Raw genomic sequence first — 144,179 nt, forward strand, 5'->3', positions numbered from 1 at the left:
TTTCAATTCTTAAGTTTATTTTACAGAGAGGAAGGCTGAGATAGGAAGTGAAACATTGATTTTGTTGTTCCGCTTGTGTACGCATTCATTGGTTGATTCTTGCATGTACTGTGATAGGGAATCAAACCCACAACCTTGGTGTATGGGACAACACTTTTAACTAACTGAGCTCCTTGGGTAGGGCCTGCACTTTGATTTTTGATTTGTTTTCTGGAAGCAAGAAGACAGGAAAAAATCAGTCAGTAAACAAATAGTAAAAAATGGTTTTTGTTGTTTTTTAATTTTCTGTTGGAAACCTGGAAAATCAACCAAAGTTCATGAATTGTTGGGAAGGTACATTTCATCCTGATTTATCTCTCTTGACTGGCATCTGGGTTTCCAGTCTTCATGAAATCACAACCCCAAGAAGTTCAGAACAATCTAAAGGCGGCCCCGAAAGACTTAACCTAGCAGTTGGGGCAATGAATCCCAGTCAATAGCCAAGAATGTAGCTGACAACGTGAAACAGAATTGAGTCCTCTTGCCAGCACTCATACATAGCCTTCAGGGTCCTCTGTGGTATAGGCTACCAGACAGCACAAACTCTACTTCCCCAATAGCTGACTGGAAAGTCCGCCTGTCAGAATGTCTGTCATTCCCAGCTCACTCTGTGCTGTGCAATGCGTGCCAAGACTCAGGTGTTGACCCAGTTCAGGTCATTGGGTGCCAAACACTTTTGTAATCATCCTGTTAACTCTGTGAAGGGGATAATGTCATGACTATTTTATAAATGTGACACCATACAAGTGTGAGGAAGGAAAGACATGGAGGAAACACTAGGACAGAAAGTTTCAAGGAGGTGACAGAAAATGATAGCTTGATCAAATAAGAAGTTTATGAAGGAGAAAAATAAGAGGAATTATTTTAAGGTTTTTTTTTTTTTCATCATCTAAGAGCCTTTTCATGCCCTAGGATTTTTAGTTCCTCCCCTTTTTAAAAATTTTTAAAAATTAAAGATTTTAGTGAGAGGGGAAGGGAGGGAGAGGGAGAGAATCATCCATGTGTGGTTGCCTCTCACATGCCCCCAACTGGGGACCTAGCCTGCAACCCAGGCATGTGTCCTGATTGGGAATCGGACCAGAGACCCTTTGGTTCGCAGTCTGGTGCTCAAATCCACTGAGCCACACCAGTCAAGGCTTTTTTTTTTTTTTGAGAGCACATTTATTAAAGCTGGGAACAGTGAAACGAGGGCTTAGGGTAGAAGAAGCAACAGGAGAGAGCCCTGGCAGGGTTGCTTGTGCTCTCTAGAAATGTTTTAGAAAAGAAGAGGCCATGGCAGGGTAGCTCAGTTGGTTAGAATGTCATCCAGATAGGTCGAGGTTGCCGGTTTGATCCCTGGTCAGGGCACATGGAAGAACCGACCAATGATGCATAAACAGGTGGAACAACAAATCAATTTTCCTCTCCCAAATCCTAGAAGAAAAGTTAAAGGAAAATGGGCCCAGGTGGGGCTCCTTTAGCTCACCGGAGAATTGGAGAAAAGGGGGCCTTGGAGATAGATTCAGGAAGTCAGCCCTGAGATGAGCTGCTGCCCGTTGCCCCCCAGCTTGTCATGGGTCCCTCAGAGTTTAGGAGATGCACACCAGAGAGGGAAGAAGAGCGGGGAGGAAAAGGCGCAGGTATGCTCCGGGAGGGAGAGGGAGAGTTCGGAGTTTACACTTTATTTTTTAAACAGCTTTATTGAGATGTAGTTTATTTATCAAACAATTCACCACTTTAAAGTGTATAGTCATGGCTTACAGGTTTGTACAACCAGAGGCATGGCTCTTAAATGTAGCATACTTTTTCTTTTGGCTGGCTACTTATTTCATAATAATTGCACCATTCCTTATTTGAGCCTGTTTGTTGGAAGGAATGATAGTAATTCCATCATGGATTTGATTCATCCCTGAAAATGAACATATACGCATAGTCCCTGAATTCTTCTCATTTCTCTTCCTTCCTCCAACTATTTAGGTTAAAATAGCAAAAATAGGACCAATCCAGTCCAATTTTCTTGGAATATATGTTGAAAGGGAATGCATATTTGCCACTGAAGACAAATCCTTGTTTTTAGACAAATGAGAATAGGAAAAATTACCAACAGTTTAGAAAACAATGATAAGCACAAGGGAGGCGATTGCAAATTGTGTGGTGCAAATTTGAAGTAAGCTTCAAGATTTTGGGGGGAAAAGATGTAAATTCCCTGGTCTATTTTATTAATTCAGGCACTTGATTTACCCAAACTGCAGCAGTTAAAATTTAAAAATGTATTTTGCCCTTTCCAGCCTTTATATGATCTGTATATTGAGCTTGCTTTATTTTAGGGGTTTAGTCTTCTTTTGGCAATCCTTTTTTAGTTTGTCTTTTAAGATTGTATTTATTTATATATTTATTTTTTAAAGATTTAATTTATTTTCAGAGAGGGGATGGGAGGGAGAAAGAAAGGGAGAGAAACATTGAACCGTTGTCTCTCACATGCCTGAAACTGGGGATCAAACATTTTGGTTCGTTGGCCAGAGCTCAATCCACTGAGCCACACCAGCCAGGGCAGATTTTATTAATTTTAAGAGAGGGGAAGGTAGGGAGAAACTGAGGGAAACATCGACTGGTTGCCTCTCACATGCCCCCGCAAGCTGGGACCTGGCCTGAAACCCAGGCTAGTGCGCAGACCAGGAATCACACGGGCGACCTCTTGGTTTGCAGGACAACGCCCAACCCACCAAGCAACATCAGTCAGGCCCTTTTCGAGTTTCTGAATGATAGAAATGCTCTGTTTGAAGCCCAAACTTAAATCCACAGCCCTCCCTCCCCTCCTCCAATTGATACCAGGCCCACTTGGCACCAGCAGGATCCAACTGTGAAAAAGTCAAATACTGGCTCTTGCGTGCATGCGTTCTGGAAGAGGGAGAAAGCAAAAGCTCGAGTCCTCTTTTGCTCTTATTTGCATAACCACCACCTGCGGAGAGATCAGTATCCTACTTATGATAATACAAGAGAGAAGTGATTTAAGAATCCTCTCCTATTAGATGTAACGCTACGGTGCTGGAAGGGTGGTGAGCACAGCTTTCTTGGGAGCTGGATAACAAACTGCCAGAAAAACTACAGCATTCCCTCTGCAAAATGTTCTAACTTTTATCTTTTTCAGCACATCAGAGATAAGTTTCCATTACTCAGAAAGTTTTCCTGGTGCAGAGTAATCAAATATCCATGAAAGCTAAACAAAGAGACTCAGGGAGTGAGAAGGTATAACAGGAACCCCATTGTGACACTATTTGCTAGAAAGATGAATTCACTTTAAAGCAGCTCCATCTTGGGACCTACCCAAAGGTATCCAGTTACTGAAATACCAAAAAGGCCTTGTGAAGTGGTGGCTTGGATTCTGAATGTAAGATCTGTCTTCTCGAATTTCCCAATGCCCACTCTCACCTAGACTTTCCCCTGGATATCTGCCCCTCATTTCTCTTCCCACTTGACGCTCCCCCCCGCCCCCCCACTGAGGTGACTCGGAGCTTTGAGAAACTAAAAGTAGTTTTGCAGCTCTAAAAATCTTAGCTCAATAGTTAACAGTACTGTACTGTACACTTCGAATTTTGTTAAGAATGTCGTCTTGTGTTCTATGTCTTTTTCACCACAATAAAAAACAATTTATTAATAAATAGCCTGGTAGAGTAGCTCAGTTGCTTGGAACATTGTCCCCATGTGTCATGGTTGCAGGTTTAATCCCCAGTCAGGGCATGTGCCTGGGTTGTAGGTTCAATCCCTGGTTCAGATGTGCACGGGAGGCAACCAATCAGTTAATCTCTCAATGTTTCTTTTCTCTCTCCCTCTCTAGAAGCAATGAAAAACGTCCTTGGGTGAAGATTAAAGAAATAAAACATTCTGGGTGGCTCCCCCTCTCCAACCTCCAGGGACCATCTCTGCCTTTCCCCTAGGTAGCCCAGATGGCTCACTTCTGTCATTTCCTAAAAATCTTTTGTTAAAACAAAAAAAACTTGGTTACTAAAATACAAGGCATTTTTCTAAGTGCCTCATATGTACACATCTCATCTTAAAGAGGGGAAGGGAGGGGGAAAAACATTGATGTGGGAAACATGTCTCACCCCCCCTCCCCCCTAAACCAGGGAACTGGCCCACAACCCAGGCATGTGCCCTGACTGGGAATCAAACTGGCAACCCTTTGGTCCACGGGACAACACTCAACCCACTGAGCCACAGTCAGGGCCACATTCATCTCCATACAAACCCAGAACTCACCTATTTTATAGATGAAGAACTGAGGCACAGAGCTAAAGTAACCTGTTGAGAGACTATGTACACTGCTAGTTTTAAGGACAGGGCCAGAAACCAAGCAATGAAGATGGCCCCTAGAAACCAAAACAAGGAAACAGACCTCACCATTGGAGCCGCCTTGAAAGGAACCAGCCCTGTTAATCTTTAGTCCAGTGAGATTGATTTCAGACTTCTGACCCTCAGAACTGTGAAAACAATAAATTGATGTCTTAAGCAATTAAATTGGTGTTTTTTAACAGCACCAATAAAGAACTACAACATAATGATAAAATTGTTTCCAGAAATGCTTACTAAAGTTCATTGTAAAGGCATTAAATTTCGGATATGAACAGGTATCACCTAAGAACCCATCATAATTAATTTTCTTAAAATTGAGGCATAACTGACATAAACAGTTTCAGGTATACGACATAGAGATTCACTGTATGTATTGTGAAATGATGTTCTTTCCTTTGTGCAGATTTTGGAAATTAGAAATAAATCTGGCACAACTTTACCAGTCCTACCAGAAGACCTGTTTTTCAGGTGGTAGTTTTAACTAAAATAGGAGCTAAGTATCAAAATTTGACATTAAACTAATTTTTCTCTCCCCACAAGAAAACACTTATAGAAACAAGTCTGTGGGTGTTTCCACTCCCACTATAAATGTAATCAAATCAAGAAAAAGTCTCATCACATAAAGCAATATAAAACTATTTATTGACCACTGTTTACCAGTATTTACAATAAAGTAAACAATATACAGTTGGATAACATTCAGTTTACTACAAAGTTAGTTTTTCCTGGCTTCTACTGAACCAGTAACCCAAATACTGAGACTGAGCCTACATGTAAGGAATGAGCTGGAGTAAAAACATGCAGGTCAAGACTTCGGATTATGGAAGTTTGCTCATCCATTTATTCCAGCAGACCTAAATTGCCAAGGTTTCTAATGACTTGATTAGGTTTCCATGAATAAAGTTTTACACACTCCATAATCATAACTTTTCAGTCAATATAACAGGGATTTTAACTTTAAAGGAACGACTTACTAGGTGAAACCTTTAAGTTTTGCTTGCCTAATTAAAACACACCAGGGCTTGCCTAGTTTCTTCATTTGGGAAGGGACATTGTTGGTAGTGATAAAATTTTCCTTTCAGGGGTTTTGCAAAAAACAAAACAAAACAAAAAACCCAAAACTTGCATTTATAATTGCAGACACAGACATGGATTCTGATATGGCTCTTAAACTGTCCAATTTAAACTGCTAACATAATATTCAAATTGCCCAAGTAATTACAAATTATCTATTTAATTTCAAAGGTTAAAGCTTCAGGAAAAAGTTCAATTTAACTTGACGTGATTTATTTCTTAGGTTGTTGAAAATGATGGCAGCCCAGAAACACGAGCTTATCTATGGTTGTGAAATGCCTTTTGTTTTGGATAAAAAGGAAAAAAAAAAGGAAACCATTTACATATGTATACATGCCAACCACTCCCCACCAAATAAACAAAAATACCCACAATGGTCCTTAGGCATATGCGACTTAAACACAAATTCTGACTGAGTAACAACAATGGAGGTTCCCCCCCGACATTTAGAAAGCTGCTCTCTAACGCAGAGGAAAGAATACCATGGTATCAAATGTTTTTTTCTGATCAAGGAAGCAACTACAGAAAGCTTTTGTTCCAAAGTAACCAGTGCTACAGACGCAACCCCCCACAACTCCCCCAGTACTACTTCAAAACAAACATGATTTTCATTAGAATGTAGTTATTTCTTCACACTATTAAATCAAAAAACCAAGACCCAAATTTTATATATATATAAATATATATAAAAAGCAATGCAAAGAATTATTGGGCTTCGTCTTCTGGACAAGAATGCCAAGTTAGTCTCTCTTCATAAAAAGCAATTACAATTTGAGGACACTTCATATTTGCCTCTTTTGCCAGCACCAAATCTGCCTCATCTGAATCTTTCCTGTTGTGAAAAAAAAAATTTCAGTTAGAAGTCTGAACCCTTTTTGTCAAATGAGAATTGTTCATTTAAGAAATCATAATTTAGACTACTGGTCAGGATGGAGGCATACATAGACATGCTTCACCTCTTCGCACAACCATAGAAAAAATTACAACCAGATTTTAAAAACAAATAACCAGAACCATCAGAAAATCAAACTATATGGAAGTTCGACAACCAAAGATTTAAAGCAGCCACATTTGTCTAATTGGGTAGAGGGGCGGAGTCATGATGTGGCTGGGACAGGTGGCATGGACGGTCCCACATATATGCAGTGCACAGAAATCGGGAGGGACACCATGGGAGTGAGCCATCCCAGGCTAGGGCTCCAGCACCAGAAAGATAAACCCCCGTTACCTCTCTGGCTGTAAAACCCAGTGGGGGTTGGGTCGGCAGCAGAAACTGCGGTTTTTCACTGCTTAAAGGGCCCAGGTGCTCTTAGAACAGAAGGGCCCAGGAGGTCTTAGAACATACGCTAACCCCAGAGCAGGAACTAAAAGGGCGCCAATTGTATATGGGAAGCGGGTGAAGTGACTGGAAATGGGACAAGTGCTGGGAAAATTGCCAGAAGCCAGGCAGTGGCATTGTCCCCTCTCTGACCCCCCCTTACCACAAACAGCCACAAAGCGCATCGGTGGCAATTACCTAAGGCTCTGTCCCACACATTTTACAGGTGCCTTTGCTACACAGGCCACGCTACTACAACAGGGAGTAAAAACAGCTCTATCTAATACACAGAAACAAACACAGGGAGGCTGCCAAAATGAGGAGGGGAAGAAATATGGCCCAAATGAATGGACAGAACAAAACCACAGAAAAAGAACTAAACAGAACGGAGATAGCCAACCTATCAAATGAAGAGTTCAAAATACTGGTGATAAGGATGCTCAGACAATTCAGAGTACAGCCAAAAAATAAAGGAAGAAATGAAGGTTGCATAAATTGAAATAAAAACATACAGGGAAACAACAGCGAAAGGAAGGAAGCCAAGATTCAAATCAATGATTTTGAGCAGATGGAAGAAATAAACATTCAGAACAAAAAGAAACAAGAATTCAAAAAACCCAAAACAAAACAAAAAACAAACAAAAAAACGAGGAGAGACTTGGGAACCTCTGAGACAACTCTAAAAGTACCAACATCCGAATCATAGGGGTGCCAGAAGAAGAGGAGCAACAAATTGAAAACATATTTGAAAAAATAATGAAAAAAAATTACCCTAATTTGGGGATGGAAATAGACATACACAAGCCCAGGAAGCACAGACCGTCCCAAACAAATTAGACCCAAAGTGGACCACACCAAGGCACATCAAAATTAAAATGCCAAAGATTAAAGATAAAGAGAGAATCTTAAAAGCAGCAAGAGAAAAGACGAGAGTTACCTACAAAGGGATTCCTATAATACTATCAGCTGATTTCTCAAAAAAAACTTTGCAGGCAAGAAGGGACTGGCAAGAAGTATTCAAGGTGATAAAAAGCAAGGATCTACGACATAGATTACTCCATCTAGCAAAACTATTGTTTAGAATGAATGGGCAGAGGAAGTGCTTCCCAGACAAGGTAAAGCTAAAGGAGCTCATCATCACCAAGCTAATATTACACGAAATGTTAAAGGGACTTATTTCAGAAAAAGATCAACACAATAAACATTAAAATGACAACAAACTCACAACTATTAACAACTGAATCTAAAAAACAAAAACAAACTAAGCAAACAGCAAGAACAGGAGCAGAATCATAGATAGGGTTACCTGCTGGGAGGAGGAAGGAGAAATGGGGAAATGGTGTAGGAATTAAGAAGCATAAATTAGTAGGTACGAAATAGATTGGGGCGGGGGGGATATTAAGAATAGTTTAGGAAGTGAAAAAGCCAAAGAACTTAAATGCATGATCCATGGACATGAACCAAGGGGGGGTGAGACTGCTGGAGGGAAGAGGGGTACTGGGCAGAGGGGAGCAAAGGGAAAAAAAGTTGGGACAACTGTAACAGCACAATCAATAAAACATACTTAAAAAAGGTAAAAAAATAGCAATATTCACAAAAGAAGAAATCATAATTTAATCAAAGTTATTTAATACTTCAAGAGGGTTATGTGGTACTTGTGTCAGGGTTCCAATAAAATCTCATTTTACAAAACAGGCCAGTTTGCCAGTTTTTGCTTTGAAGTATCATTAGCAAAAGTAACTAGAATCATCCTTTCAGCAGATTACTCTCTAATGATATAGTTATAAAACCTTTTCTCAATAAAGCCTCACAAAATTTAAAACATGTGCATCCCTTTGTACTTTGTAACAGCAATCACCCACATACTTACCATTTCATGAGAAACATTAATTCTCCACTGCTGTCTGTGGCACCAATTATTCGTTCAGGATCAAGACCTCTGGCAAAGCCTCTTGGTTTATCAGCCTGTTTAAGAGAGGTTAACTGATTATTTACATAAATGTTTCCATACAGCAAACAATGTTAACTCCCAGTTTGTCTTCATGATATATACAGTACCTTTTAAATAAAAACCTTCCAACAGTGAAAGAGAAATGACTAGAACACAGCCCATATTTAGTACTAAAACACATCATAGTTTTCATTAAACTTAAAAGCAGAAAAATAAAATTTTGGATGTCTATATAGTATTCTGAACTGTAAGTTAAAAAAACAGATAAAGTAATTCCTTTATTTCTGATAAAAACTGTAAAACTAATAGTAAGACAATCATAGGAAACCTTATAAAACTTATTATAAAACACTGATTCTCAAAGTGTGGTCTCAAGATTACTGGGAATCCGTGAGACCTTTCAGGGGTGTCTGTTTATTTTGTCTGTAAGGTCCCCTCTTTTCATGTATCTGTGACTTTGGACTGTCCTCACATACCTCCATCAAACATAACACTGCAAACCAAATACAAAGTCATCATCATCTTCTATTAGCTAGACATTGAAAAGACTTGCAAGAATGTAAAACGCCACTCCTCACATTTTATTTTTCATGAATAGTTATGAATAACATGCAACAGATTTTGTCATTCTTAAATGAACACATAATATTTTAATTTCTACTAGTTAGTTATAAGTTATAACCCACATAGAGAAAAGTTTGCTTCAGAGTCCTCAATTTTCTGGAGAGCTGCTTATATCAAGAAATTCTCTTTCCCTATCCAGACTTTTACATCAATATCACAGACACTGGAATCAGATGTGTACGCTGGTTAGAATAACAGTTCTACCTTTACCAGCTGTGTGGCTCTGGGCAAGTTAACCTCTTTGTAATTTAGATTATATATAAAATAGAAATAATCATACTGGGTTGGCCACAAAGTTCATCCCCCCGCCCCATAAAATGCCTCTAATAGAGCTTAGTTGTCTTTAGCTTCATTTGACATTTTGTTAAGATTGTGTTCTAATAGCTGTCATACCAGTGTGCATTTTTAAAAATGTTATCAAAATTTGTGAATCACTGTATAGCCATTTTAATATTGAAGATGGGAGAAAATACACAACATTTCAGCATGTTATGCTTATTTCAATAAAGGTAAACACACAACTGAAACACAAAAAAATATCTGTGCAGTGTATGGAGAAGGGGCTGAGACTGATTGAATGTGTGAAAAGTGGTTTGTGAAGTTTCCTGCTGAAGATTTCTTGCTCCAATTGAATGAAGTTGATAGTGATCAAATAGGGACGTTAACTGAGAACAATCAACGTTATATACCACACAGGATAGCCAACGTACTCAAAATATCCAAATCAATAGTTATTGGTGAAAATGTGTCTTACTTTACAGAAAACTGACTTCTTGGACAATGCTTCTATTGAGCATGTGGTTGGTTGACTTTTAAATTATACAGTCATCAGTACCCCTTTATCTGCTCAAGAAAACAGGTTCAAGACCAAATGGATGCTTGCAACTGGAAATAGTAGTAAATCCTACACACTACGTTTTCCTCTATACATACATACCTATAATTAAGTTTAATTTATAAATTAGGCACAGGATGAGATTAACTAATAAAATAGAACCATTACAACAATACTGTAATAAGAGTTACATGAATGTGGTCTCTGAGAATTATCTTACTGTATAATACTCACCCTTGTGATGATGTGAGATGGTAAAATGCCTATGTGATGAGATGAGTGATGTAGGCATTGTGATGTAGCATTAAGCTACTAGTGACCTTCTGATGATACATCAGAAGGAGGATCATCTGCTCCGGGTGATCCTGGGCCATTGAGCCATGATGAGATCCATGGCTGGATGTCAGGAGCAGAGAATGTTGGGGAAATTTAGCATTTTTGGAACCCAGCTGACCACGGATAACTGAAAAGGTGAAAACTAGTGTATACTGATTAACATTGTTACTTTTTAGCTTTGGCTATCAAGTATCCAGAACCAAATCTATATCCAACCTGTCTGTCATCTGTAAAATGGGATAATACTGATAATTTTATTAGAGATATCATGAAGATTTACTGTTATCCGTAAAATACATGGCATCTAGTTCAAATGATCTCATTTTAAAATCAAAATGTTATCAAGAAATGTGTATTGTATGTTTAGTCTCCAAGTCTAAATATTAATTCAGAACCAAGACCCTTTCCCAAATTGTCATTCCCCGTAGTCAGGGCAAGTATAATTTGTTTTGAAGCTGAGGGTAGAAGCAAAGAGTTATATGATTTGCCCAAAGCCACAGAGACACCAGTGAAGCAAAGACTGGATCAAAACATGCATGTAGTAAATAAACCAACTGTCTCAATCATGCCAATGAAACATAAAAAAATTTATTATCAAAGATTATATACTTCAAAATCAAAGTATTTTTTGGCACTACTTTGATAATACAAAGATCACATACCAAAGTATTACACTTTCTTGTGGTTAATGTCACTAATGGTCAATAATCAGGATGTGCTATGTGGAATGTTTTTACTGCACTTTAAGAAATTTCAATGATCTCATGTTAATGTTCTTTACAGGTCTGCTAGGCTCGGATCATAGGAAATTGCATGATCAGGCACCAAATCCACAAATGTACCCAAAACAACACTAGCACAATTACAAGTGGTACAGACACTTACTATATTAATACAATGTAGGCTAAATCATGCCTATCCCTTTTGTTCTAAATATCAAGCATGTAAAAAAGGCCTTTTAATGGTATTTTAATAGTATTATTATTTTTTAAATCCTGAAAGTATTTTAAAAACCAAGCCATCAAACTTTTACAAAAAGCCAGTTTGTTGCGCAACATTTTATACTTACGGCATCTCTTTTCTTCTTTGATTTGCTATCATCAGATTCACTGTCAGATAAAGACTTTCTTTTTGTACCATCTTTTTCTTTACCAGCTTTTTGAGAATTAAGAAATGCTTCAATTAACTCTGGACAATCTAAATTTTCTTCAGGTTCCCAGGTATTGTCAGCACTGCATTCAGTTAAAAAAAAAAAAAAAATTCATTCAACTAAACATGGTTAATCAACATCATCCAGATCTATTTAACTCGTATCTGAAAAGTCCTCTGTGCTAATCATTTTTTCCTTATTCTTCACATTCTTTTGACACAATCTGATCTTACTTCTCTTTGTGTCTTCTTTCACAGTACCTACCCAAGGGGTCAATCTGTTATATTATCCCCAGGTTAACTGAACCTGATTCCTAGCAGAAATTTATCTGGAAGGGCTTAAAAAAAAAAAAAAAGTGGATTCCTAGGCCCCATCTTAAATTACTTTATCAGATTAATCAGAATATACACAGACTTAGGGCCTCCAACAATGTGCTTTAAAATAATTCTGAGGCATTCTCAAACATGGGACAGTACTTTCAATTTCTACTGAGTGCTCAACTGGGAAATGCTATAAAGGAAAGGTCGGCAGGCCAGAAGTTAAATCTAGCCCTCTAACTAAGAATGTTTTTCACTTTTTTTTTTTTAGATTTATTTATTTTATTTTTAGAGAGAGGGGAAGGAAGAAGGGGAGAAAAACATCAATGTGTGGTTGCCTCTCGTGGACCCCCGACTGGGGACCTGTCTGCAACCCAAGTATGTGCCCCGACTGGGAATCCAACTGGCAATCCTTCGGTTTGCAGGCCAGCGCTAAATTCACTGAACCACACCAGCCAGGCCTGTTTTTCACTTTTTTTATTGGTTGAAAAATAATTCTAAATAAAAATTATAAAAATTGAATTTTGGGGCCCATAAACAAGGGCTGGAAAGAAAATAAGTATCAATTACCAAATGTGAAACTAATATCCTTCACTAGTGAAAGACTTGCGAACTTTGTGTGCTCTGGACCAAAAGCCTTCACACAAGAAGATGGAATGAAATTAATCATTTTACAGATGCTGGGAAAGATGCTATTAACCTCTGGTTACAATTTGGTCTGCTGATATTCTGAGACCCCCAAATTGGCAAAGGTAAATTAGAGGCTGAAGGAGGATGAAAGAGCTAAAGTAGAGTCTCCATTCTGTAGTGTTCTTTTCAATATAGCCTTCTATATTGCCTACTACAATGTGCCACACACAGCAGGTTCTCAGTCATTCTAGGGACCTTAAGTTTGGGGAGAAGGGGAGGAGCTAGTTTTCTAACATTGAATGGGTAGGACACAGAGACAGCTTTTACTGTCCCATGGGTTTAAAAACAAACAGTCCACAATATCAAGGTTATCAATTCTTTTACAAACCGATTAAATCTAATTTTAAAATAGTTCAGACTTACTTGCCTGATTCAGCTACCAAGGGGAAAATTAAGAACTTATCATATATACTTAAGCTCAATTAAGGGTACTGGAAAGATAAAACAGAAAAACCTAAACTTTCCATCCAACTCATTCTTCCCAAATTGCTATGGAAGTTGCTTTAAAATGTGAATGGTGGGAACAGTAATTACAGATAGCTGAAGCCTAATAATTTGACTACCATACTCCTCATCTCCACCACTCAGAAATTTTTCTAGATCTCTACCTATCCACCAACACTCAAGTGCCCATGGAGCCTTACTGCTTTTGTGGTGTAAGACAGAAAGAGCATCCAAGCAGAGCAAGCAGCACATGATAAACATTAAGAGTATAATTTCTGCATGTAAGTTATTCATAAGACAGCTAATATTAAGAGCAGTTATGAGGGCAACTAGTAACAAGGAACATGAGGAAACAGGGAGTTAAAAAAAAAAGGCCCAGACCCTACTCCTTAAGAGACTAACATACAGTAAACCTACTGTTAGAATTGGATTATAATGAACACTTCTGTTTAAGAACCACTGGTTCTACATCACATAGCTCCCATGTTTTTTAGTGCCCTCTTTATGTAGGGAAGTGATATAGATTAGGCATTTTAATTAGTATAATATTTAGCTATATTCAAGTGCCTTACATAGTAAACTACACAACAATTTTATAAATCTGACTTTTCAAGGTAATTAATTAGTCTTAAATTTGCTTGGTTGAATTGTAGGCTAAAAACTTGGTTCCTTTTAAACAGGTCTCAAACAAGCTACCCTGCATTAAAGAGGTCCCTAAATTTAAAGAAACCTATGGGAAAACTGATAAAAAAGTCTGAAGTTAAAAACAAGTTTTAAACACCACTTATGTGCAGTTAAACAGACTTAAAAAAGGGATTTACTTACTCTGTGAATCCCTTCCACTTCAGGAAATACTCCACCTTCCCATTCACTACACGTCGGTCCAATACTTTTTCCACTACAAATTCTTCAGGCTCTGCCTCTTCAACTTTTTTACTCTTTCCATTCTGTTTCTTTCCCATTTTTTGCTAAAACAAAACAAAGAATTAAGAAACATTTAAAAAAAAAATTTGGGGGGTACATTTTAATGGCTAAATTGCTTATGTTATTGTTGAATTTGACACCTAAATTTTTACTTCTATATTCCTGGATAGACACTTTCTGAAAAAATAGAAGCCAACAGATAACCAATAAAAAGAATACTTAATTCTGCTGCTTTAGCTTAAACCTATCAACCCCCACCTTTCGATGAAATAATACAATTAAAAACACTGTGGAAAACACTGTTATCTTGTCCTAGTCTTAGTTCTATTTGTCTACAAGACTGTGTTTACTACAGTTTTCACTCATTTCAACTACAACACAACCACACACAACTAGGAGACATCAGAAGATAAGACAGGAGAGAGTAAGAAGTGACAGGTATTACAAAGTGAACCACAGAGTGGTTGAAATCACAGCCCTCAAATTCTAAGACCACCATTGCAAATTCAAACACCAATGTTAAAAGCCTCAGCAATACAGAAAAAAGCTTAACTGCAAGAATGAAAACATGGTTCAGTATTCTGGTGTCAACTGCAGGGTCAACCAAGAAGACAATGAATAGGTTAAAAAGAACAAGACTTTTTCCATAACCTCTGCTGACAATACATATTACTGACCACTTGGAACAAAGCTATAATGCTGTTATTTCAAGAAGCAGAAATGGATCATTTTAATTTTGTGGGGGAAAAAAAAACAAAACTCCTTTTCTTGGTTTCTCCAGAGCCCAAACTAGTAGCCAACAAAATTCACGTTAAACAAGATTTAGCCTAGTGGTATTTTTTGTTTTTAGCATAATACTATTTGAGAAGACCAAGCTCAATCCACTGTTTTTTATTCACTCAGGTTTGTTACAAGAGATGGCACAAGACGGCAAAAGGACATTAAAATTATGTAGTCATTTAGAAAAACTCTCCCCCCCTTGGGCATTGTACCCGGTCAGGTAATTTTCTGCTTCTGGACAAGGAAGGTTAAGTATGCTAGTGGGAAGAGTAAAGAGAAGCTGGTGTGGATAAACTGATCCTAAATGACAAACAAAATAGCTAGGTCTGTGAAGGTAGGAGAGTAACAAAATAAATAGGATGACAGAAATAAACACAGAAAATGAAAAGCACAAACACTAAGATTTAAAAAAATTTGCATAAAAAAATGAAGTATTATAATAGCACTCATACACTAGTATAAAGTGCTCATCTTTTTCTTAAAACAATTTCACCTACTTTCCCAATTTAAGATATACCACTTATCTCACAACACACATGAAATCATTTAAAAATAAAGACTTTTTAAAAAGTGTGTGCAAAAGCAATTTAAACAGAAGTATCTATTTGCTTTATCAATATTCATCCTCAAAGCACCAGGCACAGCTAATTCCTTTTCCAGCTAATACCTGGACACAGGTGACTGTAAAACCAATTCAATTATATACACTTTGGTTTATTGATTATGGAACTTGAAAGATTAGCTCTGAAGGGGCACAGGAGTTGCTCTGTGCTTTTTCCACTAATGGCTCTGATGAGAATCATTTGTGCCAGAAACTCATCAGACTATTTCCCATGGTATTTCATTTAAATGTGCAATCTAATGATGACACAAATTATAAATTACCAACATGCTCTTTTTAGTGTGAAATCCAAGGGGAGAACAAACAAACCAAAACTAAATGCTTTCCTTTATTTAGATAGTAACACTCACCCTTACGAGCTTGCAATTATTATTAATGCAATATGTTATAAGTAAACACTGTGGGAGCCATAACATTGAATTTCATGATTCTCATGTGAATATTCCAGTGTTTACTGAAGCCTAAGAACACAAACTTTGGGTTTAAGAAACTGCTGCAGAAAAAAAATTTAACTGCTCAGAAGTTAAGATTTTACCTTAACTGCTCTTCTCTCCTTCCTGGACATACGTGCAATTTGGTAATTTTGTATATTAAAAACATAACAGCAATGATTTAAATATAAGGCCCTTCTGTATTTTAGAATGTTTAAAATATGACAAAATGCCAAATTATTTGAAAGATTCAATGAGTTTTGTCCCATTCTAAGTGTAGTGTTCAAGGTACTTAAAAAAAAACCTGGGCAATATTGCAAATACTTGATTTCTCTAGAACTCATGACAGCGAGTTAGGTGATTCTCTGCCAATCAACAAGGACTTCAGTGCTTTGTCCATGCTTATAACATATTCTTCCATGTTACATAAATTTGTGCTTCTATTTCAAGATATATTTAACATCCATATTGTGCTATTCTCTCAAGGTTAGACTAATTTAATTAAAATACTATTAAGCCAAATCAATTAAGTACCTTGATAAAATAATTTCTTTTTGTCCCCAATTCTCCCCATTAACATTGGGGGGAGAGAACACTAGGGACTATAAATAAATATAAATTTCTCAACCACTGAGATGCACAGTTATAATTTTGGGGGGAAAACATCTGAGTTAATCTTCATATATTTTAGGTTTTTATTAACTTACCAATGTAGTTTTATTGGAGGCCATTTTTTACTGCAGACTTGAAGAGCTATTACTAGAAAAATGCATGAGAGTTAAAAGTAAGTTTGCATGACACAAAAAGGTAGCTAAACACACGTTTTGTTTGGATCCCAATCCCCACCTATGTAGCACACATTATCAAATATGTATACCATTTCACAAAGAAGCAGATTTGAACGCCTGCTTAAGTTATTAGTGATAGATGCCCTAGAGTCTACCAGTATTTTAACCAAGTGGGTCCTAGAAACCTTACTGGAGATATTGGTACCTAAGACAGCTTTACAGGGCAAAAAGAAAAAAAAGTAGACATATTTTTCCAATCTAAATCCCATTTATACCATATTCAGCATTTATTTTAAAATGGCCAAATATTTTGGTTCAAAATCAGACACCGTGAGTTTTTCCTCTAGGCCTCTAGTAGGTTGTAAGTCACCTAAGTAATCCCAACTTGGTTTCTTCTCGGAAACCCTACCTCTTTACAGCCACTCTTTAAAAAACTAAAGGAAAAACACACCAAGATGCTTCAGTACCATTTCGTGCCACTTAAAAACAAATCACCTTCAAGGCACGTCCACTCCCACCCCCCAAGACCCGGGTCCCACCCGCGTAAAGAAGCTTAAGCACCCGGCCCCGCCCCCCCCTGCAACCCCGCAGCTCAGGCCTCGTGGTCAGCGCATCCGCGGGGAGAAACAAAGGCCGCGGCGCGGGGGTTCAAGGGCACTGCGCAATGGGGCCCCCGCTTCCCCCCCGCCCGGCGGCGGCCACGTAACGGCGCGCCCGCTGCTGCCTCCGAACAGCGGGCCGCGCAGATGCGGGAGAAAATGCACCGCCTCCCAGAAAAGGCCCCGGTCGCCTACCAAACCCGGGAGGGGGGGACGGGCCTCTCATTTGATCGGGAATGGGGGAGGGGAGAAGTAAATGCGCTTTGTCTAAAAATAAGGTAGCTGTCGCCACAGATCTCTACCCTTTTCAAGGGCAGTCTTATCCCAACAAACTGCAAGCCCCGGCCCCTTGCCCCGCGGTGGGATCTCCGCTCGCCTCACCGCTCCTCTCCCCCTCCCCCACCTCGGCGGTCGGGTGGGGATGGGTGGGAGTCGGGAACTGGGTAGGGGGTCCCTGGGGCGCATCTTAAGCACCACTTCCGAGATAGCTAGAGAGAAAGAAAGACACCGACTTCACCGCTTCCGCGCTGCTCCGGCTCCCGAGTCCACGACGTCTCCGGCCCTGCACGCCTTCAGCTCCAGCAACATCCGAGGGGGAGGGGGGCCGGGGACTCGCGCGCGGGGCCGCTGCCGCGAGAAGGGGGTTGGCACCGCCCACGCTGGGCGACCGCGAGGGGCGGAGCCGGCAGGCCGCACGCCGGGAGGCGGGGGAGGGGCCGCAGGCCGCGCTGTGCCAGCTGGGAGCCGGAGACCAGACCCAGGGGGAGGGCGGTCGCAATTACCGTTCGCGGAGTGGCGTCTGGTGGTCCCTGAGGGGAGGGAGAGAGAAGGAGCGGAGAAGACGGTGACCAAGATCTTCTTGGCGCAGGCGTTTCTGCTTCACAGCAGAGCGCTGGCGCCAAAACCGGACTCCGCCCACTTCCTCGCTCCGGGGGTGGGTGTCTTCAAATGCCTAGAGGGGGATGGTGAAAACTTAAGTTGGGCAAGAATTGGGAACTAAGAATGCTACCCTTTTCGGGCCCCCGAGGGCTGGACCCCAAAGGTATTGGCCAGGGTTAGGCTGGTGGAGTGTGAAGTGTAATTTGTTGATTGTAAGTCGCTTCGGGTGTTCCGTGACGGGGCCGAGTCAGTCCCCTGCTCTAGGGAAAGGGTGGAGAAGGAAAAACGCAGTGGGAAGGCTACACAAATTTTTACGGCAGGAGAAATGCATTCCTGAGGGGGCGATCTTCTGGACTATGGATTAAGGTCCACCCAACAGTTTAATTTTAAATTGCGCGACCGTTCCTCACCTGCCCAGCACTAGGGCGGGGGCTGGACTCAAATCCCGGAGAGGGAAATACGCTGACTCGAGCCTTCCGCAATTCACGGATCCCATTTACGCAAGTGACGTCAAGTCCTCCCCTGGCCGTAAAGAAGGGACTAGTACGTAATTGGCGTAAGGAGGGCGGAGCGCGTTCCCGCCATTGGCGGCAGTTAGGACGTTTACGCAACGGCCTGACGTAAAGACGCGTTGGTTGGGGGGAAGGTTCTAGAAAAGCGGCGGCAGCGGCTCTAGCGGCAGTAGCAGCAGCGCCGGCTTGCCGTGTGGAGGTTCCTTTAGCGTTGTTGTTTCTCCAGCGGCGGCAGTTCTCACTACAGCGCCAGGACGAGTCCGGCTCGCGTTCGACCGCGGAGAGCTGTCTCATCTCGCTCGGCTGCGGGAAATCGGGCTGAAGCGACTGAGTCCGCGATGGAGGTAACGGGTTTGAAATCAATGAGTTATTGGAAAGGGCATGGCGAGGCCGTTGGCGCCTCTGTGGAAGTCGGCCATCCGTTTCGTGGGAGAGCGGCAGTGCAATTGGGCCACTTCAGAAGCGGTTGGTCTCGGAGTATTTCTGAAGATGGGCCGTAAGCGGGTGCCCGTTTGTTCAGCACTTTCCCCACTCAGCCTCCCGGCGCCATTTCCCTTTGCTGGGGGTGGGGGATGGGGATCTTCCACATGGCGGACGCAGCCCCGCTTTAATGAAAGTGTGGCGCGGAGGGGGAATTCTTACAGCTTTTTTAAAGTAGGCGCGTTTGGGGGCCCTAGCGGCCCTGCGTGTGAGCATTTCGGTTGGGCTTCAGGTCCTCCGGAGCGAGGCTGCAGAGCTTCCCCTCCCCCTCTCCCCGGATTTGGCGGCCGCCATTTTCATTTTTCTCCTTCCTCGCCGCGTTTTTCTTTCAACTGTGAGAATTCTACTAGTTTGGCCACCATATCAAAGAATAGACGTGGTTAACTATTTTTCTTCCATCTGGCGCCGATTTCATGGCGTTTTAAGGTGGATTCTGAGTGTTTTGGGAGCTTTGATCTTTAAAGTCCTGCGCACCTCATTTTAGAGGAGGCTCTCTGCCTCTCGATGAAATGGCGCCATTGCGTTTAGAAGCCACAGCGACGAGCAGGCGTGTGGGGGGGGGGGAGTGCTACCGGGCGGGTTCGCACAGCTTAAGAGCCTCTACGTAGAGCGACCTAGGGTGTTGGGCCCAGTTCTGAGGCGACCCAAATAATAAAGGGAACATTTTGTGTTTAGTTAACGTGAGTAACGGGTTGGTTTTTCTTTTCACCCCCGGGTCTGCAGTGACTTAAAAAAAACGGTTTTCTCACAATCACCTTTAGAAATAAAATCAAAATTAGAAGCCACCAGGTTCGTACCGATTATAAGTGGCGGTGGGGAAAGGTTATGGTGGGGGGGATATTCGTTTTTGACGTATTCCTTTTGAATTGCAGAATATTTTCGTACCCTAAAAAATACAAGTAAAGTTATTTGCCGGTTAAGACGGCGGGTCGTTATAAATGATTAGCTAGAAATTGTGAGGAAGTGAAATAAAAATGACTGTCCTTTGACTTCTTAAAACCCGGCTCAGTCCTTCAGTGCATGTATAGCTGTCTTAGTCTGGGTGGCTATGTATTTGAACTTTGTTACTTGCTTTTCTCATTTATGTTTGCAATCATGGTTGATGATTACATTGGTAAGCATACTGTCTTAAGCAAAGTGGGGGGGGCCTCTACCGGGGTATTTTTTTTTTTTTTGGCTTTAAGCACGCTTATAAAATTTGTAATTGATAGTGGACATCTGGTAAGTTTGGAGGAAACTGAGGTAAGTAATGAGCTTTCGCTTTTGTTAGTGATTGTAAAAAATGTTGTAGATGTATTTTTTAAATTTTAGTAATTTGGCCTTTAAAGATCTCTATTTCTCTGACTTTGTTTAATCCAAATATCAGTATGGCAAATAACTAATAGATTTTAGTAGATTGATACTTAAATGTATCAGGAGCTAGTTTGATAATTTGTTAGTCATTAAATTTTTTTGAGATTTCTGAAAGCAGTTAACTGCAGGGGGAAAAAATTGAATTGCTTATCACTGTATTTTTTGAGTTGATGGGAGAATATCATGCATGGAGGGAGACACCTCCACAGACCTGGGTTGAGAGCTGTCATAGTATTTGCTGGGAATATGATTTTTCCTGCTGGATCGAAAACTACAGTTGATCTTTTAGTTGTATTACACAGTCATAGCAGTTGGTCTTGGACAGTAGACCTATTCTGGTAGAAACCAGTATTAAAAAAAAAATTTAATCTAGTTGCCTGAAAACCAAATGACCACCAATCCTTTCTTAACTGGCAGCCCCAAATTCAGGACTGTTAATGCATCATATTTGCTTGCTGGTTTATGGGGAGTTCAACTCAGGCTTCTTTCATTTTTGCTTGCAAAATTAGGGACATGTATACTGTATAGTTTACCAGGTGGCCAGTAAGTTGAATTCACTTGAGCATTCTGATTTCTTTTTTCGAATGAATCAGTGAAGGGTAAGTGTTGGTACTCAGTGTTCATTTAGATATTTTTACGGTTTTTGAAAAGTGAAATGATTACAGTGAATGTATTTGCTGCTATCATGGTTGTTTGTCCCATAGTAATACAGATTGAGTTGTCAAAGTACCAAAAATGGGAGTACCCACAAAATCATTATGTTAAAACTTTTCAAGGTTTAGTTATGCTTTAGTTGGCCATAAAAATCTATGTTGGTCAGAGAGGTGGATTTTAAGGATATTTTGCTACAGATAACTAAATGTGTAAATTTTTACCCCCAATAGTTGAAATGGGCAGAGGATGGTTTTTATTGCGATACATTAGAATGTCCACCAGAGGGAGCAATGAAGGAAACAAATCAGACTCTAAATCCTGAAACGATAAACTGGGTTGTAAGGGATCAACTATTTTTATGTTTAAACTGAGTAGAGTGAACTTAATCTGTTCTAGGATATAGGGTTGAATGCAAATTCTGAGACTCCTTCAACCCTTCAATGACTATGGAATAGATTTGCTCCTTTCTCTTCAGAAATTTTTTTTTTTTTTACTAAGTGATATTTATTTGAAATGTCAAGTAAATTTAGATCAAGCATTTTGACTGAAACGTTATTTCAGCTGACGCAATTTTCGGTGTAACACAACTAATATACAGTTTAACATATGGTTTAAATTTGATGTAAGTTTTTTTTTCCCCCCCTCCAGAAAACTTTAGAAACTGTTCCTTTGGAGAGGAAAAAGGTACTCTGCCAGCAGGTCACCTTATATTTAAGAATTTAATTTCCTGCATACAAAGAGAAAATGTAAATAAAAATTGAAATGGTGTTTTCATTTGCAGAGAGAAAAGGAACAGTTCCGTAAACTCTTTATTGGTGGCTTGAGCTTTGAAACCACAGAAGAAAGTTTGAGGAACTACTACGAGCAATGGGGGAAACTTACAGACTGTGTGGTAGGTTAAGTATATAAAAGTGCCTTCGCATACTAGGCCTTGAGCTGCTTGGCTTCTGTGTTTAAAATGATAAGTGAAAAGTCAATGAGAAGTTGACTTTTAAATCTATGTTCTTTTAATTCAACTAGTAACTAGATCTAAAGTTACGCCTTTGGTTTTAAAGGTAATGAGAGACCCTGCAAGCAAAAGATCAAGAGGATTTGGTTTTGTAACTTTCTCATCCATGGCTGAGGTTGATGCCGCCATGGCTGCAAGACCTCATTCAATTGATGGGAGAGTGGTTGAGCCAAAACGTGCTGTTGCAAGAGAGGTGAGCATAGTATATAGCTTGGTTAAAAAAATGTGAAGGCATTTCTGTCCCATTGAAAACATGCAATTTTTGAAATAATTTTCTGTATATCTTGATGTTTTTGTTTCTCCTATATTAAAGCTATGATGGTTGTCTTAGGCTCATTTATTTTTCAAAAGACTAGTGTCTTTCTTACCAGCTACTGCTTTACCACCAGGGTAGAAGTCATTTGTGGTACCCAGAGATTCTTTTTCAATCATGTTGGGTTTCTTCTGTCACAGTGACTTCCTTTTCCCTCTTTACAGGAATCTGGAAAGCCAGGGGCTCATGTAACTGTGAAGAAGTTGTTTGTTGGTGGTATTAAAGAAGACACTGAGGAGCATCATCTTAGAGATTACTTTGAGGAATATGGAAAAATTGATACCATTGAGATAATTACTGATAGGCAGTCTGGAAAGAAAAGAGGCTTTGGATTTGTTACTTTTGATGACCATGATCCCGTGGATAAGATTGTGTGTAAGTGTATAAGTACTAGATGTGTACACCCTTGTAGATAAATTTTGGATATGTTAATGTCTCCAATTTTATTTAAAAGTAAATTTTGATATAATTTATAAGTTATAGCTGATTTAATGAAGTCCTGAACTTTTCCTTCCAGTGCAGAAATACCATACCATCAATGGTCATAATGCAGAAGTAAGAAAGGCTTTGTCTAGACAAGAAATGCAAGAAGTTCAAAGTTCTAGAAGTGGAAGAGGAGGTAACTTTTAAACAACACCCCCCCACCCCAATTAAATTTATTTGTGTAAGTAGTTGTTACTAACTAGGCCATTGGTTGTAGGCAACTTCGGTTTTGGAGACTCCCGCGGTGGCGGTGGAAATTTTGGACCAGGACCGGGAAGTAACTTTAGAGGAGGATCTGGTAAGTTTTTAAGTTCTAAATGTTAAAAGGGTGAATGTGCTTGGTGAAAAACTGATTTGATTAGAATCAGGAAATCCCACCTAGTTTTAAGATGCTATTTATAAGACTTTAGGTGGGGTAATCTGATGTGGGTCAGGCAGGAGATAGTAGTTAAAAGATAATCTTAAAGCTAATAAAGGACAATCAAATCCAGAGATCCTTTTATGGTCTTCTAAAAAAAATCAAAACCACTTTGCAACCACCTTAAAAACTACCAAGTGCACTTAGTAAGTGAAAAGACCATAGAGTTTTGCTAGTGGGCTTTAAAAAGTCTGTAACTATTAAATTTTTTGCTTTAGACTTCAAATATTTTCCAAATTAAAATAAGGTACAAACTAAAAAACTTGTGTCTCCCATTTAATGTCATTTCTATGTGTAAACAAATGGGACCCTTTAAATTTTGCTTGCCGAATCCCCAAATTAGACAATCATCCTAATGGTGAGATTTAATTTGTACTTCGGTGTGTGTTTATTTTTAAGAATAAAGAAGTAACATTCTAGTATTTAGCTTAAAGGGAGTTGATTTTTAATAATCATCCAATTAATGGAGAATGTAGAGGAAAGGAGGAAAAACTGAATAGTTAAATTATTGATCAGTCTTTTTTTCTATCCCAACAGATGGCTATGGAAGTGGTCGTGGATTTGGGGATGGTTATAATGGGTATGGCGGAGGACCTGGAGGTCAGTTTCTTACCCATTTTTATTTTGGGGACTTGAAAAGATTTAAAAGATTTAATCACACTGTTATCCAGTTTAACATACATGAGATTTTCCTTAATACTTTACATAGTTACCTTTTATAAAGAGCATAGGTGATGGCTGTTATTCCTTTGTAACGTGCATCTTAGCTTTTGGATAGCTGAAGGAAAGGGTATACTTATTTATATATGTTGCAGGCTGCAAAATTACTTGGGTGGATTTTAAATGAGAGTTTAAAGTTTGTTTTTAAGCAGAACATTGGACATAGATGTGATACTTCATGTACTGTTTCCTGGAAAAAGTATAGGACATTGTACATGACTAATCAACAAGTACGGGAGGTATCTGTAATAACAGTGGTGTTGTCTTAGCCCTTAGCAAGATTAGTTCCCCCAGGATAATTCCCCAGAAGTCACTGAAGGAACATCTCCAGAACACACAAGGGTACAGAGGGTGCTCCTGGGTCCAGCTGGGGTCGTGATCTAGTAGCTGTTTTGTTGCAATACATAAAGGTTGATACCTGCTGGCAAATGTCCTAGTGAGAAAGACATTTAAAGCTGAGGAGTAAAAGGTTAGATTTTGTCACTCATTACATATAACCAAGTTTCACATATATTCCACCTTCCAACTATTCTTCAAAATCCAAATTATAATTTAAGTTTTATGAGAAAGATTAATTAGTTCATATATTACTGGTAATGTGAGATTACCAATTTAAGTTTTGTACTGTCTTAAGTTTTCTAATTTCTGCTCCTCCCTCTTTTATATTGTACTCAAGTGAAGGGTAGTTAAGCATATTACTAGGAAACACAGTAATTCATAGGAAAACCTGAGTTGGGGACTTAGACCAGTTAGGGGATTGTGGTGGCTATTCTACTTGCTTTATTCACCTATACCTCATAGGCCTTCACAACCCTTAACACAAAATACAAATAGTATTTTAAGGTATTTTCAGGAGAACCCTTAATATTTTTAGTTTTAGGGAGGAGCAGCAACATAAATAAGTAGTTGTGTCCATAGAGGTTTTATCCAGTTGTTTTAGGGTACGGGCTCCCCATCCCCAAATGTTTACAGGGATGTTGTGTTCTGCCCTAGAGGCTATTCTAGAAGAGATGTCATAGGATAAGTATATTTTACTTGTAAAAATGTGTTTTGGAAATCTGGAAGTGGGTGTGATAAAGATAGTTCAAATGGCATTGAAAATACTAAGTAATTACTTAAAGGCTTATTTTATAATAGGTGGCAATTTTGGAGGTAGCCCTGGTTATGGAGGAGGAAGAGGAGGATATGGTGGTGGAGGACCTGGATATGGCAACCAGGGTGGGGGCTACGGAGGTGGTTATGACAACTATGGAGGAGGTAATAAATTCACCTGCATCCTTTATGTGGGAATTCGGAGTGGAATTGACTTTAATGAGATATTTTTCATATCATTGTCAGTAGTTCCCTTAAAAATTGTAGAATTGTAGATAGGTCTTGTGCATTCATTCAGATTTGCTCTTTTGGGAGATTTGTCTTAAATAATTAGTATGTATAACTGGCTTAATGTTTGTATTCTGAGGTTCATTATGCAAAACTTGTGTTTCAACTTTTTTTACAGGAAATTATGGAAGTGGAAATTATAATGATTTTGGAAATTACAACCAGCAACCTTCTAACTATGGTCCAATGAAGAGTGGAAATTTCGGTGGTAGCAGGAACATGGGTGGACCATATGGTGGAGGTAATTTGTTACGTACTTAAAATTATTTTGTATGATTAAAGGAAAGGATTACTCTTATGATATCATTTGAAATGGGGAAGATGACATGATTTATAGGGTCACTGAAATTTGTGGAAAATACTTCAGTTGTAACAAACTTGAGTTTGGTGTGATGGGTTTGAGATGTTAACTGGTTTAATATACAGGGTGAGGCTGAAAAATAATATAAGAATAAATTGTGTTTTATGTACTCAGAACTAGAACCTGTATTTAGTAGTTGGGAGAGTAGTTGAGGTATTTTGTGAGGTTTTTTTCCCCTTTTTTTACGTAGTTATTTAAGAGCCAAATAAAATTACTAAGCACATTGCTAAGTGGTATAAATTTGTGTGTTTTCTCTAATAAAAGTTCTTACTAGTCACAAATATTTTCAAGTTATTTTTGTTTCTATTTTTGATTTTTTAATAGGGAGGGAAGAAGAGAAATATCAATTAGTTGTTAGGCTTATTTATATATATTCCTTGGGTTATTCTTGTATGTGCCCAGACCACGGGATTGAACCTGCATCCTTGGCGTCTTGGGATGAAGCTCTTAACAAGCTGAGCTACCCAGCCAGGGTACAGTTATTCTTGAGAAAGTTTTTAGTAGGACCAAATAGGTTATCTATGATTCTGAATAATTTATTTCAAAGTAATTAACATAATTAGAAACAGTGGGTTATGATCTGGCTTGTATAGGTAGATATCAAGAAGGATTAGTAACTATTTGCTAATCATGGGAAACTGAAGTAAGTTTGCTTTCTCCTGGTTCCATCAATTCTAGGAAATTATGGTCCTGGAGGAAGTGGAGGAAGTGGGGGCTATGGAGGGAGAAGCCGATATTGAGCTTCTTCCTATTTGCCATGGGTAAGTAGCTTTTGAGTTTTTACATTATTATTGCCTGGGGAGACCTAGCTGTCAGGAGTAAAAAGCTTTTTAGGATCATGTTATCTTTCCTTAAAATCTGGGTAGATGGATAATTTCATAACCTATTTTTTTTTTACTCTTTACTTCTGTTGAAACAGGCTTCACTGTATAAATAGGAGAGGATGAGAGCCCAGAGGTAACAGAACAGCTTCAGGTTATCGAAATAACAATGTTAAGGAAACTCTTATCTCAGTCATGCATAAGTATGCAGTGATATGGCAGAAGACACCAGAGCAGATGCAGAGAGCCATTTTGTGAATGGATTGGATTATTTAATAACATTACCTTACTGTGGAGGAAGGATTGTAAAAAAATGCCTTTGAGACAGTTTCTTAGCTTTTTAATTGTTGTTTATTTCTAGTGGTCTTTGTAAGAGTGTAGAAGCATTCCTTCTTTGATAATGTTAAATTTGTAAGTTTCAGGTGACATGTGAAACCTTTTTTAAGATTTTTCTCAAAAGTTTTGAAAAGCTATTAGCCAGGATCATGGTGTAATAAGACATAAAACGTTTTTTCCTTTAAAAAAATTTAAGTGCGTGTGTAGAGTTAAGAAGCTGTTGTACATTTATGATTTAATAAAATAATTCTAAAGGAAATTGTGTAATAATAGACTTTTTATTTTAAATAAGTTAAGGAGTGGGTAGTATAATTAAGGTCCATTGCAAAGCTTGTTGTTGTATTTGTGTAAGATAAATGCTGGTCAGATGTAAGTGTGTTGTCTGCAATTCATCAGGATTAAATTACCTAGATAACTTAAGGGATATCTCTGCAAGGAGAAACACCTTTTTAGATCTTTTAGATGCTGCTTCTTCAATGCAAGGAAAGGAAATAACCCCAGCGAGGTACTCTTCAGGGATACAGGTCTAGTACAAGAAAACTTGACGGCTACTAAGTTCAGCCAGTCTTAAAAAACTGTGCTGTTTCTACAAAGCTTTAACTACAGTAGTTTATAAGGATGCCAACGAAAGCTGAGGGTGTAGAGCAAATAGTTCTAAGCTTCAGTTAAACTTCTTTAGGTAAGATCTTATTTACTTTTCCTTTTTTAATATTCCTCCCCAAAAGATAAACTAATATTCTTCAATGGTCTTTCAGTATAGTGGTTCTTGCGTAGTTTAACATAGCTATAAATTGAGTTTAACAATTTATAAACTCAATAATTTTATAAATCCTGTTTTCCAATCTGTCATTTATTTAAATTATTTTGATTGTCCCCCCCCTTCTTTCTTTCCCCTCCCCCTCCCCCCCTCTCTATGAAGATTCAGGTGCTTAACATATCATTTTTTTCCCTGCTGGAATTTTAGCATTGATATGAACCATGGACAAGTATATTCTGCTGCCACAAAGACTGTAAACTGCTTCATTTCAACAGCTGAGGCAAGCCAAGTGATTAATAAAGCTTTTCTTGGTTCCTTCAGTGGTGTTGGTAGTAACATGGTAGGTAAAAGTTAGGCTGCAAGTTCAATAAATCATTCCCATTGTTACAGCCTTGTGTATTCACATTTCTTGGATCAAGCATTTTGAGTGAACTGGGGTTTTATTAAAAATAAAGACATTTTGTTTTATTTGATATGGTTGTTCTAGTGTTACATGCTTATCAGGATCAGGCTAAGGAGAGGTAGGGCAAAATGGTTGAAGATATTTTCAGATAATAGTTTGTACTGCCAGTGTCTCTACATTATAAATCCTGTATGCATCCAGTCCTAAATACTGGGGTATGAATGTGGTAATTCTTTCCCAGTTCCCTACCATATAGGAGAGATTTAGGTTGGCTGCTGAAATTCATTTCTTTTAAATGTCATCAGTTTGATTGCCTGGCTTTAATTGCCTTTTCAGGAATGTGATAATCAGGGCATATTCTACTGTATGCACCAGTGAGTCTTCTTTGATCCTAAGACCACCACTGAAGTTATTTAGGTTCTTTGGACAAACATGATAAACTTCTTCAGATACTTTCTTTTTCCTTTGGCAGGAAGGTGTCTTGCTGCAGGTAACTAATGAAGAAGTGGTCAACCACAGAGTCTTCAAGAAATAAGAAATTCTGTATCATCTGAAAGTAGTTCTTGTTGGTGCCTTCATTTTAAAAAGCACTCTTAAGATTAAAGGGAAATGTTTTCTGATAAAATACAATCATTTAGTACAGGTTCTTAATATAAAACAATTACAAATTGAGTATTGTTTGTAGAAGTTAACATCAAATTAACAGGAGAGATAAATGTATCATGTCTTAAGTTAGGTTTTGTGAGTAGACAGATTAAAGTTCTATTTTTAAATATAAAGTTTATAAAATAAATACTTTTGTATCCAAATATTTGGTGTAATGTTTACACATAAAATGTGTGAATCTTGTTCTATAAACATTAACTTGTCTAAAGAGTTGCCATCCCCTAGATTTTTAAAGTAGTTTCACAAAGCTGTGCATATGGCCATTTTTCTTGAAATATTAATAGACACAAGACGACTAATGTGGACATTATTGGCTGTCCCTAATAAAAATGCCATTCTTTATACACTGTATAGTCAGCGTTTGAATGCTGCTAGTTTTCTGGTTTTACCCTGTGTGTTAAACATCACTGTGATGGCGTTTAAAATACTACAGATTTTAAACAGCTGGAGTGGTCCAAATATAAGTGGTTATGAAAAACACTGGGACAAAAATCTCATTCCAGTTTCTCAAAGTAATGCAGTTTACAGTGAGCATTGGCAGCTGCCTTTAAAGGGTTAGGTGTGTTGTATGAAACTGAGTAGCAGTGACTTTCTTGGACATAACCTGAAATTTAAAAAAAAATATGAAACAGTAAGGTTGACTTTTTTTTTTTTTTTTTTTTTTGATAATAGATTATCAGGTAAGTCAAACTGGTGATGGCTAACACAAGATAAACTATTTTGCTTAAAATAGTTCAAGTAAACTCAATGCGCAGCCTCATTTAAAAAAATTTGAAGATTTTAGAAGGTTGACAGTGACAATGGTATAATAAAAATACCCACCCTTTAACCAACACAAATAGCAAAATATTAATACATGATAAACTGAAATAGAGGTTATTCAAACAGGTTCCTTTAGAACTTGAGAAGTGAAGTTTTATGTTTGAAGACTTCTGAAGAAGGCAACTATTTGGTGCAGCTATTACACCTTTTTCATCTCACAGAACACAAACTAAAATTATGTAACACCAAAAAACGGGTATAATTTTGATTTACAAAACTGAATACCTTTTTTGTTCCAAAGTCTTAAGAATCCACTTCCTTGTGTAAGGATTTCTGGTACCCGAGAATTAACCATTATAAGACAAAACTTTAATGTAGTGTGACCAATAAGGTGCAACTGTTAATATGACTTACATAGGGCTCATGACTGCATTCACACCAAAGCTATTGTGTTGGCTTTTGTAATTCCATTTGACAATGTAAGGGGAAGGGTCGGTGCCCCTGATTTAAGAGGTGTTACATGTGCGTTTTAAAAATTGTACACAGGCTGAAAATTGTTGGTACAGGTTGATAAAAACTCATCTTTGGCTTAAAGCATTGCTGCATAATGCTAATCGGTACAACAGTTTGGACCAATAAACGAGTCCTCACGTGGTATTACAGGTGAACAATTTGGAAACAGTTTACTTTTGTGATCCTGGTATAAGCTCAAGATTGCATTTAGTAATTAAGTGGTAAATTGGCATCCCAAGTGGCCTGATAGAATTGGGAAAAATGTTTTTGGCTATTTTCCCCCATAGCTGAGAACAAGAAGCTTGAATGTTAGAAGTAACTTTTCTATTCTGGTGGTTGCAAGAGGGTTTTACTGTACGTGGTTACCAAAAGGCAAGCCCACTTGCGGGCTGGCTGTCACACCATGGCTGGTGAAAAAATTTTAGGGCTGGATCTTAAACCATTTTAGTGTAGGAATACAAACCGGGTCCTGTAAAAGTGGTTCTTAACAATTGGTACTAGTACTGAATGTTTAAATAACTGAGCTAAATTAGTAATTTAGGTAGGCTTTCAAAGTGTTTTAGCTCCTGGGGAAACAGCTCAGAAGTGTGGGTATGTATGTGCCTTTCTGGGAAGAACACTGAAGATATACGCACATTATTGGTCTATGGTACCAGTGTACCTGGGTGGTTGGCATAACACAGAATTTTTAATGCTGCACCAGTAGTAATGTAATTTCTAGCTAGGGGTAGCTGAACAGATGGATTACCCCAAAATGAACAAAAGGGGCCGGGGGGGGGGGGCTTATCCAGATGTTATCTAAGTTTGTATTCAAGTTCTTAAGCAACAAGTAGTGTGCATCATGCTGGCTGGCATTTTGAGTCTTGGTTCTGGATATTGGGCAGTATTGAACTGGGTCCAGCCTTGATAGGGAACAAACCATATGTCCAGAGATTGCTTGTTGAGCATACCTTTGTTGATTTTGTACACATGATGTTATCCAGTGCCTTACATTGATGGCTCCAGATTTTGCATTTCAACAAATGCAGTTTTATGTCAGGAATACTGTAGTGGGGAGGTCAAAGTAGTTTTGTGTTCAATATAAAATGGAACTTATGTTTGGGTTAGTCTAAATTCAAAGTGGAAAAATGCTTACCATAGAGTAGTATAAGTAAACATTCATCTTAAGGATCTAGTTCTCATGGTGCCTCCTGAGGTTTTTTTTAACCTCACACCAAATAATTGGAGACATATTTTGCACAGATCTTGTTTTCACAGAACTATTGACTGCTTATGTTAGCTGGTCTGGTTTAGCTATTAAATGGATCTGAAGAACTTTGGTTCAACAGTTGCACTCAGTAAAATGCATAGAACTTCAATTAGAACTTGGCCTTTTGAAAATGGTTCCTAAGGTCTGAAGCTGAATAAACCAGATTCCTTTTTCGCACACTACCTTCTTTTTCAGGATAACCTGCATGTTAAGATTGCTTAACTAGTAAAACAGTCTAGTCAACTTTGGATATCAGTTCTTTAAATATGGAGTTGAGAATAAAATCTTAGGGATGTGTCTGCTAAGACTGGACTAAGGATGGTTGAAGAATCAGTAGGATGCGTGTGCATGTATGTGGTGTCATGAAATTAGAGGTTTAATTCATTGACCTTTGGTTACGATGTACCAAAATACCTTCCAGGCTCAATTTTTGTTAGGAATTCTTTGAATCCTAGTGCCATACTGTGTGCTTTTTTTCCCTCGCCAATTTTATGTCCACCTTTCATCGTGGTCCTAAGTACAGGGATTTGGGGAGTTTGACAATAATTGAGTAGTAAGGCTGCTAATAGTTTTGAACCTAAGTATTGTAACTGTATTGTAGCCTCGAAATAATCTGTGTAGAGTACCCTAAAACTAACCTAGGTACCAGCGGTTAAGACATCCAGGGATCACTATCTGCATTTAAACCGATAATTGTACAGAACTGGTCAGAAGAGTGATACCTGTAGCAAGCATTATTGTAGCAAAATCTAAGGCTTGAAAGAAATGTCTAGGCACAATTTAAAGTGGAGAAAAAGTTTATTATAAAAATACTTATAAAACACTGTACTTTTGCAGCCCAATGCTTTGACTTGCAATTTCTACATTGTTGGGCAAGTGATTTTTGTGGTAGACATCTGATTTCAGATGAACAGCATTCATGTTAACTCCTTTGCATTTCAATGCTATTATTTTCAGGTTGACTGTCCTGTTTCATATGGTTTCAGCATTTCCAGTTCTATCATTGTCGTCTTATGTTCTTCAGATGCTCCTTCCTCTGTTGTTGGTTTGTGTTCATATATGGCTGGCTTGTAATGTTTGCACAATCAATGTTAACATGTGGTCATCCCTACAGGCTGCCTTTTATTTGCCTGGGTTTTCCTATACACCGGTAGCTCTGTTATCTAAAACCTTCTGTTATCTAAAACCTGTCGCATTAGAGGTCATTGTTCTCAGCCATTAAAGCCTAATTTTTTTTTAATACTCACCCAAGGATATGTATAAAGATTAGAGGGAGAAAGAAAAACAACCAGGTACTGAATCCGAAATCCTTTGGTATATGGAATGACTCCAGCCAACTGAGCCAAGTGGCCAGGACCTAATGCACTTTAAAGCTCCATTTTTTGTTTCTGACACCATGGTTTAGAGCTCGGCGAGTTATAATTTCATACAGTACCGTGTTAAATCCAAGTGTGGATTTCCCTTATCAAATTAGTAGGCTATACTGACTAATTTGGATCAAGTCTTAACATGCTACTCTGAATGCTAGATAATGATCTTTATTCCTGAATATGGTTATTTTGGAGGAAAAATACCCAAGGTAAATCTGCTTATAATTTATATAAGGGAAAAGTTTTTTAAAAATTCAAGTATAAAATTTATTTCCACAGAAACATTTGTAACAAGTATTCATAAAAATGAAAACAGCTTTTGAAAAGCTCAGTTCAGTGCTAACTAAAAGAATGTTAAAGCTTCTCTGCATTTCAAGTCAAAAATACATTTCAAAATAATTATATCCAGTGTTTTTGCCTTTTTTTTTTTTTTTTTTAAGGGGAAGGGAGGAATAGAGGGAGAGAAACAGATGTGTGAGATATATCGACTGGTTGCCTCTCACCCCCATCAGGGGACCTGGACTGCAGCCCAGGCATGTGCCTTGACTGGAAATTGAACCAGCAACCTTTTGGTTCACAGGCCAGTACTCAATCCACTGAGCCACCAGCCAGGGCAATACTTGCTATTTTTGAAGTGACTATCCTACTATAAAAATGGCTACCAAGGTGACTGGATGGTCATGTCCAGTTTTCACATCACCCTATTCTGTGTACATATTTATGAGTTGTGCATACAATGCAGGACTTCATGGAGAGGTGTGTGTGTGGCTTTCCCCAGAGTTCCCACAAGTCTGATCTTGAAGTCCTAAACCTGTCCATATATTAAAGCTTCAAATACAGCGTTATGAGTGATTCAAGTAGCAGTACTTAGAACAGTTGAGGTAAGCCTTGAAGCAGTTTCAATGGTTTGTGATCCATATACCATTAGAACGTTACTATTTTGTACACATTAATGGAATCAACCCATTCTTAATTTCTTCTCTTTTTCTTTCCCTTTTGGGTTTCCTTTTTGTGGCCTGAGGTCACCAGTTCCTTGGGTATAATCAAAACACTTCCGTCATGGCTGCATTGAAGAGCATATTCATTTGGATTGACTGGCCTACCTTCATCGTCTCTTAACCTACTAAAAATATCATGATACAGGTCAAGCAATTTCTGTTTCATTATGTTAATAGCTTTGTTACACTGGGCTCGCTCCCTCTTGAGGGTTTCCTTCTTTGCTTGCAAGTTACATATATCATCTTCTAGATTCAAAATTATGTCCAGTTTGCGCTTACGACAGTTCTGAGCGGCAACTTTATTTTTTCCTCTTCGTCTAATATCACGGATGAGTGACACTTGTAAATCTGTCAGGCAGTATCTGCTTAGCATGCTATTGAAAGAATCTACAGGCATTTGGACAATTTCATCTACAGAAAAAGGGATGTGCAGAGCTTTAGCATGGCGTTCATCGCGGCTTAAGTGTCTGTGTGTGTCATTCCGGTACCTACTCATTTTGTGTGACTTCCTAGGCCATGAAGATCCAGAAGTGGATTCTGGTACACTTGCCTGTAAGTGGTAAGTGTGATTATGAAGCATGTGTTGAAATGCAAGGTCCTGGTGAAAACCAGAATCACTCCTGAGATCCACCTGACAAATCTTACTGGGCTCTGGGTAGTAGCCTCCTACAGCCCCTTCTAAAGCACATTGGGAAAGAGAGTCAAGGTCACTACTAGAACCTATAGCACCTTCACATAAGGAGGAATTAGACTTGGTGATGGAGGTAGTATTGTGGCTTGAATTTAAGGAAAGCCCAGAATCAGAATCTGGTTCTTCAAAAAGGTGAGAAACTTCCAGTGGATCAAAACCTTCAGTAGCCAGAGACATTGAATTTATCTCATCAAACACATTTATGTCAAGGTCATATAGAAGATCTTGGCTTGTTTGATTCCGTATCTGATGGTCAACAGGTGGAAGAAATCCTGTCAAATTAGTTGTAGGAAGAGTCTGTTCAGAATTGGTGGTATGAGAATTTAACTGCAGAAATGGTTCTTGTGGCTGTGAAGTCCTTTCTGCTGGATCTCTTCTAAATGTATTGTTAGGACACAGCAACATAGCCTCATGGAGATTTACATCGTGACTTATAGCCTGGCTAAAATTTACATTATAATATGTTGAAGAATTCATGCCATCATTGATACTTCCTGGAAGAGGAGGAATATCTCCCAGTGAGATGCCCTGAAAAAACAGAGAAAAGCACTTTTAATACTCATAACCCAATTTCAACAGCAGGTCTAGTACCCAATACGGTATTTTCTTTGCTCGCTTTCGTCAGTTCCTCTATACAAGTAGGGATATGCTGTTGGCTATTAACAGCTTTCCCTCATTAAATAGAGGCTGCTCAATACATGGTCTGAGCCCAGTCATGGCAATTATGAAAACTTAATTAGGTTAGTAAAAAGCTAGTCTTGTTATTAGATCATTCTCATGTTATATGCAACTCTTACCCCTGCTGTTGGCAATCTAAGTCCATAGTGGGAGGATTGTGGATAATAACAGCTACAGTTTAGTATTGGTAGGAGAGGGGGTCTTTTTTTTGAAATAAATGACACAAAGTATAATGAAGACAAATGCTACCAGAAAAAATAAAGCTATGCCTCAGGTTTTGAAATGTTTACTTCTGTTTTAATTTAATGTGAACTATATAAGTTTGATTAGACCTTTGTGATTATCATTTGGAGGAATCGTATACATTTTGGCCAGTTCTCTGAAGTGTTTCTATTAAAAGTAATTCTAACTAAGTCTGTGCTTAAATAATGCATTGGATATTTATAAGTATGTAAGTATTTTAACTATTATCACCCTGGTATCAAAGCTATATTTATTCACAGAGACCAGTGCAGATATTTTCTTGCAAGGATAAAAGCCAAGGTTCCAGTTACCTCCAGTGAATTTTCAGGCTGTGATGAAAGCAATTGAAGTAAGCCTTCCAGAGAGAAAGATGTATCAGTCTCAATTAGAAGTCTCTGTAGAAAAACACAAAAGGTGCACCATTCATTAAGTTAAAAGACTGTTGTGGCCCAGGTTCGTGTGGCTCAGTGGACTGAGCATTGGCCTTTGAACCAAAAGGTTGCCGGTTTGATTCCTGGCCACAGCACATGCATGGGTGCAAAGGGCAACAAATTGCTGTATCTTTCGCACATCGGTGTTTCTCTCCCTCTTTCTCCCTTTTCCTCTCTAAAATAAAATCTTAAAAAAAACCTGTTGTATAAGTACTGTGTACTAACAAATTGGGTCACTGGAGCTCCATGTTATTGGATGATTCTAATGTTACAATCTTACTCTATTTTACTATTTTATAAGATGCAACTCTTATCCTTGCTGTTGGCAATCTAAATCCACGTTGAGGAGGATCATGGATAGTAATGGCTACAGTGAAGTATAGTGTTGGTTAAGGGGAGGGGTCGCCTCTTTTTAAAGTAAACCAGACCAATAAAGTATAATGAAGACACAAATGCTACCAGAAAAACAAAGCTGCCTCAGTTTGTCAGATGTTTACTGCCATTTTGATTTGGTGTGGACTATATAAATTTGATTAGACCTTTGTGATTATGATTTAGAGGAATAGTATACATTTTGGCTAATTTGCCAAAGTTGGAAATGTTTCTGTTAAAAGTCATCCTAAGTCTGTGTGCTTAAATAATGCGTAAAATATTTAAACTGTCACCAGGTATAAAAGCTATATTCATAGAGGTCAATGCAGATATTTTCCTGCAAGGATAAAAGCCAAGGTTCCAGTTACCTCCAGTGAGTTTTCAGGCTGTGATGAAAGCAACTGAAATAAGCCTTCCAGAGAGAAAGATGTGGCAGTCCTAATTAGATGTCTCTCTAGAAAACCACAAAAGGTGCACCATTCACTAAATTAAGAGACTGTTGTGTAAGTGCTGTGTGCTAACAGATTGTGCTGCTGGAGTTCCATGTTACTGGATCATTCTAATGTTACAATCTTACTGTATTTTACTACTTTTATAAGATGCAACTGTCATCCTTGCAGTTCGCAATCTAAATCCACATTCTGGAGGATCATAGGTAATAACAGCTAGAGTGTTGGTTGAGGGGAGGGGCTGCCTCTTTAAAGTAAATCAGACCAATAATGTGTAATGACACAAATGCTACCAGAAAAACAAAGCTGCCTCAGTTTGTCATATGTTCACTACCATTCTGATTTGAACTATATAAACTTAATTAGACCTTTGTGATTATTACTTGGAGGCATAGTATAACATTTGGCTAATTCTCCAAAGTTGAAGTGTTTCTATTAAAAGTGGTCCTCGCCCTGGCTGGTGTGGCTCAGTGGACTGAACGCTGGAGTGTGGATCGAAAGGTCGCTGGTTTCATTCCTGGCCATGGCACGTGCATGGGTTCCCGGCCAGGTCCCCAGTTGGGAACATGTGAGAGGCAAACGATTGGTGTTCCTTTCATAACATCTATGTTTCTCTCCCTCTCTTTCTCCCTCCCTTCTGCTCTCTGAAAATAAATACAATCCTAAAAAACAAAACAAGCAATCCTAAGCTCCTAAGTGTGCATTGGATATTTATTAGTACATAAGTATTTAGACAACTATGTCATACAGGTATCAAAGCTATATTTATTCACAGAGGTCAGTGCAGGTATTTTCCTGCAAGGATAAAGCCAAGGTTCTAGTTACCTCCAGTGAATTTTCAGGCTGTGATGAAAGCAACTGAAGCAAGTCTTCCAGAGAGAAAGATGTGGCAGTCCCATTCAGATGTCTCTGTAGAAAACCACAAAAGGTGCACCATTCACTAAATGAAAACTGAAGTGGTTGCCTGGGGCTTTAGGTTTTACCCTGAATGGACAACCAGGTCTTACCTCTGTGCCGGATTTTTATCCACATCCTGGGGCTTTTATACCCTTTTAGGTTCTCAGTATTCTCATAGCCTTCCTTTTATAAGAGCCTTCAACTCCGAACTCCTCCCTTATTCCTGCCCTATCTCTATATAATTTTTGCCTAAAGTTGTTAGTTTCATCTTATTTTGCCCCTCCACTGTGGACCCTCCAAATTTGCTACAAAATTATCCGACTTTACAGTCAAATATGTATGTAGATGTACCAAAGTGTTTCACTACTTTACTCACCACTGTATCACCTGCCTTCAAGGTTTAGTTCCATTCTTGCTGAAATAACTCCTTCAATAGTTCTTTTAGAGAGGCTGTCCAAGTAGTAAAATCTTAGTTTTCATAACCTGGAATTATTTGTCTTCATGTTTAAATGATAATTTGGCAAAAGTATCAGGTTTAATGTTTTCCCTCAGTACTTTGTCCTAAGGCGTTTATTACTATTGATTTGTTTGCGATGTCATTTTATAGGCAATCTTTTTTTCCTCCAGTAATTTTAAAGATTCCTCCCTCCCCCCCTCCTCCTTTCCTTCCTTCCTTTTTCTCCCAAATAAGTTAGTTAAATTGCAGGTGGAACAAAATTCTGGATGTAAAAAACAATGAAGAACACACTTTGACAGGATTCTTGGCTGGGCTACTCTGACCTCACAACTAAGGTTGAAATGGCAATGAGAAGGACTAAAGTAGTGAACTACTGCATGACTATTATTATTTTCCACAAAAGTTTATTTTTTAAAAGATTTGTTTTATTTTTAGAAAGAGGGGAAAGGGAGGGAGAAAGAGAGGAACATCAATGTGTGGCTGCCTCTCGCGCACTCCAAACTGGGGACACCTGGCTCACAACTCAGGCACGTGGCCTGACTGGGAATTGCCTGGGAACGATGGTCAGGGCAGCAGCTAGAAAGGCGCCAGTCCCATACAAAAGTGGGAGAAGTACCTTGAAAAGGGGCAAGTGCTGAGCAAGCGGCATTGTTCCCTCTCGGACCCTCCCCACGTACAGCGCCACAACATTGCCCTGTACTGACGAATACCTAAGGCTCCACACCCTAAAACGTAAGAGGTGTGACAGCCCTTGCCCAAATCACAGAGGCAAACACAGAAAGATGAGACAAGAAGTAAGACCCAGAAGCGGGGGCAGATCAAGGTCCCAGTGGCACAGCTAAGCAATGAGCAGATAGCACGGGGGACAACTGTAACAGCATAATCAATAAAAGATAGAAAAAAATACAAACATAGTTCTTCTATTTTGGGTCAAGAATTACTTTCCTTTTGAATAAAGGTTACTAGGAGTATTCAAAGAATATGATGGACACATTTAACTTTATAAGGCTTATCTTTTAAAAGCAAAGCATTAATATAAACTCGTCTTTAGTGAGAAGAAAATCTCTTCAGACCAGTTAACCTACATACAGTGTATTTATTCTTCATTAAGAGCTAGCAGTCTAAGTCTGGGCCTGCAGTGGGGCTAGAAAGAAGACACTGTTAAGCAGTAAATTATCACTCAGAATTTTCACCTGAAAGAATGGAAATAAGTACTATTCCAACAAACTGCACGAGCACCACCTCTCAGCAGAAGAGTAAACTGATGTTAACTAAACAAGACACACAGGCCAGGAACATGGGGGAGCAAATTGAGGAGCTGGGCCCGAATTCAGGGACTGAGGCACAGATGTCTTGCTTTAAGTGATTAACAGGTTTCTGGAAAATTTTGTCCAAATCGATATTTGTCCTAATTTCAATTGTATTTAGATTCTCTAAGGAAGCTCCTTACTTCGTCTATCCATTTTAGCATTCAATGAGTGCCTACTACGTATCTAGCAGTGAGTTAGTTCAGGTAATTCTGAGAAGTAGAAAACAGTTCCCGCTTTTTGGGGAAGCCCAGTGAGGGAGGAGAGGCAGAGGCATGCCCGGGAGAAAAATGAACCAACAGCATATAAACCAATGAAGAGCTGAGACTGGGATAAAAACATCTCCCTCAGAAAAGATGACTGCGAGGCTCTCAGGAAAGTGGGCTGAAAATGCTTCCTTCCAAATGTGTTTTTCTTCTTAAAATTTGATTATCTAGAAGTCACGAGGACTTCACTCCAGATTCAGGGAAGGATGCGCTCTTCTAGAACAGGATAGAACAGGCTGGAGGGATGGGAACAGTAGGTGAACAAAGAGAGCAAAGCTCTTCGCTGATTTCACTCCATCAATGCTGTAACGTTTGATGTAATGTCACATGGTCGAGGAGACAGTGAGGGACTGTCTGAAGAGGGCTAAGGCACAGTACCCTGTCCTCCAACAGTGTTCAAAGCACAGCCCCAGGCTCTACCTGGGCGATCATGGCTGAGAAAACCATCAGGACAAGACCCTCAAGGGGGCACCTTTCAGGTGAAGTGGTAAATGGTTTATTAAAGTCTGTAACCTCTGTGCCCATTGCCAAGCTTGTGGGCTGGGACCTCAGCAGGGCTGAGCAGAAATCAGAGTATGGCTCAAGCGAAGGAAAGGGGAAGTACAGGCTACAGGAAGAATCCTCCCGTCAGCCTGGCGCCTGGAGTTCCTCCATCTACACCACTTCTCAACGCTGAAGAGTGTGGTTAGATGCAGAGGAGTCAAGGAGGCTGTCCCCACTGGGCCTGGCTTTAGTCTAGGCCAGGGTACAAAATGGGCTCTGGAAACCCATGGAACAAGGCCCAGCCAGAGTCTGAGTGAGGATTTGAGCCCAAGCCTCAGCTGGTATAGAAGGTGATTTGCTTGCAGGTGGCTGGGTAAGGATTCCCGGATGCAGGGTGCCAGCCAACTCTTTAAATGCAATGAACACAACCTGCTAGCAAGTTCTGGGAGGGTTGCAGGTGTGTACACAGACTCACACAGACACACTATCTTGAGTTTGTAAATCAAATGACCACTCCCACAATAAAAACAAACACATGCATTTTTCATATATCAGATTTGCATATAGTAGGTCATACTTACATACAAAATTCATTCTCAACACAAATGGACAAAGCCATACAAAATCTACCTTAAAAGCCAAAATGGTAAGGCTGGGAGATGCTTACCTCATTTCTAGATTCAGTGGTCTTTTCTGCCTCCCACTGAGGTTTATCTGCTATTTTATTTTCATCTTCATTCTTCTGATGTAGTGATGTTTCCTTCTGGGCTGATGGTACTCTTCGCTCATTTTCCTCCTGCTGGGAACTGTGACCAATAGCTCTTAATACCTCATTCTCCTGTAAAAGTACCCAAAAAATGTGCTAAGTAGAAATCCGTATTTCATCAAGTAAGTCAAACAATCTTTAAAACTGCATTGTACTTAACTGCTCAGTGATCATGAAAACATACAAGTCAAAAGCTGAGGCTGACATTTCATTATCAAAGAAATGTTTAATTCCGAAACAAAGCTCAGTTTTGAGTCTTGTCCTTTATAAGAACTCACTGTGAGGCAGGCTGTTCTAATCTATAGAATTTAAATCATATGCAATTATAAAGCCCCTGAACTTGTAAATTCGATTAAATTTGGAAAGCGATGTTGCCTGCAGTTTTTATTTATTTTCTGTTAAAAATAGATCAAACAGCCAATTTAGAAGCAATCACTGATCAAACACACATAGAAATATCTGGAAAGTATTACGAAGTATATTCATTGTGGCTCTGTCTGAAAGGTGGGATCAGATGGGGGCAGGGTGCTTAAATAGTTGACTTCACTTTATAATTTCGGTACTGTTTAAACATGTATTTCTTTTATACACAGGAAAAAGGTAAATATATTTTTATTCCAAAAAATAAAGTTAACAACAAAGTTTAAACTAACATCTCAATAGTTTCAACTATGCGTATTTACCCAGATGAGTCCTTCCACCTTTTAACTTACTATAATTGAGGAAACTCAAATAATTGACAGGCTAGAGAAATTTGTATATCCAAACATTCAAATAGTTACCATTTACATTTACTGTATATACTGATACTTTCAATTATGATATTAAAATCTCTGTATAATTTTCCCCCCCTTTACTTGACCGAGGCTTCTCAAAATCTTTCAAAGAATCTATTTTTAATTTCTCTCTTCCAACAACATAGCACTCTGAACTAACTCACAAAGGGCAGCAGCACCACCAACCCCTCTAAACCAGTTAATCTCATCAGACAAACACAGGAAGGTGAAAGAAATGAAAACCCAAAGATGCCAGAAGCAGCGAGAAAGAGAGAAATATCGAAACGGAGCAGAATAAGGAAGCTGATATGCCAGTGGCCGGTGTGGCTTTTCCTTGCTTCTTCCTGGCTTTGTTTGCTGTACCTAACTCTATGACATATACTCAACTTTCCTCTTGACGCTAAGGCTGTCAATCTCGACCTGTCCATTTGCGCACCTGATTCCAAGGAGCGCATGTGCTTAAGAACGTTGACCCCACTCCTTTACCTCCCTTCTGCACCAACATTGTTTTCCGTCTCATCAGCCTATTAACACACAATAACACCAGCCATCTGTAAAATCCTCTCCCTGGGTCTTACATTACTCTTTAGGGCCCATCTCATTTCTGGCAAAACCCTCCAGTCACCCGGCGTGAGTGCGCATTCTCTCTGAAGTCTATTCCAGTGAGGATGCTGGCCCCGCCTTGGCTCCACTGAAAAGCTTATCAGGTCTCTCCTGGTTGGCCAGTTCTCCATCCTCACCTTACTTGACCCATCAGCAACATTCACTTAGTTACTTCCTCCTCCTGGATGAGTAGTTCACCTGGCATCCAAGTACCTTCTCTCTTTATTCTCCTAACTCGCCAACTACTTCTCCTTTGTGGATCTTTCATCTTTATCTCTAAACATGGCAATGGCCCAAAGCTCAGGCTCAGGCACACCGAGCACTCTCCCGTCTCCAGCCAGTTAAATGCTCTCCCTCTGATTGTTTGGCTTCTCTTCCCCCAACCCCCATGGCTTCCTTTAGGTCCCTATTCAATATCACCATCTCACTTTTCTTTTAAAGCAACACCCCCCCAAAAAAATTCCTTCTCCCATTAGCATCTATCTCCCTTATCTTTCTTAATTTTCCCCCACAGCATTTAGTACCAGCTGATACATTACCACATTTATTTCTTTGATGTCTATCTGTTCCACTAGAATGTTAGGCCTTGAGGGCAAGGACTCCTCTGCCTGGTTCCTGCTGTATGATACATAATAGACTCTTAATAGGTATTTTCTGAATAGACATAACATCCTAAGCTTTGGTAGGGATCTGACTTCTAGTGGGTGAGATGCTACAGTCTTGCTCTTTGCTGCAATTACAACTTAGCCTTGTCTAAATTTGGGGAAGGAAGGAAAAAGTCCTCAACTCTTGAACCTCTCCATTTTGCCAAGGCAGTTTCTTTTGCTAGGCCTGAAGATAATCAAATTCAAACTTCTGGGTTCCTGAGGCAGTTGACTTTACATTTGCAGCTGGTGGGTATAGGAGCTTCTCATCCGTAAATGGCACGATCGGTTTAGAGCCACGAACCCAGGCACCCAAAGTTAATTTGTAATATTTGAGTTAATACAACACATGTGGACCCGCACATGAACTTGCAAACACCAGACTATGTGATTTATGTTACATTAATAAACAATAACAGCGATTAAGTAAGGAGTAGATCAAGCCCATAAGGAAACAGATCAAGTAAACTTTAGTGTAAAATTTAGTGTAAACTCTAAATTTTTTAGAGTGTATGTGTATAAGAGTTTGATAACAAAAGTATGTAAGATGGCTTAACTAAAAACTTGGGAAGAAAAAACTGAATTTCTCTATATGGCCACATTCACAACACAAGAATCAATTACGTTAAAAAGCCTATCATATACTAATGGATCATTACTCACTAACTGTTAAAAAGAATCAATGACTCCATTTGAATATAAACAAGCAAATGAAAATTTCTTTTCAGAATGATGGAGTTAGAAAATCATCAATGGATGCTAAAACTAGGGCATAAAAATTTGATAAGAAACAAGATATTTTACTCTCAAAGCATCACTGCACATATTATTAATTACAAAGAGAAAAATAACACTACATGAGAAACCTGGCAAACACCATCTAAACCAGCTGGTCAAATATATCACCACAATATGGAGACAAACCAACATCATGTGCCACCTGCTATGATATGGAGAAGGACACATTACTGCTTCTGTAGGAGTACCCGCCCTACATTTATAATCTCAATGTAATCACAAGGAAACATCAGACAAATGAAAATTGGGTCCTTTTTACAAAGCAACTTGATCGATACTCTTCCAAAATCTAAACGTTGAGAAATCTCAAGACTGAAGGAAATTCTTTCTAGATTAAACTTGACTAAGAAACTTGATCACTAACTTCAATGGGTGGTCCTGGGTTAGATGCCAACTGGTTTTGCTGCTTTTCTGGGCCTGGAGCTGAAACACAACTGAGGCCTAGATGTATTTGAGGTGAGTCAGAACCTGACTGTCCTGTGGGTTTAATGCTTAAGGGCCATTTTTTGGCCTCCTTGTTTAAAGGAGTCTAACCCCCATGACCAGAGTTATGCAGAGTGGAGGAAAAGTTTCCCTGGGGGCAAGGTCCTTGTTTTCCCAGTTTTGCCTGTTGCTAGGCACCTGGGGCTTTCCACTCTGGTGACCCTTCTGTACATGTCCTATTGTCTTTGCTCTGCTTCTGTCTGTATAACTGCCTACCACAGTTAGAGAGAAATCATTGTTCTTAGAAAATGTAACTATTTGGGTATCAAAGGGCACAATGGCTTTAATTCACTCCTAAATGTTTCAGAACAAAAAGAATTATATATTGTATGTATATACAGAAATAAATATAATTAGAAAAATAGATAAATCAAATGGGGCAAAATGTTAACAATAGGTACATTTGAGTAAAGGACATATACTATTCTTGCACATTTTTTTAAAAATAAAGACTTATCCTACAAATTCCTACATAGCTAATGTGTGCATAGTATTCAAGTGTATCTGATAGCAGTGTGTGTCTGTACCTATTTTGCATTCAGATCTTGCTATTAACACGAACATGAAGCCAAAGAGTAAGTTGGGATTATAGTACTGGTCTACTGTTGTCTCACTGGACATAATTTACTACTGGCTAGCCTCCAAATTCACACACAGAAAAAAAAAAATCCTACACAGCAAAATCACTTTGGCCAAGGTCAACAGCATAACTAGCCTTCCATTAATTTGTATTTTCCCCTCAAAGTGAACAGTCATATCAACTGCTTTAATAATTATTTTCACCTCTTTCTTTTCAACATTTAAATTTCATATTTAATTTTCTTATCTAATTGCTTTGGTTATGCTTCTAATTCTAGAAGCATTATGTTCGATAATAATGATATAAATGATATAAAGGAAAACACCGTCTCTGGTCTTAATACTGTACTACAACACTATCCCACTTCTGACAGCAAATGTGTGGGTTTTCCACATACCAAGCAATTCCGTGATACCAGCAGGTGTCCTAGGGAGCAGAATTTGCCACCTCGATACATGTCTCTTCCATGCAGGATTATGTTAGTCTGGTTATTTTTAAGAAACAACAGGCTTAAGCCCTGGCTGGGTAGCTCAGGTGGTTAGAGCATTGTCCCAGTACACCAAGGCTGTGGGTTCCATTCAGAGTCAGGGCACATACAAGAATCAACCGATGAATGCATAAATAAGTGTAACAAATCGATGATCTCTCTCTCTCTCTAAAAAAGAAAGGGAAGGAAGGAAGGAAAAGAAAGAAAAGAAAGGAAGGAAGGAAGGAAGGAAGGAAGGAAGGAAGGAAGGAAGAAAGGAAGGAAGAATGGAAGGAAGGAAGAAAAGAAAGAAAGCTGGCTTAAGAGAAGCTGTGAAAACCAAGTTTCTACAAGTAATCTTTTGTAAAAGACATGTATCTGCATAAGCAAAATCTTTATTTGTAAGGGTATCTCCACTGCTGTACCGGAAGACAGGGAGGATTCAATCAATAAAACTAATAAAATGAGAGGGCAATGACTTAAATTTGCATAACAACCTCACCCTTGCTCCCTGTTCTTTTCCTGGAAGGTTCCCAAAACTGACTCCTCCCTCCCCCAGTACCTTCTTTTGTCTTCAGTTGCGTACGGTATCGAAGGTGATGGGTTAGGCCATTTTCAAGGGAGTTGTATCTTCAGTTTTTCTGGGTCTAACCCATGTAAACAGGAGGTATATATGTTATTAAACATTTGTTTACCCACTGTTAATCTGTCTTATATTAGTTTAACAGACCAGTCAAAGAACCTAGATGGGTCCTAGAGGAAAAAAAAATGTTCCTTCCTAACGGTGTCTGTAATTTTGCTTAATTCTGACACTATCTACCAGGACACAGCACCAGATCCCACAGGGGAAGGGCTCAGTCTCACAAGACTGCCCCGCCCCCTTCAGATGCCAAATGCAAGTCCAGGTTGTTACCTGTGCTTCCAACCAACTGGCTACATCAATGAAGAGGTTCCCATAACCCCCTCCTTGGGTTCCTGTAATTTGCTAGAGCAGCTCACAGATCCTAGAAAAACATCTTACTTCGTAATTACTGTTTTATTACATAGAGCAAGGTATGGGGGAGGGGGCACAAGCATTTTTGCCCTCTCTGGGTGTGCCTGTCTTCCGACCCCTCCACCACCCTGGAAGCTCTCCAAACCCTGTCCTTTGGATAGGCAATCACGACTATCATCGCACAGGAATGATTGATGAAATCATCGGCCTTGGGCCCTGGCTGGTACGGCTCAGTGGAGGTCACCTCTTTGATTCCTGGTCAGGACACGTGCCTGGGTTGCAGACCTGTCTCTGGCTGAGGGTGTGAGAGGCAAACGATTGATGTTCTTGCATATCATCAATGTTTCTCTCCCTCACTTTCTTCCTCCCTTTACCTCTGGCTAAAAACAAATAGATAAAATCTTTAAATCATTGGCCTTGGTGATTGAACTCAATCCCTAGTTGCTCTTAGCTCACCTCAAGTTCCAAACTTCTAATCACAGGGCTGGTTCCCTTGGCAATGCACCCCCCACCCCCCAATCCTTAGGGGCTTTCCAAAACCCACCTGATTAACATCAATCAGATGTGGATAAAAGGGGGATTGGTATGAATAACAAGATACTTCTTTTCCCTTTATGGCGCTGGAGCTATTTCAGAAAAGAAGGACAAAAAAATAAACCTAATTATTATAACAAAAGATGCTCCCATCCCTCTTAACATTTAGGAAATTCCAAGGGCTTGGGGAGCTCTGGGACTGAAAAAGGGATAAAGACCAAATGCGTATTTAAATCACATCATCACACCTGACGTTCTCACCTACTCACGATTTTAATGGGATGCTTTTTGCAGCTTGTGCCATTACAATGCTTTAAATTTTTTTTCAATTACAGCTGCTGTACAATACTATATTAGCTTCAGGTATCCAACAATGATTAGACATTTACGTAACTTTCGAAGTGATCAACTTGGTAAGTCGAGTACCCACCTGGCACCATAGGTAGTTACTACAATAGCATTGACTGAATTCCCTGTGCTGTACTTTCCATTCATTAAAGGAATGCTTTTAATGCTTCACCAGTAAGGATGGCATGTAGACTTATTATTTGAGATTCAACAGGCAATCTTTTTTTAGTCATTTGCTCCATCAATACAAGTGCCAGATACCGCACTAAATGCTGGGGACGTGATAGTGAAAAAACACACCCAGACTGCCCGGTCGGAGATTACATTCCAAAGGGAGAGGGAGGGAGCCAAAACTACAGGCAAACTAACAACAACAAAACAAACAAAAAAAACCACACAAGTTTTATAAGTGAAAGAAAAAAAGAAAGAAACTACTTAGAATGAGTGATCAGCCAGGGAAGGCCTCTCTCTTAGGGGAGGTAATATTTCAGCTGAGAGGTAAATAAATAGAGCTGTGTGAAAAGACAGGAATACATTCAAGACACAGGTAAGATCCTGTTGCCATAACATTTTCAATTAGCTTCCTAATGATGAAAATTTACTTGTTTCCAACATTTTCCTACAACAAACAATAGTAAAATGTGCTCATAAATGCTTCTTTGCACACATGTGCAAGTAGCATAATTTATGTGCACTTTTCATTTGCGGGATTCTACCCAATAGCCCTTCAAAGATATTTGTGTTAATTTAAATTCCTATCGACAATGGATAAAAGTGTCCATTTGTAGATGAAAACTGGCATCTCATTGCTATTCTAATTTGTATTTCTCTTATTAGCACGAGGCTGAACATCTTTCACAAATTTAAAAACTTTTGTATTTTCTGTGAACTGTTTTGGCCTTAGCCCATTTCTCTGTTGGGGTGTCAGTCCTGTTCTTATTGACCAATAGTAGGATCAGGTCATTTTTCACGCCACCTTCCATCTAGTCTCTGCAGCAATGTGGGAGTGGAAGGGGGAAACCAGGCAGGCTGTTGCAATAATCGAAGTGAGAGCGGATGATCACCTGGAAAACGGTACTGGTAACTGATAGAGAAGTGGAAGAATCCATGACACACCGTGAATAAAGAATAGGTAGGGATTGCTGATGGACTGGAAATGGGAAATAAAGAAAAAGGAAGGATTAAGAGTGACCCCCCAGAAAAAAAAAAATGGAACTATTGTAACAACAAAATCAATAAAATATATTTAAAAAGAAAAAAAAGAGTGACTCCCAGATTTCTGGCTTAAATGACTTGGTGGATAAGTTAAATTTGAGGTGTGACAAGTCAAGTAGAAATATCCATCACACTGGTGACATGAGGACCTGGAATTTGGCAAAGGTTGGAACTGGAGGTATAAACAGGAAGTACATCAACACACACACACACACACACACACACACACACACACACACACGAACAAACGAGATTCCAGCAGGAGAGTACAAAGCAAGAGGGGCTGAACACTAGCACTGCAACCTTCATTCAGAGAAGCCAGCAGAGACTGAGGAGAACAGGAAGGGGGGCAGGGGCTGGGGAACCTGGGGCTGGAGGCAGTGATAGGAGGGGGGCCAGCAACGTCTAGGAATCCTAGCGTTTGGAGAATGGAGTGGTCAAGTGTGTTGAATGCTGCTTGGAGGTTGCACAAGTAAAGACAGAAAAGTACCCATTGGATTTGGCAACAGGAAAGCTGTTGGTGGCCTTTGAAAAACCAATTTAGGGTGAAAGCCAAAAATGACACTGCATGAGGAGTAAACAGGAGGTGACAAACTGGAAACAGTGTATACAGTCAAATCTTTCAAGCCCTGGCTGCTGTGGATTGAGCACAGGCCTGTGAACCCAAGGGTCACTGGTTCGATTCCCAGGCAGGGCACATGCCCGGGTTGAGGGCCAGGTCCCCAGTTGGGAGGCGTGTGAGAGGCAACCAGCCTATGTTTCTCTGGCATGATGCTGTTTCTCTCCCTCTCTCCCACCCTTCCCCTCTCTCTAAAAATAAAAGTCTTTCAAGAGTTTTGGCAACGAAGAGGAGAAATGGGTCAGAGGAGTGTTTAGCAGTGTTTTGTTTTGAAGAGACACTAGAGTATGTTTCTAAGGGAATGACTTAGGAGAAAGGGTAACTGCAAAGCAAGGTCCACCAGAAGACAATGGAGAATGAATTCCAAAGTATCGGGCAGGACTGATCTTGAAAGAAAAAAATGGAGCATTTATTTCAAGATATTTCAAGTGGATGCAAGATATTTGAGGATTTGGATAGCAGAAGTTCTATCTTTTCTCATTTTTTTGACTGGTGTTATGAAAAAGTAGAAATTAAGATGATTTTAAAATATGCCCACAAATTATTCGATGCCCTTTTCTTCAAGCTTTGCTTCCTTCTCCTTGAGTTGGGGGCTGGACTTAGTGAATTGCATCTAATGAAATAAGGTGGAAGTGACAGTATAGCACCGCAATTTTCAAAACATGCACTACCTGACTATTTGGTCTGGGGCACTGATCTCTTTTTCCTTAGATTGTCAAATAAAAACATGACAACAGCCAACACAATAGCTGTCCAGTGTGAATGAATCAAAATTATATCTTAAAAAAAATAATAATTTATTTATTTGTTTGTTTATTTATTTTTAGAGAAAGGGGAAAGGAGAAAGAGAGGGAGCAAAACATCACTGTGTGGTTGCCTCTCACTTACGCCCCCAACTGGGGACCTGACATGCAACCTTGTCATGTGCCCTGACTGGGAATTGAACCAGCGACACTTGGCTCACAGGTCAATGCTCAATCCACTGAGCCACAGCAGCCAGGGCCTTATACCTTTTTTTTTGGTCAGAACGGCCGCAGAATTTTAGGAATGAATTTATGTGTGCCGCGAAAGGAAAAGGGTTCAGAGTCACTGTTGTAGCACTGCTGCCTTCTCTTTGCCCTCTCTGATCCCTTGTTCTGGTGAAAGCCAGTGATCACAGTGTAAGGACAACATTCAAGCTCTCCTTATAGAGAGGGTCACTTGGCAAAGAACTGAGGCTCCCTGCCATCAGCCATGTGAACGATCCATTTCAGAACTGGGTCCCACAGCTCTAATCAAGCTTTCGGAAAACGTAACCCAAGTAACATCTTGACTAGAACCTGATGAGACCCTCGGTGAGGACCACCCAGCTAAGTTGCTGCAGAATTTCTGATCCACAGATACCGTGGGACAATAAATGTTGGTTATATTTAGCCATTAAGTTTTGGAACAATTTGTTATGCAGTCAGTAACTAACATAAACATGAAAAAAAAAAAAAAGTGCTTTTCCCGGCTGTATTTTGCATGACAATGCATAAGAGTGATTCCTGGATTTCTTGGATGTGTGTGTGTTTAAGGTATTTTGATATTACTGTCATGCTGGTTTTGAAAAAGAGTTGGGAGGCTTTGTGGAACAATTCCTTAGCGGAAAATCTAAAAAGAATTCTCCTTGAATTCTTCAGGCACCAGGAGGTTTTTGTTTATTTGTTTTTGTTTTTTAAACTATGCTGGCGATGTGGTCAACCTCTTTGGAGAGGCTGGCCAAACAGCCTTCCGAAGAGGCTGTTCTTATTTACACTGCCATCAGCGCCTATCCATTTCCTCACACCCCACCCACTCTGGGTTTGTTTCTCAATCATGTGCTCATTAGAAGGCTACAACTGCCGCTCATTAGTGGTGAATGTGAAGACAGGAGGGCCAGGCATGCTCTAGACTGAAGGTGGGAGACAGATTCTAACAGAAGAGAATGACTGAGTCCTCTTAAAGACGGAGGCACGAGGAACGAAGGGAGCCCAAGTCACAGTAGTTCGTGCTTTGCTGCCTGTAGTCATTTCCTTGATCCTTCCGTCCCCACAGGCAGAGGCAAGAGAGACAAGGCGAGAGAACCAGGGCCAGTCATGGCAGTGCTGAATACCAAGTCCTGAGAGGGCCCATTCCAGTTCCCATGCTCCAGCTGGTCTACAAATAAGGAGGTACATCAAACCAGTCCATTTCTAGCCCTGGCTGCTGTGGCTCAGTGGATTGAGCGTCGGCCTGCGAGCCAAGCGTCGCTGGTTCGATTCCCAGTTAGGGCACATGACTAGGTTGCACGTCAGGTCCCCAGTTGTGGGCGCAAGTGAGAGGCAACCACACAGTAAAAAAACAAACAAACAAACAAAAAAAAACAGTCCATTTCTGAGAGGGTAAGAAGGGGTTATTAACAATGAAGCTGGGCAAGAGGCATTCACTAACACTGTCCCCAATGGTCATCCTATCGATGAGGCCACAGGGGAAAGAGGAGACAATCGAGAACCTTGATGTCGAGAACCTTGATGGCAGAACGAAAAGTGCTGGCTGAATTCCACAGACCTAGGGAAGAGCAATACTTGAACCTGCTACAGCCTTACGTATTCAATAAATACCTTCTTGGCTAGTCCTGCCCTTAGTCCTTCAGCTATCACTGATAGCAAGCCTGTGACACGGCTAACAGAAACACGCGTGACAAGAAGCGAGGAGAGAAGAGTTTCCCCCAGGTTACTGCGATGCACATGGAGCTGTGCGACCTGGTTCCCCCGTGCCCATCCAGCTGTGCTGAGAGCTGCTTCACCTAAGGTCACACCCACCCCAGGGCACCCACATCCCTCCCACAACTGGGCAGGCCTGGCCATCTCGGCTCTGTGGGGGACACCTTAGTGATGTGTGCTACTTTAGCCCTAAAACTCCTGGTTTCATTAGCCTGCATCACAGCTTCATGTCTGCTTCTGGATAATCCTGCTTTCGTGTCTTCCCCTCCGCAGCTGCAGCTGCCTGGGGCGACCCCTTACACACATGCGCACTCAACGCGGTCTCGGGTTCCTTGCCCAGAGAACCCAACCTGTGACAGCTTGGAGAGAGGACGGACCAGCACCTCAAGGTGGGGAGGGGTGGAAGATCTAACATTGTAATATTTCCACAAAAGCATTTCGGCTAGGCGGAACAGAGGCCAAAAACCCAACCCACTCCTGTGTCCTCATGTGTGAGATCTTTTCTAACTCACACTTTAAGAAATTAGTTGAGAAAAAGCACTTTCTACATTTTCAGACACTACAGAGCCATTCGTTACTCTTCCTTTCTATTGCTTTTTGATTCTGAAGAGTGGCCATTAACGCCTAACTGCCGGCAGCTCACTCAGAACATGAGGAGAAAGCAGTGCCAGCCCCTGGGAGCCAGTCAGTCACTGCTGTTCGCTCCCTTGTCCTGTTTTTCTCAAGCCAGTGACATGGAGCTGGGATACAGAGTACATGTGTTTTACAAGGACCCTGGAGATTTATGGTCCATGCTCTTAATCTAAAGAATGAGTAAGTTAAACCCATCATTAAGTTACTTTTTATTTGCAGGTAGGTGGTATTTACTCTTGTGAGTCTGGGACTCAATAAAAAGGAAGAAAAGGAAGTTTTCATGTTTGCCATATAGGAAGCCATCATGAACCTGTGAGCTGGGGTGTCTAAGCACAGTGCAAAATCCAGGGACTTGTGGTGATGTGGCTCCTGCCAGAAGGGCCTTCCCTGCCATGGCTCTCTGCTGGAAAAAGACCTGCTGCATCCTCTGTCTGGATCCAGAACCTTCTCAGTGTGGGACCCTCAGCGAAAACTCGGTTCTCCTGTCTCTAAAATCCCATGGCCACTAGGTTTTCCCTCACGACACGGATGTCATTCTAAAATTCCAACTATCTGGATCTTTTCTTTCCAGCTGGGCTGTGAAGTTACAACAGCTATCGTCCAGCTGGTAATTCACCTTCAGCACCCATGTAAGCCTTGCACGAAGGCCTTCCGAGTCAATGAAGCCAGTGGGAAGGGGAAGAAAGGAGCAAAGCTCTTCTCCTCTTACTAAAATCGCTGAAGTTCTGATAACCGGCAACATGATTTCTAAGCCTGTACTTATCATACTGTGTTGGGACCTGAATAGTGTGATCGAGAGTCTGACCCTTGAAAAAACTCTTTGTGAACAGTCCCAGCTGGTTTAGCTGGGCCTTTCATTTATTCATCTGGGGGAGGAAGGACCGAGACCTGCTTTGACCTTTAGGGTTGGATGAACCTTCAAAGACAAAAGGCAGTGTGGTGCCTCCGAGAAGAATGACATCAGAGGGAGAGGGGTGAAGGCCACGGAATGCTGAGCTGGAGTCATCGGGATTGAGAGAAACAAGGAGCCGGATAAAGAGAGACTGTGTCCTGTTCGGCCTGGGTGGTTGTTAACAGCAGTTTATAATAATTACAGCTCCCATTTATTGAGCACTCGCTGTGGGCCAGACATCACATACATGCTCTCACTTGAGTCGCTCAGCAGTCCTCTGCAGGAGGAAACTGGGGCACAGAGAAGTTAAGCCCCTTGCCTTCAAGCCGCAGAGGTGGCACGTGACAGAACCAGGATTTGGTTGCAGGCATTTTTACTTCAGATCCAGAGCTCAGGCACTGTCCCGCTACTTGTCACCCCTCTTAGAACCATAGGTCTCCCCCAGGAGCTGTCCCCTGCAAACCTGGGCTGCTTTGCTGGCTGGCTTCTGGCAGGGCTCCCCCGTGGAAGGAGGCAGCAGGACACTGGAGGGTGAGAAAGGCCAAAGCATTTCTCTGTCCATTTCTCTTTCATTCTCAGCAACAGCAGCCCCTCCCCCTCACCTCCCTGGGCTCTGGTGCCACACTTTCCACCCCCGCCTGCTGCTAGTCTCTGGGCTCCCCAACCCACAACTGCTCCTACAAGGAGTCACTCACAAGTCCCTTTAGGCAAGTCTTCCAGGGCGAAGGCTGCTTCCTGCCAGAACCCCGAATGCTCCACCACTACCCACGGAGGCTCCTACCTGCTTCCCCCGCGTTACACAGAGAACGGCAGTGGTGGGAAGAGCTGGCTCCACATGGATGAACGAAACTCCCGTGTGCACATCGTTTCATCGTGTCTAACAGCGGGCCACTGCGCGCAGTAATGAATCTCGTTTGGATCGCACGTCCAACGAGCCATCCGTGGAAAACTGCTCAAGAGATCATTGGGGCCTCTGACCACTGATTGGATATTTGATGATACCAAAGAATTGCTGATTTTTTTAGGTGTATGCATGGCACTGTGGTTCTCGTTAATAGCTAAGAGTCATTGTATTTTAGGAATGGACACCGAAACATCTAGAAGGGTGCTGCCTCCTCAAAAGTCCAAGGCCTCCTTCAAATACTTGAGCTGGCTGTTTTGTTCTCTCTTCCGTCTGATCGTCTCAGCTTGGAACCTCCCCACTCTGGTCGACCATTTCCTGAATGATCCCCGCCCCCGCCCCCTAGGGACAGAAGGGTTCCTGTCACACCAAAGCAGGTCCCAGCATGACCAGGCAGAACAGGAGTTCCCTGGAGATTCGACTCCCCGCTCCGGGGCAATAAGGGCAAATCATCTGTTGAACATCTACAAACATGCCAGGAACTGCGCCAGCCCTTTAACATACGGTGCCATTTCATTCTCACCGGACTCTTCCAGAAGGAGGGGAACTCTGTCCTCTCTCAAGGGTTGCCCCGGTGGCAACGGAGCAGGGATGGTGTAACGATTGGTTTTATGTGCTGACGTGCTGTGCGCAGCTGCTCCAATACTAAACCGAAGTGTCACTGCAAAGGTATGTTCTAGATGTGGTTGGTAGCTCCGGCCAACCAGGTGGCTTTGAAGAGATCATCTTGAGAACCTGAGTGGGCCTCATCCAATCAGTTGAAAAGCCTTACGAGCAAAACTGAGGGTTCCCTGAGGAAGAAGAAACTCTGCCTCAAGCCTGCTGAGTTTCCAACTGGCCTAGAGTTCGGACTTGCTGGCCTCCACAACCGCAGCAGCCTTGAAATAATCGTGTATGTGTGTGTGTGTGTGTGTGTGTGTGTGTGTGTATGCATGCATGCATATATACATTCATATTGTACTGGTTCTGCTCTCTGGAGAACCCTGACTGCTACTGAGTTATACCCAATCTCAAAAGGTCACACCTCTGTGACCATGGGTGAGGCCTCTATGCCACCACTTGTACTCTGTCCACCACCACCTGCGACTTAACCCAAAACAACCCAGGTGTGTCCCTGGGCCTCTCCAGCCTTAGCTGCCTACAAGTGTATTTGAATAACAACATATCCATAACTAGATTTTGAGAATAAACTATTCATAGCGAAAGGCTGCCATGAATGGTAGAAGCGTGTTTTGACAATGCGTCGTTTTGTAGTGGGTGGGAGCCACGGTTTACTCGGTGCTTAAGAGCAGCGGCCAGTTCTATTCTGGGCAAGGTTGCTAATTTGCTGTGTAACTTTGGGCAATCCTGTTTCACCACCTGATAAATTATAATGCCAACCTGAAAGTCTGCTTTCTGCTGCCCCCATCCTCTCAGATTGGAATTAAGTGGCCAGATGGCCCATCGGGATTCAGATCTGACCTACTTTCTAATTGGACTCTGGCCATGAAGGACCCATGACACATTCAAGTTCATGGTATCAAACCAACGTGGAGGTGATGGATGAGGCATGCTCAACAGCTGCTGGCTGAACCGGCCTGTGCTCCTCACCCAGTGCTGGGTGCCATTTGAGGGTTAAAGTGAAGACCCAGTTTCTACACTTAAGACACTGCAGTTCAAAGTAGAGAGTGCTGCTTGTCCTGGCCTATGCTCTCTCTGCTCCCCTGTGCTCAGGGGGTTCTGGCAGGACACAACAATCTCCCTCTCAATTTGAGAGGGCTGCCCTCAGTAGATTATTGGGTTGGCTCTTAAAGGCACAAGAGGACAATTTAAGATTAAAAAAAAAAGGTAGCAAATGCCAAGTTCCATAAAAGAAATGTTACAGAATGTAACAGGAAATGGTTGTAGATGAAGTGACAGTTGAGATGAGTCTGAGAATTTAACAGCGGGGAGGCAGTGAAAAGAGGCATTCTGGCCAGGATAACAGAATAAGAGGCAGGGAAGCAGGGGAAACGGAGGGGAGGAAGTTTTAGTTGAAAAGTAGGCTCCAGGCAGAAAGGATCATGAGACATGAGCTCAGCTAGGGCAGTTAGGGGGTTGAGCCACATGGGCCACATGAGGAGCCTTGAATGACAAAATATCGAATTGGGAGGTTCCCCAAATAAAAGTGGAGAGAACCAAGGCATGCTTTGGAAATGTACCTCACAAGAGACCGGAAAGAAAGAAATTGGGGAAGGGGGCGTTACAGAGCCCTAAGAGCTGAATCGAGAGCAGTACCTGACATTTATTGAGGGCTCACCATGTACCAGCCCTGCTGAATTTGCATGATCTGCTTTAATCCTCACAACTCTGGAAGGTACACTCACCACCCCACTTTACAGATAAGGGAACCAAGGCACAGAGAGGTTAAGAAGTGTGCCCCAGATCATACAACCAGTCAGGGTGGAACCGAGACCTACAGCTACGCTGCTGGTAGGATCCAGCCCAGAGCACTGGGCACCAGGCCAGCCTGCTTCTGAGTCAGGGCCTTGCTGACGTCTCAGCTGAGCTGAGAAATAGGGGGAATGGAGAGGAGAAGGAGGAGGAGGATGAGGATACAAGAGACACTGCAGAGATGGTATGCCTGTAACCTACCAACTGAGGTGAAGGGCTCCCTAGAATAAGTGAAATAAGGTTCCTCAGGGTTGCTGCTCATTAAGACAGCAAAAAACAAACAAACAAACAGAACAAAACAAAATCCCCGGAGGTGCTCATGAGCATATACCAAATCCTGCTGCAAATGGTCCTACACACGGACGAGCTGCTTCCAGAAACTGCTTAGTTTTCAACAGTTGGAGCCCACTTGCTAATAAGAAGCCAGCTGAACACCCCAACGGGTGCCAGGAAAAGGGAGATGGTAACCCTGTAACGGATTGAATTGTTGCCTTCAAGATCCCTATGTTGAAGCCATACCCCTCAGGACCTCGGAATGTGACCGTTTAGGAAACTGAAGAGCCATGGATGTAATTAGTTAAGTTGAACAGTGTGGGTCCCTGAGCCACACTATTGGTGTCCTTATAGAAAAGGAAACTTGGACACACATGCACACAAGGGGGTGCCATGTGAGACTGGGAGAAGGGCTGTCAAAGACTGCCAGCCAACTGCCACAAGTGAGGGCCTGGAGCAGATTCTCCCTCTCTAGGACACTAATACTGTGACTATGTCATCCTTTCCCACACAAGGGTCCCTTTTACTGTGTCCTTCCATAAGCAAAACGAAGAGCCTACAGTGGAACCTCGTAGTGCTGCAATGTATGTTAATTACTGGACTATTTCTGTATCCTAATTGTGAGTTAAAAACAGTAAGTGTTTGAAATTTCATCAATCTGCAATTGCCTGGGCGTCAGGGAGACCGTCTGATTTCAAAAGGAAAAGCAATTTTTACTGTAGCAATCAAGGACCTTTCTCTTCCCTCTTCTCTTAGAAGCAAGTACTGACTGGACCAGATTCTTCCTGTGACCTGAAGAAACACAGTCCCACGAGCAGTAAACTGAGAGGTCCTCCTGGCCTCCTCACCAAGTAGAAGGTGCCGGTCGCAGGGCACACGACCACATCAAGATGACCACAAGCCCTCTCGGTTTCAAAGTGGCCACAGCTCCCTGAAATACTGAAGCTGGCTGTGAGTAGCCTTCCCACCTCCAAACCCACACATTCAATTCGGCAAAAACTGTTCACGTCTTTGTTGCACCCACGCATTCCTTTGAAGGATGCGTGCTTCCTTGGTCCTGAGCGGATGGGGCTGTGGTCACGACTGTGGTTGCGAAGGGAAGCATGTTTGCCCTGGGGGCATTCCAGATTCTGCTTTCAAACAGTGAAGAGCCCCACTAAGAAGTGAAACCAAAGCAGTACTTCGTTTGCTACTTGGAAAATCCCCGACTCCAGAATATTTTTGCACAGGCACAAAAATTATGGAAAATCATACTATAAAACCAGAGTTTCCTACAACTCAAATGTAAGCCACCAGAATGATCTATGTAAAAGCATAACAAACCTATGATGGTCTATGGGGCAAAGCACTCGCCCTCCGTCTTCGAAGTTGACAGTAACTGACAAGTTATCAAAGCACTTAGGGCATGACCGGCACAGTTCTAAGCCTGTTGTGTGGAATGAGTCGTCTCTCAGAGCATCCCTATGTGGTAGGCACCTCATTATTCTCAGTGCGCAGGTGAGGAGAACGCAGCACAGGTGGGTTAAGAAACTGGCCTCAGGTCACAGAGCTATTAAATGGTAGAGCTGGGGTTCAAAACCAGGCAGTCTGGCCACAACACACCCCACGCCCTTGACAAACAAGCATCCAAGCCAGACATATAGACAAATAAGACAAAAGGAACCAAAGTGAGCGGGGACAGGTTAAGGAGGTGGGTTGAGCATGGTGGCGAAATATGAGAACAGCAATTACATTCCAAGCGCTGGGCTGGGGCTTCACACACGCGTTTCGCACCGAACCGGCACAGCACCCAGAGGTGAGCGTTACTCACCCACTGATGAAATCCTGAGGCTTGGAGTGACCTGTATGAGGGCACATTAGGAAGTGATGTCCCTAAACTCAGGTTTGCAGATTGCGAAAATCGGTGTCGTTTTCTCAGCCCATCTTCTCCCAGTCAGAGCTTCAAATTGTAACTTCAGTGTTATGAACAGTATACTCTGCTTTTAAAAGTCAACTCAGTCTTGAAAAAAGTGGGTCAGGAGTGTGGGGTGTCTCCCCATTCCAGCCGTGCGCTTGTCCAGAGGGCCTGAGTACGGTTCAGGTGCTTAATTAATGTGCCAGTTTGAAGTCAGTTAGCTCATACTCCAGTCCCACTTCTGGCACTAAAACTGTGTGGCGTTAACCAAGTTCCCTAACCTCGCTGGGCCTCCATTTTCCTTAAGTACAAATTGGATATAAAGCTGCCAAGCAGGTGTACCTCACAAGGTTAGTGTAAAAAGGGGCATTAACAATAAAGGCGAACTGGCTGTGAAAACTGTAAGGAGCTACACAGCTGATCATCCCTGAAATTAGTATGATCAGGTCATCCCCACAGCTACCAAGGTCCAGCAGGCCCACAGCTGCCAGCCGGGAGGCGCCACCAGAATGGCCCCGGGTGAACTTCACCCTTGCCCCTGGGAAAGCGGTCTCAGGACTCCAAGGTCAGGCTGGCCCTAGGCCCCGGGAATTTCTCCCAAGGCAGGCTTGCCTGTTTAAACAGGTATCCACCAGGTGATGGCTAGGAGGGGGAGGGAAACCCTTGCAGAGTGAACTGTCTCTCTCCCTCCAGGTCCCTGCATACTTTGCCAGCCGGTTGGCATTCGGCTGTGAGGGGGGCAGGGTGCCATCTGGTACAACATCCAGCATTGGGTTTCACCCTGTAGGCGACAGAATCAGGAAAGGTAGCCCTGCTGCCTGCCATTCTCCTCAGGAGGTAAAAGAGGATTGAGGGGAGGATTGGATGAGTGGGTGGGAAGAACCTTCCACAGTTCCCGACAGCCAAGAGGCCACCACGACTCTCACCAGCCCCCACCCCATTAGTTCCGGCCCCAGGAAGAGGAAGGGATCAGATCTGCATAACAGTGAATCACCCAGCACTTCGGCACAATGACCCCTCCAGGAGAGGGTGGAGAAGCTCGTCTGACAACTGCCCACACAACCGGCAATTCTGAAGAGCAGCAAACAAACCAGTCTAGCCCCAACCCCCGTTTTGCATAAGACTGCGCTCCAAAAAACAACTTCCAAGGAACACGTGTTGATCGATACCAAGAGTTCACACTAAGGTTTGGGCCGAGAAAGGATTAAGATCCCTTTGAAGGAACTTAGGATAAGGTGGTTTTATGGAAATTGATATGAAAGTGTCCTTACACTGGAAGGGGCATTTGGGAGCCACACATAATACTTCAAACAGATCTTGGTGAACTTTGTTCCAAAAGAAAGTTAAGCCACAGGGTTTGAACCTGTAAACCAAAGGGAATTTGTTAGTCACTAGGTGACTGTTGGAGTCCCTGTTTTATGCTAATAAGCGATTACACAAGTTCTAGCAGGGAGGCGCATTGTTGCCTCGGGGGAAGGTCGGTCACCGCGGGATGGTCGGCCAGCTGGCCTCAACCTGTTCACCGACCACTGCTCCTTCATCCAGGGAAGCAGCAAAAACGAACCGCAATTGGGTTAAAAACCGGGGCGGGGACCATCGCATTATGCCGGGAGCGTGGTTATTGAAAGAGAAACGTGCCTCCTTCAGGTCCTCCGAGTCGGGCACGGGTTCCAGAAAAACAAACAAACAAACAAAAATCTCAGTGTACAGGGCGTACTGAAAGAAGGCAGTGTCGACAATATGACCAGCATCCCTTCTTCTGTCCCCTCCCCAGCCCCGAACTACTCTTCCTAGCCATCCAACACCAGAACGGTGTCCCCTACAACGAAACGGACGATTTCACCCACTTCTTTCTCAAAAGCCTAAAAGTCTAATAGCCTTCATCCAGATTCACAAAAAGGAGAGGCGCAGAGTCGTCTGCGAACCTACAATCACGTAGGGGTTGAGTGTGGAAAGTCGGCGGTGTGCCCCCTCCCCGGGGTCCTCACACCCTCTAGGCCTCCTGGCTATCTCACCCCCACCGCGTTCGCGTCCTGGCTCTCCCGTTACCTCGCTCGCGCGTCCGCAGGCGCCCGGCATTTGAGCCGTAGGTTCCGCCGGTGCCTCCTCCTCCTCCAAGGGGCTACTCGGAGCCGCTCGAGGATTCCCGCCACCCCCCGGCGCAGACTGGCTGCTGCCGTCCGCGCTGACGCCGACTCCTCCGGCCGAAGAGGCGGCGGCGGCACCGAGCAGCCCGTGTGTCCCGTCGGCGTCCCCGGCAGCCACGCTGTGCACCAGCCACGCATCCACGCGAGTGCGGGGGATGAAGGGGACTCCAAGCGTGCGCACCTCCCGGAGCAGGTGGCCCTCGTGCTCCGCCGCGGGGTCCGGCTCCCGGTCTTTGGGGTGAAGGTTGTGCGTGCGCCCCCACCCTTCGGAGGCTGCGAAGGGGCTGGGCGCGGACACGGGACTTGTCTGGCAGTCCCCGAGCAGTAGCTCATCCTGGAGCAGGGTGAGCGGCGGGAGCAGCAGGTAGAGATCCAGGTCCAGATCCAAGTGAAGCCCCGCCAAACTTAGCAGGATGGTTAGATGCAGTAGGCAGCCGCCTTCGGACCACCACGGCTTCGGGTACTTCATTCTAGGCGCACGCCTGGGGACGCCCCTACCCGCCCCGCAGGTCCCGGCGCTCCAGCCGCAGCTCTGACACGTGCGGGCCCCGCGTACCGCCGACACCTGCCCGGAAGAGACAGAAGCGAAACAATGGATCCGGACGCACAACGGCTGTCGCGGGTTCCCGAGCCCCGCACAAAGGTGATCTTTCCCAGGTCCGCACTGAGCCGGGGCTCAGGAGAGACGGAGGAGGAGCCACCTGCCCGCGATGCCCGCCTGCCCGCCGGCAGTGCAGGTCGGCGCCGCTGCCAGGCCCCGCCCCCGGCCGCGGGAACTGCTGCCGGGAACACGCCCACTGCTGCCTGGGGCCCACGCCTGTGGGAGGGGCCTGCACGAGGCTGCACGTGGCTCCCGGCTCAAAGGCTCTTTATTCCAGGGGAGCGCAAAGCTCTCTGGGAAGCAGGAGTTGTGGGCGCTCTGCGGCTCCCAACCTTGTGCTGGTAGGCAGGCGGTTGATCTGAATGCGCAGGTGGGAGTAAGGGGTCAGGGGTCAGGGCGAAGTATGGGTGGGAAGGGACCGGATGTGTAGACTGGGAGAGAAGTCAAGGCACAGGCAGCTTGCAAGGGGGTTCTTCCACGTGAGGATACTGGGCCCCCACAGTGTGTTCGGGAGTCTCATCCCTGGATTCAGATACCTGCCAGTCAACTTTTTAAGTTACTGAACTTCTCTGTGCGTCAGTTCTCTTACCTGTAAAATGGGGAGACTAGTACCTGTCCAACAGGTATGCGGTGAAGTCTGATGAAATATTACATGTAAAGCCCAGAGTTTGACATATAGGTTCCACAGCTGACCCTGGGATCCAAGAGCACTACCCCCTCCTCAGGCCGCGTGCTCCAGCCTTGCAGACTCGTCACTGTTCTCGGGAGCGCCCTACACAGCGCTAGGCCTTCCCCCGTGGCCTCCTTTGCTCCTTAAGTGAGGGTTGAGAGCACCAGCTCTCAACCCTGTATGGTTTTGGCGCAGGTGGGCACAGCTAACTAGGTTCTTGGGGATCGCGGACAAAGAATTGAAGCGAACACACAGAGTTTATAACAGAAAGAGAGAGCAGATTTATTAGGCGATAGTACACTCCACAGAGCATGGGAGCCAGCCAACTCCCAGCAGAGACTGACCTCAGGGGCTGGAGGGATTCTATTCTTACAGGGCAGATACTTCCTGGCTAGTTTTGGTGGGCTTTTATTGCATATGCACAATTCGTGATATTACTTTTAAGCTACTGTGCATGCTGTCTCCCATGATTTTCCTTGATTAGCCACCAGGGAAGGGGTCCCACAATGCTAATTTATTATAACGCTATTAAAATGAAGCAAGGGTCATGTAGCATCTTCTTTGAAGGTATAGTCATGATTCACCATGATTCAGTTTTTTTTCGAGAAAGCGGGGAAAACCAAGCTTAGAATAGTCTCTGTCCAGTATCGGTGTCCTTTGTCTTAGTCCTGGGGTGCCTCCAGAGTTTCCTCCCTCCTGACTGTCTCCGACCTCAGTTTACTTACTCCAACATTTACTAGCCTGGGCCTTGGACAAACAGCTCACTCTCTGCACGCTTCAGAGTCCTCACTGTAAAATGGGACTAATTATCGCACCTTCCCAGCAGACCTATTTTGAGTTCCAAATGAGATGCATGTCAGCCACCAACCCAACACTTGGGAGGAGGAAGTGCTCTCTGAGTGTTACCCATTCTTTGTATTACCCATCCTCCAAGCCTTAACTTCAAGCGAGAGCCTCTGAATTTTCACCATTTAAAATTAATAACTTCTCCCCATCTGTTCTCCCGCAGTGCTTTCTTCATAAGTCACCATTGCAACACTTGGCACCTTCCACTTTGTATTCTAGTTGAAGAAAGTGTGATTTACCCATTGTCAATTCTTGAGGGCAAAAATCTCTGCTTGGCCCACCTTTGTGTTTGCACAGTTCCCTGGCACTGGGCTTGCAAATGTAGGTTTTACTAACCCTCACTCCCTTCCTTGGTGGGGAAGGAGGAGATGCCCAGCTGAGGGCTGGCAGTTGTGCAGGAAATTGAGCAAGACTTGTTTTTAAAGGCCCTTTGCTCCACCTGGGTTTCTCCTTTCTCTTGTGGATACTATGATAACTTCACAGGAGATTTCAGTTTGCCCTGTGAGAACCAGGGGAGCAGAGTCAGTGTCTGCTTTGCTTTGGTGGATGAGTTAGAGGTGAAGAGGCTGGAAGAGGGATTAAGAGAGATGCTGGCAAATTAGTGAGATTTGGGACAGAAGCCCTGTTCACACCGCTTAGTTCCTGGACAGGGGATTTGGATTCTGGGCTTGGTAAATGTCAGCTGAGTTCATGTTTTCACTTAGGCCCTGCTCAACTGCCTGATGCTGTGTTGGAGGCTGTGAAGGATGTGAAATGGATACTTTTGCTCAGTAAACTCATGATTTCATTAAGATTAGATGTTTGAAACACCTAGAAACAAGGGAAAGAATGCTCTCAAATGCCAAAATATTGAGGAGATGTAATTGACTAAAAAGACATGCTGTAAACCGGGTGAGAGGAGAGATTGTGCCCTCTTGAAAATGGTATCTTCCATAATCTTGCACAGAGTTGGTGCTCAAAAAAATTGTTTGTTGTTGAATTGAGGAGTTTACACTTGAGATATGTTTTGAGGGATCTGAATAGACTAGGAAGGGCATTCAAACTTCCTTTCTAACATTAGTTGTGAATTGATAATTATAGTATATGTCGGGCTTCTCAGTTCAAAAGTGTGGCTTAATCTAGTTTACAGACTGGTGGAAAGGAAAAGGAGGCACATACAGGACTTTGGGGTAAATATTAAACAGGAGACTTGTAATCCCATACACCCTTGAAATTAATGGTAACAAAGTTTCCATTTTTAGAAATACAGAGAGTAGAATGAGATTATTATTGTTTTCTAGAATCCTTCCATCCGGGAATAGCCATGTAAATACTGCAAACCATTGTTATGTAAAAGCCTTGAAAAGTCATCGGCATTTATTAAAATCCTTAAATCAGCACTCCTCAAAAGATAGTCCAACACTGATGCCAATCCACAAGCCATTCATATCTGGTCTGTATGAGGTAACTTACAGAATGGAGACTGTTTAGAAATTTTTACAACAACTTGAAATTATTGCAACATTCAACATGTGATCAATGGGTTTGCTTTTTTAATGTCTTTGTGATATTTTTTTTTAGAAATTATTTATTTTACAAAAAGTGTGACATACAACATGTTGGAAATGAAAACGAAACAAGCAAACAAACAAAAGAGCTTGTCCTTTGAGAAGCATGACCTTAAATGGAGTTTCTGTGAGACAGGCAGCGTTTGTGGCTCCGCTTTTCTCAAGTGTGGGCTGAACCTTGTGACCTGCTTCTAACAGAGAATATGGCAAAAGTGATGGAATGTCATTTCCAAGGTTAGGGTATGAAAAGACCCTAACTTCTGTTTTGCTTACTGTCTTAGTCTGTTTGGGTTGCTACAACAAAAATACCACAGAACAAGTGCCCATCTGTAGGTGAGTGGATTAAAAACTGGTACATTTACACAATGGAATACCATGCAGCAGAAAGAAAGGAGGAACTCCTACCATTTGCGACAACATGGATGGAACTAGAGAGAATTATGCTTAGTGAAATAAGCCAGGCAACAAAAGACAAATACCATATGATCTCACCTAATATAGGAAACTAATGAACAACACAAGCAAACGAGCAAAATAGAACCAGAGGCATTTAAACAAGGAACAGACTGACAGTGACCAGGGGGGAGGGGGGAGGGAAAAGAGGGGGAAGAAGGGGAAGGGCCTAGTCAAGGACCTAGTATAAATGACCCATGGACATGGACAATGGGGTGGGGATTGACTGTGGGAGAAGGGGTGGGCAGGGTGGGGGGGGCAATGGAGGGAAAAGTGGGACAACTGTAATAGATAAACAATAAATAAATTTTAAAAGATACCATAGGACCGGGTGGCTGATAAACAACAGGAATTTATTGCTCACAGTTCTGGAAGCTGGGAGTCCAAGATCAGGGTACCAGCATGGTTGGGTTCCAGTGAGGGTCCACTTCCGGGTTGCAGACTACTGACCTCTCTTGTTGTGTCCTCACATGGCACAAGTGGCAAGAGAGCCTTCTCAGTGGCTTTTATCAGGGCCCTGATCCCATTCTCAGTGGCTCCATTCTTACAACCTAATTCCCAAAGGCTCTACCTCCTCATACCATCATCTTGGGGATTAGGTTTCAATACATGCGTTTGGGGGGGACCCAAACATTGAGCCCATAGCATGTACTTTCCTGCCCCATCCATTGCTCTCTCCTTGGAGAGAGTGCCATGCTGTGAGCAACCCTGTTAAGAAGCCCATGTGGCGGGGCACTGGTGTCTTCAGCCAATAGCCAGTGAGAACCTGGGGCCTGCCAACAGCCACCAATGGGAGCTTAGAAGCCGACCCTCCCCTGGCTGGGGTTTGAGATGACTGTAGCCCTAGCCAACTTCCTGATCAAACCAAAGGATATATCTAAGTCACACATGGATTCCAGACCCAGAAATGACTCCAAGATAAAAAATGTGTTTCAAGCCACTAAATTTTAGCATAATTTGTTATGCAGCCTAGGCAACTAACATACCTAGCGTGAGACGTGTACATCAGACTAGTGAAAGGAAACACTAAAAATTCAAGTGCAGGTATATTCAATGAATAATTTGTAACTATGAAGTACCATTACTGTAGGGCATTCTGGTCCCCAGATGCAATAATCTGGTTTACCCCTTTAAATGTAAAATTGGAACTTGGCATGAAACATAGTTACCACTAAAACAGGGCCACCAGTCAGCTGGGGTTAGGTGAGCACAAGTGCTTTCTCCCATGGCAGTTTCTTCTTCTAAGTATCTATCCAAATTCAGCAAGAAAGAGACCGGAATCTTGGCATTCTTTTTTTAAAGAAACTTTTGGCTAGGATTAGCCATAGGAAATTTAAATTTGTGATAGAAATTCCAGGATTAAGCAAAACAACCTATTAAAAAGTCCAAGACGTCCTAGCTGGTGTGGTTCAGTGGATTGAACCCCAGCCTATGAACCAAAGCGTTGTGGGCTCGATTCCCCTTCAGGGCACATGCCTGGGTTGTGGGCCAGGTTCCCAGTTGGGGGCGTGTGAGAAGCAACCAATTGAGGTACATATCTCTCGTATATCGATGTTTCTCTCCCTCCCTCCTCCTCCTCTCTAAAAAAAAAGAAAAAAGAAAAAAAGAAGTCCAAGACATAAATTAAGATAAAAGTCATATTATCTAGGAGTAAGATAGTATTAAGATAGATTTATTCGTGGCTAGTTTCAAAACTTAGTCACTAGGATTTAAATGATTGAGATATATTGCTAAAGGCTTCTGCAAAATAGATTTATGAATGGCCTAATTTGCTATCTCATACCAGTCTGATGAATCCTACTGATACTTGATAGAGAAGAAGAGTTTATCCTCTTTCTCTTGTTAGTCTGTAATCTTATCAAAGTTTGACTATGAAGTTATTTTGGACAGTATGGTGATTATTTTTACCATCTATCTGCTCACACGTAGCATTCACGATAAAAGCTTCGGTGTCCTGAACCTGGCTCTCTGCTGGGCCCTTTTCATACATAATCTCATTTACTCCTTGCAGCAGCTCTATGAAGTAGGTCTTACTTGCCACCATTTTTCATTGTCTAGATGAGGATTCAGAGGCTCAGGGACATGACTGCGTGAGCCCAAGGACATGCCCTTGGTAAATGACAGAGTCAGAATTCAAACCCACAGCCTCTCCCCTTCCCACTGCAGTTTTGCTTTTTGGTGCATTACTCCTCTTCCTCCTCGTGAAGGAAGAAAAGGCCATTTTACAATCAATGCATTCTTTCCACAGTTTTTGAAAGTGTAAAATCTGCTAAAGCTGTATCTTCTCTGCAAAGTTTCAGGGGAGATGGAGTATGGGTTTTGTCTCTCCATGCGATGCTCCTTTCTGATCTGTTACACAAAAATGACCAACTGTGTGTTTCGGGCACCCTCTCATGTTTGACTCTTTGGTGATTCTTGCACAGTTTTGATTCCTGTTCATCTCTGCCAGCCTCATTTCCATCAATGACATATGAAGCACCCGATTGGTGGCAGTCATCAGGATGCAGACTCTTAAGACAAGAGTTGCAGTCTTAGTAGCGAAGTAGGATGTACATAGGGTGAAATGCATGCCACTGATTTGGGAGCCTAAGACTCCTCATATGAGAAATCGGTTTACTTAAGGTCAGGCCTATGCCAGGGAATTCACAAGCTAAGTAGCTTTGCTGCCTCCTACCTCATCTCTGTAACAGGGATTGAATATTCAGCTTAAAGTTCCAGAGTTTGCAGTTGCTGTGTGTGTGTGTGTGTGTGTGTGTGTGTGTGTAAGGGAATTGCAGAGACTAGAAAGGGAATTATATAGAAAGTGAGGTAGTGAGGTCTAGGGGACATTGGAACAAGACCGATCAGCTGGGAGTGAGAAGTCTGTTGCTGCATATACACATCTGCATCGGGACCTACCATTGTCCACCTTTGTCCTGTCCATCACATTCAAAGTGTTAGACACCTAAACTGTTCTGGGCCTGGTTCTGTTTAACCATCTTAACCTAGTCAGGGTGGCTAACCACTATAGTAAACAACCCCCAAATTTCAGTGGCTTAACCCAAAGAAAGTTTACTTTTTTTCTCATATCACAGTTCAAAAAGGGTTTGGGATCAGGGGAGTCTGCTCTTTGGGCTCATTTGAGGACACAGGCCCTTTCCTTATAGTGGCTCTGTCCTCTTCTAGGTCCTTGATGTCTTCTCTCTTCAGCTGGTGATGGAGAAAGAGAGTGAAGATCAAGCCTGGGAGGGTATGAGGTGGGCCTGGACATGGCCCGCGTGACTTCCACTCACATGCCATTGGCCAGAACTTGGTTTATGCTGCATTCCATTCATTCAGAAACCACTTATTCAGCACCTCCTTTGTATCTAGCTCTTTTGAGGAAAATGTATGTATATTTTATATATGAAATATTATATATATATTAGCTTCTCACAGTGAATTAACACACTAATGCAAACCCAGAGTGGCTTGTTCAAGCTTGATAAGTAGGTGTTTAAGATGTCGCCTGCTGAGTCTGGTCAGAGCAGATGATACAGATCGTGAAAAGAGCTTGGGATTCCTGGGTCTAAGTGTAATCCAAGCTTGGCCCAAGCGAGTCATTTGGAAAGGACCCTACGTCTCTGGACCTTGGGCCTCACACCTGCACAGTGAGACCTTGAACTGGACAGGTTTCTGAGTTCCGTTTCTGTTTTGTTTCTGAAAGTCTTAGCAATGAATGAGGATTATGTTAGATCACTACCAAACTCTAGTCTTCTCACTTGACCATGAGACTTTTGGTCCTAAAATCTCCACCACATAGCTTTGGAAAAGAAAGCAAAAGATAATACCCTCTACTCCTAATTAAATCTCCACTGGGAGAAGAAATCTAAAAGACGTCGCTTCCTGACTTGTGATGCATCTTACTTTTTTGTTAGCACATTTCGTTAGCACATTTCAATGACATTTTGAAAGTCTAACACTCACATTGGTCTTTACTCTTCAACTTCACACGATTTGATGACTGGGAAGCAGCACATAGTTGGGTTGGGAAGAAAGTCACTGATTACCCACAAAGTAGAAGACCCAAGCATCCATAATGTGGAACAAGTACAACAAATACAGTTTGCAGAGGCTTGGTTTATTGCTCCTTTGCTTATAAGAAACTACTCATTTTGAGGCCAACAATCCTGGTCATTATTTAATAAATTTGATGGGTTTTTTATTATCTGAACTGATGATTAGTTTAGTACCTGAATTCTCTCATTTGCTTAATCATCTTCCTCAAGCATATTTGTATTTTTGATAGAAGCTCTAATGTTCTCATTACAAAATCACATCATTAACCAATTCCTGCTTCACCCCTGGCTGGTTTGGCTCAGTGGATTGAGCGTCGGCCTGCGAGCTAAGTGTCGCTGGTTTGATCTTCCAGTCAGGGCACATCAGAGAAGGAAAACTCTGACTCCAAAAAACCTCCGCTGCCTTGCGGCATACCTCTTCAGGGGAAAGGCTAAGGGAGTAAACCCCGACAGAAAATCCGGAGCCGGAGTCCCTAAGGCGGTTCGACGTTGTAGTCAACACCGGCAACTCCTGCGGCGCACCTGAAGCCAAGCTGTATTGACTCCGTCTTTCCCTTGGACCCTTCAGCTGCGAAGAGAGGGGGGGGTCTGCTGCATGGGCAACAGCAGACCCTCCATATCACCCTGTCCAGGCTCTGTAGCTTCAGCTTCACTGGAGAGGACACTCCAGCGTCATCGCAAGATGTCGATTCAACACGGGAGGAGACAGATACCGTGTCACTCCCGAGTCGGACTGCACAGCCATTCTCGGCGGTGCAGATAGACTCTTAAGAAGCTACACCATCCTCTCTCGAGACGGACGGCTGCCGACGACGGAACCAATTCCTGCTTAACTGTTTCTTTGTCCTTGCTCGTTTTTTCTAATTCCTAGTTTTATCTTCCTGCACTTCCAGAATATCTGTCTGGCCTTAATTCAGCAGCAGCTTTCTGGTTGTCAAACTACAAGACTGAAGGCAGAGTTTCCTGAGCCCCCCAGATTGCTTTTGAGCCCCTTGCTAACCCCTGCCTACCTTCTACTCACATTTTAAAATGGTAAATACTAGTCAGTTTTTGCTTGCAAATATTGTCTATTTAGGGTTCCTCCTCAAATTCACATCCACCCCAAAAGAATGGGACCTTAATTGGAAATAGGGTCTTTGCAGATATAACTAAGGTAAAGATTGAGATATATTCTGCCAATTGATTTTTAGAAAGGAATATATATATATATATAACAGTACATCCTAATTTTGAATTTCAGTAAATAGTGTCTGATTTTCTGAGTAAAACTAATATAACCTTGCAGATACTGTCTAGATTAAAAAGGATCTAAAAGAAGTTTCATACAGCAATTTAAATTTGTTCAGAGAATCTTTTTCTTCAGCTGTTCCTCTTTCCCTTTCTTATCCTCTCATTGCTCTTTAAAAGTGCTTTGTGATCACAGTGTATTATTTACTACTTTGTGACTTTTCTTGTAAAGATTTCATTTATTTACTTTTAGAGAGAGAGGAAGGGAGGGAGAGAGAAAGGAAGAGAAACATCAGTGTGCAAGAGTTACATCCATCGGTTGCCTCTTGCACGCCCCCAGCTGGGGATCTGGCTTGCAACACAGGCATGTACCCTGACTGGGAATTGAACTGGCAACCTTTTGGTTCTCAGGCTGGGACTCAATCCACTGAGTTACACCAGCCAGGGCATTACTTTGTGACACTCACAAGCATCAGTTAAATATGAACATTGCTCTTCCTGACATATATCTTTTTAAATTCAGTGGCAAGTACATTTTCCAAATTCTAGGGAACTATATGCCTTCAAACCTTCAGGACTGCCAAGATGAGTTAGGAAGGAATGGAAGCCGGATCTGTTTACTGCAAAAATGTCAATATTAACTAAAACAAAGAGGCAGGAGTACCCCCACTGGAATGCCATCTGTCCTGGTCTTTTAGACCCTGCTGGAAAATCTTTTCACATCCAAGAGATGCTTATTTGGCATAACTGACAATAAAATTAAGCAAGGTGGCGTGCAGATCAGAAACTGGCTTATGTAAAGAGATACTTGGCTATGTGAACACTGGTAGTATAGAAATGTTTCATTTTTGAAACCATTAAACTAGGGATTGTGACCCTGAAACACCCCATCCAGCTATGTTATTTCTTCCAAGTTTATTTCCCGCAGAGGCCATCACCCCTCAGTTGGACCCTCATCTAATCTTGCTCTTCTCAGGAAAAGAGCAGTCACCCCAGCCTCAGCAGGGCTGTAGGCCATCTCCTCCAGCTGCCCTTCTAACAAATTGGAATGGATCAGAGGTGCACATCTCATTGCAAGGCATTTGGCTGCTCTGCAGGCATCTTGGCCCAGTTGAACTAGATCCAGCTAACCCAGGAGCATTTTGACCACTGTGGAAACATATTTCAGCCCCCAAAGATATATGGGCATGTTTACCTAAGAGGATTTGGGTATGGACTACAGTCATTTATTCATTCACTTCATTCAATAATTATTTAATGAGCATCTACTGGATGCCAGACATTGTTCTGAGAAATTTTTCTTCGAATAAAACAAAGCCTCAGGTCTGATGGAGTTTGCAATCTACTTGGGGGAAACAGGCATCAAACAAATAATTTGTCAGGGGGTGATAAATGCTGAGGGGGAGAGAGGGAGGGAGGGAGGGAAAGAGAGAAAGGGAGGGAGAGAGAAGGGGAGGAGAGTGGCAGCGTGTGTATTGTGTATGGGTGCACACACCTGTGTTACATAAGGAGATGGACAGGGAACGTCTGACCTGAAGGGGGTGAGGGAGAGCACCACACAGTTAGCTGGAGGAACGAGTATTTCTGATAGTGAGAATAGCAAGTTCAAAGGCAAGAGAGTACCAGCTGTATTAAAAAATAGCGAGGAAAAAATATAAAAAATAAAAAATAGCGAGGAGGCCTGTGCAGTAGAGAGAGCCATGTCTATACCAAGTCACACTGGACGTCACAGGGCGTGGTGAAGAATTTGTATTTTACTTTGAGTGCCATGGGAAGCTATTAGGGAATTGTAAACAAGGCATTGATACATGCAAAACGCTGAAAGCACTACACAATAAATTAAAAAATCAATCAAACAAACCACAACAACAAAAAAAGCGCAAGCTTTTATTTTGGCTTTCCTTGACTTTAAAGGTAATCTCCACTCTGCTTTATGAGAATGGTATTTTCTTTTCTAATATATGGCAGAAAATATGGAAAGCAAATATAAAAATCCTGATCTTACAATGCCATCATCCTCCATCTACTAGAGGCCTCATATTTACCCCATGTCCAAAACTTAAATTTCTTCATTCTTTTTTTTCTTTCCTTTACTCGAGTAAGTCCTTATTTTCATTCATTGCTCAGCAATGTGTTTTTTTTTTTTTAAGACTTTTTATGGATCTTTAAACACTTAATACAAAATTAGATAGAACACTCAGCTTCAAGCAATTATCAATTCATGGCTAATCTTTCTTCTATGCTGCCACCCACTTTTTCCCCTTCCTTACACTGAATTCCTTTATAGCAAATCCCAGATATAGCTTCTCATCCATGAATACTGCATTATGTTTCTCTAAAAATAAAATCTTTCTTCTTTTTTTTGTGTATCATAATACAATGTTCAACACACCTACAAATTTAACAATATTTCTTTATCATCAAAAATCTAGTCAGGGACTTCTGGGCCAAGATGGAGGCATAGACAGACACACTGCATCTCCCTCCACAACTAAGAAGGAATACAACTACCTCAAAACTAGAGACAACCAGAAGTTCCAGAAAATCAAGCTACATGGAAGTCCAGCAAACAAAGACTAAAGAAGAAATACTCATCCAGACAGGTAGGAGGGGTGGTGCTGGGGCGGAGAGGACATGGTGTAGGGGTGGCAGCAGATGTGGCAGCGGCAGTGGCAAGCCAGAGGAAAGTGCAGTCACATGTTTTAAAAAGTCGGGAAGGACACCTGCAGAGTGTTCCCAGCACCAGACCAGACCGCGCAGCTCATAGTCCGAGCCCAGGGAAAATCAAGCCTCATTGCTTCTGACTGTGCAAACCAGTTGGAGTTGGGGTGGAGGAAGAAACTGCTGGTCTCTCAGCAGAGTCCGCTTGTTTAAAGGGTCCTCACAGTCCTAGAACATCCGCAGACCTACCCACCCTGGGAACGACAGCCAGGGCAACAGCTAGAGAGGCGCCAGTCCCATACAGAAGTGGGAGAAGTGCCTGGAAAAAGGATGAGTGCTGAGCAAGCAGCATTGTTCCTTCTCGGACCCTCCCCTGCCCCATAGCGCCACAACGTGGTGAAATGGGTCGCTTTGTACTGACGAATACCTAAGGCTCTGCACCTTACAATGCAACAGGAGTGACAGCTCTACCTGACTCAGAAGCAAACAAACACAGGAGCTTGTCAAGGTGAGGAGACAGAGAAGTATGACCCAAAAGAGGGAATGGATCAAGGTTCCAGTAGGAGAACTAAGCAACGAGGAGATAGCCAACCTAACAGATGAAGAGTTCAAAACACTGGTGATAAAGACGCTCACAGGCATGACAGATATGCTTAAGTATGGCAAACACGTAAGGGAAGAAGTGAAGGCTATGCTAAATGAAATGAAGGAAAATCCACACAAAATCAATGGTGAAAGGAAGGAAACCAGGGTTCAAATCAATGATTTGGAACATAAGGTAGAAAAAAACTCAACCAGTACAGAATGAGGAAACAAGAATTGAAGAAAATGAAGAGAGGCTTAGGAACCTCTGGGACCACTTTAAATGTGCCAACATCTGAATCATAAGGGTGCCAGAAGGAGAAAAGGAAGAGCAAGAAATTGAAAGCTTATATGAAAAATAATGAAGGAAAACTTCCCAAATTTGGTGAAGGAAATAGACATACAAGTCCAGGAAGCACAGAGAGTCCCAAACAAGCTAGACCCAAAGAGGACCACACCAAGACACATCATCATTAAAATGTCAAAGGTGAAAGATAAAGAGAGAATTTTAAAAGCAGCAAGAGGAAAGCAGTGAGTTACCTACAAAGGGGTGCCTATAAGACTATTAGTTGATTTTTCAAAAGAAACTTTGCAGGCAAGAAGGAACTGGCAGGAAGTATTCAATGTGATGAAAATCAAGGACCTATAACCAAGATTACTCTATCTAGCAACGCTATCATTTAGAATGGAAGGGCAGATAAAGTGCTTCCCAGACAAGGTAAAGCTAAAAGAGTTCATCATCACCAAGCCATTATTATATGAAATGTTAAAGGGACTTACTTAAGAAAAAGAAGATCAAAAGTATGGACACTAAAATGGCAACAAACTCACAACTATCAACAACTGAATCTAAAAAGTAAAAACAAAATCCAACTAAGCAAACCAGAACAGGAACAGAATCTTAGGTATGGGGATCATTTGGAGGGTTATCAGCTGGGAGGGGGAAGGGGGAGAATGGGGAAATGGTGCAGGGATTAAGAAGCATGATTGGTTGGTACAAAATAGACAGGGGGAAGTTGAGAATAATATAGGAAAGGGTGAAGCCAAAGAACTTATATGCACAACCCATGGACATGAACTAAGGGGGCTGGGATTGCTGGAGGGAAGGGGGGTACTGGACAGAGGGAAGCAAAGGGGGAAAAATGGAACTACTGTAACAAGATAATCAATAAAATATATTTTTAAAAAAATGAAGAACGAAAACCCAACTAAAGAGTTGACTCAGCACTGTTATTGGAGGGTGGGGTGTCTACCACTTGGATGTATTTGCATCACCATCACAGAGTGGGAAAGGACTGTAGCTGTCATCTTCTCTAGCTTCCTCAGCCTCCAGTTCTGGAATCTTGGACACTCTAGATGGTCGAACATGCCCAGGATCTCACAGGGGGCCGATTTCATGGGTGCATGCCCAGATCTAGGTTTATAATGTTCCCCTTTGGCCTCTAACCCTTTGCCTTGCTCTCTGTAACTTCCCAGAGTAAATCCACTTCTATAAGACAGGTTTCCTAATAGTTGGAGTTAGGTTGCATGTGTCCACTAACTTGCCATTTTCCTTTTCCAGGATGATTTTGTAAGTCTGGATCCTTCTGAGGTTCTCACTTAATCAAAAAGAACCACCTCCCAGAGGGATGAATACAAGCCTTTAGTCAAGCACAGAGCAGTACCTGTGCTTCTAAACTAGACTCTCCAAAAAGCCCGGGAGCACATTTCCAGACCAGTATCCCATCTTATTCAGCCTTCCATCCCTTTCAGAGTTGCCAAAACTTTCACCATCCTGGAGGGCCATCACTTGCTGGCATCAATTAGCAAATGTTCTTAAAGGGATACCCAGCAAAGGAATGAAATGTAGCAGCTATTGTCTGGATGGAGCCCCCTTTTCTGGGCAGCATACTTCTAGATGGTTGGGTAAGTTGAGAAATTCACATACCTCCTTTTGGCTATAATTTAACAGTTCCTGAACATCTTTTATACATTATTATTTTAGCATATAACTTATTTAAAATAGTACAGCCACTTCGGAAAACAATTTGGCATAGTAAAGTTGACCCAGCAATTCCATTTTTAGGTATACGAGCATATCAGGAGATCTGTAATGTCGACAAAAACAAACAAACAAAAAACAAATGAACAAACAAAACTAGAAATACCCTCAAACGCACATTGGCAAAAGAATGAGTAAATACATTGCTCATTCATTTTTCAAAATTGTGGTTAAATATACATAACATAAAATTAGCCATTTTAATTATTTTAAAATGTACTGTTTTGAGGCATTAAGTGCATTCACATTGGTGCACAGCCGTCATCCCATCCAGCTTCCTAGCTTTCCTATCTTCTACAACTGGAAATCCAGTACCCATTAAACACTAACTCCTCGGTTCTTCTTCCCCTTGGCCCCTGGCAACCTCTATTCGACTTTCCGTCTCCATGAATTTGACTCTTCTGGTACCTCAGATAAGTGGAACCATACAATATTTGTGCTTCTGTGACTGGCTTATTTTACTTAGCTTAATGTTTTCAAAGGTCATCCATGTTGCAGCATGTAGAAGAATTTTCTTCCTTTTTACAGCTGAATAATATTGAAGCATACTATATACAATGTATATATTACATATAATATACATATATGCACATGCATGCACACACACACATATATATCACGTTTTGTTTATCCATTCATCTATTGGTGGGTGCTTGGATTGCTTTCATTTTGGCTCTTGTTAATAATGATGCTATGAACATGGGTGTACAAACATTCATTCAAGTTCCTGCTTTCACTGCTTTTGGATATATACCCAGGAGTGGAATTGCTGGATCACAGGGCAATTCCATGTTTTGAGGAATTGCACTGTTTTTCACAGTGGCTGAACCTGTTCACTCATATTTTTAAACTGCATATAATATGCTACAGTATAACTATAACATGGTTTATTAGATATTACCAAAAATTTTCTGTAAAATGTGCTAATATATATATGTACCAGAGTTTCTAGAAATCCACATCTTTGCCAACACTGAGTATAATTCGATTTCTTAATTTTTGCCAATTTAGTCTTCATTTTTATTTCCCTGATTACCTTTGCAATTACTCATCATTTTAGATGTTTGAAAAGTTTTGTTTTTAACATGGAAATCTTTAGTTCATTAATAATTAATTTTTGTGTATTTTGGATGAGACGGGTCTAACTTCCTTGCTTTTTAAGTGAATAACTGTGTTTTCCAGCTCCATCCTTTCCCCATTGCCACCCACCTCCTATGTCACTTCCACATATTGCTGGTCTGCCTCTGAGCTCTTTATTTGTTCAGTTGGTTAACTAGTCCAGCTACACTAATGGCATCTGATGTATTGAGACTGATGAGAGGTTAATTGGGCACGTATTGTTTAGTATTGTAATTGCACCCAGGTATAGACTGGGTGGTTAGACTTGGCCTGCGTGGAGCTCACAGAGACATATTTAAATGTGATATTGCAATGTGACAAGTGTGGTAATAGAGGAATAGCTGAAATGCAATGAGAAAAAATGATGAAGCAAACAGAAAATTCCAGTATGAGGGAGGCTGACTGTTTCAAATAGGAAGTATATAGTATTGTGATTGAGAGCTGAGTTCTAGAGGTTGACAAACTCATATTTACTCACTTTTAGCTGGTGACCTTGACAGATCCTTGAAACCTCATTAAGCCTGAACTTCCATATCTGTTCAATAGAGATAATAATAACTTACCTCAGAAGGTTGCTGGGAAGATTAAAACTTAACATGTATCAGGAGCACTTAGCCCAGTGCCTAACACATTGGGAGTACTCAATAAATGTGAACCTATTAATTCATTCACTTCATAACATTAATTGAGTACTTACTATGTACCAGGGATTGGAATAGGCTTTAAATACAAGTGTAAGCAAAGCAGATGGTCTCTAAGCTCAAATAACTTTCAGTCAAGTGGCATATAGATGGTCATAAAATAATCGCATATATATATCATTACAGACTTTGCTGAGTGATATAAAGGGAAATTATAGTGAGCTAGGCCAGAATAGAAGAGGGAAACCTGCTCTATGATTATTATTTTTATTGCTACTTCTGAGCAAGGACTTGAAGGATGAATAGGAGTTTATGGGCGTGGCAGGCAGGGAAGGCCACTCCAGGCATACTGAACGTCAAAGGAAAAGCCATGGAGATGTGAAAGTTTTCCCCAAGGTCATGGGCAAGGGCCTGGGCACATCGCACTTCTCCGAGGCGAAGGGATTTCTCCTGTCCACCTTTCCCAGGGCACAGGCAGGAGAAGGAGCCTGAATGACTGCCTGAGGCCCCCAAATATGTCTTGTGGCTCAATGAACCCCAATCTTTGGTCAGTGTGACAAATTATTCTCAATGCCACCAACCAGTTCCTTGGCAATAACAGACTGATAATGAGTGGCGAAAATAGCTCAGATGAACTGTATTACAATGATGTTCTTTTAATGTTCGTGCTGATCAAGAAGTATTTAGAAGTGACTTCAGTTTGGCGATCCAAAGCTAAAAAATACAAAGTGCTCAGAGAAAAGAAAGTGATGAAATGTTTTTCTAAGACGTAAGTGAAGTATTGTTACAAGATGATGGTTATATTGTTTCTCATTTAGAGTAGATGTGCCATTATATTTACAAGAAGGGAAAAATAGATGAGTGGATCAAGCACCATTCAGTAGTTCTCAAATTTTAGTGTATATCACAATCCCCCTGGGAGCCTGTTAAAAATCTAAACTCCCTGGCCACCCCTGGGGCTCAGTAGATGCCTCCCTCACCCCACCAGGGCTCTGTTTTTAATAAGCTCCCAAGAGGATTCTGATGCTGGAGGACACCCTTTAAAAAACCTTGAAGACTTACCATCTTTAACTCTTTTTTTTGTCTTTGTTTGCAAAATCTTCTTTTAGAAGAGTCTCAAAAAGGGCGCCTTCTTTTCCATTCTCTCTTCCCCTGCCTCAGTGTCAGCTAGGGGTCTCAGGTGCCCAATTGGCTGGGAAGGTTGCATGAACTTATGAGTCAGGGAAGATAGGAGAATAGAAAGTAAGCTGGTCCGGCAACCAGCCTATCCATCTAGTCACTCTGCTTTTCTAAACACAGTGCAGGCCAAGAACACATCTGCGAGCTTTGTGCAGCTCAGTGCTGACTACTGCCCATCCACCACTGACTTAGAAGTTAATACTGATTTGGCCAAAAAGTCCATTTAGTTTTTTCTGTAAAATAGAAGGCACATTTTTTATTTTCACCAATAACTTTATTGATTTGGATATTTTGAGTATGTCGGCTCTTTCCCATGTGATATAACACTGATTTTTCTCAATTAGTGTCTCAATTTGATTGCTATCAACTTCAACTGGTCTACCTGACCCTGGAGCATCGTCCAGCAAGAAAGCTCTAGCATGAAACTTTGCAAACCACTTTTGACATATTCCATCAGTCACAGCACTTTCTCCATAAATTGCACAAATCCTTTTTTTTTTTTGCATTCAGTTGTGTTTTTGTCTTCCTTGAAATAGTAAAGTATAAAATGCCAAAAATGTTGCATATTTTCTTTCATATTCAATATTAAAATGGCTACATAAAAATTCACCAATTTTGATAAAGTTTTTAAAAAATGCACACTGACATGACAGCTGTCACAATTCAGTCTAACAAAATAGTTTCTGATGAAGTTAAAGACAATGAAGCACTACTGGAGCCATCATATGGAAAAAAACAAACTTTTTGGCCAACTCAATAGTACAGGCTCCAGACCCCACTGACTTCAGGTGGAGTCCAGCTTGCCAATTGCGAACATGTAACTACTGCTCCCTGTTGGCCCTTCTCTTCTTGTTTGTAAAACCGGACTTGGCCAGTCAGGCTCTTGGGAGGGTGAAACAGGGTTGAATGAGAATGTGTCCAGTACAGGGGCTAGCAATTTGGGGGATTAAGATTCCGCGAGCAAGATTAAGTTAAATGATGAAGTAGAGTGAGCAGATAACGTGGGGGACATTCCCATCCACTGTCACCGACTGTGCAGAGTGACAGGCAGACACCTATCTTTCCCTGCACTTGGCCCTCTTACTCTGCCCGCTGTCCTTTTGCAGTTGCCTCACAGGTAAACCTTCATTTTCTTCACTCCCATATATTTAACCAAATTCTTCTCGGAGCTCAACTGAAGTCCCACTTCTATGAACCCTTTCACTGCACTAGTAACTTCAGCTCCTACTGATGACTCTTTTTTAGATTACTGTTGTGGTTTTCATCCATAGCTGTGCCATTTAGGTTCTGATTACATTCTGCCTTATAGGGAGCTTGAATCTTACATGGGTGGGCCTTGACATCTCACCTAAAATAAAAATCTTGGAGGTCAGGTAAATATTTTGCTTTCAATAACTGCGGGAGAAACTGTGTATGTGAAAGGGAGATATAAGTTTGCATTGACCAACTTGAAGTCATTGGTCTTGCTTAGTAAAGAGTCAAGGCTTTGACTTTGTATATAATTTTCATATAGTTCTCACCTATGAATTCTCATCTAATTCTCAAAGAATCATGCATTCTTAGTATTCAATTTATTCATTCATCTATTTCTGTGTATTTTATATACAGAAATATGAGAACTTCAACCTATATCTACCCCTTTTGCCTCAAAATGCACACACACATATACACACACCCATACAAGGAGGGACAACTGAGGGCCAGGATTATAATAAAGGTGTTGGTATTGGTTTGCTGTCACCTCCTATGTGCCAACATACTGATCCCAGGGTTGTAACCCTCCTTCCTGGTTGATGGATAGGGAGGCTGCTCCTGGCCATCTTGCCCCAGTGTGGCTCCACTCCGACAGAGGTCCTTACCCTCTTCTTTAAACATTTTGCCTAGAGACCCTTCTTTTCCCATCCCCAAATGAAAGGACACTCTCTTCAAGCGACAGTGCTCTCAGCCAGCCCTGCACAGTCTGCACTGAATGGGTTGGGGGCACCGGCAGGACACACTCCGCGCAATTTTCTTTACTTTCCTTTTTGTCTTGATATTTTTTGTACCTCAGTTTTGTCTCTTCTGGCGACACTGTGTCCGAAAGAGCTGTTTCAGAGGCTTAATCTTGGGGTCTGGGGGCTTGATTTTGGATTCCCAGCCCCTTTCCTTTTCCTCCAGGGCAGCCCCACGTCTCCACGCATGCGACCTCTAGTGGTTGGTGGTGGCATCTTAGTTAAATTCAGTGTAGGGTCTCACTACGTCTTGACACCAAATAAAATACTGTAAGCAGCGAAGTGAATCAATGAAATGGGTGAAACGTCCTTTTAAAGTTCCTGTTTCTTTTAGAAGAAAAAGCTCGGCTTTACCTCTGACAACCAGTTTCTCTGGATATCTCTAGTTTCTTTAGTACATTTGCACATGAAATTAATTGCACTGCCCTGTCCTACAACTTTCTGAGGCCCGAAAACACCTAATTTTCACAGTCTAGAGATCCTATTTGTATTGAGATACTGTCCCCATAAGTTTGTCAAATTCTGAAGGCTTGCTAGGCTGCCTCCATTTTATCCTTTATAAAGCATCTTCCTCAATTCAGGACGGGGAAAGAAATCCACAAGACCCGTTCACCCTCTGGAACGGACGTCTCACCAGTGCCGGCAGATAGTTTTCTTGTGGTCCTGTAAGCTGATGAATGAAAAGAACCTGAGGTTTTGCAAGGTCCTCTGCAGGAGGAAGTTAAGGAGGACCAGGCCTGGGTCCTGCCAGCTCCAGACCTCTACAGACTCGGCCGCCTCTTCTGGAGAACAGGGATGCTTCACGGGACCATCACTGCACAAGAGGGCTCCCAGAACTGTAGCTCAGAGACAGAGCCAGAAAACCGCGTGAAGTAGCCCTCATTGAGGACAGAGAACTAAACCTTTATTCTCCCAATTCAATTAAAAAGCCTGATGTTGCTAAATAGGAATGAAGACCTTTGCTTTTTTTCTCAAGTATAATGAAATAAAATTGATTGTCTATAAAATATTTATCAGACCTAGGCTAGTGTTTGAATGATAATATCTCCTATATGATTTAAAATGTCCTCTCTCTGCTTATTTCATTATTGATTAGGCAGACAATTTTACTTAATGCAGTGACTATAATGTGTTTCCTGGCATTAATTGACTCACTCTTGAGGATTAATTTTTTTTTAATGATAGCAATTTTTTCTGGGACTTTGTTTTCCCCTCAAAGGGTCATATCCAAATTTATCAGACTGTTATTTGGTGCATGATAATTTGGGTATAACTGAATAATTTATACCTATGTTTGCCAAACCTTGTTGCTCATCACAATTACCTGGGGAGTGTCTTAAAAATATAGATTCCCAGGTCCCATCCGAGCCCCAGTGAAGCAGAATCTCTGGGGGTGCAGCCTGGGAATTCTTCCATTTAAATAACCCCCCCAACCCCATTGATTCAGGTACAACAGAATCCTGGCTCCTCTTGGACTAGAATTTTGAGCTGACCAACATAGTTTAGTCTTGTGTAATTTTAAGGTAAAATGTTGTTATTAAATGTAGGATTTTCAGTTGCTCACACCATATGTCCTTGTTTCTTTGCCACCCCCCCCATGCATTAGAATTACCCAGCATCCCTCTCTATATGAGAAATGGGCTTCTGATGAGGACACCAAGGGGAAGAGGGTTGGGAGTGGAACTGTGTCGTCACTGATGGTAGTAACTGTGAAGGGAGGTGCCAACTAAAGCCAGCAGAGAAGTTCTCTTTCTCCCTCATGCTGGCCTGTTCTGGACCAAGCTCTTGGGGTCAGTGTCACTCATTTGACTGGGACCCTGAAGACCCTCAGGAAAGCTAGGTCGTCCTGGGTTACAAGTGAGCAGGACTCCCCATATTAATGATATGAGTTGGTACCTGGCCACAAGACTTGAAGAGTACGGACCTATAAAGCTACTTGGTGAGCAGAGACACAGTCATACCATTTCAAAGCTATCAGGACAAACACAACAAGCGTAACCACAGCAATGACAACAAAAAAACACTAAGGTGTTGTTCCCCTCCCCCTCATGTCAGTGAACAGGCTTTTGTTTACTGGACAGAGGCCATCCACCTGAACTAAATATCAGTCTCCGGGTTTCATCAAGCACTTCATGAAAATAAATTGATCTATTAGAAAAGCCTTACATGTGATACAAAGAGTAAATGACATTTAAAGGCATGTATTTTGGGGCACAGGGCAAATTTGAACTATACAGAAGGGATATGATGAAAAACAAAGCTTCTTCTCATCCTTTCCAGGTTTTGTTCTTTAGAGACGCATACTAAGACCAAGTTCTTGACTAGTCTTTGAAAAAGTATTTTAGGCTTATATCATATAATACCACCTCATATATGTATAAGCAGTGGCCTTCAAAAAAAAAAGTTGTTTCCAGCCTTTTTGCTATCACAGAAGATGCTTTAATGGATGTATCTATATCTAATCTATATCTACATCTATACACACATACAGTGTGGGGCAAAAGTAGGTTTGCAGTCATAAGTATGTGAAACATAGAGCGTATTCTTTTTTAAAAAAAAATTTTATTTGTTGATTTCTAGAGAGAGGGGAAAGGAGGGAGAAAGAGAGGGAGACAGACATCAATGTGTAAGAGATACTTCGATCGGTTGCCTCTCACGTGTCCCCAGCTGGGGACCTGGCCTGTAACGCAGGCATGTGCCCTGATGGGGAATTGAACTAGCAACCTTTCGGTTCTCAGGCCAGCATTCAATCCACTGAGCCACACCAGCCAGGGCTATTCTTGTATCATTATTAATTATTGTATTATTTTCCATATAAACAACTATAAAACTAATTACCTGGGCCATGAGTCTCTGAGCCCATGCATGGTTAGTGTATTTGAAGGATACCTTTCTGGAGGTAGAATTTACAGGCTTAGTGGGCACGTGCACACCTAGTTTTGATAGATGGTCCAAATCGCAACCTGTGTCCCCAAGGGGTTGCGCCAGTTGACCTGTCACCCAGAGTGTCTGAGAGTCGTCTCACTGAGTGCTCTCACTGTTTCTAACAGCTCTTCTGCTGACTTTCTGTTTGTGTGCTTTTCACACAAACATTACAGATCAGGAAAATTTTACCTCCTATTTCAAATGTTAATACCGCTGTTTATTTCTTTTACATGTAGTTCTAGAACAATGCTAAACAATGGCAGGGAGAGGGGTATCTTTGTCTTTTTCCTGACTCTAATGGGAAAGCTCCTATTATTTCCTTATTAAGAATGAAAATTTTTAAAAAAACTTATGTTTTTGCTGAGAATTTTAAAATATCAGAAATGAAATGTTAAGTTTTATAAAATGCCTTTCTGGAATCAATACAAATTATTTTATTGAAAATTAATTAATTAATTACATTGAATGAAGATGTTTCAGGAAATCTAAAACTTCTGGCTGTCCTGAATCTATCAAAAAAAGTTATGATTACAACATTACTTGTAATATAAAACAAAAACAAAAAGCCAGAAACTGTGAAAATGTCTCTCAATAGGGAAATGATTTAAATAAATTATAGCACTTTCACACAGTGGGAAACTATCAGGCTCTTTAAAAAATAATGAAGTAGATTTTATGTGCCAAGATGGATCAATCTGAGATCTGAGGTCAAGCAAAAATAGCAAGTGCAATATAGTGTGCGTCCTCATTTGTGCAAACAGTAAAGAGGGGCACACACATATAAATATGCGTGATATGAAAAGAAAATTCTGGAAGGTCACAGAAGAAACGATTAGCACTGTTTGCTTCTTAATGAAGGATAGAAGTCTGGAAACTGAGATAATCAACTCTGGATTTTTTTTTTTAATAAATGTTTTTAAATTTATTTACTTATTTATTTATTTGTTTTTAGAGAGAGGGGAAAGGAGAAAGTGAGGGAGAGAAACATCACTGTGTGGTTGTCTCTGACGCATCCCCAACTGGAGACCTGATGTGCAACCTAGTCATGTGCCCTGACTGGGAATCGAAGCAGCGACCCTTGGTTCGCAGGCCGACGCTCAATTCATTGAGCCACAGCAGCCAGGGCTGTTTGGATTTTTTAAAAAACCACATGCATTTATTCCTTTTTCAATGAAAAGAAAATGACAAAACATGTGTTATTTTAAAAGTAAAAAAATTTGTTCATGTTAAAGGTTTAAGTGCTAGTAACCAAAATCTGAGAGACAAGCAATATTAAACATAATTAATTATGGGTCAGATTTGTCATGGAGAGGTTTTTATTTATTTGTTTTTGCACCTAAGGCAAGTACGTCACTCCTCTCACCCTGGTCTCAGGTCTATGAAGAAGCTCCAGCTTCTGGAATTTCCCACAGGCCCCCGCACCCTCTACAGTGGGAGCTTCTTCCCCCTGAGTCAGCCTCACCCTTGCACTTGGGTGAGTCATGTAGATGTGTTACAGCGCACGCTCTCCAAGTAGAGTTCCCAACTCTAATCTCAATAACAAGGAAGCCTCTGTGGCCTTGTGCTGATTGGGACTCTTCCAACTCAGATGAGCAATAGGGAAATGATTTACTCAATTAGGACCAACAATATGATGACTTGTGCTTTGGTTAAAATCATGATTATGAACAAAGTGATCACATGTACATTATGATTTTAACTTCGCAAAAATAAAAAGGGATAAGTTGATGAAGCAGCTTTGGTAGTGCAGTTTGGTAGAGGGAAAGGTTTTCCCTAAACGTATTCTTCATTTTGGCATTACCTCAGTGTATGTTTTAAAAAAATTGTCTTCCTCAACAAATATTTTTAAATTTAAGATTTTATTTATTTATTTTTAGAGAGAGGGAAAGGGAGGGAGAAAGAGAGGGAGAGAAACATCAATGTGTGGCTACCTCTCCCATGTCACCAACCAGGAACCTGGCCTGCAACCCAGGCCTGTGCCCTGACTGGGAATAGAACCCATGACCCTTTGATTCAAAGACTGGTGCTCAGTCCACTGAGCCACACCAGCCAGGGCACCTCAGTGTATTTTAATTTAAAAATTAAAAAATTGTTTTTGAGATTCTGATATGAAAAGAGCAAATATATTTCCTTGTTTCCTTTTAATGTTCAGTATGCAGAAGGGTCAAACTCACACAGCTAAGAAATTCAAGACAGTACCACCCTTCAGGGAGGATTTTTTTTTTTTTTTTTTTCTCCAGCTGCTGTTTATTGACACACACATAGGCTCTATAGCAACAGGCCTGGAGGTGGCTGCAGGAGAGGGAAATGAGGATGGAGGGTGGAGTGTTTGTCTGTAGTGACAGCTGAGTAGGGTGCAGGAACAGAAGCGCACACCAGTGTGGGTGTGGGGAAGGCTGACGGGGTTGGAGAAGCAAGTGAAGGCCAGGGCCAGACTCTGCGGAATCTGGAACCACCGCCTGTCCAGCCTGGGCCAGGCTTCGGGGTTCTCTGCGTGTACACTTCTACAGCAGCTGGACGGACTGCACAAAGGAGAAGCAGGAGCTGTTGCCCTCTATGTTAAGCTCTGGAGCCTCCGGCCTTGCATCCTTGCCTCTCTGGAGTGGGTGGGGTCGTAAGATGGGCAGCCTGGCTCTGGGCTACCTCACCTGGGCAGGGTCTTAAAAATAGCCATGTTTTACAGAGGCATTCACCCTTTTCCCTGGCGTCCCAGCCCACTAATGCCACACTACAGCCCTAGGTGGGCACTACAAGCATTGCTGGCCTAATGGATTGGGTGGGGGAAAGGCACAGGACAGGGGCTGGAGGGGCTTGGGGCCCGTCACGGCACAGATATGACACACAAAAATATGAAATGCTTCACGAATTTGGGTGTTTTCCTTGCTCAGGGGCCATGCTAATCTTTTCTGTATCATTCCAATTTTAGTATACAGTGATCCCTCACTTATTGCGGGTATTACGTTCTAGACCCCCCCACGATAGCTGAAAATCCTTGAAGTAGGAACCTTACATTTATTGTAGTATTTACTGTACGTCGTCGTCGTCGTCGTCGTTGTCGGCAGCCATCCCTCTCGAGAGACGATGGCGTAGCTTCCCGAGAGTCTATCTGCACCGCCGAGAATGGCTGTGCAGTCCGACTCGGGAGTGACAATCCCTGCCACACTTGTTACAGGTGAAGGCAGATGGCCGTTGTTGCTGCTGTTGACGCTGCTTCCGCCTCGATCTTTTCTGGGCCGCCTCCTCGTTGCGCGCAGCCTCTGCACGTGACGTACCTTGTCTGACCGCGAGCCTCCAGGCTAGGCGGTCCTCTGCTTGAACTTCCCATGTGTTGAGATTGATGGAGCATTGTGTCATGTCCTTTTTGCAGATGTCTTTGAACCACAGTTTTGGGCGCCCTGTCATCCTCTTGCCTTCTGCTAGCTCGCCGTAGAGGAGGTCTTTGGGGATACGGCCTGCATCCATTCTTTTGACATGGCCGAGCCACCTGAGGCGTCTCTCGCTAAGAACTGCATGCAAACTGCTCATATTGGCTCGCTTCAGCACCTCGGTGTTGGGGACCTTATCCTGCCAGGCGACATGCAGGACGCGTCGCAGGCACCTCATGTGGAAGCTGTTGAGTTTCCTTTCGTGCCTTGCGTAGGTGGTCCACGTCTCGCTGCCATAGAGGAGAGTGCTGAGTACGCAGGCTTGGTAGATGCGCAGTCTGGTTTTCTCAGTGAGGCTGGAATTGTTCCACGCTCGCCGGTTCAGTCTGGCCATAACTGTAGCTGCCCTGGCGATTCTCCGGTTGACCTCCAGGTCGACTGACAGAGAGCTCGAGATGGTGGACCCGAGGTAAGTGAAGTCGTTGACAACCTCCAGGGTGTATCCGTCGATGGTGATGCATGGGGGAGTCCCCGTGCCTTGAGCCATAACATTCGTCTTCGTCAGGCTGATGGCTAGTCCGAACTCCTTGCATGCGTGGGAAAGGCAAGTGACTAGCTGCTGGAGTCCCTCTTCGGAGTGTGATGTCAAAGCTGCGTCGTCGGCGAAGAGCATCTCACGGATGAGCACCTCTTTGACTTTGGTCTTGGCTCGTAGACGGGCCAGGTTGTAGAGCTTGCCATCGGATCTGGTGTGAATGAAGACACCCTCGCTGCAGTCCTTAAAGGCGTATTGGAGGAGCATGGAGAAGAAGATTCCGAACAGCGTAGGCGCGAGGACGCAGCCCTGCTTTACTCCGCTGCTGACTGGGAAGGCCTCAGAGGTTGCGCCGTTGTAGGACACCGTGCTGTGCATGTTGTCGTGAAAGGACATGACCACAGCAAGCAGATGTGGTGGACAGCCAATCTTCCGTAGCAAGCTGAAGAGACCGCTTCGACTGACCAGATCAAACGCCTTCTACTCCTGTAAAGCAGGAAAGAGGAAGGACATCTCTAAAATCAGAGAAGGAAAACTCTGACTCCAAAAAACCTCCGCTGCCTTGCGGCATACCTCTTCAGGGGAAAGGCTAAGGGAGTAAACCCCGACAGAAAATCCGGAGCCGGAGTCCCTAAGGTGGTTTGACATTGTAGTCAACACCGGCAACTCCTGCGGCGCACCTGAAGCCAAGCTGTATTGACTTTGTCTTTCCCTTGGACCCTTCAGCTGCGAAGAGAGGGGAGGTCTGCTGCATGGGCAACAGCAGACTCTCCATATCACCCTGCCCAGGCTCTGTAGCTTCAGTTTCACTGGAGAGGACACTCCAGCGTCATCGCAAGATGTCGACTCAACACGGGAGGAGACAGATACCGGTTATAAGCTCATCCGATTGGCGAAGGAAACGAGCGCCAGGGGTCTCCTCTGACGGTGGGAGAGGTCATCGCACCTCACTGGACAGCTACCGCCCGCCTCAAGCTGGGCAGCCCCAGCCAATTAGGTGCTGTCTCGCCATGGCTCGCCTGCCCCACTGGGTGCGTGGGGATCAGAGAGGCGCCTCTCGAAAAGTGGGCCACAAAACACCCGCACCAGTTAATTCCAAGCAAACAACAAGAAAGAAGCCTCCAGCTCTTCGTCTCGCTAGCTGGAACATCAGGACCATGTGCCCCGGACTTACTGCAGACCTTCCGTGGATCAATGGTGCCAGGAAAACCGCTGTCATCGATAGGGAACTGGCACGACTAAACATCGACATTGCGGCTCTACAGGAGACCCGGTTGGCCGACAACGGAACTATCAGAGAAACCAACTACACCTTCTACTGGCAAGGGAAGTCTCCGGACCAACCAAGACAGCACGGTGTTGGGTTCGCTGTGAAGAACATGCTTGTTAACTCCATAGAGCCACCCACAGGAGGCACAGAGAGATTACTTACCCTCCGATTGTCAACAACTTTCGGCCCAGTCAGCATTCTTAGCGCGTACGCCCCAACCCTCTGCGCCACCATCGAAGAGAAAGAACAGTTCTACCATGCACTGGACGAAGCGTTATCCAAGATCCCCAGAAGTAACACTCTCTATCTCCTTGGAGACTTCAACGCAAGAGTAGGAGCCGACCACATGGCCTGGCCCACCTGCCTTGGAAACTTTGGGAGAGGAAAGATCAATGAGAATGGTCAGCGACTGCTTGAGCTTTCATGTCACCACGGCCTGTGCGTGACAAACACATTCTTCAAGTGCAAAGAGATCCACCAGGTGTCATGGAGGCACCCCCGCTCCCGCCATTGGCACCAGCTTGACCTCGTCATCACCAGAAGAATGGATATTGGCAGCACCCTCCTCACCCGCAGCTACCACAGTGCAGACTGCGACACGGACCATGCCCTCGTGGTAAGCAAGGTGCGCATAATGCCGAAGAGGTTGCACCACTCCAAGATGAAGGGTCGCCCACGCATCAACACCAGTTGTGCCAGCAACCCAGTTAAGACCCAGCAATTCATCAACAAGATGGAAGATGCACTCGGCGAGGGAGTGGCGGCAGATGACATTATCGAATCCAATTGGCCACGTCTCCGCGACGCCATATACAACTCCGCCATTATTACTTACGGGAAGAAAGAGCGGAAGAACGCTGACTGGTACGAGGCTCACTGGGAAGAAATGGAACCCGTGATCGAGGCTAAGAGGAAGGCCCTACTGGCTTACAAGGTCACGCCCACTCCCAGTACACTTCAAGCTCTACGGGCTGCCAGGAACAAAGTCCAGAAGACCGCCCGCCACTGTGCCAACACCTATTGGCTAAACCTGTGCAGAAGCATTCAGGAAGCCGCCGATATAGGCAACGCACGAGGAATGTATGAGGGTATCAAGAAGGCAACAGGCCCAATCCCCTCCAAGATCGCCCCCCTTAAGTCCAAGACAGGTGAGGTCATCACTGACCAGGAACAGCAAATGCGGCGGTGGACCGAGCACTACCTCAAGCTGTATGCGACGAGGAACACCGTAACAGACACTGCTCTTAACGCCATCCCAGACCTACCAGTCATGGAGGAGCTGGACACCCCACCTACTGCGGCAGAGCTCGGCAAAGCCATCGACCGCCTCGCTTGCGGGAAAGCACCAGGAAGCGACGGAATCCCTCCAGAAATCCTAAAGAGCGGGAAACCAGTCCTGCTACAGCCGCTCCACCATCTACTCTGTCTCTGCTGGAAGGAGAGTTACATCCCCCAGGATATGAGAGATGCCAACATTATCACCATGTACAAGAACAAAGGAGACCGCAGCGACTGCAACAACTACCGGGGCATCTCTCTCCTCAGCGTCGTCGGCAAAGTATTCGCCCGGGTCGCTCTTGCCCGCCTGCAGACCCTTGCTTCCCGCGTCTACCCAGAGTCCCAGTGTGGCTTCAGAGCTGGCCGCTCAACAGTGGACATGATCTTCTCCCTACGCCAGCTGCAGGAGAAGTGTCACGAGCAGCATAAACCACTCTACCTCGCCTTTATCGACCTCACGAAGGCGTTTGATCTGGTCAGTATTTACTGTACAGTACTGCAAAATCCCATGATATAGCGAAAAATCCGCGATAAATTAAATATATTTTAAAAAATCCCGCGATACAGTGAGACCGCGTTAAGTGAGCCGCGATATAGAGAGGGACTACTGTATGTGCTGCTGAAGTGAGCACCAGCAAGGCTTTTTTATTGTCACCTCTAAGCAAATGAATTGAGCTTCTGCCGTGGTAAGGCTGGGCACAATTGGAAGTAGAAAATCCCATAAAGGAGAGATTCCGCTTTGGAGCTGCTTAATGAATGGCTGCCACCAGGGTTATAGTTTATATCAGCATGACGAGTCCTGATGCTCATTTATCATTTCACGTCTTTATGCAAGGCCCTACTGTTGTTCTCTTGTTGATGAAAATTATTTGTTGTGAGGAGGTGATTGTTTAGTGACTTAGGGGAATGCTTTAGAAATTCTCCCTGAATGTCCAGAGAGCTTTGACTCTTGGAAATCTGATTGGTCGCCATTGTGAGGAACGCTATTTGCCTCCTTTCATTCCCCTGCATATTTTCCCTCTCAGCTAATACGGTAAACAGCACTGGTCTCTGCTCATTAATTACCAGGCATATCAGGCAAGACCCAACTGTCCTAAACTTCTTCCTTCCTGTTCTAAAGGAAGAAAGAATGCCCATGGGTTCATATATTTCTGCCTCTTTCCTGGAGATGACTTTATCTACACAAGCAGAAAAAGCACTAGTGTCCTTTTGTTAGGGATAAACTGCCTTCCTTGCTGCTTTGCTGACTGGCCTCACCTAGAATGAATCCTCTTCTCCTTCCTACATGGGATCCTTTGGTCTCATCATTAGGAAAAATGGTCTTCATAAAATGACACTTGAGACCTGCCTACTTCAGTCAGTTCAGAGAATGGCCAGATGACAAGCCAAGTCTCCACCACTGTGGTTTTATGAATTTACAGCTGGGAGATTACTTATATTGTAGGGAAAAGTAAAAACGTGAAGCTTGAACTGGGAAAGGACAGAGTTTGGGGAAAATGTGATATTCAGGGATGTGTTTTGGCAACCAGCTCTTAGCCACATAATCAACCTTCCATAGGAAGCAGAGAATAGCAATGGACAGTGATCAATGGAGAAATCTAAGGGAATGATGGGAAAATCTTAGTAAGAGCAGCAAAGAGTGCCTGTCTGGGGTTTTAAAAATTTGAGTTTTCTCTTTTGTCTTGGGAGCAAGGATTAGAAAATAAAGCAGAAAGCAGTTAGGAATTTACATGAGATAAGATATGAGAGAGAGAGAGAGAGAGAGAGAGAGAGACAGAGAGAGAGACAGAGAGAGAAACAGAGAGACAGAGAGAAACAGAGAGAGAAAGAGGGGCTTTTATTTTTTAAGTCTGGAAAAAAATCTCTAAACAAACTTACAAATGTTAAATAAGAAGTATTGGAACCACCCAGGTGCACGATAAAACATATCCCTGACATGAACTTGCAAAATCTCGGGGAAATGGAGGAATCCATCAGGTGCCTAGAGATACATGCCGATTTGGGCATTTGGGGATCAGGTTTCTCGTCTGTCAAACAGGCTGTTTCAGGACACCTCTAAGCCTTTTCAGTTCTGGCACGGGCATGTTCTCTAGCTAGTTGCTTTGGCAGTGTGAGAAGTGCCATCACCAAGCTCTGCGAGGCTTCGCCCTGAGCCTCCCAGAAGTCCTCCCTGTGGCGGGTGACCGATGCACCCAGCCCTGGTGCTCTGAGTGTCCTCTCTCTGATGTATTTCCTTCTGGCTGTCTGGCTTCCTTCCACGGCAGCTTTGAGGCAGTGCCTATTCTGTTTCACAAGAGGCTTCACATTTCAGGAGTGGCCTTCAAGGTCCATATGGGACTATTTACTTTTTATTTTTTTGTTTGTCAATGATCTTTAACTGAAATGTTTTCCTTTGTAGTTCATGACTAGCAGGGCATTCATTTGCACCGCTGCTGATGTCATCTCTGATGTCACGAGGTTGGCGCCGTCAACACTGCAGCCTGCAGACTGGGCAGTCCCCAGGAGCTCTTTAATGGTTCCAGAGAGTTCTCTTGCTAAAGATCGGCGCTACATCTGTCGGGCAATGTTGACAATCTCATCAAAAGTAGTGTTTCCATCGTGCTTAATGTTTTTTGCTTCTTTCTGTTTCCTGGTGGTTCTCTGAGGACTTTAACGACCAGGGCAGAGGCAGGAGGCACTACCTCAACCTGGGCCTGTCTTTTCTGATGGTCAGTTTCACTGTAATCCTCAGACCCTTCCAATGACTGGTTGCTTTGGTGATGTCATCGGTAACCTTTTTTGCAGACAGACCCAGGAGGCCCATTTTGGGGGCCAGGGCAGAAGTGGCACTGACTCTCCCACCAGTGCACCGCAGGTATGCGACTTTGATCTCATTGGGGTGACACTTTGGTGGCATGGTGGCCGCTGCTGGTGTTGGATGAAGCAGGATTCAGGTTGCATCAAAGCCTCCTCCAAGCTGAAGGCCAAAAGCCACATGGGACTATTTAGTGACAGAGCAAAGGCAAGTTTCCATATAACATCTGTGCATTTTTCATTCACCTGTTTTTTTTCTATGATACTTTTGAGCAACGATCAGATTTGGATCAGTTTTGGTACTTGCAGTGGCTATCTCTTGTTTTGGTCTGATCAGCATCCCTTTCCCTACTCAGCCAGGCACTCCTTTGGGGAATTATCCTACTCAACTGTAGTCTTGATGAAGCTGTCAATCAAGGGGGAGGGGCGGGATCTGGACCCAAATCAGGCCAATCACATTCTTCTGGAAATTTTAATCACAAGTGGAATAACATGAGGTCAGAAAAATAATTCAAGTCCAGCGAGGCACCATTAATTCTTATTGCTTCAGATAGCATACTAAAGTGGCAGTGTAGCCTTGGGTGTAGGAGCTGTAGAGATAGTCTGTGTTCGAAACCCAGCTCTGCCACTTTCTAAATAGGACCTTGGGCAAGCTAATTAACCTCCTTATGCCTCAGTTTCCTCAGATTGTAAATAAGGGATAGCAGTACTTCCTCATAGGATTGTTACCATTACATGAATCAGGCAGAGCTCTTTTCAGGACACAAGAACCACTCTGAGTATTTGAAGCAGAAGAGGAATTTGATGCATGGAATTGGAAATATAAAAATCAGTGAAAGGCTGGAGAAGCAGGCTTCAGGCTGCAGCAATGGCCACTGGACCACACTTCCATACTGGCCTGCCAGGGAGGCTGCCTCTTCTGCTACCATCAGGAAGGTGCACCATTAGTAGATCATCACTGGGACAGCTGACTTCAAGGACATAATGCCACAGCTGTGACCCAGGGACCAGGACAGCACTCAACTGCTACTGCAACCACCTTTCATCACTCAAGAAGCTGGGGACTGGGAAGGACTCTATCTGAGAGCATCAAGATCACTGAGGGTCAATTTTTAAGGCTGAAATGAGAGCTTTTGGTAAAAGTGTTTGTATTTGTAAACAGGTGATGCAGCTTCTGACTGAATGATCTGAGGACCCTTTCAACTATATTTTCTTAATTCCCAAGTCACATACAAAATTCAATTTCATTAACTTGTAATTATGCTTCATTTCTGTGATTGCAAAGAGGGAAGATGGCAATTCACGGGCCCTGCAGCAAAACAGTAACATTTATTGCTTGCATCTTCCTGACTCCCTTGAAATGCAGTTTTAATGGCATAATTTACTTTTGTAATACTGGTCTGGTGACCTGGAGACCGGCAGTGCGGTGACATACACTGTCTCCCACTGAACCAGAGGAGGTGAGTGCAGGAGTCGCTGCACAGCAGGACCCCACTGGGGGGAGGGTTGCTGGAGCGTGAGCAGAGGGAGGTGTGAGGAGCAGGAGGGCTTGCAGAGCTAAGCCAGGCATCAGAGCTGCTTCCTCCTGCAAATTGCCGCTGGGCTTCAGGCTGGAGCAGAAGCTGCTTGAATAGACTACAGGCCTTTGTGTTTGTTTGTTTAATCAGCAAAGAAATTCTGTGTTAACTAGGCTTATCATGGTGATCATGTTGCAATATTCGCAACTATTAAGTCATTATATACCTGAAACCAATATAATATTTCAATTAAACCTCAATTGGAAAAGAAAAGAAATTCTCACGAGCTGAATAGTGAATTAAATAATTTTACTATACTTAAGTATGCAAAAATACAAAGTTATGTAAAATTTTGCATATATAATTTACATAATTTCATATTTTTATTTATATATATAGAATATATATTCCATGCCATGCCAGTCCCATTTTATATATACATATTATATATACATATTATGTATACATTTTATATAATATATGCATATATATATATAATGATATAATTATAAAACAGTACAGTGCTGTGGTTAAGAACACAGGTTCTGGAGTGAGACCTGCTTGGGTTCAAACCCTAGAGCCACCAATTACTTGGTATGTACCCTTAGGCAAGTTAATCTCTGTGCTTCAGTATACTTACTGGTAAAATGAAAATAGTACCTATCTCACAAGAGTTGTTGTGAAGATTAAATAAGCTAATCCATGTAAAGTGCTTAGCACAGTGCCCAGCATGTAGTAAGCTCTCAGTAAGTATTATACAAGCAATTATATTATTAGAAAAACAAAGTCAATGTATGAATGATGCACAGGCACATCCGCAAAACCAATATCGTCCAAGGAAGCTGCATTAATTTCGTAAGACAGTGTCTGCTGCTCTGACACTGATCGGTCCTGTTGTCTCCGGTCTGGCTCTGAGTTACTTTGGCTTTTGTGTTCGATGCTAATGCAGAGAATGCCTGTCAGCCTGGCCTTATGGGCTAGTTCAGAATAATCAGACCTCATAGTTAATTACAACTCTGCCCTTGAGCATTCCTGAAATGCCAATTTTAATGAAACGCCCTTCATAACTCTGTGGAGCTGCCTTGTTCATTCAAAAGTAAAGTTTGTAATCTCCACATCCTGGAAATCTGCATTAAGTGAGTGTCTAATTGCATTATTGCTAGAACAAGAAACAGAAAAGTTCTTTCTTATTTATTTATTGCTACATTAATAATAAATGAACTTTTACAAGCTGGTAGGTACAAAATAGGGGCTATGGACAGAATGATAATGTGGTTCTGATTAGTTCCTTTGGGTTTGGACCTCAAAACACTTGGCATCCTAACTACTTAAATTATTCAACTTATTTTGGACCCTTCATTGTTCATCATAACATGATATCATTTGGCTTCCTCTTGGTAAGAATGTATTTACAAATATAAACATAAACTCTGAATTATATGGCAGAATATCAGCTTTAAAAAAAAAGATTATCATCAAATGAAAACAGAAAATTAAAACAATAACAACAACCAATAATCCTAGAGAATTGAAAATCCTTGGGAATCTAAGGATTTGCTCACGTGGGTTACTCAGTCCCTGGTAAACAGTGGTGCTCAATAAATGTGTCTGAATGAAGGAAAGAAACCAGTAAAGGATATGAAGGAAACAGCCATTCTTGTGGTCTGGGTCAATATGGCAAGGGTAGGCAAGAGGCAAGCAAGAGGCTGGGACTTAAGAGATCTCTGGGCCCACTGGGCTCACCTCTGGCACTCTGGCTGTGGGCACCTTTGGGGACTAATTAGGAGCAGGGTTGAGATCAGCACAATGGGTAGAGGGTGGGGCTGAGATCCTGCCATTGGAATTGCAGCAGAAACTGGACTGCCCGGCCCTGCAGCTGGGCCCTGGGAGTCAGTCAGAGTCTGGGAAAACCGGTCAAGTGTGCAGGCAGGGGGTGGGATAACCTCCACCCGTGGACCACATCTTACTGAACCCTGGGACAAATCGCCCCCGTCAACTTCCAAATTAAAATGGCCGGTAAAATAAACTCATTTACCAGCAAAATGAGTTCATTCAGGAATAGCAGAGAACTGCAATTTGGGACAAGCAAGTTATGGCAGCCCGCGGTCAAGTCCAAAGACACAAAGGGAAGGTTAGCTTTTATATGGTGTTAGGAGGAAACTGGGGAGGGTTGTATTGGACAAGAGTTAATTGGAGGAGAGCAAGAGTTTGTGGCTGTGGTGGCTTCTCATTGGCTGCAAGTGGTGCTTAGTGTGTTGTTGCTGGGGAGGGAGGGAACTTCCTTTTCTTAAAAGCAGGAGAGCAAATTTCTATGGGGAAAATGTCCTCCCTTGTCAAAATAATTCTTATTTTCTTTCTTCCTGTTGGTTATGTAGGCTGGGAGGAGTGGTAAGTGCTTCCCCACTCCATCTTAAGTGTGGTTTCCTTTATCTTCACACACCACGTGAATCTGTATGAATACTGTCAGTGCCTCCATTTTGTTCTACCGGAGAAAAACTCACTTTAACTTGAAGTTCAGGGCCAGCGGTCCCATATGCAACAGTTTCTGAATGGAACAAGATAGTCGACACCCATAGCCCCCAGCCCGCGGTGTGGTAAACATGCCTGGGCCCAACTCCTGGAGCTCGGGACCCCTCGTGGCTCCTTTGGAGCATGGTGTCTGCATTTTGAACAAGGTCCCACGTGATGCTGAAGCAGGAGGCTGCAGCCCTCACTGACACACTGGTCCACGGTTTCCTCGGAGGGGCGGCAGGCCTGGTGTCGCTAAATCAGCTGAGTTAGTTAATTAAACAGCCAGATGATCTTTATTGATCTCCTACCACTTGCAGGCCTCTGTGGCTGGTGTCTGCAAGAGAGGCAGTTGTTCAACCGTGTCTCCAGCCCCTGCCCCCCCCACCATGCGCCCCACATTCCGTGACTGCTATCTTTTTCCTGTAATTAAGCCTCCCTCTTGTGCCCCAGTTTTACTCCCTGGGTACCTGTATTGTTCCCCTGTGTCAGAATCCGTGCTGGTATTTGTCTCTTTGTTCCTCTGGGATCTCCTGAAGCTGCAGGGGTCACTTGAGTTTGGGGAACTTGCCTGCCCTGAGCCCACTGTCTAAGGAGTCCTGCTGGTCCCATGGGGCTCTGTTCCCCTTCCCAGCCACAACTGCCTGGATCAGTGACCCAGAGCTGTTCCATCCCGGTCAGGCTGGAGGTGGCTGTTGAGAGACACGAGCTGGTTGCTTTCTTGGGAATTCGGAGGCTAACGATGAGTGCTAAAATGCCACAAAGTCCTCAGGTGCTGGTATTGTAGACTTGCCTTAATGGTGAAGTTGTTTAATTTATACCTGGTTTTAAGGAACATAAAACGTGCAGACTGCAGAAAGGGTCCAGTTCTCACCTTCTGCCTGTCCACAGATCTGGCTGCCCAGCTCTTTCTGGAGTTCTGAGCGCCTTGTTTTGCCTGGGCAACACGGCCCACCTGCCTGCCTCCCTGATGCTGTGCATCTCAACTTGGTCTGCGCTCCATGTCCCTCCTGGCAAGTCTGGACACCCCTAACCCCTGTCAGCACACTGTTACATTCTTTCTCTTACATGGATAGACTACCCCAGGCTGTGTGGGATGTGGCCCCAGGGGCTCATACAGTAGTGCATAGGAATGTCCCAGGCCTTCACGGTCACTCACCTCTCACTCACTGACCCACCCAGAGCAACTTCCAGTCCTGCAGGCTTCATTCATGGTACATTCCCCATACAGGTGCACCCTTTTTAATTTTTATACCATAATTTTACAGTACCTTTCCTATGTACTGTAAAATGGATTTTCAACCATTGTGTTGCAAGAATTTTAAAACATGCAATACCTGACCATGCTCCTGATGTAGCCTAATGTTTAGGCTTCAGTGTAAAATGTTAAGCTTTTATTTCTGACCTGTTCTTATATTTTGCAAAAGAAATATCACTTCCTAACTTTCTAAAGACAGGGCTTTCTCTAATTCCATCTTTTTAAACTAACATCAGAATTACCTGAGCAAAGAAATGTGATTTAAAAGGAAATGACATTTTTCTTTCAGGATGCTGACATTTTTACTTGAAGACTTGATTATATGGAAATTCCTACACACCTTTTTTTTGGGGGGGGGGTGGCAGAATAGAAAGCAAAAGGGTTCCCTAATCGTGATTCCTGACGTAAAAATTGCTAACCTTTCTATATCCTGTTTTGTAAAGTGATAATCCATAAAATTATTCTTCTTGTTCTTTTCCTTAGCAATTTGCAGGCAGTACGTGTCATGTTTCCTGCTCCTAGAAGTCATTGCTGATATGGGTCAGTGTGTACTTGTTTTTAATTCTAGGCTATGCCTGGTCCCTTTTCTCTCTCCCCTGCTTTTCCCTTGCTACAGAGCTCATCTCTCCAGCAGCAGAACCAGATCGCTCCTGAAACTAGCATTGCAAGTCAGTATCACGTTTTGCATCTGTAGAAGCTGCTGCCTACATCCTTGTGGCATTTACTGGGCTCTCTGGGTTCTCTCAAGCTGAAGAGCGATGATATTCAAGAGGTCATTTTTCCCCTGGCTGAGACAGCCACCTGCAATGGTATTTGTTTTTCTAGACCAGTGACTTTCAACCTTTTTCATCTCATGGCACACATAAATTAATTACTAAAATTCTGCAGCACACTAAAAATATATTTTTGCCGACCTGGCCAAAACACAGGTGTAATTTTGATTCAGTCACACCAGACAGCTATTGTACTGGCTGTTGTCATTTTCTGATCTGACAATCTAAGGGGAAAAGGTCAGTGCCCCTGACTACATAGTCAGGTATTGAATGTTTTAAAATTCTTGCAGCACAATGGTTGAAAATCCATTTTACAGTACATAGGAAAGGTTGCCCATGCCCGTCCGTCTCGAGAGACGATGGTGTAGCTTCTTAAAAGTCTATCTGCACCGCTGAGAATGGCTGTGCAGTCCGACTCGGGAGTGACACGGTATCTGTCTCCTCCCGTGTTGAATCGACATCTTGCGATGACGCTGAAGTGTCCTCTCCAGTGAAGCTGAAGCTACAGAGCCTGGGCAGGGGGATATGGAGGGTCTGCTGTTGCCCATGCAGCAGACCCCCTCTCTTTTCGCAGCTGAAGGGTCCAAGGGAAAGACGGAGTCAATACAGCTTGGCTTCAGGTGCGCCACAGGAGTTGCCGGTGTTGACTACAACGTCAAACCGCCTTAGGGACTCCGGCTCTGGATTTTCTGTCGGGGTTTACTCCCTTAGCCTTTCCCCTGAAGAGGTATGCCGCAAGGCAGCGGAGGTTTTTTGGAGTCAGAGTTTTCCTTCTCTGATGTGCCCTGACTGGAAGATCGAACCAGCGACACTTAGCTCGCAGGCCGACGCTCAATCCACTGAGCCAAACCAGCCAGGACTATAGGAAAGGTACTGTAAAATTATGGTATAAAAATTAAAAAGGGTGCACCTGTATGGGGAATGTACCATGAATGAAGCCTGCAGGACTGGAAGTTGCTCTGGGTGAGTCAGTGAGTGAGAGGTGAGTGACCGTGAAGGCCTGGGACATTCCTATGCACTACTATAGATTTTATAACACTCCACACTTAGGCTACACTAAATTTATCAAACAACATGATATTAAATCAAACACAAGAAAAACGATATAGTTAAGAGTCACAGGAGCCCTGGCTCATGTGGCTCAGTGGATTGAGCACTGGCCTGTGAACTGAAAGCTTGCCAGTTCGATTCCCAGTCAGGACACATGCCTGGGTTGTGGGCCAGGTCGTCAGCTGGGGCATGTGAGAGGCAACTGATTGATGTTTCTCTCCCTCTCTGGCTCCCTCCCTTCCTCTCTCTCTAAAAATAAATAAAACCTTTAAAAAGAAAAGAGTTGTGGTAAATACGAGGTATAAGAGATTGCTGCTGGCGTAACACGACACACTGTTTTACAGCAAACATTTTTTAATGAGTAGAAAGAGTACACTCTAAAATAACGATAAAAAGTATAGTTTAGTAATCCATAAACCAGTGACATAGTCATGAGTTATCACTACCAAGCCTTATGTATTGCATACGGTATGTGCTGTACTTTCATACACCTGGTGGGGCAGGAGGTTTGTTCACACCGGCATCACCACAAACATGAGTAGGTTGCATTGCACTACAACTTCAAAGGGCTATGATGTCACTAGGCAATAGGGAATTTTCAGCTTCATTATAACCTTAAAAAGATTTTACTTATTTTTTAGAGAGAGGGGAAGGGAGGCAGGAAGAGAGGGAGAGAAACATCAGTGTGTGGTCGCCTCTCGTGCGCTCCCAACTGAGGACCTGGCCTGCAACCCAGGCATGTGCCCTGACATGGTGACCCTTTGCTTCATAGGCCAATGCTCAATCCACTGAACAAGACCAACCAGGGCTCATTAGACTCTTATAGGACCACTTTTCTAACTGTGGTTCATGGTTGACTGAAACATCATCATGACTGTACTGTCTTCCTATATATACGTAAGCTTTTCAGTTAAAGAAACTACTTTTCAACTCCTCTTGGCTTTCCTGAGTTGCCAGCATCCCTACTCTTGATTTTGGGGTCATTATTAAGTAAAACAAGGGTTACTTGAACACAAGTGCTATGATACTGCTTACTACCCTGCAGTCCATCTGATAACCGAGAGAACTACTAAGTGACTGATGGGGGACCATCTACAATGTGGAGATGCTGGAGGAAGGGGTAGTTCACGCAGATCCCAATCGGGGAGGCTCGGGATATCGTGAGATTTCATCACCCTATTTTTTCATTTAATATTTTCAGACTGCTGTTGACCACAGGTAACTGAAATTGCGGAAAGCAAAGCTATGGGTAAGCAAGGACAACTGGAGGTAAGAAATATTAAGGAATGATGACTCTAAGGATAATTACAAAGATACTTAATTTGGAATAAGGATTTTACATTTCCTGTGGTCTTTAACTTCCCATTTTTTCCTTTTGTTCTGTTGGTTTAGTCTTTACACAGGATGAGGAAGTTTCACTCATCAATATCACCTTGCTAAAAGTTCACTTCCCTGTTCCTGATACTGAGTTGGCACCTTTACCTCTAAATTGTATACTTTATCTTGAAGCCCTTGTGGATTTGGGGAGACTTCCTTAACTGCTAGGGAGACTTACCAAATTGAGGACTTTTGATACATTTTTGATATTGAATATTTAAAAATATTTTTTATTAATTGTAGAACACTACAAAAAATGGTCTCTATATTGTATTTTGTAGCTGCTTTTCAAGGCTGTACTTAGACCCAGGACAGGGGCAGTTGCGAAGGCAAAGGAGGATCTGCTATGCCGAGCCACAAGGGAAATGGTAAATCCTAACACACAGGTGCTCGCTATAATGGTGCTTGTGATGTGTTCTTCTTGCTGGTTTTGTTCCCTCTCAGGGAGTGAGTAGTTACCAAATCAACCCTCAAAAATATCTCTGGAGCTATTTCTTAGGATTTGCTTTTAGTGCTAGTTTATCAGTTCCATGATAAATAAATTCTCATTACCTCATCATCACAGTCTCTTTTTGGTTTATAACCTAGAATAGTCAAGTACCCATCTGTTCCTAATGTGTTCTTTAGCTGTTGAAATGAATCAACTTTACCTTCCAAATACAAAGATTTGACATTGTAACAGATATTTAAAAAATAGGCCTCAGGGTCTGTATAAAGTTTCGAAAGAGGAGTTTTTAAATGCTCTGAGTAGTGGTATCATTGTTGGAATATGAGGGTAGCCTCTTCAGGTTTGCACTAATGAGAATGGGAAAGTTTTCATGCAATTGTTTAAAAATCTGAGATTACTTTAGAGTCTCTCTCCCTCTCTCTCTCTCCCCACTCAAATAATACAAGTGTTCTGAACCATATATCATTTTGCTCTTGTCTCCATGCTCAGCCTTCAGCCTAAGGGTATTCATGTAAGGCTCTCTAAATTACTCTTAATGGAGCATGAACATTTTCTATAACTCAAAATCCTAACTTCATAGGATTCTTCATCTTTTTTGTGATTTCAAATTGTTATGCCAGCCTAGTTCTTGGGACCTGTTTCATGGGCAGTAGGACAGATCTGAGCAAATAAAGGAATTTATTGGGCCCTGTAGTAAATACCTTACTTACTGAGTCCTGTGCGCATGGCTGTGTGGAAAGAATGATTTTCCCCTGTGTTTGAGAACTTTCTCTAACCTCAGACCTGAAGTGAAATTCAAGGACTGTGAGAACAAAAAGTCCCCACAAGTCCTCTGGAGAGTGAAACCTTGCTTTTTCCGGCAAGCAGGATAATTCTCAGATGACATGGTTCTATTAGTCTTCCCTGGGCTCCACTCATCAAAGCGTGAACTAGTCTTGGACAAGCTTTACCCAGCTCTGACACCTTTCATCTAAGATGCTGAGGCTCTCTATAAACAGCAATTATGTCTTGTAACACCCCTGTTAGCCCCATTTGATGGAGAAGAAAAGTGAGGCAGAGCAAGAATTCATTGTTCACACAGGTGCCAGCAGTGAGGACTGATGCTGGCCTGCTGTGTCTGGATCAGTCTGTAACCAAAAAGCACCAAGTAACTCATTCTACTCCAGGGTCACAGCTCAGTGAATTACTCTGGTTTCTTGGTTTGATTTTCTGACCAGCTGTGTTCAGAGAGTGGGCTTTTAAATAACCACCCTAGGGGATAAGAGGGGAAAGGGATGAGATTCTGGAAATCTCTCCCTACACATTCCCCTTCTCTTTCTATGTGCGATATGGGAAAATTGCTCTGGCCTCTCTGGGAATGGTCATAGAAATAAATATGGACCATATTTTCAGAACCAAAAATTGAGTTTCAATTGTGTGAAAAAATATGAGTGAATTTATAGAACTGATGGAGAAGAGAGTCAACATTGGGGTTGTACTGGAAAATCCTGAGCATATGGCAACACTGGGCACAGGAAGTTTAAGTATCTTTAAGAGCATTATAAGCAATAGAGAAAAATTTGGATCTGCCAAGGTAAACAATATTGCATCTCAGTAAAATTTCAAGGTTGAGGTAGGGTAGGGAATAAAAATTTGGTGACTTTCAAAGTTTAGGCAAAAGAGAAGGAGTTTCATTACAAATTCATCATGCTCATTGACAGAAGTGGGAAGGAAGTTCTGATAATTCAGATTATGTATGCAATGACTTATTTAAGCAAATATGTATTAATCTCAATTTAATTGCCAACCTTTAAATATTTTTTAGGTTTCTGCTATTATCAATGCTCATAAGTAACCATCATTTTGTCTTTACTGCTGATGTTTGGGAAGCCTTGGTAATCACACACACACCAACCCCAAACCCCTCTATCTAGTTCCTCTTTCTTGTAGGCCCTCTGGTTTCCCAGAAAATAAAAAAGGTAGCCAGATACTTTGGGCTGAGAAGTTAGACAAAGGGGTAGAAGAAGGTAGAAGAAGAAGGAGGGGTCATGGGTAAAGGTGGGACCTAGGGGAGATTGTAGAATTAGTACAGCTGTCCAGTGGCTTCTTGAAGGGGAACAAATGCAGACTCTCAAAAAATATGTTGGGACTTACAGCCAAGATGGAAGTCTAGACAGACACGCTGCATCTCTCTCTAGAACTAAGAAGGAATAACTACCTCAAAACTAGAAACAACCAGGAGTTCCAGAAAATCAAAGTGCATGGAAGTCCAGCAAACAAAGATATAAAGAAGAAGTACTCATCCAGACAGGTAGGAGGGGTGGAGCCGGGGTGGAGAGGACACAGTGTGGTGGTGGCAGCAGCGGCAACAGCAGCAGGCAGGTGGAAAGCGCAGTCACACATCTTAAATAGTCAGGAGGGACACCTGGGGAGCGTTTCTAGCTCCTCACCAGACCACGCAGCTCACTGTCCTAGCACCGGGGAAAATCAAGCCTCATTGCTTCTGACTGTGCAGACCAGTGGGGGTTGGGGCAGAGGCAGAAACTGCCCATCTCGGCAGAGTTCGCTTGTTTAAAGGGCCCCCACAGTCCTAGAACATCCGCAGACCCACCCACTCTTGGAACGACGGCCAGGGCAGCAGCTAGAGGGGCGCCAGTCTGGTGTGGAAGTGGGAGAAGTGCCTGGAAAAGAGGTGAGTGCTGGGCAAGTGGTATTGTTCCTTCTCAGACCCTTCCCCCACATACAGCACCACCATGTGGTGAAACAGGTCGCCCTGCACTGACGAATACCTAAGGCTCTGCCCCTTACAACGTAGTAGGAGTGACAGCTCTCCCTGGGACACAGAAGCAAACAAACAGGAAGACTTCCAGCCAAGATGGAGGCCTAGACTGACACGCTCTGTCTCCCTCCACAACTAAGAAGGACTACAACTACTGCAAAACCATAAATAACCAGAAGTTCCAGAAAATAAATGGAAGTCCAACGTATGAAGTTATAAAGAAGTGGTGCTCATCCAGACAGGTAGGAGGGGCAAAGCCAGGGAGGAGAGTTCAAGCTGTGTTATCCATGGCAGCAGCAGCAACGGAGGCAGGACAGTGGTAAGCACAGACACCGTATTTAGGGGGAGGCAAGAAGTGCCTGGGGAGCACCACCGGCTGCAGACCAGACCCGTCAGCTTGCAATACCAAAGCTGGGGAAGGCAGACCGTCGTTGCCTTGGACTGTGAGGCTCGGAGGCATTGGGGACAGAAGAGGAGGCTCCTGGTCTCTCAGCGGAGAGTGAACAGCAGGAGTCAATGGCAGGAACCCATCTTGGACTCCCACCCCCACAGAAAATGCCACAGCGTGGTGAGACGGGTCTCCTGGTTGTGACGGGTGCATGGGGCTCTGCCCCCTATAGTATAGGAAGTGTGACAACCCTGCTCAGGAAGCAAAGGTAAACACAAAACTGTCAGGATGTCACAGACCATGAGGAGATCCCGGTGACGCAGCTGACCAGACAGCAAATATCTAATCTAACGGCTCAGCAGATAGGAAATCTTTCTGAGGCTCAGTTCAGAGCTTTCGTTACAAAAATGCTTACAGAGCTAACAGCAGATCTTAAACAAGACAGGGAAGGAATGAAGGCTAGTCCTGCTGAAATGAACAAAAACACACGAAACTAGTGGTGAGGGCAAGAAAACCAGGGATTGAATCAACAAATCAGAACATAGTGAAGGAACAAACAATCAACCAGTGCAGAAAGAGGAAACAAAAAGTGAGGAAAATGAAGAGAGGCTCAGAAACCTATGGGACAGCTGTAAGTGGGTCAACATTCGAATCATAGGGCTGCCAGAAGGTGAAGAAGAAGAACTAGAAATTGAAAAATTATGTGAAAAAATAATGATGCAGAACTTCCCTAACTTGGGGAAGGAAATAGACTTACAGGTCCAGGAAACATAGAGAGTTCAAAAAAAACTGGACCCAGGGAGAACCACACCAAGACACATTATAATCAAAATGTCAAAAATTAAGGATAAAGAGAGAATCTTAAAAGCAGCAAGAGAGAAGAAGAAAGTTACATAGAAAGGGGTCCCAATAAGACTATCAGCTGATTTCTCAAAAGAAACTCTGCAGGCAAGAAGGGACTGGCAAGAAATATTCAAAGTAATGAAAAGCAAAAACCTACAACCACAATTACTCTATCCAGCGAAGCTGTCATTCAGAATAGAAGGGCAGAGAAAGTTCTTCCAGGACAAAGTAAAACTGAAAGAGTTCATCAGATCCAAACCACTGTTATATGAAATGTTTAAGGGACTTGTTTAGGAGGAGTATGAAAACTATGAACAATAAAATGAAAACTGTATCACAACAACCAACAACAGAAGCTAGGGAATTGAAACAAAGGCAGACTAAGTAGGCAGCGAGAGTGGGAAAAGAATTATAGGTATGGGGAGCATATTTGGGGGAGGTCAGCAGGGAGGGGGAAGAGGGTAAAGGGAGAGAGATGGTACAGGAATTAAGAAGCATAGTAGGAGGGAGTGGAGTAGAGAGGAAGATGTTGAGAAGAACTATATGTACAACCAATGGGCATGGGCTAAGCGAGGGAGGGACAGCTGGAGGGAGGGGGGTCACTGGGTGGACGGGAACAAAGGGAAAAGAAATTGGGACAGCTGTAATAGCATAAACAATAAAACATATTAAAAAAGAGAGAGAGAGAGAGAAGAAATACTTATCCAGACATGCAGGAAGGGTGGAACCAGGGTGGAGCTGACACAGTGTGGCAGTGGCAGCGGCAGGCCAGTGGAAAGCACAGTCACACGTTTTAAAAGGTAGAGAGGGACACCTGGGGAGTGCTCCGAGCACCAGACCAGACCGCACAGCTCAAGGTTTCAGCGCCAGGGAAAATAAAGCCTCTTTCCTTCTAACTGTGTAAACCAGTTGGGGTGGGTCAGAGGAAGAAAATACCAGCCTCTCAGCAGAGTCTGTTTGTTTAAAGGGTCCCTACTGTCCTAGAATATTCACAGACCCACCCACTCTGGAAACGATGACCAGGGCAAAGCTAGCAAGGTGCCAGTCCCATATGGAAGTGGGAGAAGTCCCTGGAAAAGGGCAAGTGCTGAGGAAGCAGCACTGTTCCCTCCCAGACCCCTCCCCCACATACGGCACCACAACCTGGTGAAAGAGGTTGCCCTGTACTGATGAATACCTAAGGCTCCGCCCCTTACTATGTAGCAGGTGCGACAGCTCTACCTAAGACACAGAGGCAAATAAACACAAGAGCCTGTCAAAATGAGACAGAGAAGTATGGCCCAAAAGAGGGAATGGATCAAGGTTCCAGTAGGAGAACTAAGTGACAAGGAGATAGACAACCTAACAGATGCAGAGTTCAAAACACTGGTGATAAAGATGCTCACAGGTTTGACAGATATGCTTAAGTATGAAAAACGCGTAAGGGAAGAAGTGAAGGCTATGTTAAATGAAAGGAAAATCCACACAAAACCAATGCTGAAGGGAAGGAACCCAGGGTTCAAGTCAATGATTTGGAACATAAGGAAGAAGAAAACAGTCAACCAGTACAGAATGAGGAAACAAGAATTGAAAAAAATGAGGAGAGGCTTAGGAACCTCTGGGACAACTTTAAACATGCCAACATCCAAATCATAAGGGTGCCAGAAGGAGAAAAGGAAGAGCAAGACATTAAAAACTTATTTGAAAAAATAATGAAAGAAAACTTTCCAAATTTGGCGAAGAAAATAGACATAGAAGTCCAGAAAGCATAGAGAGTTCCAAACAACCTAGACCCAAAGAGGACCACACCAAGACACATCATAATTAAAATCCCAAAGTTTCAAGATAAAGAAAGAATCTTAAAAGCAGTAAGAGAAAAGCAGAGAGTTACCTACAAAGGGGTGCCTATAAGACTCTCAGCTGATTTCTTAAAACAAACTTTGCAGGCAAGAAGGGACTGGCAAGAAGTATTTAAGGTGATGAAAAGCAAGGACTTACAACCAAGATTACTCTATCCAGCAAAACTATCGTTTAGAATGGAAGGGCAGATAAAGTGCTTCCCAGACAAGGCAAAGCTAAAGGAGTTCATCATCACCAAGCCATTATTATATGAAATGTGAAAGGGACTTATTTAAGAAAAAGAAGATCAAAACTATGAACACTAAAATGAAAACAAACTCACAACTATCAACAACTGAATCTAAAAAATAAAAACAAAATCCAACTAAGCAAACCAAAATAGGAACAGAATCATAGGTATGGGGATCGTTTGGAGGGTTATCAGCTGGGAGAGGGAAGGAGGAGAAATGGGGAAATGGTGCAGGAACTAAGAAGCATAAATGGTTGGTACAAAATAGACAGGGGGAAGTTAAGAATAATATAGGAAAGGGTGAAGCCAAAGAAATTATATGCATATAAGTAACAACATAATTACTAAAAAAGAAAATCTAAAAAAAAATTAGGTTAATAAAACTATGAAAAGTGCCAAAAAAAATATGCTGGGAGGTACTTTTTTTTTTTTTTTTTTGTATGCTTGGAAGGTACTTTTTAAATATGCCCAAGAGAACAGAATTGCTTTGAACTATGTGAGTTATTATAATGGTAACAATTATGAGGCGGGTGAAATAATAGTACTAGTAGTAATATCTACTTTTTATTGAGTACCTTTGTGTCAGGCATTTCAACACTGTAATTCCTAAAACACCTTTATATCAGGGTTGCAAATCCATTCACACCAACACACTCACATATGCAGGGAAATGTAGTATCTTTACTTCTTTATAACTGATCTGATCTTCTTAATCTCCATGCCACTAAGTATACAAAAACTTCTGTAGTTAATTCCAAACTTAGTCTGACTCAATAAACGAAACCACTTTTTTTTGGATAAATCTTAAATCTGTTGGTTAAAATGGTCAGACTTTCCGAATTCCACTTCACCCCAAGAACTCTCCAAAATACCATTTCTGTGGGGAACGTGTGGCCTATGAAACTTCATGGCCCCGGCCTCGTGTAGACCCTTGGATGTGAGTTGGTTGATGTTCAGTGAGCTGTGGTTGGTCCAGGTTCACTCTCCATTCTGCCAGTTCCCACTGTTTAAATCTCCCGTCATTCAGGACATGGTGGCTCTCTCTGCTGAGCGAACCTTGCCTCTTTCTGGGAATGAGCACTATGGATCCTCCTGAAATTTTGGCTGTGACTCCCATTTTGGACATTTCTAAAGTCTGTCCACTGACCCATAGCTACAAAGTCTCCTCACCTCTGCTGTGGTGACACATATTCCAGCTCCTTAGCCAGACCCTCAGCTCCCTTCTATATCTCCTCGTTGGGGACACCTGAGAACTTCTGGGTACCATCTAAGTTCCAGGGTAACAGGCAACTGGGGAAGCAAGTATCAGGCTAACCATGCAGCACCATAAATTTATTTGGATGTGTACACATATATTGGGACCAGGTGGCCTGAGGAGACTGTTCATTAACAGGGGGAGGGGAGGCTACCACCCTACCCACACCTTCCCCTCCATGTCCCTTTCACAAAGTCACCTCTCCCCACTGGAACTTGAGGCCAGAGAAGGGGGATTTTGGGACACAGAACTGACTTGTCTTCCCTCCTCTGCCACTCCTCTTCCCCTTTTGTCTTTCTTGATACATTAATTGGGAGCTAAAGGAGTTTAAAATTTTTCATTTCTCAACCATATCTGACTTTCATGAACATTATCTTATTCATGAACATAAAAATAAGACAAATTTAAAATTCAAAGTTGCTTACTGGCTTTTGTGTCCTAGGCAGTTTCCTGCCATGTTTTCCACAGCATAAATCAAGAGTAAAATGTCCAGAAAAGGCAAATCTATAGAGAGAAGGTAGATTGGTGGTTGCTGAGGGCTGAGGGTGGGGGTGGGGTGGTGGTCAGTGATGGCTACAGGGTACACGTTTCTTTTTGGGGTGTTGAAAATGTTCTAAGGTTATGGTAATTGTTGTACAACTTGGTGAATATACTCAAAGCCATTGAATTGTACTCATTAGATGGATGAAGTGTATGGTACATGAATTATATCTTCATAAAGCTGTTACTTAAAAAAAAAAAGCCACCTGGCTTGGCCTTGGAGGTAGTAAACTTCAAGGGACTATGATTTTTAAGTGGATTAAAGAAAAACAGTGGTATATTCACACAATGAAATATTCTAAAACAATGAGGAGGAACAGTCTAGTGCTTGTCACAACATGAATATTTCTCAGGAAAATATCATATCACACGGAGTAAAAAAAAGTACATCCCGTATGATGCCATTTAGAAGTTCACAATCAGGCAAAGCCAGTCTGAGCGGCTAGATGTTAAGATAGTGGTTATTCTTGGAAGGAAGCAAGGTGTTGGTTATGTTGTTTCTTGATCTAGGTGTGTTTGCTTTGGGAAAACTCATTGAGTTTATCATTTGTGCAAATTTTCTATAAATATGTTATACTTCATTAAAACATTCACTAGGAAAATATTTGTGTACTCTTTGCAGAAAAGTGTCCCCATTATACCTGCAGGATGAATTTGTTATTCCCATCTGTGAGATGAAAAACCGGAAGTCTAAGGGTTTTAGTGGCTTGTTGATGGCAACATCGCTGTCGGTGGCGGCTCTAAGGAGGCCTCGCTTGCCCCTGGACTATGACTTCTCATCCTTCCCCTGGGCTCCTCCCTGCTAGGTCTCCAACTGTTTTCCCTTTGGCTACAAGTCGAGTTTTCTGTGGAGAAGCTTGTTCCTTTTATACAACAGCCACAGAACTTCGAGGTCTTCTGTCCTCCCTCAGTTGCCCTCCCCCGTCTCTAGCAGTATAGATGAGGGGGTCTGCAATGCCAAGTCTTTTTAGGCCAGTCTTCACATTGTGACCAGCTCTCCAATGAGAGCTGTGGCTCTCTCAAGTGCTAACATTTTTTTTTTTAACCAGCTCTAAATTCCCCTAAACGCTTCAATAAGGGGAACAGCATTCAAAATAGATGGGTGGTATTCACCTGTCATATTACAGCTAAAAATAAAAAAGGGGAGGTGATAGTAAGATGCCATTGGTGGCAAAATACCAGCTGATTGACACATTCTCATTATTATTTCCACAAAAGGAGGTACCTAACACACAGCTGGCCCTGTCATCTAGCATGGCAGTAAATTCTGGTCATTCATTAGTATAGTTTGAGCTAGAACAGGGGTATGCAGTGTCGATCTTGAATACAAAGGAAAATGGGACGTGGTGCAAGAGTGAAAGCTAGACATGCTTAGCATAGGATAATTGGATCGATTTGCACTCAAAGGTGACTCTCTTCTCCACGCACAGGAGAGGTAAGTAATGGGAGGCTCCGGCCAAGATTCTGCTGGAAAAAGACCAGAGCTATGTTTGGGCTGAGACTTCTGATGTGCCTTTCATGTAAAAATGTGCTTTTCAATTTAAGTTGACTCATTGAACTGGATCAGAATTTTAAGTGGAATTCTGAGATCTTCTGCATAATCATTGGGAATTCTTGAGGTGTTATTTCCATTAGGGTCCATCTAGTCCCAGCACGCTCCTTTTCATGAGCATTTGTGTTTTTCAGTGATGAGAGAGGAATCAGTGAGTTCAGCTTAGTAGTAAGGACATAGAACTATGTTGCCATAGAAACCTGAATCTTGATGTGAACAGTTTGCCTGGGTTTTGAGTTTTTGGCACTTGACCTTCAGCGGTTGTAGGTGAGAGGGCTTCTCTGTCTCATGAAGGTCATGCTTCTTGGAAAGAGTGCCAGGCAGGACTGGCTGGCTTTGTCACAGGAAAGCCATTTCTCATGGACCACATGGATTTTTTGAAGGAGGGACCCCAGTTTATTTAGGGACAAAAAATATCAACAAATATTAATTATTATTTTAAATTTAATGTAAAAATTCCGATTTCTTGAGGGGAAAAGGCATAACGGGAAGAGAGTAATAGAACCTCTGGATTGTACCTTGGGAATATTTTAAATGTAAAGTTACTTCCATCACAAAGTTACACTCTTTTAAAAAGGTTTTTAGCTAATATAATTTTTAAAATTAAGGTTATTGTAATGACATTGATTATTCACACAATGTAAGTTTCAAGGGTACAATTCTATGACACATCATCTGTATATTGCAGGGTGCGCTCACCACCCAAAGCCTAGTCTCCCTCTGTCCCCATAAATTTGACCTTCCTTACCCTCTTCATCCTCCTCCTACCTCCCTTCCATTCGGGTACCCAACCTTCCATTGTCTCTGTGTTTGCATCTCTTCTGCCACAGGGACTTTTAAAAGAGAGTGTTCTGTCTTTGCTCAAGATGGGCTTATTTAATTATTAACAAAAGGTGGTCCAGAAGAAGTTTTGAGTGCCCAAAACTTAAACTTTTATCTTTGGGCTCCTTCTGCCAATATAGCAAAATCTGCCAATGAGTAGAATTTCCGGTAAGGACTAAAGTTGAGAGTAGTGTATTCTTTAGTAGAAGCTTGGTTTTATAAGATTTACTAGGAACAGGGATATGAGACTTGAATGCTGAGTTTTTAGTAGAGGTAGAAACGGTCTCATTATATTTTTCCATTTAAAAATTAAGGTGGAAAGAAATCTTTGCTTTTAGACAAAAGCATTTGGGGATTTCTGGGGACAGGTTGAAAAAAGGTTTTCTTCAATTGAATCTGAAATGCAGTGGCTGAGAACAATTCATGTAGGAAAAATAGAGACATCTGCTGGTCGGTTGGCAGACTGACTTTTCCAGATGCTCCAAAGGCCCCTGAAGTAGTATTTGAAATACCCAGACAAGCCTGTCACAGTTTATGAAGTCTCCTTTTAAAGAGTGATTGTGTAATCATGGAATAAGAATGTTCAATAAAAGGGTAGGAAACTTACATATAGAGAGGTTGCTGAGCTCTGATGCTTTGGTAAGGCTTTCTCTTGACTACACCTGGATCAAAAAGCCTGAATTCTTTCACAAGAGGCCTGATTCCACTCTATGTTCTGACTCTCGCAGTGAAAGGCCCCGAGGGAGCAGTTCTGTGAGACAGGGTGGCTTCTTCCTAGTCTCGTCAGCAGACATCCTGAGGTGTGCAGGGTAGGAAGTGCTTGCCTGGGGTCTAACCCAGCTTCTCCACCACTTAGCACCTTAACGCTCCGTGTGTTACCTTGCAAAGGGACTCAACAACATTTACTTCTAGGGCTGTTAGGTGGGCTAAAGGTGATTTTTGGATGCAAAGGTCAAGCATGCTTGAGAGGGGCTCCCAGGGCCCTCTCAGCCACAGCCGTCATCTTTAAGTTTGCCTCCAAGCTCAGGGAGGAGCTCTGTTCTTTATTTGGTATTTTCAACTCCCTGCACAAATGCACTGTTGTACCAGACTTGGCTAACCCCAAACAGAACTCATCAACTGCGGCCGCCTCGCTGCCCTCAGTGGCTTTGAGTCCAGTCAGAGGAGCCATTCCTGATGAGACGCTGAGGCCTGCGATTCGTTGCCAGAGCCTGTACATTTCACTACGGGCGCAGGTTCTGGAGGCGGGGCCTTAGTTTTCTCTTCTTTAGAATGGGGCCAGTAACACTCCCTCCCAGAGCGGCTGTGAGGAAGCAGCAGGGGGAGCTCACAGGGCCTGGCCTGCAGAAGGACTCAGCAGGCACACAGACGGGTCTTCTTTTCTCCATTCCACTGCGTCTCGGCTGGATTAATGCAGCACCCCCTAGAGCCTTCCAGCTGCTGCTCGCTCCCTTTTTTCTTATAGGCTGTTGCTAAGCTAATGTCCTTTATGCTCATATCCTTGTTGGGCTATTTCCTAGTCAAGAAACTAGACAGGCTTCTTAAATAGTGAGCCAGACTCCCCTCATCTGGGTCTAAATCCTAAATAACCTGACTCCACCTTGTATTATCCAAACTTACTTTTCACTAATCCTGGATGCACCATCTCCATTCCAGATAGGACCCCCACCCCACCCCCAGTATATCTTCTTTATTTTGGCCCCCATGCCTTTGTTTATGCTGTTTTTCTTCTCCTTCATTCTTCCTTCTCCCATCTTGCAACCTTGCCTATATTTTAGGATGCAGCTCAATCCCACCTCCAGTTCCTTAGCCTGGAATGACTTTTCCTGCTCTAACGATTCTGAATTCCTGTTGTACTAAGGAATCGCACCCAACAGCCATCAGTTAGAATTTACTTGTTCTTGACTTTTCGAATAAGTTCTGTGAAGTAAGGGCCGGTGTTAATTCCCCTCTTTGTGCCTCAGTTTCCTCCTTTGTAAAATGATGCTAATGAGAGTTCCTGTTCATAGGATTGTTGTAAAGATTAAACTAATGTATGTAAAGCAAGTGCCTAGCACCTAGAAAGTGTTTGCTAAGTGTTAGCTATTATTATAAGGGATCAAAATAGATTGTTTGATTATCAGCCATGTTTCATAGAAAAGCCAGCAAGCACTGGACTCGGGGGCCCTTCACAGCCACCTGACCCAACATTGTATATCTTTTAAACAAGACATTAATCCATTTGACAAATATTTGCCGAGTGTCTATCACATTCCAGGTACAAAGTGTACCATCTGTGTTAGTCTTAGCTTTGTTTCTTTTTACATATGTGGCCAATCAGTTATTTGCATCTGAAATAAACAATGTAGGTCAAATATTTTCATCAAAGAGGCTTTGAATTCAAGTCTTGACTCCATGCATATGGCCTTGAACACACACTTCACCATGTCTGACCTTTAGTTCCTCTTCTGTAAAATGGGGCCTGGCCATGTGCTCTCTGTGTCCTCATCTGCCACTCCATGAGCTTACTCTGTGACTGCCAGCCATTTTACCTGCTCCTACTTAACAAAGGGCCTCTGAGGCGCTCCCTGACCTCATTAATGTCACCACCCTTTTAAAATTTAAGGCAAATAGAGGAAATTTGATCTTGCTTCCCAAATGTTATAGGAGAGGAAGGGACGTGTGTATTTTAATACACTTGTCACCTCTTCCTAGTCTCCTGTATTCTGCCCTTCCTTAATTCAATCACACACGTGCACGAACACACATGCGTGTACACACGTCATTTGTATGTGTCTTAACACAAGGCCCTAAAATATATATTTTAAAAACCATCAGTGCCTAGCACCCTCCTAATCCTATATACTTGCTCAATACCCACTTGCCGACAGATGGAAATTGCCCTCACTGCTGCCATGGGAATGCAGTGCTTTGCTTTTCCAGTGGTTTCCAAGTGTGGATGGGCTGTGAATCTCACCATCTCCCTTTCACTCCTCCCTGTCTGAGTCACAATTTCAGGTGATACCTCTGCACACTAAAGTTGGAGGCCCACAAAGGTCAACCCAGCTGTATCAAATTCAAAACTACAACTGCGTGTGGGCTAGACGAGGCCCCAGAGAACCACAGCTTCACTGAAAGGGGGACAGATGCCATTCGGTTTGCCATTCACTTCTGGGTGTTGGATGGCCTGAATTTCCAATGCAGACTTAGTAGACGGCAGCTGGCTGTCACTCAGGCCAGAAGCATGGTGTTCCCACGTACACCTGCAATGGTCTCAGTCACCAAGGGTGTCTTTCCTTTCTGCTCTCGGCCTTCATAATGTGTGGCTTCCCTAATGAGGCTGGACTTGCTTTGGAGATAAGATGTGCACATCGTTCCAGTTGCTTGGATTTTTCAGGAATAGGGTGCTGCATTCTGAGAAGTAGCGCATTCTAGAGCAGAGTCTAGATTTCAGAGTTTTTGGTCATGACTCAGTGTAAGAAATCCATTTTATGCTGAGACTCAGGGTTCATATAAACACACACATATAAATTTGCCCAGTGGACAAATATATCTATATCTTTGCTCTTTGATATTTTTCTATTCTAGTTCACCAAAACCTTACATTTTTAGGTACAAATCCAGGTCCAGAGTCTCTGTCAAAAATCTGAGGAAAGCTGCCCTTCTACCCTTCATCATTTTCAAATTATTTTAGAGTTCCCCATCTTCCTGAACCGTCTACCGAACCCAGATGATGAAGTTTCTTACTTGCACTCCGGGAAGCACACCACGCTGCTAGTGGAACAGGGTGATGTTTCTAGGCTTCTTGGAGTTAGAGGTGGAATTACTTTATTTTTTTTATTTTTAAATTTAATCTTTAGTGTATTTTTTCCATTACCATTTAGTCTCCTTATACCCCTCTTTCTCCACCAATGACTACACTGTCGTCCGTGTCCATGAGAACCTTTTCCTTTTTGCTCAATCCTTCTACCCCCTCACCTCCCACCCCTCCAAGCTGTCGTCTGCTCTCCAACTATGAATCTGTCCCCATTTTCCTTGTTAGTTCAGTTTGTTCATTAGATTGCACATAGGAGCGAAACCATATGGTACCTGTCTTTCTCTGACTGGCTTATTTCACTTAGCATAATATTCTCCAGGTCCTTCCATACTGTCACAAAGGGTAAAATTTTCTTCTTTTTTTATGGCTGAGTAGTATTCCATTGTGTAAATGTCCCATAGTTGTTTTGTCCACTGATCTACTGGTGGACATTTGGGCTGTTTCCATATCTTGGTGATTGTAAATAACGCTGCAGTGATCATAGGGGTGCTTATGGTCTTTCATATTAGTGTTTTGGGTTCCTTTGGATATACTCCCAGAGTGGGATGGCCAGGTCAAAAAGAAGATCCATTTTTTATTTTTTGAGGTATCTCAATCCTGTTTTCTAAAGTGGCTACACCAATCTGCATCCCCACCAACAGTGCAAAAGGGTCCCCTTTTCTCCACATCTTCACCAGCACTCGTTTGTTGATTTACTGATGATATAGCCATTCTGACAGGGGTGAGATGATAGCTCATTGTGGTATTAATTTGCATTTCTCTGGTGATTAGTGATGTTGAGCATCTTTTCATATGTTTGTTGATCATCTGGATGTCCTCCTTGATAAGTGTCTATTCAGGTCCTTTGCTCATTTTAAAATTGGATTGTTTGTTTTTTAGGTGTTGAGTTTTCTAAGTTATATATAAATTTTGGATGTTAACCCCTTATCAGATGTATCCGTGAATATGTTCTCCCATTCTGTGTGTTGTCTTTTTATTTTGTTGATGACTTCCTTTGCTGTGCAAAAATTTAGTTTGATGTAGCCCCATTTATTTATTTTTTTCTTTTATTTCCCTTGCCTGGGGAGATATGTCCAATAAAATATTGCTATGAGCAATGTTCAATATTTTGCTGCCTATATTTTCTTTTAGGGTTTTTATGGTTTCAGGCCTAACATTTAAGTCTTGGATCCATTTTGAATTTGTTCTTGTGTGTGGTGTAAGAAGGTGGTCTAGCTTCATTTTTTTCTGCAAAAATATGTTCAATTTTACCAATACCATTTATCAAATAAATGATCTAGCCCATTGTATGTGCTTCCTTTGTCGAATATTAATTGAATAGAAAGGTGTGGGTTTATTTCTGGGCTTTTTCTGTTCCATTGATCTATATGTCTGTTTTTATGCCAGTACCATGCTGTTTTGATTACTATGGCCTTACAGTATAGTTTGATATTAGGTAGCGTGATTACTCCAACTTTGTTCTTCTTTCTCAGGATCACTATTGCTATGTGGGCCTTTTGGGAATTATTTTAAAAGTATGCCACTCTTTCCTGAAAGCACCTTCAGAATATTTGGGGCAAGGTGGGGCTTCTCTGCCTTGGGAAGATTTGAAAAGCTTCTCAAATGATTTCTACCTTAGCACCTGTCCTGAGGGCTGGGCAGGTCATTACTCCTGAAAATCACTGCAGTTGGGAGCCACCTTAGTCTCTTCAAAATGGATGTAAAGCTGACCGTTTTCCACTGTTAATAGAAAAGTGTTGGCAATACATCCTACAGCCAACAGCGTGTGGTCACACCATGGCTAAAAAGCTGTCTCCACTTTGCCTGGCTGCACCTTCCCCAGGGGCCTTCCAAAGTGCCTCCCAGCCACTGGCTTCCCCTCTCCGCGGGTCTTTCCCTTTCAAGGTACTTAGGAACTTAGAATTCTGTCCGCTGCCCTCTTATTTTATCTAACCCATGGGAAGTAATAGCTCTCGGCCTTCATTTACCACTTTTGTGGCAGTGTGACTCCTAGAAGGTCCGCTTGAGGACAGCATAACCCGCCACCTGAATTAGGGGCCGACCCTCCTCCCTTTCCTTCTGAGTGGTTGTCACCTTCCAAGATTTCTGCACCTGAGCCCCAATGACACTTTCTGTCTGTGCTGGGTAATACCGTGCCTGCATGATTGATAGTAAGTAGATGCCTCGTAACTCCAAATGAATGGAAGGGAGGTCTAGGCCTGGCCCTCTTTCAATTTACCACCATGCCCCAGAAACAGCCAATGCTCAAAGAGAATTTCCCCTACAAGCCCAGACTCCCAGGTTGCCATTCAGGCCTTCTGCTTTCCTCTTCACTGGTGCCCAGTGGCGATGTGGCAAGGCGGCCATTAGTGTAGACTGGGTGCTGGGTAGTCTGGTTCAAGTCTCTACTTCACATCGACTGACACAGAACTCTAAGAATGGCATTAAGAGTTGTGGGGGAGGTGGAGAGAAGCTATAGGGCCATTAGTGTGTTTATTCTGCAACCACTTGTGAATGAAAGAATGCGTACACACACATTTGTTAATGCATGAAATTTCTTTGGATGAATCCCAAAGAAGCTAGCAGTAGCAACTTGCTCTGTGAAGGGATAGAAGAAAGGAGACTCGCTAATTTTTCACTATACACCCTTTGAATTACATATGCATGTGTTGCTAAGCCAAAAAGTTTAAATTAAAAAAAATTCCAGTTCTGTTGCTTGCTAGCAGTGGGACTTTGAGAAAGTTATTTGACTTTCCTAATCCTCAATTTTCTCATCTGTAAAATGGAGCCAAGAAGGCCCATCAGACTGGATTTGGTGGGTTAAATATGATAATGCATACAAAAACACTCAGCAGATTGCTGGGCACATTATTGTAGAAATTCCTGAAATGGGAGCTATTATTGTTTTGTTACCTGACCCGGATACTTAGAATTCTGTCCCTCGCTCTGTGTTTTAACCCACAGGCCAGAAGCATGGACAGTAATCTCCATCATCTTGCATTTCCCACTAACGTTGCCGCTTGGTGGCTCCGAGAAGGTCAGCATCTGGTTGAGGGCAGTATAACTCAGCTGCCTGCATTAGGGGCTGACTTTCCTTTAATCCCACCCCTTAAGAGTTCTTCCATGTCCTTCTTACACTCAAGGTACTCTGAGTTTGTTCCTTCCAATGTTTATTCTCTAACTGAATCCCTCATACACACCTCAAATGACACTAATGAAAGTCTCTGAAAGCTGGAAATTCTTGAATTAAAGCACAAAAGCTTCTACCCCAGGGTACCTAACTCCAGCTGGTTGCTTTGGCCTTGGTGGAAGGGCTCACAGTGACTCATTTTAGCTCATGTTGCCTGAGTCAGTGTAACGCTGTCAGAATTATTTGTGAGTCATATCATTTTTCTGCCTCGATTAACTTTTTCTGGTACATAGGTTACTTGATTTATTTGCTTTTACTTTAGTCATGGGAAGTAAATAGAAGGTTGAATTTCAAGAAGCTGGAGGTTGGTGCAAAATGATTGTCAACTCTTATTATGCAGTTGCTTTTCCTGAAATTTTTGTAGCAGTGGCCATGCTGAAGCGAATTCCTCCCTCTCTAGAGTCTTGTTCAAGTACCAGATGTATTCCAACTTGGAATGGAGGACAGGGAGGGGTGGAAGAATAATGTCATGTGCCAGTGTCTAACCACATTAAAACTTAATATTAGCTAACATGTATTGAATGCTTACTATGACCAGACCCTGTGCAAGGCCCTTAGTTCAGTTCTTACCCGCACTCTGCAAGGATTTGTCCCCATTTTACAGATATGGAAATTGAGTGACTTGCCCGAGAAGTTAGTAAGTGTCCCTGTGTCCAACTAGGCCAGTGGTCACAGAGCACATGCTTTTAATCACTACCTGTGTCAGGGATCTGTAAGCCTCAGAAAGCAGCCACAGACAATATGTAAACAAGTGAGTGTTGTTCTGTTCCAATAAAACTTTATTTATAAGTAGTGAAATTTAAATTTTGTAAAATTTTTATATGTCACGGAGTATTATTTCTCTTTTGATTTTATCCCCGCCATTAAAAAATGTAGAAACAATTGTTAGCTCATTGGTACAAAACAGGTGGTGGACCAGATTTAGCTACTGGGCTGTTGAAAATGGGACCAGGTGTGGGGAAATGAAAACTCTCTAGAAGAGGTTTGCCCAATCTATTCTAGGTCCTTCTGGACTTTAGTCGGGCCCTAAAATGAAGAGATGGGGAGAACGGTGGCCTTCCTCATCTGCCCTAATTCTCATGCTTGCGTTTCTTTTTATCACTTTTCACCCGAATCCTCTCTCTCAGCACCTCGGGCCTCCCCACTCTCCTGGGTCACCCACTTAGACTGCCTCTCCCTGGGCAGCATTCCTGCTTCCCTGTACCCCAGGCTCTCATTTTCTCGGAGAAGTGGCATCAGCTAAATTATATGAGATCTGTTCAGAAAGTATCCAGCCACACACTATGGAAAATTGAGATATTTATTGAAGAAAATACAGGAGACAAGAAACAATGTACATAGGACAGTGATGCTCCAGTCCCCTTCAAAGTAGGCACCTTGGGACCTCACACAGTTCTCCCAATCACCATCAGTTGCCCCATCGTATTTTCCTGAATCTCATCGATGGTCTGAAATCTCTTCCCCTTCAAAGGTGATTTTAGTTTTGGGAAAAGCCAGAAGTCACAGGGCACCAAATCTGGGCTGTAGAGGGGCTGAGTCACCTGGGTGATTTGATGTTTCTCCAAAAATCTCTGCATAAGACGTGATGCATGAGCGGGCACATTGTTGTGATGAAGCTGCCAGTCACTGGTTGCCCACAGCTGCGTCCTTCTGAATCATCTGCACAGTTTCCACTGAGGAATGTTCACGCTTAATGCAAAATTTGGTGCAGATTCATTGCTCTGCTCACTCAGTCATTTTGAATGCGACAGCCACACAGTGCACGTGCTCCCTCAACAGGCGTCTACTGCCCCCACTGACTAGTACAGTGAAGTCGTTATTGTTCACACATGTGCATCCCAGTCCCCTCTCCTTGGCTGCCAGGTTATATCTATGTCATACAAACTGTTCTCATTATGTTAACAATGGCTAGACTTTTTGTGGACAGACTTTGTATTTTAAAATTTTGCCTTAATATATTTGCATTTCAAAGGAAGCTTCTGGACAGAGCAATTCAAAGATAGGGCTCTCTGAAGCACTTAGTCTGGGGAGATGGGTAGGCTGCATTGGGGGAGGGCTGGGAGCTGTTCTCAAGAGAGAGATTCTAATTGCCCTTAAAATCACACCTGGACAGTCTTGAGTGAGGTGGGTCCTAACCAGAAAACCTGGGGCTTCCCAAGGCTCCTGGACTGCGCTGGAATGTGGGTAAGTGATGCGCTTTTGTGGACATGCTGTGAGAACCTGTGCTCTTTACCAGCCAGGATGAAGCGGCTGAGTGATTCAGTTTAGAACTAACATGGAGTGATTGGTAAGCGAGGACTGGATGCTGGAGGCAGTGGCTTACTTTCTTGGCCCGGTTAGGCAGATTTCCCCCAGGTAAAAACCACTGCTCACTCACCTCACTGACCTTACAGCCCGTGGGAAGATGTTGTATCAGCTCCTTGGTCCTTTGATTTGCACCTGGTGGTGGAGGCTCTCTGAGCCCCAGACTCAGCAGAGGAGCAGAATGCCACTCTTCTTAAAGGGGAGCACACTATTTATCTGTTTTGTGTTTTCTGTCTTGTGATTGTTCTCTCTCCCCTCCTCTCCCTCCAACTATGAGTGACTGACAGTCTGGTGCTAATTACAGATAGGTTTCTAAGCCTAGCAGGTTCATCTGCTTGTAGATGTTTTCTCTTTTAGCCATGTCAGCCTCTCAAGGATACATACAGGTCCTTGTCATGAGCCTTCCTGGGAAGCTGGGAGGATATCTGACTCATTTTATTGTGGATACAGCCACGAGTCCATGGCTGTCCAGAGCTTTTTCTGTGCTATTCCCGTGGTCACTGCAACTAGAGAAGGAAAATATTTGCAGGTCATGTTTAAGGAATAGCAAGATAGGAAGGAATGCCTGGCCACTATTCTTACAGTGGTAGAATTTTCCCAGGGAAATATATATTTTTTTCCTTTTTTCGTCAATAGGCTAATTTTTAATTTTTTTGGCCAGCTAAGTGTGTCTGTGTGGGATGTGTATATATGTGTGTGTGTGTGAGTGTGTGTGTGTACCTAGAGAAGCTATGGAATACACTGTTGTATCTTTATTTTATTTTATTTTTGCTGTCCTCAGATTAGGTCAGTTTGTAGATAGACTTTAAAAAAAAAAGATTTCATTTATTTATTTTTAGATAGAGGGGAAGGGAGGGGGTAAGAGAGGGAGAGAAACATCCATGTGTGGTTGCCTCTCGGAAGCCCCCAACTCAGGACCTGGCCTGCAACCCAGGCATGTGCCCTGACCGGGAATTGAACCGGTGACCCGTTGGTTCGCAGGCCGATAATCAATCCACTGAGCCACACCAGCCAGGGCTAGATAGACTTTTATAATCCCACAAATTTCCTTTTATGGGGAGGGAAAAAGTAAAATAAATAGTTCACCTGTGAAATTAGGTATTTGATATTCCCATATAGCTTCAGAAAGGAAATGTGCATAGTGAATATCTGTCTTTGACCCCCTTTTCCCTCCAGAGAAACATCGGCTTTCAGAGGTGGCCTGCCATATTTTATTTGACACACGGCCTTTCAAACTCATCAATATTTGAACAACATTCCAAACTGATTGGTGTTCGGGAAGTATTATATTTAGCTTCTTTGTCTGCCTTAGAGATGTGGAGTTAGGATGGATTAATTAAATCAGCATGGAAGGCTAATCATGAAATTTTGGGTGGTTCTGAGCTTGGGGGTCTGTAACAGACTTTTTGCTGTGTTTTTGTAAATTTTATTTTACAATGCAATCATTGGGGTCCTGTTTCTATTTTTAATAATGCTTTCTTAAAAAATGATCATTCTTTTTTCTATCTAATATGATTAATTTTAAACTGCTTTAAAAATAATTAGGAAGGGCCCAGACCCCCAGTGGCTCAGATGATTGGGCATTGTTCTGCTTAAGCAAAAGATAGCTGGTTCAATTCCCAGTCACGGCACATGCCTAGGTTGTGGGTTCGGTCCCATATAATAGTAGGAGAGGCCACCTATGGGTGTTTCTTTCTCATATCAATGTTTCTCTTCCTCTCTTTCTCCCTCCCTTCTCCTCTCTCTCAAAATACATAAATAAAATCTTAAAAAAATAATTAAGAAGGAACACTGTTTCAGAGGATAGTTTACAGGAATCTCTACCATAACAGTTAATAAATGCTATTGGGGAAGTTGGGAGTACTTCATCAGAGCATATAAATGCAAATTAGAATCCTAAACAAAAGCACAGGGATTTACAGGGAGCTGTGAGATGAAGATCTAGGAAGAAGGAATTTTGAATTTGTTGGCCATTTTATTTTCAAAAATACACCCAAATGATAAAGGATCACTTTCTATCTGGTTACCTAGTATTGTTTTGACACATTCAAATTTTCTAAATACTGTAATAAAAGCAATCATCCTAGATAATGTAAGTTTAAGCCTTCCCTCCCTCCCTCTTTTCCTTCCTTCCTTCCTTCCTTCTTCATTCTTTCCTTCTCTTCTTCCTCTTCCTAATCTCAAGGCACCATTCCCCAGTGGGAATAAGAAAAACATTAAAAAATATATATTAATTTTTAAGTTTGTTTAGAAATATCATTTGAAGTGAAGCTGCCATACTTTTCTTCCTTCCTACTAAAAAATAAGATGTTTACCTTGAAGCAAGTGTTGTTGAAGTCTAAAGGACAGAGAAACTTATTTTAGTTATATTTTTTTAATAGAGATTCTGATAGCAAACGAATTGAGAGAAATGCTATTTGATGCACCGTGAAAATGTAATGTTATTGTCTGACTGTCACTGTCATTTGGAGTGATATATGGCCCCCTCTCCCTGGCATGGGAGATTAATGAAATGACTCTAATTTTGGCAACTCTTGTACGTCGAGAGAGGGTAACATAACTTTAACTTGATTTGTGCAAAGGGTGGAGCTGACTTTAAACAGGGCATCATAGCTTCTAGCCGGTCACTTCGGTGACATTTCGTAGTGCCATTTCCGCCCTGTTCAATGCAGGCTGTCCTGAACCTCCTCCACCTCTGGTCGTGCCTGTACCAAAATGACACTGACTAGAGTTGACTCACAACTGTGATCAGGTGATATGTCCTTTCAATGATTGTATTTGCCAGTTTATAAACAGTTACTGGGTGCTTTGATCTATCTTAAAAAGAATAAATACATATTGGTTTTCTTTTTAAGATTTAATTTTTTTTTTTTTTTTTTTTTTTTGCTATGGTTTCGCTTCCACCTCTTTTAACTGTTCATGCTATCTAAGCTGCAAGGGTCTCTCCTTTGTAGCCCCTGGGACACCCAAGGCGATTTGTTGCTGCAGTAGCTAAAAGAATAGGCTTTGGAGGAAGACTGGTTGGGCTCAATCCCTCCCCCAGCACCATTTCATAAGGGTGTTAGATTGATTAAATGAGACACTGTGTCCTGTAAAACACAGGGCCTGGCACAGAGTGAAATTGTCTTTAGTCTTAAAAAAAATCTTCTAAATGTTTCGGTTCAATGCTTTCCTCTAAACAGCCTATATTAACAGAGACCATCGATCATCAGTGGCCACTACCATCGCAGAAAGAGAGAACCAGACACCATGACGCTTTTGATGGAAGCACATGACACCTCTAATAAAGTGGTCTTGTCAAAAAATCAAACCTGAATCTAATCAGGCCGCGATCTAACCACCACTTCTCAGAAAATAATAGGGCACAGAGGGCAAAACCCAGAATGCGGCAAGCTCTAGGACAAATGACTATACCTTCAATAAGTGAGCGGCCACGAAAATTAAAGTGGGGGTGGGGGCCCTATACACCTTCCTTGGACGGTTGGAACAAACTGTAAAAGCACTTAGGAAACAATGGGGAATATGGAACGCTGAGTGTACATTTGATGAAATTAGGAAATTATTGTTAATTTTTTAGTGGTGATAATGGCTTTGGATTTGTTTTTTTAATTTTTAATTTTTATTTTTATCTTCCCCCGAGGACATGCTTATTGATTTTTAGAGAGAGAGGAAGGGAGGAAGAGAGAAGTAAAGAAACATCAATGTGAGAGAGAAACATCGATCGGTTGCCTCCTGTGCACTCCCCAACCAGGAAGTTGCTGCAGTCTAGGCATGTGTCCTGACCGGGAATCAAACCCACGACCCTTTGGTTTATGGGATGATGCTTCAACCAACTGTGCCACCTGGCCAGAACTTGAAGTTGTTTTTTCTACGTTTTTAGAAATGTATACTTAAGTATTTTTAAAATATGCACTTAAATATTTATTTATGGAGGCAATGATATGATGTCCACATATAGATGAAATAAGTGGCCCGAGCTGCTAATTATTGCAGCTCCATGATGGGTAGATGGGGATGTATTATAGTATTCTTTCTACTTTTATGTATCTTGAAATTTTCCTGAGAAGAACTAAAAAGGAATCAAAAGAAAGTAAAAGAACAATTACCAACCAAAACCAAAAACTCTGCCAAAATCTAGTGGGCACTTAATCAGAAGCAACAAACCCCCAGAATCCCTTAGCACCTGACATTTTCCATCCAAAACACTGGATCATTGATTACAAGAGGCTTCCTCACTCAGGTGGGTGATTTACCCAACACGGTTTATTATCCTTAACAGAATTTGAGAAAATGGCTCTTTCAGGTTGGTTTCTGTCACCTGCCTCTGAGGTCAAATAGTGCTATCAGGAGTTGACAGTTGCTATCTGGCTCAAACTACTGGAGGTCATGGTCATTCCATTATATTTCTAAGACTGCAATTTTTGAACCTGCCTTTGCTGGCTGTCAGGTGCTCTGTTGGCTGTCTTTTTATAGATGACATCAATATCAAGTGGCATGTAAAAGCTTTCCCAAACCATGATTGCCTTATTAATCAATTTATAAAACTGATCAGGAAAGTGTTAGGGGATTTGTTAATGTAGTAATTAGGAAATAAATCTAAAACCTACCTCTGCTGGATAAGCTAGGCTTTTAAAAAGAGTGATAAAGTTCCAACAAACAAATGTATCTTAATATTTAATTTGCTTTTCTCTTCCATGACCTATACTTTTTGCTCCATGGTGATGTCTCCAGTTAGCAACTAAAATATTTCTTTTCTGAGTGAGGAGGAACATAATTTGACAGCCCGGGTTCCTTTTATTGTTAATATTATTTTTATCTTGGGGACTCAGGAAATAAGATTTCAAGGTTATTAAAAGAAATGCAGGGCTAAAAGATCAGATGTATTTCTTTTTGAAATTTTTAAAAGTAAATTCATTTGGTATAAATAACATTCTGTCTTTCTTTATGCCATCACATTTAATCAAGATGGGCAGCATGAGTATTTCAGAAATAATAATCAGTCTATCACGACTCTGGACCAAAACATTTACAGTTTAAATGGAAAAAAAACAAAACAACCCAACAACCTTATCTTATTAAAATCACTTTTGGGGAATTATGATTAGTTATTAAAAACCCATGGCCACATTGAAAGTTGAAAGGGATTACATTTGATCCATGAATGATACAAACATATCAGAGAAAGAATGGTATGAGTATAATTGTTATAATTCATTAAAAATTCCATATATTTTATGAAGGGTATTAGATTTAAATGTGAGGTTTAAGTAAGAGTTTCTGATCCCTGTCAGCTTTGGAAGTTTCTAGATTTGTGGAACATCAGGTCATTCTCCTCCACAAAGCTTGTCTCTCTGTGTGTTCCTGATACCAAATCAGATGCATGTTGGAAATTTCCTTCACCTCTTCAGTGGCCTCAGCCTCACAGCTTGGTCAGGTGTCTGGGTGGACTAGGACTCCCCTTTCTCTGTCCAACTCCTCTGCATTCTACAAGAGCCAGTTTAAATGTTACTACTTCTATGAAGTTTCTACTTTGCTACCATCCCCCACCCCCTTGACCCTTAGTCAATTATACTCATCCTCAGCACTTAATCTGTTGTATAAACACTGTAGTGTTTAGATAATCCCCCAACTCAGACCTGGGGTCCCCAAGTTCTCATGGGTTGCTTCTCTTTGTTAGTCTGAGGGCCTTCACGGATGTTTACTGAATGACCTTCTTTCCCGTTTCTGCTTTGCCCTCCATTTTGTCTTCTGAGCCTCTCTGCATTGGCAGGTTGCCCGTTGCTTTATACAGGGCTTTCCTTTCCATTTTTCCTGTAGCTTCTGATACCAACCCTGAGAAGTGGATCAAGATCCTCTAGCCCTGAGTTTACAGAGGTGGACAATTTAATCAAGGTCTTGCAATTAATTTGTGGGAGAAATATAACTGTTATCTAGGTCTCTGTTTTCCTAGGATAGGTGTTCCGCTTTGTGGTTTCTACCAAACAGTTATCAAAGTAAGTTAAATATTAATTATATTCCTTACATATTCCCCACCCCTGAGAGATAAGAATCGAACCATCGCTCATTCTTCCACAGCAACCTTTTGGCTGGCTCTGGAGCTAGGTACAAAACCTCAGGCAGGCACTGGGCCTCGGCTCCCTCTGGTATCCTGGGGCTCCTGGAGGGGAGGTAACCGGAGACCAGGGGAAGCCCCTCGGAGTCCTCCCTGTGCTCAGGCTCTGGGTGCCACCTTGGTAAGGGTAGGATTCACACCAGGGAAAGGAAACCACATCACGGTGCCTTGTATTTCTCTTTCTGACCGCAGCGCTTTGCAGGCATGAGTATTCTCTCCAAAGTGTGTCACAAAATACGACAAATGGATACTCTCCATTTCATAAGCTCAGGACCTGCATGCAGCCTTAACAGAGTGGCTGAGGCCTTTACAAAAGAGAGAATTGCTCAGGCCCGCAGCACCTGAGGCAGGTCTGAAATCACCAGCCTGCCCTGCCTTTTGGGTACTGATGTGACTGATGTTTCAAGGCTGAAGTTAGAGGCTTTTCCTGTGAGCACACGCCCATCCAGCTATAAAGAATTAGACCAAGGACTCCATGTGTAATTTGCACATGCCTCTGCATACCAGTTTACAATAATCGTGGAATAAAAATTGCTTAGCTGAGAGTTGCTATGCAGCACTGTTTAGCAGGTTGCTTCCAATATTGCATTTACAAAAATTACATATTTCATATAATCAGGCCTGCCTCTTACTTAATCATCCCACACATCATATAAATCTTTAAAATGGACAGGTCTATAAATCACTAGCATTTTTCATTTACCACTTATTCCAGGCCAGTCAGTTTCTTATTTAAATTGCCATACAAATAAATCTAATAATCCTTATTCACTTACATCATCTCAAACTTTAAATCTTATTCTGGCTGAGGTCATAAGTGAAATCAGTATTGAGGGCAAAACTAGCAGCTGTAACAACTATAATAGCTTGCCAAATTATATTAAAGGGCCCAAATAACATTAAAAAGATGAGGAAGAATTGAATTACATTATTAAAGTGTGATCTGCTGAATCAGGCAAATGCGGGTCTTAAACAGAGTTCTTGCAGGGGCATAGCTTCCGTGCAGGGTTGGAGCCAGTTGGAAGAGAGGAATGCTTGCCTGAAGTGTCTTATTTGCACACCTTGATTAAAATCTAGATCAGGGGTTTCCAGCCTTGGCACTATTGATATTTTGGGTGGGGCACCTCTTTGTTGTGGGAGCCTGTTCTGTGCATAATCGCATGTTGAGCAGCTTCCTTGGTCTCTACGCACTAGATGGCAGTACCACCCGCTTCCCCCAGTTGCGACAAACAAAAATGTCTTCCGATATTGCCAAATGTCCCCTGGGGGAAGAATCACCCCTGCTGGTATCTACTGGTCTAGATAATCAGACAGGATTGAATTTGGGCGGGTCCCAGGGAGAACTCTGGTCTCATAGGGAGACATGCTCCACACTGTGGCCCTTTCCTTAACATTCGTGCCACCGACTTTAGTGGGTGGGCAGTGAGTCCAATGTGGTTCTCAGACCAAAGGGGGGAAGGAACCACGACGAGGAGGGTTGGGAGAACAGTCAGTACACAGGACAACTCTCAGAACTCAGGCAAAATGCCTCCCATGTTCAGGTCCGTCACTTTCCTTGCCTTTTCCCTTTGGATTAGCAATCTGCATCTACACCTTTTGTAAGAACACAATAGCATCACTGGCCTGGTGTTCATAGAGCTCACATTAGCATGCAACTTAAATGGTTCAGAAAGGTCACGTGATTTTGTGGTCCTCAAAGGAAAATGGTGAATGTTTTTGAAAAGGACATTCAAATCTCAGTAATTGGCTTACAAGTAACTTAGCATTATCAAGCATGTACAAATGTTGAGGATGGGGAATCTGGTTTCCTCTCTTCTTATGGTTGGCAGATTGTATCTTCTGATAGCTGGCAGAGATGCGGGTAGTTCATCTCCGAGCAGTGGAAGGAACTGGCTGCAATTAGTTTTCCCAGGAAGATTCTGCCAGGTCTTTGACAGACTAAGGAGTTATTCCCCGTATAAATCATTCTTGCTCTGCCATCTTAAATGCACATGCTTTTCTAGAAGGGCATCCATCCTGTATCACCCAAGCCTAAATAAAGCAAATAGTGCCATTACAATTTGGAGATGAAATTCCCTGACAGCTCCGTGTAACAGAATGCTCGGAAGGGCAGTGGGGAGGCATCTGTAATTATGGGCTGGTCATACCTCAAGACTAACTAATGGGAACGATGACATCATTTATACTGGGGACCAAGAAGGCAGAACCAGGAAACAATATCAGAATGAAATTTGTTGTGTCCAGGAACTCTCCTTTTTGAAAGGTTTTTTGATCAGCATTGAGAACAGCGAAGCCATTCCATTGTCTTAAACCTATGGTGACTTATGAGTCATTGAGCTGTCATGCTGATTCACTTTGTGTGGGGAAGAGGTTATTAATCCCGGTCAATTTTACCTGTAATTTGTGGACCCTCATCTCATCTTTCCCATTTATTTCTCAGTATAAAATATTATTTTCATTCATGTTCTTTGAAGATGAGTTTAAAGCTTTCAGCTATTTCATTTAGTCATCCTACGAAAGATACAAATTGTGCCTTCTGGTGCCTTCCCACCGAATTAAAATGCACCAGGATGCCTGATATTTAAGATGGCATTATTACTTCTAAAGTGAAGAGTGTAAGTCTCCCCTGCAGCTAATTTTCTACATGTCCTTGAGTAGATGGAGGCAGGATGAGAAGGCAGGGAGTATCTGATACTTTCCTAGTGTGGTTGTGCTCCATCGCCACAGTCAATCAGTACCTGAGTCTACCTGATTCTTCAGCTAATGATAAATATTAGAAGTGTCTGTCCTTGGTGTTTTTGGGGTAGTTTCTACTCTTAGTGAAACACACTAATGTATTTTCTGAGTTTTAGCACTACTCTTCTCTGAGTCCAAAGGCTTTGGATAAAGAAGAGATGGAGAGACAAGAATTCTTGGCCTCTTATTAGCAGCATCTATGAGCTCTTCACATTACCAGGGTCATGATCCCCTCAACAAGCTTCAGGTCAGCAGCATGTTTTATTTGAGAAAACCATTTCTTAAAATGAACTTCCAATGTAAAGCCATTGTCTTATTTTTATTGTTCTATTACAGCTGTCCCACTTTTTCCCTGTTGCTCTCCACTGTCCTCCCCACCCCCGCTCCTACAGTGAATTCCCACCCCGTTGTCCACGTCCGCGGGTCATTTATACATGCTCCTTGACTAGACCCTTTCCCTTCTTTCCCTCCGTACTGCTCACCCCCACCCCCTCTGGTCACTATCTGTTCCTTGTTTCCATACCTCTGGTTCTATTTTGCTCATTTGTTTGTTTTGTTCATTAGGTTCTTATAGGTGAGATCATATAATATTTGTCTTTTGCTGCCTGGCTTATTTCACTTAGCATAATATTCTTCAGTTCCATCCATGCTGTTGTGAAAGGTAGGAGTGCCTTCTTTCTGCTGCATAGTGTTCTATCGTGTAAGTGTACCACTGTTTTTTTGATCCACTCATTTACTGATGGGCACTTGGGCTGTTTCCAGCTCTAGGCTATTGTAAATAACGCTGCTGTGAACATTGGGGTGCATAGGTTCTTTTGAATTGATGTTTCAGGATTCTTAGAGTATAATCCCAGAGATGGAATCACTGGATCAAGAGACAATTCCATTTTTAGTTTTTTTGAGGAAATTCCATACTGTTTTCCATAGTGGCTGCACCAGTCTGCATTCCCACCAATAGTGCACTAGGGTCCCCCTTTCTCTGCATCCTCACCAGCATTTACTGTCTGTTGATTTGTTAATGATGGCCATTCTGACTGGTGTGGGGTGGTATCTCCTTGTGGTTTTAATTTGCATTTCTCTGATGGCTAGCGATGTTGAGCATCCTTTCATGTGCCTGTGGGCCCTCTGTTGTCCTCCTTGGAGAAGTGTCTGTTCAGTTCTTTTGCCCATTTTTTTAAAAGTCTACTTTATTGATTATGTTGTTACAATTGTCCCAATTTCTTTTCACTTTGCTCTTCTCTTCCCAATACCCTCCTTCCCTCCAGCATCCCACCCCCCTTAGTTCAGTCCATGGGTTGTGCATTTAAGTTCTTTGGCTTCATCCCTTCCTATATTATTCTTAACTTCCCCCTGTCTATTTTGTATCAACCAATTATGCTTCTTAGTCCCTGCGCCATTTCCCCATTTCTCCCCCTTTCCTCTCCTAGCTGAAAACCCTCCAGATGATCCCCGTACCTATGATTCTGTCCCTGTTCTGGTTGTTTGCTTAGTTTGTTTTTGTTTTTATTTTTTAGATTTAGTTGTTGATAGTTGTGAGTTTGTTGTCATTTTAGTGTTTATAGTTTTGATCTTCTTTTTCTTAAATAAGTCTCTTTAACATTTCATATAATAATGGCATGGTGATGATGAACTCCTTTAACTTTACCTTGTCTGGGAAGCACTTTATCTGCTCTTCCATTTTAAATGATAGCTTTGCTGGACAGAGTAGTCTTGGTTGTAGGTCCTTGCTTTTCATCACTTTGAATACTCCTTGCCAGTCCCTTCTTGCCTGCAAAGTTGCTTTTGAGAAATCAGCTGACAGTACTATAGGCATCCTTTTGTGGGTAACTCTCTTTTTTTCTCTTGCTGCTTTTAAGATTCTCTCTTTATCTTGAACCTTTGGTATTTTGATTATGGTGTGTCTTTGGGTACAATTTGTTTGGAACTCTGTGCTTCCTGGACTTGTATGTCTATTTCCTTTGCCAAATTTGGGAAGTTTTCCTTCATTATTTTTTCACAGAAGCTTTCAATTTCTTGCTCTTCCTCTTCTCCTTCTGGCACCCCCATGATTCAGATGTTGGCACGTTTAGAGTTGTCCCAGAGGTTCCTAAGCCTCTCCTTATTTTTTTCAATTCTTGTTTCCTCATTCTGTACTGGTTGACTGTTTTTTTCTTCCTTATGCTCTAAATCATTGGTTTGAACCCTGATTTTCTTCCTTTCACCATTGGTTTTGTGTGGATTTTCCTTAGTTTCATTTATCATAGCCTTCACTTTTTCCCTTATGTATTTGCCATACTTAAGCATAACTGTCGTGCTTGTGAGCATCTTTATCACCAGTGTTTTAAACTCTGTATCTGTTAGGTTGGCTATCTCCTTGTTTGTTAGGTTGGCTATCTCCTCGTCGCTTAGTTCTCCCATTGGAACCTTGATCCATTCCCTCTTTTGGGCCATATTTTTTTGTCTCCTCATCTTGACAGGCTCCTGTGTTTGTTTGCCTCTGTGTCTTAGGTAGAGTTGTTGCACCTGTTACGTTGTAAGGGGTGGAGCCTTAGGTGTGCATCAGTACAGGTGACTCGTTTTACCACGTTGTGGCACTGTGTGTGGGGAAGGGGTCTGAGAGGGAACAATACCACTTGCTCAGCACTCGCCCCTTTTCTGGACACTTCTTCCATTTCCATATGGGACTGGTGCCCCTCTAACTGTTGCCCTGGCTGTTGTTCCCAGCGTGGGTGAGTCTGCGGACATTCTAGGACCGTGGGGATCGTTTAAACAAGTGAACTCTGCTGAGAGACTGGCAGCTTCTTCCTCTACCCCAACCCCCACTGGTCTGCACAGTCAGAAGCAATGAGGCTTTATTTTTCCTGGTGCTGTGTGGTCTACTCTGGTGCTGGGAGCGCCCCCCAGGTGTCACTCCCTACCTTTTAAAATGTGTGACCGCGCTTTCCATTGGCCTGCCGCTACTGCCGCTGCTGCCACCGCCACACTGAGTCCTCTCCACCCCGGCTCCGCCCCTCCTACCTGTCTGGATGAGTATTTCTTCTTTATAACTTTGCTTGTCGGACTTCCATGCACCTCAGTTTTCTGGAACTTCTGGTTGTCTCTAGTTTTGAGGTAGTTGTGTTCCTTCTTAGTTGTGGAGGGAGACCCAGCGTGTCTGTCTAGGCCTCCATCTTGGCCAGAATTCCCTTTGTCCATTTTTAAATTGATTGTTTGCCTTCCTGGTGTTGAACTGTATGAGTTCTTTATATATTTTGGAGATAAATGCTTGTCTGAGGTATCATTGACAAATATGTTTTTCTGTATGGTTGGTTCCCTTTTCATTTTGATGATGTTTTCTCTAGCTATGCAGAAGCTTTTAATTTGATGTTGTCTCATTTGTTTATTTTTTCCTTTATTTCCCTTGCCCTAGGAGATATATCAGTGAAAATATTGCTGCATGGGATATCTGAAATTTTACTGCCTATGTTTTTCTCTAGGACTTTTATGGTATCACAGCTTATATTTAAGTCATAGCCATTGTCTTTTTAGGAAAGCATCAAATACTTTCAAGTTAGACATGCAGTTATTTATATAAAGGAAACGTCAGGATTTCTAGTCAAGATGGAGGTGTAGGAAGGTGTGCTTTGCCTCCTCGCACAACCATAAGAAGGATCACAACTAATCTCAAAACAAGAAACAACCAGAATGCCAGAAAATGGAACTGTATGGAAATCTGACAAGCAAGGATTTAAAGAAGAAATACTCATCCAGGTGGGTAGGAGGGGTGGAGATGGGGAGCTGGGACGGAGAAGATGCAGTATGGTGGTGGCATCCAGCAGAATGGGAGGTCCTACATTCATATGTGGCAGATAAAATCTGGGAGGGACACCTTGGAAGAGAACCATCCCCAGGCCAGTCTGCTCAACCCAGGGTTCCAGTGCTAGGAAAATAAAGCCTCATAGCTTCTGGCTGTGAAAACCAGTTGGGGTTGGGGTGGTGAAAGAAACTGCCCACGTCTCGGGAGAGTCCACTTAGAGGGCCCCAATGGTCTTAGAATGTACACAAGCCCGCCCACTCTGGGAACCACTATCAGGGCAACAGCTACAGGGGTACCAGCCACATGTGGGAAGTGGATGAAGTGACTGGTAAAGGGGCAAGTGCCAGGTAAGTGGCATTGTTCCCTCTCTGGCCCCTTGCCCACATATAGTACCACAAAGCTGTGAAATGGGTCATCCCACAGTGACAAATACCTAAGGCTCTGCCCTTTATAACCTAACAAGTGTGCCAAGACAGGGAGTCAAAGCAGCTGTATAATACTCATAAACAAACACAGGGAGGCTGCCAAATTGAGGAGACAAAGAAATATGGCCCAAATGAAAGAACAGATTAAAACTCCAGAAGAAGAACTAAGTAAAATAAAGATAGCCAACCTATCAGATGCAGAGTTCAAACAGTGGTGATAGGATGCTCAGAGAACTCATTGAGTATGGCAGATGCATAGGGAAGAAATGAAGACTACACTAAGTGAAATAAAGAAAAATCCACAGGGAACCAATAATGAAAGGAAGGGATCTGGGGTTCAAATCAATGACTTGAAACATAAGGAAGAAATAAACAGCCAACCAGTACAGAATGAAGAAACAAGAATTCAAAAAAACAAGGAGAATAAGAAGACTGAGACATATCCAAAAGTGTCAATATCTGAATCATAGGGATGTCAGAAGGAGAAAAGGAAGAGCAAGACATTGAAAACTTATTTGAAAAAATAATGAGAGAAAACTTCCCTAATTTGGCAAAGAAAATAGACATACAAGTCCAGGAAGCACAGAGAGTTCCAAACAAATTGAACCCAAAGAGGACCATACCAAGACACATCATAATTAAAATGTCAACGGTTAAAGATATAAAGAGAGAATCTTAAAAGCAGCAAGAGAAAAGAAGAGTTACCTACAAAGATGTTCCCATTAGACTGTCAGCTGATTTCTCAAAAGAAACTCTGTAGGCAAGAAGGGTCTGGCAAAAAGTATTCAAAGTGATGAAAAGCAAGGACCTACAACCTAGATTAACTCTATTCAGCAAAGGTATCATTTAGAATGGGAGGGCAGATAAAGTGCTTCCCAGACAAGGTAATGCTAAAGGAATTCATCGTTATCAAGCCATCATTACATGAAATGTTAAAGGGACTTATTTAAGAAAAGATCAAAACTATGAACATTAAAATGACAACAAACTCACAAGTATCAAAAAATTAATCTAAAACTAAAACAAAACCAAAAACAGACTAAGCAAACAACTAGAACAGGAGCAGAATCATAGATATGGAAACCATATGGAGGATTATCAGCTGGGATGGAGAAGGGGGAGATAGGGGGAAAAGGTACAGGGATTACGCATAATTGGTAGGTACAAAATGGACAGAGGGATGTTAAGAATAGTTAAGGAAATGGAGAAGCCAAAGCACTTATATGCATGACCCATGGACACGAACTAAGAGGGGAAATTGCTGGAGGGAAGGGATATACTGGGTGGAGGGGGCAAAGAGAAAAAGAAAATGGGACAACTGTAATAGCATAATCAATAAAATATACTTAAAAAAAGAAACATTTACCGAGTCACCCTTTTATCAGGAAAGATGATTGAGCTGATGCTTATTTTAAGGAGAGATTATTTTATGTCTCACATAAAAATATCTTGCATTTTCATGCTCACTTTTATTCTAGGAGAGTAAGCATTTGTAGGCCATTATTGGGCTGTTTTTCTCTATAATCACTGCTGCCCCCAATGGGATGATTTTCATGCTCAGAAGTTGGTCACCTCAACTAGTATGGTGGGATAATTCCTTTAGAAGTTTTACTCCAAAGGCCCACAGAATGCATCACAGCTAAAAAATGCCCTACAATGACTAGACTTTTCACTACTGGTGGCACAGTCTATGTCTTTTTCATCATCCATGCCTAGTCTAGGGCCAGCTATATATCAATGACACCTTTCATTAAGCACTACTGCATACCAGGCACAGGGCTAAGCACTTTACACATATCTCATTTAAATCTCACGGCAGCTCCACGAGGTTCTGAGCTGGTTGCTGGCCTGTCTGCTCCCAGATCCGTTCTCTGCCCTTTCCTGCTCTCTTCTGTATCACCTTCCCCAGGCTCCCTGGCTTATAGGCAGGTTCAGCCAGTAAGAGACAATGGTAAAGAGTGGTGGGCAGGAAGGGGAAAGAAGTGAGGCTATGTGTCCTTTCTTGGTCTGATGCAGATCTTGGCTCCAGGAGCAACTGGGTCTCCTTCGTGGTTCCAGCTCCACTAGCCCTGGCTTCTGGGCTGGCCTCACTCCCTGTTCTGACACCAACTAGGGTTGGTCGTGGCTTTTTTGATATAGCTGGTTGTCTCAGTGTCCATTTCTTTGAAATGTCTGGAGTGGTTCTTCTCTCCTGCCTGTAACCTGACTCACAGAAGCCAGTGCTGTGGTACCCACATTATCCATGTGAGGAAACTAAGGCTGATAGGTGTTAAGAAACATACCTAAGTCTGGTCATTCAACCTCTTAATCATGAGACATGTAATCCTGCCTCAATATACAAATAAAAAGTCATCAAGTGATTAACTAACAAAGCAACTCTCAAACCTGGGCTCATGGGGCTAAGAAGACATCTGCTACACCTGCATCATTGCTAGGCCAATTGAGAAGACCTCTGTTTTAGTCCTCCTTATTTTTCCCCCAGCAAGTTGTAACTTTGGAGACATGCCTTAACCATCCTAAAGCTGCCTAAAACATCTCGCAGTATAATTCTAATATAAAATACAAGGCAAATAGGAAGTGAGACTTGGCAATGTAGGTTCTTCCAAGAACCCACAGGCTGGATCTTGATTGTGCCATGAAGTTTATGTGGCACCTTTGTAGGGGACGCTGTACATCTCATTTTGGTTTGACCACAAGTTCAACAAATATTTTTGAATGCCTGCCACATGCCAGGCACTATTCTAGGTGCTTGGGGTTTAGCTGTGAACAAAACAGACAAAAACCACTGCCCGCAAATACAGTCCACTCTCTGTTTTGTTTTGATGTGCTTTGTTTTGTTTGAAACACCCACAATGCAAAATCAAACAAACAGAAAATACTGTTCCTTAGAACCTCAATGCTGAGGTACAGTCTCGGATACCACCTGGACTTAAAGGAGGGTCATATGGTTGTTGTCCAAGAGCGTTTTTTCTAAAGAGTATAAAAGCCAGATAATAAATACATGGATGTGCCTGTGGGCTCAAAGGGCAAAAAGAAGGTGTGATGTGTGTTCTTCTAGGAGGCAGTACAGTGCAGAGGTCAAGAGCAGGGACCTCAGGGCCCAACTGCCTACATTCAAGTATCTGTGGCCCTCTTACCAACGCTGCCCCCCCTGGGCAAGTTACTGAACTTCTCTAGACTTTAGTTTCTTCATCTGCAAAATGGAAACGGCAATACTGGTAAATCTGATGCATAGGGTTATTGAGAAAATTAAACGAGAAGACATGTGCAGTCCTCAGAATGGGGAGAGCCACTAACATCTATCATTTTCACTGCATGATGATAAATTGTGAGCAAATTTCATGGAGGTACCTGAGGACAAACTCTTGAGCTTTAAACAGACTGGTTTCATTAATGTGGAACACTGATTATTTTTCTTAAAATCTTACCCTTTGGATTTTTTCTCATTAGAATATATTTCTCTCTCTCTTTGCCTGTAACTCCCATAGCCTTTGTGTTGAGTAATTTCCCTTCCTCTGAGGTATCGGCACCAATGAATGTCTTTTTATAAGAGCCTAGGCATTTGGGACCCCACTAATAAGGTTTTCTTGTAATCTAACTCAGTCTAAAGGGTTTTTATTAAGTGTCTACCATGGGCACCTAGATTGCCAAGGGAGCTGTAGGGGCTGATGTGCACTGAGCAGGTAGGAGAGGGCGTCCAATTTAGTCAGGATTTACACGGAGCCCAACTAACTGTCTTTAGTCATCTTTATAATTTATACTTGCTGATTATTTTATTTACTTCATTAGTAATCCACCTTGCACTGTATTTTTTTCATTCATCCATTCAACAATCAACACCTACTCTGTATTTAGACATCTCACAGGGTCCTTGTGGGCATGATTCCTGCCCTTCCCAGCCTCTGAGAGGTTGGGTACCATACCCATTGTATGAAAGAACATGCTGTTACACAGTAAGAGAAATTCCCTGCCCCTCATCCCCCGCTGGCTTGCGGAGAGCGCGCTCAGCCCTGGGAAGCCTCATGAGACAGCCTGATATGAAAGAGAACTTTGAGGTCTCATAATCCTTACAGGTTCTTCTTTCTTGGGAGCAGTTGGAGGGACTTTTGCCCCCACCCTTGTCCTCCAGCTATGAGAAGAATGTGGGTGACTTTTGGAGACCACTGTGTTCCCGATGGCGACTGAAGGGCAGGGAAGCCCTGAAGCAGCTGCGGAGGCCTGACCAGAGCTGCTGCTGGGTTAGAGCGCAGCGTCCCTCCGTGTGCTGGAGTCCAGTAGGATGCATTAATCTCCTTGGGGGACAAATGCAATTCATCCTCCCTCCAGATGGCAGCAAAGTGACAAGACGCGGAGATTAAAAGAGATTGCGAGGTTGTGTGGGTGACAGCCCCATCAATCGGGTTACACAATCCAGGACTCTGTTCTCACCAAAGGCAAATGGCATCATCTTGTTTGCAAGTGTGATGAGTCTGGGGCTCTGGAGAAAAGTCCATTCTTACTAACTTCCCTCAGGTTTAATTCCTTTAACTTTCATAATTTCTGTTTATAAGAAACAATTCTCATAGATAAATACTATTAACAGATGGCTCTCCTTGTGTCAAACTCGTCCTCGATGCTATCATTTTTATTTTTATTGATTTTCATAATACAGCATGGCTGTCGGGCTCCCAGGGAGATTGGTGAGTGGGAAGTTCCCTGGGAGCTCTGGTGGCATCGATGCCTGTGCGGGGGAGGGGGAAGGAAGCAGGACCAGTGGGGAGAGGCTGGCCTGTATTGCAGTCACCCCGCTGGCCTCAGCTGATTCCATGGTGGCCTCTGAAGGTGGGATGACCCTTCTGAGTTGTTCCTATTTGTGTAAAAGGACTGTGTCTTTATACTCCCAGGTCAACCAGTCACTAATGCAAGCTGCCCCACAAAGGAGCATGACTGTGGGCATGGTGGCTTTCCTCGGCTGAGGCCACTGGGAACTGTCAGCCTACCACTTTCCCTGGGGAATGGAACGTGGGTCCTGAAGGGGACATCTGGGTGGCACGTATGGCTCTCACAACCAACACATAGCTGGGACCTTCAGGATGACCTGCACTTTGAAACTTCCATGACTCTATCCATGACTTCATCAGGACCCTACCCAAAGGCATCCTTCGTCATCCTGTATCTCGTAGTAGCATCTGACAGTAGCATCTCCATCTCTCTCAATAATCTGCTTCTGTTCCTCATATTCTCATTCTTCCCTCTCTTGCATTGGCCTCCTTCCTACTCCATAACCCCGCTCCCATCTCCTGAGCTTCATTTGTCAAGCCCTCCTTTCTGCCCTGTGACTCTCGCTTGTCTCAGCCATCTCTGTGGCTGCAAGGACAGTCCTCACGGGAAGGGACTCCAGATCCAGGTGGATGCCCTCATCGCTCCTCGGAGCCCTAGTCTGGCTTCCCTACCTGCCTGCCCCCTTCAAACCCAGCAGGCCTCACATCCCCCCTCCCAACTTCCTGACTCCTCTTTTTCTCCCCATTGGACTCCTTGTCTAATTGTTATGCCTGGAATCTCACATTCATTTTGAGCCTCTTTGTATATCTTCCTCTTTTACCATCTTACTGTCACCAAATCTTGTAAGTTCTTTGGTTAAAAATATTTGCCCTTTTTATGGCATTTCCACAACTGATGTTTGTTCAAGCCATTAACATCATTATCAGGGCTACAGCAGCGATAAAGACAATAGCAATGTGACTTGGGAGACATTCCTTCATTTCTGTAGTACATGCAAGCACCTGGCACTGATCTAAGCACTTTATATTATAACATCGATACATTCCTCCTAACATGTCTCTGAGGTAGGGACTGTTATTGGACCCATTCTACAGATGAGAAAACTGAGGAACAGAGAGGTTAATAACACACCTGAGATCATACAGCTAGTAAGTGGCATGCAGCACCAGAATTACGAACCCCAGAAGCTTGGTTCTAGAGCTTGGGCTCTTAACCATTAAGCTAAACTGCCTCAAGGTGGTGGTTGTCTGCTGGTGACATCTGCATTCTCATCACCATCATCTTTCTTGACTATACCACCTGGCCATCACTCACTCCTCCTATCTCTTTAAGATTGATTTGAGGCGTGTCTCTCCTGTCCACCCAGGGCAGAGATCACATTTCATTCATGAACCTCATTGTAAATAGGAGGAATTTGGTAAAATTCATTGATTGAATTATTTGAAATACCACGTCAGTAGCCTCCTGATGGGCCTCTCAGATGTCACACAAACAGTGAATTTTCCTTGTGGCACCAGAGTGATCTATTTACAATGGAAAGTGGATTTACTTGATTCTCTGTTCAAACTCTCTGGTGGGTTTCTGTCAAGTCCAGCATCCCTACCATGACAGATTCTGCCTCTGTGGGCTCCTTCCAGCCTCATCTCCTAACCCTCTCTGCCGCCCCCACTCTAGGCACGGGACATTCTGGCTGTTCCGCCAACACGCCCAGGGTGGCCTACCCCCGAGCCTCACGTTTGCTCTGCGCCCTGCCTGGAGGCCCCTCCCGCAGACCTCCGCCCACATTCTCCCTCACTCCATTTAGCTCAGGTGTTCAGTCTTCTGTCTAAAATAGCATCCGCCTCGCATCATCCTCTGTTTCCTCCCCCTGCGCTGTGGTATTGATCCCTACCTGACATTGTATCTCCTGTTTATTTGTTCACTTTCTGTTTACCCTTTTGCAATGTAAGCGTTCCAAGAAGGCAAAGACCTCGTTTGTCTTGTTTAATATGTTATCCCCAGAGTCTAGAACAGTGCCTGGCATATAGCAAGCCTCAACAAATGCTCGTATGAATGAAAGATCGCCGGAAATGGGGAGACTCAAAATGACTGCCCGGGCTCTTCCTCCTGCAGCCAGCAGGGGGCTCTTCTACTCTCTAGAACTCGGGATAGTCTCTGAGTCTTTGGGGCAGTTTACCTGAAACTGTCTCACGAAATCAGAAACACTCACCTCCTCCTTTGTTCCCCCCCTCCAGGTAGGATTTTGCCAACCCAGGAGAATATCAAACTCTATGTTAGCAAAGAGTTTTGCTTCTAATAGGTGGTTCCTCGAGGATATTTTTGATTTTTGGCTTTGAAGGGTATAAGGTTCACTGCTAGAAAATTCCTCTGTTTCAAATTCACTTGCAAGAACACATTGTTGTCATAAACAGAGCCAGTGGGACGAGAGCACAGCAGTCATGTAAGTGCATGTAGGTGTTTAAGCCTCACAAATTAACTAGCTGACTGAATGAAGTCAATCGATTATAATTTGTGTTTATAGCCTTTTGAAATGGAGATGCCTCTGTGGCTGTTTCTTTCTGACCATCTTCTATATAACCTGGAGATATAATATATCTTGTTGGGAACAGAGGTCAGAACTCTATTGGTAAATACAACATCTTCTTTTGGAGAATAAATCTTGCCCCTACTTAAAATAGGGTGGTTTTAAGGTTTGCAGCAATTTAAAAATTGAAAAATCCCCACTGGAGACATTGCTAATGTGCTTGAATGGGCTTATTGTCTGTTGCCCATTTCCTTGAGATTCTGGCAGCAGTGCCGGCCTCATTGCCACGACAAAAAGAACCATATAGGATGGTGTGTACTCGGCCAACACAAAGCAAAGCTAGTTTGGCAACACTTAACTGTTGTTGGGAAGGCCCAGGTATCGTAAGGATATTAATACAGCTAATATTCTGTGACTCATGTCTGTTTCTGTACAAATGATCCTTAATTTTGTACACAAGAAAATTCGCCTCCCTTGTCAGGCAGTAGTTTCCTGGAAAAACCACAGTAAGCTTCTGTAAATGAAGCAGAGTAAATGGATTCTTGTAAAGGAAGGAGCGAAGAACTCGTGGGCCTGCATTGCTTACCTCGATGGGGAAGGCTGCCTATCAGGGTATTTTTTTAACAAACAGAATCCCTCATTGCAACTCTCAGTTTTCAAACTGCGAACTGGAGTTAGCCCAGATATGCATATTTTTAGTTTTGGAAAAAAACGCTTGGAACTGCTGACTCTGGGCAGGTAGAAATGAACCCCATGGACTGAAGAGTCAGGTAAAGGTGTTGTGTTGAGTCTGATGACCTAACCCAGGGGCTATTGTTTCAGGGAATTCCTCAGAATGAACTATTTCTCATCCACGTTAGAATAAAATATGTTTTGACAATTGATAATGTTTGCCCAGTGTGGGTGGAGATCCTTACCAGGCAGTTAGTGTGCAGGTGCAATAGTAACATCAATAAAATAGACACAATTCCTTGTGTTGGAGAGTTTATAAAACTGCAAATGGAAGAGGTGCACTTGAAAATAGCTTAAGATCATTACAAAGCAAGATGCTAATGACTGTGACCCACACTCATCTATTTCTGGAAAGTGTGGTCTTGGTCCCTCTAGATCAGTGGTTCTCAACCTTCCTAATGCCACGGCCCTTTCATACAGTTCCTCATGTTGTGGTGACCCCCAATCATAAAATTATTTTCGTTGCTACTTCATAACTGTAATTTTGCTACTGTTATGAATCGTAATGTAAATATCTGATATGCAGGATGTATTTTCATTGTTACAAATTGGACATAATTAAAGCATAGTGATTAATCACAAAAACAATATGTAATTATATATGTGTTTTCCGATGGTCTTAGGCGACCCCTGTGAAAGGATCATTTGACCGCCAAAAGGGGTCACAACCCACAGGTTGAGAACTGCTGCCATGGATGAAAACAAATTAGGCTGAAGTTTAGGTGTTTCTCCAGCAAGAACATCACAGTATATCCCAAACTTATTTAGCAATGTGGCAGCTCTCCTGAGCATAAAGGCATCATTTCACAAGTTAGATCCAGATGTGGTTCGGGTGGAAGGGCAGTGTATTTTAATAAGTACTAAATGGCAGTTCATTTGTTCTAAGGTGTTTCCTGAGCATCTACCATGTGTTGGGCACGGTGCTGGGGGCCTCAGGTTACTTATGATCAGAAAGGGGGTATGACACCTAAACAGATTGCTGCAGTAGAGTGAATAAGAGACGAGCACCTTGCAGGAGGTCCATAGGCAGTGTGGGGGAAGTTCAGAGAAAGCTGGACTACTCATAGATGGGGAGCCTGGGAACATGTCGCTGGTGGGTGGGTCTTGTAGAACAGGACATGGACACCTTGGAGACTGGCATGGCTCTCAGGCTGAGTCCTGAGCAGTTGAAGGTGCTGGAGCTTTGGTTCCCTGTCTTTGTGTATTAGATGCCCAGAGAGAACTCCACCTTGATAAATCCAATGTTGAACTTGGTTGTAATTTCACTCAGTATCTTTCCCCATTCATAATTCTCTTCCTGTCTAACCTTCAAGACTATGTCCTCAGGTTATTTTAGTTTATTCACTCAGAAGTCATTTCTTCTCATAGGAATGGATGAATAAATGGTGTCTGTGTTCCCAATTCGTTTGCATCCTTCTTCTATATAAAGACAGTTGCCACTCAAGCTTGCAAGATTATGGGCTTTTTTTTTTTTTTTTTTTTTTTTTACAGATGTGGCGTAGCTCTGTTCTGGACAGATTGGTGGTCAAGGTGTTTTATGCGTTTGTACCATTTGTTCACGTGACGGTCCTGTGTGTTCTTGTCTAGAAAACTGGGGACTGAAAGCTGTCTCCATGTCCTGCTGATGGACACGTCTTGAAAAGAGAAGACGACGTGGAAGGGAGCAGGTGAGAGACTTGGATTTGGGTGATGAAACTTCCTGTCTGAATGACTAAGCCTCCCAACAGGGTGTTAGCAGGCTTCCCACAGACACCTCAGGTTTTGAGTGCATTCAGCATTACCACAAGGAATCCCATTTTTCGTAAAATGGTAAGGTGGCCTGATCTTGAAGCGTACTGAGACCGCCAGCCAGGAATAGGTGCTTGCTCCAAGACTACTAAAAGTGGACTTGTGTGTCTTGGATGTGGAAGTGACACAGTAAACATAGAGATTTTAAGATGCAGAAGCATTCCATTAATAATACTTTAAAACCAGAAAAGGGTTTGACACACACTAGATGCTTTAAGAGCGCCATTAGCATCATTTTCATATGTAAAAAGTTACTTTACAGAGAGCTTGCTGCTCCTGTCCGCCTGCTGACAATGCCCTTCGATGACTAACTAGTGTTTTCAAATAAATCAAGCTGTTGCTTTTCAACAGAATGCTCTTCTCAAAACTATATGGGTATGTACCAGTTTCATGTATTTGGAAACCCCGCAGAAACCTCCTAAACTACTTGCTGCGAAACAAAAACAATCACCTTTGCTGATTGCCGGTAGCCTTTAGACATCACCAAACAACCTGAC

At 42.5% G+C, this 144,179-nt stretch overlaps 3 protein-coding genes, 3 non-coding genes and 1 pseudogene across 13 annotated transcripts; 3 read left to right on the forward strand and 4 right to left on the reverse strand.

The window, feature by feature from the left end:
- Positions 1-2,477: 2,477 nt before the first annotated feature.
- On the reverse strand, positions 2,478-18,218 carry CBX3 (chromobox 3). Of its 3 annotated transcripts, none has more exons than XM_090287093.1 (7): positions 18,034-18,218; positions 16,572-16,623; positions 13,933-14,075; positions 11,576-11,738; positions 8,631-8,725; positions 4,417-4,496; positions 2,478-2,977 (listed from the first exon to the last, which is right to left on the reverse strand). In XM_090287093.1, the coding sequence occupies exons 2-7, from the start codon at positions 16,593-16,595 to the stop codon at positions 2,751-2,753; spliced, it is 732 nt and encodes a 243-aa protein (XP_090143219.1). In that variant the 5' UTR covers positions 16,596-16,623; positions 18,034-18,218; the 3' UTR covers positions 2,478-2,750. The 3 variants fall into 3 exon arrangements, with proteins under 3 accessions (XP_090143219.1, XP_090143218.1, XP_090143220.1); XM_090287092.1 differs by lacking the exon at positions 18,034-18,218 and adding an exon at positions 17,764-18,012 and having other exon boundaries at positions 2,480-2,977; XM_090287094.1 differs by lacking the exons at positions 2,478-2,977; positions 4,417-4,496; positions 18,034-18,218 and adding exons at positions 4,989-6,274; positions 17,764-17,915.
- Positions 18,219-18,770: 552 nt separating this feature from the next.
- HNRNPA2B1 (heterogeneous nuclear ribonucleoprotein A2/B1) lies at positions 18,771-29,140 on the forward strand. 6 transcript variants are annotated; one of them, XR_016513014.1, is made up of 14 exons: positions 18,772-18,986; positions 21,778-21,813; positions 21,911-22,021; positions 22,185-22,331; positions 22,616-22,826; positions 22,969-23,070; positions 23,152-23,232; positions 23,890-23,952; positions 25,210-25,329; positions 25,571-25,693; positions 26,492-26,574; positions 26,733-27,649; positions 27,935-28,067; positions 28,603-29,140. XR_016513014.1 is itself a non-coding variant. In XM_090287090.1 (12 exons), exons 1-11 carry the CDS (start codon positions 18,981-18,983, stop codon positions 26,551-26,553), a joined length of 1,062 nt encoding a protein of 353 aa, XP_090143216.1. In that variant the 5' UTR covers positions 18,771-18,980; the 3' UTR covers positions 26,554-26,574; positions 28,603-29,140. The 6 variants fall into 6 exon arrangements, 1 of the variants encoding a protein (XP_090143216.1); XR_016513015.1 differs by having other exon boundaries at positions 27,935-28,007; XR_016513016.1 differs by lacking the exon at positions 26,733-27,649 and having other exon boundaries at positions 18,771-18,986.
- Positions 29,141-33,484: 4,344 nt separating this feature from the next.
- Positions 33,485-61,393, reverse strand: NFE2L3 (NFE2 like bZIP transcription factor 3). Its single transcript, XM_090287095.1, has 5 exons — positions 60,545-61,393; positions 40,630-40,800; positions 37,378-37,461; positions 36,472-36,555; positions 33,485-34,907 (listed from the first exon to the last, which is right to left on the reverse strand). The coding sequence occupies exons 1-5, from the start codon at positions 61,109-61,111 to the stop codon at positions 33,660-33,662; spliced, it is 2,154 nt and encodes a 717-aa protein (XP_090143221.1). The 5' UTR covers positions 61,112-61,393; the 3' UTR covers positions 33,485-33,659.
- On the forward strand, positions 44,506-44,691 carry LOC150001310 (small nucleolar RNA SNORA23). Its single transcript, XR_016513211.1, has one exon. It is a non-coding gene; the product is annotated as a small nucleolar RNA SNORA23 (small nucleolar RNA).
- Positions 55,591-55,724, forward strand: LOC150001311 (small Cajal body-specific RNA 11). Its single transcript, XR_016513236.1, has one exon.
- Positions 61,394-86,005: 24,612 nt separating the features above from the next.
- Positions 86,006-86,107, reverse strand: LOC150001312 (U6 spliceosomal RNA). Its single transcript, XR_016513267.1, has one exon. It is a non-coding gene; the product is annotated as a U6 spliceosomal RNA (small nuclear RNA).
- A 5,844-nt stretch (positions 86,108-91,951) lies between these two features.
- On the reverse strand, positions 91,952-92,506 carry LOC150001313 (large ribosomal subunit protein uL11 pseudogene; annotated as a pseudogene).
- Positions 92,507-144,179: the final 51,673 nt, after the last annotated feature.

Source organism: Furipterus horrens, unplaced genomic scaffold (genome assembly GCF_987537825.1).
Source record: "Furipterus horrens unplaced genomic scaffold, mFurHor1.1.pri manual_scaffold_9, whole genome shotgun sequence".
In the NCBI taxonomy this organism is placed as follows: domain Eukaryota; kingdom Metazoa; phylum Chordata; class Mammalia; order Chiroptera; family Furipteridae; genus Furipterus; species Furipterus horrens.

Excerpts from the sequence above, each read along its gene's own strand:
- CBX3 (XM_090287093.1), bottom strand. The coding sequence starts at position 16,595 with ATGGCCTCCAATAAAACTACATTG. Across the intron at positions 11,739-13,932 it reads AAGTGGAAGGGATTCACAGA|TGCTGACAATACCTGGGAAC; the intron begins GTAAGTAAATCC and ends AACTGAATGCAG. Across the intron at positions 4,497-8,630 it reads TTAATGTTTCTCATGAAATG|TTCTGAGGGTCAGAAGTCTG; the intron begins GTAAGTATGTGG and ends TTGTTTTCACAG.
- HNRNPA2B1 (XM_090287090.1), top strand. Across the intron at positions 23,233-23,889 it reads TAACTTTAGAGGAGGATCTG|ATGGCTATGGAAGTGGTCGT; the intron begins GTAAGTTTTTAA and ends CTATCCCAACAG. Across the intron at positions 23,953-25,209 it reads GTATGGCGGAGGACCTGGAG|GTGGCAATTTTGGAGGTAGC; the intron begins GTCAGTTTCTTA and ends ATTTTATAATAG.
- NFE2L3 (XM_090287095.1), bottom strand. The coding sequence starts at position 61,111 with ATGAAGTACCCGAAGCCGTGGTGGTCCGAAGGCGGCTGCCTACTGCAT. Across the intron at positions 37,462-40,629 it reads CCACTGAATCTAGAAATGAG|AGACATCTGAATGGGACTGC; the intron begins GTAAGCATCTCC and ends GGTTTTCTACAG. Across the intron at positions 36,556-37,377 it reads AGCCTGAAAATTCACTGGAG|AGACATCTAATTAGGACTGC; the intron begins GTAACTAGAACC and ends GGTTTTCTAGAG.